At 36.6% G+C, this 109416-nt stretch overlaps 1 protein-coding gene and 1 long non-coding RNA gene across 2 annotated transcripts; one reads left to right on the top strand and one right to left on the bottom strand.

Annotated features, from left to right (window-relative positions):
* Positions 1-17118: 17118 nt before the first annotated feature.
* Positions 17119-88586, bottom strand: PDLIM4 (PDZ and LIM domain 4). Its single transcript, XM_026687544.2, has 7 exons — positions 88261-88586; positions 67736-67887; positions 52196-52280; positions 24764-24942; positions 21470-21627; positions 19788-19908; positions 17119-18477 (listed from the first exon to the last, which is right to left on the bottom strand). Exons 1-7 carry the CDS (start codon positions 88351-88353, stop codon positions 18273-18275), a joined length of 993 nt encoding a protein of 330 aa, XP_026543329.1. The 5' UTR covers positions 88354-88586; the 3' UTR covers positions 17119-18272.
* Positions 88587-98510: 9924 nt separating this feature from the next.
* LOC113425414 (uncharacterized) lies at positions 98511-99733 on the top strand. The gene is made up of 2 exons (XR_015747296.1): positions 98511-98604; positions 99244-99733. It is a non-coding gene; the product is annotated as an uncharacterized LOC113425414 (long non-coding RNA).
* Positions 99734-109416: the final 9683 nt, after the last annotated feature.

The following is a 109416-nucleotide window of genomic DNA, read 5'->3' as shown; positions in this document are numbered from 1 at the left end:
CCCATTCATTTAATTGGACTGTGTAAGATGCAGTGTGAGCTAGCACAAGATTTCAGAAGGAAATCAATATGGCATTCTTCAGATTTAATCAGAGTATTACATTATGTTGGGAACCTCACTTTATATTAAACCATAATGGGTTTTGACAAACATAGACATCAAGAGACTATGAAAAAAAATTGTCTGAATAATTTATGAAAAGATATAGTAAGCTGAAAAAAATTTCAAGGATTCTGTTGCCTTCATCAATGTATATGCTAATTCAGTGGATATTACCTGGAAGGGAGACTATGTGTCTACTACCTGGTGTTATTTGATTGATTTGATTTTTACTCTGTCACAATCCACAGATATTCAGCAGTGTAATATAAAATAAAAACCCAATGCAAAGCAAATGTGCAAACTGCAGAGAAAAAACTAAAACCATAGAACACACAAAACAAGGAGTCTCGATGATCGCCCTACAATGGCCAGCTTAGGACTTCCCAGTATATTTTCCTTTGCCCAACATCATATTGATAAAACAGTTATTACGGATTAACAGAATTGGAAGGGACCTTGTAGGTCATCTAGTCCTACCCCCCCACCCAAGCAGGAGACCCTAAACCATTTCTGACAGATGACAGTCCAGTCTCTTCTTGAAAGCTTCCAGTGATGAAGCTCCCATGACTTCTGAAGGCAAGTTGTTCCATCAGTTGATTGGGAGTTGTCCCCCTGCCTTTATTTTAGGTTAATGTTAGAAGAAGCCTGTTTTGTCTACTTCCCTGGTTTATTTATTAACATATTTTAGAGTTTGAATCCTTGCAGAAACCATGTCCATGTAGAAAAATTTTGTTTAATAAACACATTGTATTATAAGATCTGAATAAGACATAATTAAGCAATTGTGGTCTTGAGATTTAAGCCTTCCTTAGGGGGTTATAAATGGAAAGAGGCATAATATAAAGTGGGACCAAATGTTGGGCAAAGAAAAGGTTACTTTAAACTCATAAGAATGAGAATGTATGTTTTTACAAACATGGGCATTATTTGTTTCTTGTCAAAAAATGAAAACAGGCCTCCTGTGCCTTACAAAAATAAATATGAGGGAACAGAATTATAAAAGAGGCAGAAATGAGAATAGCTGGTGGAATGGAGATGGCAAGTTGACAATGAACACACAGACGCATATGAGTGGCGTTGCATTACTTTTAATTCTTTCCATCCCTCCTGTGATTGTTCAGTTCAGTTAAAGGCTTTGTTGGCAGAGAAAGAAATATGTCATGTGGCTTTGGTGATGACCACATAGCTGAAATTATTCTGAATCTGCAGGGAGCCAACTGGAGAACGCGTGCTCCAATATCTTTAGAACATCCAGTTCAGGTTCAAAGATTCCAGCTAAAATTGAGATCTATGCTCTGTCTCTATTCTTCTGCCTGCCACAGCATTATTTAGAAAAGATAGGTGAAATACATATTACTACTGTTATACGATGAATCAGAGCACCTTTCTTTAACTCCTATTGGTGCAGTGGCCAATTTGGTATAAAAGTTAAGGCATCAAGATAGAAATGAGGAGCCTGTGAGTTATAGTCTCACATTAAGCATGAAATCCAGCTGGGTGACTTTGGCCAAATCACCTTCACCATGGTCAAACTCACAAGGTTGTTGTGGTGGAGAAAATACTGATAGGAGGAGGAAGAATATTACATTACGTATGCCTTCTTGAGTTACTTTATAAGCTACTTTATAAGTAACTCAAGAGGGCAAACATAACCTAAGGCAGGATAAAATCTAATAAATAACTTACATATTTGTTAACTGTCCAGGATCATCATAACACCAAAGATAGTGTTTAAGCATCTAAGTTTTAGGGATAAAAATATGTAGAGCTAATGGTAATGAGAGGAGCCTAAGAGATGGAAGGTCCTCACTGCCTTTGATGAACCAGAAGCAACTCCCCCAGATGAGAAACACTGAAAGTTCCAGTAATTTGCGTGAAGAGAAACAGAACTCCTCAAAAATGCTTGAAACGTCTTTTTCAAAAAGTCCATCTCTCTCTCTTCTATCCACTTATGTTTTTCTTTTGAGTTTTCATAGTGGAATCCAGCTGATGACAAAGCATGGAGACAAGTAATAAAGGCCTCCTTATTTTCACTGCCTCCATTTCAGTTTTAAATTTAGAATCCTTTTATCACAGAAGATTTGTCTGGGATATATGATGTGCTTCAGTGACTAAGCGAGGGTGACTTCATGCTTGGGGAGAAACATTTTGACAGATGTGGTAAGAGGAAAATATTCTTCAGAAAAACCAGCAACAGCTGCTGACTGAGCTGGCTGAATCATTGCAGCTGTGCCGTGCAGGCCTGAAAATGCTGCTCAACCCAGCACAAGGCTCCAGGTACAGAATTTGGGGGTTAATTCTTGATTGAAACATGCCTAGTCCACCCACTCCCATTTATGAATCCAGGTGGCTTACAAATAGGAATATATAATAAAACTCACATGCAGTGTTCAAGACAGAAGAAAATACAGAATGGATTTTGGGGTGGGGGTGTTTGCAACTCTTATCAAAAGAAGAAGGGGGAATGCAAGCTGTTATTCTTTTGGTAAAAGCTTACAGTACTTTCTGTAGAATGGCTCTTATGCTCCACAACACTGGATAAGATGTTGAAGTCAATAGATTCTTTTAATGGTTTATGAGTCTGAGAGCACCTCTGGGGTTTGTGTGTACACACATGGATGCATGGCCCTGCCTTGCATAAAGTGGCTAAGTTGTTCTTGGGGCATTAGGAAGAATGCTATTTCCCTCCTTTCCTCCCCTGGCTTCTCTGGTGCCATTAGCAGTGAAGAAACAGCCATTTTGTGGAGAAGTCTGAATTCAGTTTTCATCCTTCATTCTTCTCAATGACAATTAAGTCAAGATGGTGCCTGTGGTAATGTGGATCAAAGCTCAGCCTGGTTTTTGGACTATAGGTAGTCCTTGATTTATGCCCACAATTGAGCCCAAAATTTCTGTTGGTGAGACATTTGTTTTGTCTCATTTGATGACTTTTCTTGCCACAGTTGTTAAGTGAATCATTGCAGGTGTTAAGTTAGTAACACGGTTGTTAAGTGAATCTGGCTTCCCCATTGACTTTGCTTGCAGAACATCATAAAAGAGGATCACATGACCATGGGACACAAACTATCATAAATATGAGTCAGTTGCCAAGTGTCTGAAGTTTGAATTTTGATCATGTGACCATAAGGGTGCTACAATGGTCATAAGTGTGAAAACCGGTCATGTCACCTTTTTCAGTGGCATTGTAACTTTGAAGGGTCACTAAATGAACTCGTGTAAGTTAAGGATTACCTGTATATCCTAGCCCTGTAGTTTCAAGAGGGCACAAGGTTGGAGAAAGAGGAACACAAGGGTTATATCACAAAGTTGATCTTTGTGTTATCTCTTGAACATTAGATTGCAGATCTCGGTGTTGACTGTCTTTAATGGATTGCATGGGCTTTAAAAAGTGTCCATAATTTATGGTATAGTATGGCAGTGCCTACTTCTAAATAAATAAATATGTATTGGAGGGATGGCCCATAGTAAATCTACTCAAGGCTCAAGGTTGTTGACTCAGCTTTCCATCCTTCCGAGGTAGGTAATTTGAGGACGCAGATTGTTGGTGGCTGACTCTATAAACCACTTAGAGAGGGCTGTGAAGCACTGTAAAGTGGTATATAAGTCTAAGTGCTATTGCTATTGCTACTTGACCTGAATGGGTTGAACTTAAAACAGACACAATAAGGGGTTTCTCCCTTTCAGCTCCTTGAGAAACTGTTCTTCCCATCTCTAAAAGGAAGGGATTGCTAAAGTTAAAAAAGAACTAACAATCCTTACTTGTGTGTGTAATAACCTCTGCAGGATGGGAACAATCATCTGAACATTAGAGGTTTTCTAGTGAGAGATGAAACACACTCTTCATGATGATCAGCTCAAAGTTAAATGACTGACAGGTGTATAGGAAACATGCCTATAAATGTTAGGAAAGAGCAATAACAAACAACCCTAAGTTCCAGATGCTTTTTGCTATGCATGTCACACCATGATTTGAATTTGTTTATATTCTTTGGACCACCTATCTGGTTAATAGCTTCCTAGCCCATGTTCTGGTCAGACTGTGTTTATAGAGTGGTTATTTCCAACATGACAACATGGAAATAGAAGGAAACAGAAGCGAGCAAATCACATCTGACCTTTTGTATGTTTTATTGCCATAAAAAAAATGGAAACCCATACGGTTAAAGCATGGATAAATGATGCTTTTGTAATTCCAGTAAAAGTAAGTGCCTGAATTCAGCATAAGAACAGAGTTTTGCCCACATGTCATCCACAGAACAAGAATTCAGAAGAGTCATTTGATATGCTTCAGATGCTCACTTAGGTGCCAACCCATCTGTCAACAGAATGTGCATTTCTATGCATATTTTAACATGTAGTAACTAGTCACATAAGAATGTGAAGTACCTTTTGGGGCATAAACAAAGTTGATTTGGAGTGTTTTCATTTCAAGTGCTGTATCTTTTGCCCTATCTAATGATATAATATTGTTTGTAACTAGTTTAATCTTCTAGCGCATGGCAAATCAATGATTTGAACCTCCCAGATTTGGTCCAGACATATCTATATCTATATCTATATCTATATCTATATCTATATCATTGTATTATATCTATATCTATTATCTATATATCTATCTATATATGGTATTCAGCTTTGTTTGGGTATTTTCCCACGTCATTATAGTTGTGCTTTTAAAGTTGTAGCAACGTTTCAGCAGAATCTCATCTGCCATCATCAGGCTTCTGTATTGTGTTCGTCTGTGAGTCAGACTTTTACAGTTGTTTCAGTTTTAAATTTGGGGCTAGCCTACTGCTGTGCCAGAATGGTTTTTTCTTCATCCTGATTGGTTGGGAGTCTTGGTCTGTGTTTATTGGTCTTGGAGTTTGCTGTGTTCTGCTTGATTGGTGTTTCTAATATCTTCTGTCTGTTTTGTGGCTTTTTTTGTCTTGGTTGGCTGGCAACATTGTGTTCCTGTATTGGAGGCTTTTAGTGCAGCTTGGCTCTGAGTAAATGGATGGCTATCGTTTGTTAGGAAGCTAGGTTTCATCTGGGTGCCTGGTTGGGGTGTGTTAGAGCTGGAGGTATCAGGGGGGATCTGTTTGTGCCCAGGTGTTTGCCTGGCTTGTGGTGTGGAGTGTACCTCTCAGACCCATAATCAGCTCCAGAGGAGCACCACTACAAAACCTAGCTAAACACTTAGCAAAACAGCTACAGCCCCATGCTGAAACAGCAGCTTCACATGTACAAAACTCATACCACTTCTTGGAAATGATCAAAGATCTACACGTGGAACAAGAAGATCTGCTTGTAAGTTTCGACATGGTTTCACTATTCACTCAAGTCCCGATAAAAGAAACTCTTGAAATCATCAAAAATAAATACCAACCAGCTAAACACCTCATGGAACTAGCAGAACACTGCTTAACCAACACATATTTCATATACAAAGGACAAAGATACAAGCAAATTGAAGGAGCCCCTATGGGATCACCACTGTCAACCGTCATTGCAAACCTGTTCATGGAAGAATTCGAATCCAGAGCCCTGGCTGACACCACCCACAAACCCAAACTATGGTTTACATCGATGACACATTTGTGATTTGGCCCCATGGAAAAGAAAACCTAAACAATTTCCTAACACACTTAAACAGCACACACCCCAAAATCAAGTTCACCATGGAAACGGAAACAAACAAACAACTACCATTCCTAGATGTACTAATCTACAAAAAAACAGATGGCACACTAGGACACACCATATACCAGAAGAAAACACACACCAACTGCTACCTCAACATCCAATCCCACCACCACCCAGCACAGATAAACTCCGTGGCCAAAACACTAATCGCCAGAACCAAACGCCTGGCAGACAAGACACACATTAAGACTGAACTATGCACCCTGACTAAAATACTAAAGCTGAATACCATACATGTAAGTACCCACGAAAACTTAAGAAAACACACACACATATATATACATATATATATATATAATATATTCCATTTTAAGTCACAAATTTTTATTATAAGATTCAAAATTGGAGGACATTAAAAATTTGAACATAACACGTGTCCTCTGCTCATAAGATATTGGTACCATTGAGTTGGTGCCAAGACTTTATCTTGCTTACTCATTACTTCCTATAGAGGTTAAATAGACATTCTCTACTCGGGAACAGTGGAAATTAGATGTAATAATATCCTACTGTTCACCCTTAGCATCCAAAATGAAAAAAAAAAGGCTTCAGGAATTTATTGAACATTTCTTCAATATGCAGACATTTCATAATTATAGTATAAGGGATACATAGGAAGAAGAAGAAAAAGACTTGTGGTCACCAGCATGGTTCATAGAGAATGCTAAATTGTACTGGGTGGGTTCACAACTCCGTCAGGCCATTATATGTTGTTCCTCAAGCACGTAGTTTGAAAAAACCTGGCCTAGTCTTCTGTATGCACTCAATCATTATTGTAATGCTGAGAACACGTTCATAGCAACCTTTCCCCCCATTTCCTTCCTTAGAAATAGAGCAGAGTATGAAATTAATGCAGAAGAATAAGAAATCGATCCAGAAATCACAAATGCTTTATGAAAGCAATCTGGCTTGAAGGCCAAAGTGGTAATTTTTTACTCATTAGGTTAGTATTCCCTCTTTGGCAATTCCCAGGAGAAGCTGGATATAGTCTGACTTCCAACCACTCCTTTTTTGGCCTCCAGTCTTGGTTGGCCAAGGAAATGGTCCCACATTTCTCACAGTTGGAAACAATTTATCGGCAGAAGGAAACTGGCCAAGAGAGAGGCTGAAACCATACAGTGTAGTCAGAGGTGAGGCTCTGGAAGGGCCTCTAAGAAATCCAGCCTGTCTTTGATGAAACATGTCTAGTCACCGAAGAACTGCAATCATTGGCCTAGTTTGTGAGGGCAGGGAAGGGATTCAGGAAAAGCACAAAAGCAGAGATGATGCAATTCATCTTGAGTCCCGAGTGGAAAGAGAGCATGCTGGAAGGCATCAGAGTGGAAACGCAACTGAAGTGTTTACCAAAGCTACCTTAGCAGTAACAGTGATGAGCCAAAATCCTGCTTGTTGCTTCAGAAAGGGCTTCAACAAAAGTGAACTCACGAACTGGTTTTGATGTGGCACAGATCATAAGCCTTTATTAGAGCTTTTAAGAAGTCCTGGGTAAACAGGCAACCCTGGGTCTTCGGTCTCAGGTGCTAGTTACCATCTGAGCTTCTTGAATTTGTTCCACTCTCTTATTATGCAAGCAACACACACATTTTACAGCTGGTATATAATTTTTAAAACTGACTGTTGACTAGGATGCATGATCACATTATGCTGGCTTTTCCTGATAGCCTCTGGAATATATAGCCCGCATGAGAAGTTCAAATGGATTTTTAGGTTCTTTGTGGTTTAAAAGCTAAATAAACAAACTCCAAATTGCTGAATATCATACTTGTACTTTACTACCACTTTTGAAGTAAGAAAGGGTTTTTATCAAAGACTGCCTAATATAAAACACAGTCTAAATTTGCTTGAGTAAAAAAAAAAAAATCATATTCCAGAAGGATTACAAGAAACAGTATCTGCAGGCTCTACTGTATTGCTTTCATCAAAATCTCCTAAAGGAGCACCATGTTGCAAGTTCTACCTCTTTTTGGTGTGCCTATAGAAAAAAAAAGGCTTGCGTACAAAGCTAATGTGTCATCCTCCCACTCTCTATTATAAATGCTACTGGACACAATATTATCCTCGTGCAGATTAAAAAAAAACCCTTGTAATTGACTTACACATGAGCCTCCTCAAACCACTTCAAAAGATACATTTTAGATTTCTTCCCTCTACATATTTCTTCCCCACGATATACTTCAGCTTTTCCCAATCCATTGTCTTATACCCAGGGGTGGGATTCTACCAGTTCGTACCTATTCGGTAGAACCGGTTGTTAATATTCTAAGCAGTTCGGAGAACCGGTTGTTAGAAGAAATTATTGGCCTAATCCTGTAAGGAGGGCAGGAAGGAAACATTCTGGTGTTGCTTGCAGAAACTGCCTCTCCGTTAACCCTTACTACATTCTTGGCAGGACTAGACTTCCTGTCTCAAGAACTTCTCTGGAGTTTTCCCCCCCTCCTTTGCTGGTATTTTGCTTATGTGGAGTGACCATTCAAAGTTACAATGGTACTGAAAAAAGTGACTTATGACCATTTTTCACACTTACGATTGTTGCAGCATCCCCAGAGTCATGAGAGGCCAGGTGAAGAGATGCGTGCCTCGATGTGAGTGATATTGAGTTGGCCACGCCCAGCCAATAACATGACCACCAAGCCATGTCCACCCAGTCACATGACCACCAAGCCACACCCACCAACTAAGCCACGCCCACAGAACCGGTTGTTAAAAATTTGAATCCCACCCCTGCTTATACCATATGGGTGGGGAGGCTAAAATCCTCCCCCAACATGGTCAACACTTATAGAGATAAGGAACTATGGGGACTGTAATCCCAGCATTGTTTAGCAAAGACTAGCATACACATTTGGCTGCTTCCTGGAAGGTGGCAACCACAAATGTCCATACTTTGCCATGGATATTTCTAGGGAGGTGTTTTGTTATGGTTTCAGTGTAATGTAAAGGGGACCTTGCTGTCCTGGAGGTGCTTTTACCATTTAGATAGACCAAGCCAGACTCTTTCAACTAAGTGAGTAAAGGTTTATGCAAAACCAGCAAGGGGAATGTAACAGTCTGAGATGAAGAACACGAGAGTGTTGGCTGTCTGTTCTGTCTATTAAACTAGGTTACTAGCCATTATAACTAAATAGTAGAGATAGAGTAGGGCACGGGTATCAAACTCGTGGTGTCATGTAGCCATAATGTGATGTTCATGATGGTTTTCCCATTCGTGGAATTGGGGTGGGCGTAGCCTGCACATGACACATCTGGCCAGCGGGCTGCCAGTTTGACATGCCTGGAATAGGGTATCCCATAAGGTAGCTAAGTGATTATATGGGAGCTGCTACTTCTTTGCTCAAAGCATTTATTAAGATTGTTTCACTGCCTAATAGTGTTGTTGTGTATTAGGAAGAACTATAGCTATCATTCAAAAACTGGTCTTCAAAAGGGCACTTTTTAGCAATTTATAACTCAACCAGAATAGGGAATAGGAAATTCACATTAGCAAGCACTTTTCTTAGTATCAATGCTGACTTTGCATTTTGCATTTAGATTGGCTTTAGGGCATCACGTCCTTCTTTCTGGCTTTAGGACATCACATTCTTAAAAAAGAACTCTTATCCTTTAAGCTTCCTTTTCTCTGTACTGATGATGGTTGATTCCACTTATCTACTGAGGTCGTCATTTCATCAAGCATTGTATGATCTGATTCCCCAAAGCTTATATTGAAGTAGTTGTATTAGTACCGTTAGTACATTCTTTGCCTAGAATGCCGTAGACCAGTCTATATGGCTTGGTAGAGGGGAAACTACAAATTAAAATGCAGTCAGAATTATAGAAAGAACTGGTAACCTCATTCACTACTTTCCCAACATATCCATATATAAGGACATAATTGCAATAGGTGCCGACAATATTCTAGTCTAGTGGAATTTGCTACTGCAGTGTGATGTATAAGGCTATCAATGGATATTGCTCATGACCACCAGAATGGCCTCTTACCAGCTGTGGGAAACACAGGAGTATCGCTATTCAAATCGTCTTTCCAGAGGCAGCTCCTTATGGGCCACCATGGGAATGGAATGTTGGACCAAATAGGTTTTTAGATGTCCCTTTCACGTCTTCACATTTTCAATGTGTAATTCATTCTGTCAGTTGCACATATTTTATGTAATGGTATCCTGTTTTACAATTTTTTAAAAAAAGGTGGGGGTAGAAGCAGCTTCAGAACAGGCATATTTTCTGCTCTCACATGGAAAATTTGTGTCTGCTGTGATAGATGTATGCATTATTATTTTTACATCTCCTCAGAACGATAGTAATAGCGGAAATAATAAAAAAAAGCACTGGTGTGATGATTTACCTGATTTATTTAACAGGCTGATTGCCTTGATCCATCAACTTTGCAATTTTCCTAATGATAACATACAAGACTGTAAGGTTTTTCTTCACCAGTGTGGTCTAAGGATTAGGGTGTTGGGTTAAGGCCAGATTTGTGTGTACTTCCAGCCACAGAAGGTCAATAGGTGACCTTGGCAGTCACTCCTTCAACACAACCTACTCCAGACAATTGTAGCGAACAAAGCAAAAGATGGATAAGGATATAGTTATGCATGCCTACAAGCTTCCTGGAGCTCCTGGTGGGAGATGCCAACTTAACAAGTAAATTAATAAAATTAAATGAAAATAAATCAGCATTGGTGTTAAGCAGCAGTCAACCTGATGCATCCAGTCTAGATCAAACATAATGTGCTAGGTATACCATCCAAACAACTTTTCCCCTCCAGAAGCACAGAAACACTACACAGGAACAATTTACAGGTAGCAACAAAAGGAGGCATACACAGATTAGGCATCAACAAGTAAGATTAGACAACAGCGGAATGAAATGATGATTTAAAAATAATTGTCTAATTTGCTGGGAGAAAAGGAACATTTTTTTACACCTCATTTCTCAGGATAGGAATTTCCACCTTGTAGATGTAGCCATTGCTAACTCTGTCTCTGAAGGTAAAAGCGTATACAACTTAAGGGGACATGGAAGATAGGCTCTCAGGAATCAAGACACAAGCCCACTTAGCTCTTACAAGCACCTTGAAGTGTACATGGAAATGCGCCGGTAGCTAATGTGCTATAGCTGCTGAAATAAAACTCTTGCACAATCCCAGTATTTCTCCCCCCCCCCCCCGTCAAAAGTCTAGCAGCTTTGTTTCGCACTACAGTAATCACATCAGCAAGTGGGTTTCTGTAATTCTGTAATAAGTAATGAACATTTGTGGAATCATGGCCAAGGCTGATCTAATCGGCATCAGACCCATTTAGCATACCAACTGAAGCAAAATAACTCCTGTACCTTTCCGTCTTCATTACATCCAGTCTCTGTAGGTTTCAAATTAAATGTTCTATAGTTTTAAACACAGATTCAGGCACTATGCATGGCATGCCATGATGGGCATCAGCAATATTGGCAACCACAATATATTTGACTGCAGGGTTGTGTGAAGCCTGCAATTCTTTTGGTGATTGAGGACTGTATTTACTGTTTGAATTTAAAACATGCAGATTTGCTTAAGATCGAGATTTGTAGTGTGAATGTTTCTGCAAAAAGAACCCGAAGCAGGCCAGGTTTAATTAGCCCTGCCTCTTTATGCTTGAACATGTCCTTCCATATCCAAGGAGAAGATGCTTTAGATAAGGAAGATCTATCTACTTGGAGGGATATATTACTTTGCTATCACTTATATTGGGCTATTGCTATTCATATGTACTGTGAATACCCTCATACACAAGCAAATGTATTTGTGAGCAGTGCATACATAGTGAACAAGGCACAGCCTGAAAATGAATACATGAAAGAATCTATCCTATCAATCTTTCTAACTATACACCCAGAAGCCTTAAATTTGAGCTCTTGCCATAAATAGCAGAACATCCTCCAGGAGCCGGTTCTGAAAGACCACAACCCGTCTAAGAAGTTTTCCAGACCACACACTAATGTACAATAAATCAACGTGGATTATTCACACATTTCACCATATTCAAAATTCTTCCAGCTGTCATCTTTAACAGCATTAGTTTGATGTTAGGAAAGTATTACAGTGTCCTCATATTTATGTGTCTGTGGCTATTACAAACTGTGTGAATCATGTTTAGATGAATGTCATGGCCTCCTATGAATGGTACACAAAAAGAACAATGCAAAACAATAAGCCTAAGCACAGAGGGTCATTTTTCCCCCCTGCATTGGACTTATGAATCTCTTCTGGTGTTCCACAGGGCTCAAATCCAGAAAAGTGTGCAAGATGGTTACCTTCAAGATATAAAAAGCTAAGTTGAAAGGACATGCCTCAACATCTTTTCTAAAAATAGAGTTTGGGACCAAATAAAGTTCCATAGAGAATTTGTTCCATAGCTTGGTAACAACTCTTAATTTAGTAGGTTATGATTGAGTTCCTTGAATAGATGGTGAACACAGACACTTTTTAATTCGGTTAAACTGATTTTATTTTCCTCACCTCTGTTTTCAGCTTTTTCTTTAAAGAATATAGAATTTAGAAACCTCTAGATATTTTGAACATAAACTCTTCCCTAATCAGTGAGGCCAGTGCAGAAGGTTGCCTTAAGTCACAGCACAATGATGTGTCCATTCATAGATAACTTCTCATGGGCATCAGTTCTGCTTCAGAAAAAGTCTGTTCTGTACTAAAATAAAAGACGGTGTCCTTATGACTGTTTGCTTCTATGTCTTTTCTTACTTGTAGCAGAATTACTACTAATAGAAGAAAATATTTGTAGTTTAGGGTTGACCTGTGAGGTCTTTGGTGCTCTCTAAGCTTGGTTGTTTTCTTGCAGACCTTTCATTATCAAATTAGGTAACATCCTCAGTGCTAGAAGAGTGGTATCTCATATGTTAAGAGTGAAGTTTAAAGTCATCCAAGTAGATTTTGGGTCACATAATAGAGCCTTTTCTTCTTTACTTTTATTTTATAGTCTTATTCCCAATTTCTCTTCAAAAATCTATTCAAGAGATATGGAAGATTCCCCCCAGAGGAGAAATTGATGAGAATGGAAAGACTGAAAATAAGGGAACTTACCATCCATGCTCTCAATGGATGTTCCGTAATCAAAATACCTCAATAGATTTCCCCTTTGGTGCTATAAGGATATTGTGACAAAATCTTGTCGATTTTCCATTTTTTTAGTTGAAGTATACCAGTGCTGAAATGAATGTGTGATCAGGAGTATGAAAATCTTGTAAATAATTGTCACAAGATCCTAAAAGTTTGCAGTGTAAGAGAAACATTAGCAACCACATAGTTTCTGAGTGTGACGGACTATGAAATAATAAAAAATTCTTAAGGCTATAGTAGTGGTGATGAAACAGTTAAACCATAATTCATTTGATAATGAGGTGGACTCACAATATATTTAAACTCCATACACAATATGTTTTCCTGAAATGCTTTTCTGTATTATTGAAAACTTAATCCACACAAATAAAAAATATCTTTGCCCTTGATTGAACTGGCAACAAACCAAGTTCCAGTTTCAATAATACGCCACAAAAATTTTGTGTAGGATAAGAGGCATATCTAGAAGAAAATGAATTTGTAACAAAATATTCTTCTTCAAGATAGCTCCAATTTGAATACTGCATGAATTATTAGAAAAGAAACTAGCAACAGGCAAATTTGTAGGAATTCTGAGTGTTAATCATTTCCATGCAGATAAAAGATAAGGAAAGTTTCATTCCTTGGCTAGTAAAGTTATTTGCATACAATAAAGCCTGAAATAGCAAGAGCACTTAGACTTATATACCGCTTCATAGTGCTTTACAACCCTCTCTAAGCGGTTTAGAGAGCCAGCATATTGCCCCCAACAATCTGGGTCCTCATTTTATCAACCTCGGAAGGATGGAAGTCTGAGTCAATCTTGAGCCTGGTGGGATTCACTGCCAAATTGCAGGCAGCTGGCAGTCAGCAGAAGTAGCCTGCAGTACTGCACTCTAACCACTGTGCTGCCATGGCTCATAGAGGCACAGTTAATTCAATGGATCATTCCATTCCAATGGATCATTGAATTAACTAATTATGTGCAATTAGTTTTATGCAATTTAAAATGCTCGCAGTTCAAGACTAAAAAATTTCCAACATAGGCCACATGTTTTAATATTATTATAACAGATCAGAAGTAGACAGCAGACTCCTGCCAGGTGAAAAAACAGCCTTTGAAATGAAGTTGAAGGGAAGACAAGGAGAAATGCAAACTTATCTATATCCTAACACAGGGTGTGAAATTCAAGACCCACGGGCTGGATCTGGCCTGTGGGGTGCTTAGATCTGGCCCTCGGGGTCACCTGGAAACAGCAAAAAACTGGTCTGTGATGCCTCTACCAGCAAAAATGGCACTTGGGTGGACTGCATGCAGCCCTCCCAAGCTCAGGTAGAGGGTTGCAGGAAGCTGTCCCAGCCTAAAATGGAGCTTGCAAGGCCGTTTTTGCTTGCAGAGCGCTTGGGCCACCACAGGCACCTCCGATATGAGTGACATCAAGCTGGGCATGCCCCCCCCCCCGCCCTGAGGTCAAACACAACCCTGATGTGCCCCTCAATGAATTTGAGTTTGACACCCCTGGCCTAACATATTCAGAAAACTGTGTTTCATTGCATAAGAGAAAAAGTTTTGGTTACATCAGGTTTGTGATGCACTTCCCAATCCAGAAATATCTGGGCTCATTTATTTCCAAGTTAATGCGGATAAGCACCGGGAAAGACCCCCACTTCACTCAAATAGTTTGTTCCCCTCTTGCGCCCACTTTTGCACTTTTTTTGAGGCCTTTTCTGCGATCCGTGAGCCGAAGGGCGCCAGCCTTCCCCAGCTCCCACGGCTCGCGCCCTCGCTGGGATCCGGCTGGGGCTGTCAGGCGCTGGCGGCGGCTCCCCGGCTCGTCGGTGCCTCGGAGGAAGCAAAGGAGGCCGGCTTTTGCCTTTCCTTCCGAGGCAGCGGGACTGGGCAGGGGGCGCCAGGCAACCCTGCCCCGGGACCTCGGGGCTGGGGGGGTGCGGTCCCTCCTTGGGGGGGGGGGGGGGGGGGGTGGCGGGGCCTGCCCCCCCCCCCCCCCCCCCGGCCTCCGGCAAGTGCCTAGGCACCGGCCCCAATCTTTGAGCGCGCCCCCATTGGGCCTTTCGGGCAAAGCGTACGCGGTAGTTTCTTTCCTATGAGGTGTTCTCCCCTTGTTGTCAAGCAACTATATGATTATTGTAGCAAGATAGAAATATCCATCTTTCATATTTCAGCTTTATTGCAGCAACTATTAGCAAAATGAAAAAAATAAGCATAAGGAAAGTGATAGGTATGATTATTTTTAGGCAGTTTTTAAATTGATAAATGTTTTAGGAAAACTAGAATCAAGGTCTGAATATTCTAAGCTATTACAATGAAACATATACAGTACTTCTACCTCAAATCGTATTAAAGTAATTTTTCGTATTGAAGTAATTTTTCCAAGTAGAAAGTTTTAATGCAAAACCAACTTAATCAAATCTTGTATCCGATTAAAAATAATGGCTGAATTTAATTTCAAGAAACAGTCACAAGGCATAAAGGTAAATTGCTCACCCACTTATAAAAACACCTTTATTTCTAGTCTGGAAATCCTGGGGGCTGTTTCAAGGCACTTGTGCAAAGGACCACGGACAGGCAGTCTGCCGCTTCGTTAGAATGCACCCTACAGGCAAAATCCTAATTACAAGTCAAGAAAGATTGCTTGTTTATGAAATTCACTTGATAATGAAAGGACAAAAGAGATGTGAGAGAAACTGAGACCCTTCAATAAAACCAGATATTGTGAATTATCAGCTGGATTTCAAGGACCAGAAATTAGATACCAATTCTGAATTTAAAGGCACACAGCAATTTGTAAAATTGTAGTCTCACAGTATGTGTTCCACAGAGCACTTCAAACCCATGAAACAGCATAATTATACCTAGGGGCCCTAAGGATCAACACAAATAAGCCAAATTGGAGCAAATGTCTACAACTGTTGCAAAAGAAATAGTTATCGCTTGGCAACCAAGAAACAACAATATTGCTTTGATTAATGATAACTATAATAATACATAAGTATTCCCTGATTTACTGAAATGATTCCATGAAGAGAAAAACACAAATATTAGGTTAGAAAACCATACAAACTAGTGATAAATGGTAATAAAATTACAACTCTTCACTTAGAGTTGGAAGCTATTGAAGAGTTCAAATAGAGCTGTTTTCCCACCTGACAGGAAACTTTGCATAATAGAGCTAATGTGAAAATAAAAGTGTTGCAATGCTTTAGTAACTAATTAACTAGTTTAACCCTAAAAAAATAATTCCTGTTTAATTGGTCAGCAAAAAAACACAAAGAAAAACCAAAACAGCAATGCAATGTTGAGATACCTTTCCTGTTACTGATGGCTAAAAATAGGATGTAACAGAAGTGGCCCTTCTGAAAGGACATCATCAGTATTTTCCTTGCAAGCAGTGGCAGGCAGAAAGCTACCAGATGTAATTTTGTAGGGACTTCAAGGGAAGAAGATCAGCAGCTTTCCATGTATGAGAATTTCACTAGTCCTTTACAACAAAAGTATGCAGGTGGAGGGCAAAGGGGAAAAAAGATGGAGGAAAAGCTTATGTCTCTTCTACTATAGCTTATATGGCTGACAGAGTGTGATTCCCTCTGGATTGCTGGCTAAATGATTATTAATATATACATTTATCACAACTGCAGATAGAAAAAAAATAAACTCAGTCAATCAAGCTTCTTTAAATGAGAACCCTAACAACACAGACAATATGTTAATAGTATAGAGAACTTTGTTTTAACTAAAAGTACATACTTTTCTTCATCCTTGTTGCTACATTTTACTTGTTAAAACAAAGTGGTTTTCACACTGGGCAAGTTTCATCCTATGTTATCAAGAAATAAATGCCTGTCTGTCTGTCTTATCTTCTGTATCTATTTGTCTGAAATGAAGCTTAATTTTCTTATAATTTATGGACTTTTCTGCATTTCATTCAATTCATTCAAACATGAAAAGACTTCAGTACGTCCAGGGATTTTCAGTTCTGAAAACTCAAGTCAAAAATAACAGTGTGGTCTTTGCCCTGTTGTTATCAAGATTTCTTTTATATTGACTGAATTGATGTTGGCCCCAGAGATGAATATTCAAATTCAAAATTCACTGAACCTCAGAATGGTTCTATATTCCAGGCTTGAATATAAAATCTTATGGTTTAAACACAAAGGAGAAAGTAGTAGAAATAGCTGGCTGTGTGATTTGATACAAAGGAATAATAGCAAGAGAAAAGAAAAAACGTTGGTATCATGTGTAAATATTCTGTTATATCTGATTCTTTGCTGTACATGCATTCCATACATTTTTGTTTACAGAGAATTTTACATTTGAGAGTTCTTGATCTTTACAACTGACAGCATCAGATGACCTAGAAGGAGTGAGAACACACAAATCATCTTTAACCTGCTCACTGCTCTTAACCAACAGAGGATCAATTATGGGTTTCCAATAATGTTTTCTTTAGGAAAAGTAAAAGGGCAGGATTAGGCAAGCGGAAAATTCCAGCTGCTAATGCTACCATCTGTCACAAGGATGACAAAAGGGGCTCTTCTTTATCACTTTGATTGTTTCAGGAAAAAGGTGAAATGACTTTTGTATTATTACCAAGAAAATTAGGTGTCCATGTCCGTGAATAAGGCTACCACATCTGGGCTGCAAAACAGTCAACCATAGAGGGCACAAAACATACAGAACCCCCTAGCTTGCTGCTGGCCTTCTAATGGATGTACAATTTTTTGCAGCTTAGATATGGTAGCCCAAGTATGCAGTCACTAGGAGTAAAGCTCAACTCAAAAAAGATTTTGCTTTTTTTGCAAATAAAAAGGCATTTGTTTCCTAGATACTGAACATAACTAAAATAACAAATAGGCAGCAATTATAACAACACCACTTGAGAAAGGATTTATAAGAGAATTTCTCTAACTATATTAATAACAATAATAATTAAACATGGTCTCAGTGTTTTATACCCTGAAAGCCACAAAGCTGTATTTATCGTATATCTATATTACTGACAAAAAGTCAAATTTAATGCAATGCTTTAAACTGTCAGTTCTTAAAGTGCCTTATTTTTAAATGGGACAAAAAAAAAAATACTGGTTGTATGTGGAAAAGTTCTTTTTAAAAAGCATCTATTTTTACATAGATTTTGGATGGTCTACAGCAAATATTATTTGCAGATTTTTTTTAAACTTCAGCACAGCAACCAAAAAGCAAAGTTTTATAAGAAATGGGGGAAAGTGATTGTTTTCCAAAGGTTTTCTGCAACCAATACTGTCCCACCTAAGGTCACAAGGGTAATTCATTTGATCTCTGAAAGATATTTTACTGAGAATAAACCCTTTTTTGACTCTCTTTTAGCCCTTTCGACCTGGCTGGGAAATAGAAGTAACTACTTAAACAAGTTCAACTTTGGCATTGGGATAAACAGCTACCACGTCGTATCCTTCTGGTGGTTTAACCCTTTCCTTGGCATGCGTCTCACAGTATAGTTGTTCCTCAATGAAGAAATAGCCCCTTTGCTTCAGATTGAGGCCACAGTCATCACACATGAAACATTCTGGATGGTAGAGCTTGTCACGGGCTTTCACTATTGTGCCACTGTTAGGGTGAAGGAGAGAAGAGAAGAGAAGAAAGTTAAATACTTAAAACCATTACTATTTCTTGCAGGTCAATGAGTTGTTACATAAGCCTAAACATCTGTAGAGATTCTCAGTCAACCAGGTCAGTCGTGGTTTCCCAAAGGTGCTTTTTTCAGGAGGCAACTGGACTTCCTTTCTTTCTTCTTTTGGAGACGTTTTGCTTCTCATCTTCAAAAGAGACCATTTTTAAAAGAAAAAAGAAGAAAGTCCAGTTGCCTCCTGAAAAAGCACCTTTGGGACAGCCATGACCTGGATGACTGAAAATTTCTACATACTTTTAGCTATACAATTTGGGATGAACACCCTTTGAATGGAGTGAGAGTAGGAATGGACTTCCAGAGGGGGGAAAAAACCCTGCAAACTACAGCTGGATAAACCTGGATGTGTCACGTGCTGTTATGCCCATGCCCAGTTTAGCGAAGAGAGAAAAAGTCCCGATACATCACATGACGCTGTGGTGGCGACAAGAGTTTGACACCCCCACACTAGCAAAATGCAAATGACCAGCTGTCTGCAAGGAATATAAATCCTTCCCATTCCTCACCATCCTGAAGAAGGTTCTTGGATGAGAAGTGAAACGTCTTCAAAGAAATAAACAAGAAAGTCCTGTTGCCTCCTGAAAAAGCACCTTTTGGGATAAGCCTAAACAGTTCTATTTTACCTAGGCATATCTCTGCCCTCCAAGACAAAGATTAAGAGTTATTAAGACTTAATAGCCAGCCAGCCACACTCCAATCTACACCTAAAAAAACTACACACAACAGGCTCCATATAAATACCACATACGGAGGTGTGTGCTCAAAGCACACAGAGAAGTTCCCCGAGGATGGACTCCAGCCACAAGTTCCAAAACTCAAAAGACAAAATCTCTGGTTCCAGTGACCGACCCAGACTGGATCCTGCAAAGACTAAGGGGCTTTGCTTCCACCGTTTGCAAAAGCCGAGGATATGCAGCTGCTCCTTAATTCCATATCTCTGAGCCAGCTGGATTCCAATGAATTCCATAAAAATTTTGGAACAACACAGGTACTTTGGATCAAGAGACTAACATTAGTCAACGTTAAAGCTGCAATACACATTTCATTAACCTTCCTGTGAAAGAAGAAGTCCAGATGCCATCCTGCTCCTATAAGTCCACCCGGCACATAATGTGGTTTTATGGCCCATACATTACAAGAGTTTAAAGTGAAACAGATGGCACTTTTATTCACTAGCTTTCCCAAACAAGATATAAACTATTAAGGCTCCTGGGGAGATTCATGTACTTACACAATGCCATTACCGCATCTGGTACACTCAGGGAGCACCTGCAAGCCAGACATGGCTCCACCCAGTTTAGGGACGGGAGATTTAATGTGTCTTGGACTGGTCACTTTGTCGTACTTTTCACCTGCCAAGGAAGGTAAGATAAACATTTCAGTACTATTGATTTAAGGCCTGTGGAATGTCCCAGATGTGCAGACTTCTTTGTTTAAATACAGGTAGTCCTTGACTTACAACGGTTCATTTAGTGACCATTCAAAGGTAGAACGGCACTGAAAAAAGTGACTTATGACCATTTTTCACATTCCTGACCATTGTGGCATCCCCATGGTCATATGATGAAAATTCAGATGCTTGGCAACTGGTTCTTGTTTATGATGGTTGCAGTGTCTTGGGGTCATCTTTTGTGACCTTCTGACAAGCAAAGTCACATTCACTTAACAACCATTACTAACTTAACAAATGCAATGATTCACTTAACAACTGTGGCATGAAAGGTCATAAAATTGGGACAAACTCACTTAACCAATGTTTCACTTAGTAACATAAATTTTGGGCTCAATTGTGGTTGTAACTCGAGAACTATCTGCAATGTCTTCTTGAATTCAAAAATAAGGAGGGTAGTTTTAAAATATACACACATTCCTTTCTTTATCACGAGAACGATAGGGACATCCTAAGGCTGCTTTCACAGAAAGCAGAAAATGCCTTCAGAAATCATTGGGATTTTTTTTTTCCTGGGCTAATATGGGGCTATATGTCAGATGATATAAAGATTAGGGAACAGGTGACCAGCATTAATCTTAAGGTATTTATTTTAAAATGGTAGCATGACTGTAAGAATTAGAAAGCAAGATAACATGGAATATCATATGAAGTTCTGTTTTGCTAAATAAAAACCAAACATTGAAAAAAAACAAAAACCAGGGAAAATGGTGTGAAAGATATTTTAAAAATAACAAAGGAAAGCTGGTACCAATGAGCCGTATAGAGGAAACACAGAAGACAGATGATGTTGCCTAATTTAGAAAATGTTTCAACTTTATGGAGTTTTTGGGGGGTGGGTGGGAGATATGACCTCTTGCTATGTAAAGGAAATCAAGCAAGGCAATAATACTGCTAAAGTGCACTTTTATAGCACGCCAGATTTATTGGTTTTACTGTATGTCAGGACTCAGAGAGACTTTTAAAGCCCTGTAATAAAAGCAAGACAGCATGTTAGAAACTGGCTTTTTTAAAGGATATTATATTGCAGTGCAATCCCCATACCACCGGAGCACCAGAAGAACACCGTTGGCATTGACAAAATCACAGTTAGTCAATTGCAAAAAGCAGCTTTACTTGGAACAGCTTATATTAATAAACCTGGATTCATTACATTAATAAGAGGAAGAAGGTATATTGGATATGTTTGCCACCTGGAGTTCATTGTAAAAAAAAAAAGTAAAGCAAGATACAAATAAACAGATAAAATATCTTGTGATGATACCTTTAGTGCCCTCAAACAACGTCTGCCTCTCCCAGGTCCTTGGGAAGGACTCAATAGATGGATTGAAATGCCAAATCCAGCCTAAACATCTGGCTACTGTGTAGTCAACCATCACGATCAAGAATTATTGCACATATGGTTTCTAAGATCAGCATGTACCTTAAGGTATGCATAAAAGAGGAATGTTTGTGTTCCTTACCATTCTCTCCAGCTTCCAACATGCCTTGCAGATACCGGAAAGATCCTGACTGCTTAGGTTCTGAAACAGGCCTTTCATGATCTTGTAGCATTTTGTACACATCTGAGTCTGTGTCAATTCCATTTTTGTTCCTTGGGAGAGACCTTAGAGGATCAGCACTATTTGAACAGAAAATGAAGGTCAACCAATTGATGCCAACTGAAGAGGCACCAACCTAAAGTCGATTAAAGAAAAGGAATCTTTCATGAGGAATTTCTCTCATAACGTTTTCTAGAACTGCTTCATCAAATCATGAGCTGGAGAACTGCAACTTTTGGCAAACAAATCCTATGTTTACGAATGAAGATTCAACCATTTGTTTCTGCTTTCTTGTTTCTGGAGTGATGGTTGGTCATGTACATGTGCAATCTATTATATGCAAAGAATTGCCAATGAAAGAACCCTTGAGTTCATTCTACTGGCTACTGAACCATATATTTAAGACTAACCAGTAAGTGCAAGACAGCTGCTGCAATTCATTGGATTACTGTGTTACACATGGATCATATTTTTAATGCATTAAATTAAATTACTGAAGAAGTTGGAAGTCCTCCCACCACTGAATAATATTTGGCACTGAAGGTTTTTTTTTTTGTTATTACCAAACATTGTATCAGGGATACTACTTAAAAAAAAGAAAAGAAACTTGACTCCTTATACATTTGAAAAAAAATGTTTGATGAAATGTTTGATGTTTTATTTGATGTGAATTGCAAACACATATGACTAAGAAGTCAAAATTAATGGTCACTCACACCATCACACTGGGTCCTTTGGGAGATCTATTTTGCCATTCATAAATTTTGGAGGTGTGATGGTGAAATAGAAAAAAGCTCATTTCAGTTCAGCCTTATTTAAATGTTGCATTCTGAAACTTTACATACTATCACAAACCCCTGGAGAGATGCAACAGTGTGCTGGACTACATAAAGTCCCTGAAAAATGTGGACTGGGGTTGGAAATGACAGTCAAGGATGGTCACTCTTGAAACTGCTGGATCATTTTGCTACTATTTTAGCCAAAATGGCTGAAATTCGTCTGAATTTTTTTTTCATCTGTTTTTCTATTGATTTCACCTTTATCATCTCAAATGGATTTCCTATTTCTTGTTTATTTGCATCTGGAATCAGTAGAAATTATGGATTCAAATTTGATAGATTTTAAACATCTAAAATATTTTTTAAACAAGCCACCTTTTTAGTATTATTCTATTCATGATATTAAAGGATACAGCTGTGATTTGTTATTTTTCAAATGATCTGTGATTATAAAATCTAGCTAAGAAATTATTTAAATGCTATCTGCAGTAATGTCCTTCAGAGGATAAAAATTATGCTTTCAGAAGAATGAATATTTAACACCAAAGTATGTTTGTACTTGGAAAATGCAGCATCTTCACTTAATTTTTGGCCAGTTCCAAACTTCTATTCTTTTGAATTTTTGTTATTCATACAATATACCATGCAGATCATTTGATGTTCTGTGTGATTAATTCTAGTTGATGGCCCAAGGGATGCTACTGTAGTATAAACCCAGATGTCTGAATTTAATCTAGTAGACCAGACCAGTTTAAATCTCAGGCCTAAATATTCATTTCATGTTACAAAAATGTATCTTTTTGGTGCCTTTTAAAAACTATTACTTTGTAGCACTGCATATATAATTTAAAGAAACAGTGTGGTGTGGTAATTAAGGCACCAGGCTAGAACCCTAGAGGTTGAGTTCTTAGGGACAAAGTCAGCTGAGTGACCTTGAGCCAGTCATTTTTTCTTAGCCGTAGAAGGAAGGCAATGGCACACCACCTCTGAAAAAAATCTTCCCAAGCAAACTGCAGAGACTTTGCCCAGGTAGTTTGTCAGAATAGAATAGAATAGAATAGAATAGAATAGAATAGAATAGAATAGAATAGAATAGAATAGAATACTTTATTGGCCACATATGATTCGACACACAAGGAATTTGTCTTGATGTAAATACTCTCAGTATACATAAAGAAAAGATACATTTGTTAAGAATCATAACGTAAAACACTTAATGATAGTCATAGGGTACAAGCAACAATCAAATCATACTAGGAAACAGTCAACATAAATCGTAAGGATACAAGCGACAAAGTTACAGTCCTACAATCACAAGTGGGAGGGGATGGGTGATAAGGAGCGATGAGAAGATTAACAGTAATAGTAGTGCACACTTTGTAAATAGTTGAACAGTGTTGAGGGAATGAATGAACAGAGGGGATGGGGGAATAATATAACATTACACATGTTTTATTCAGATGGCTTTACAAATGGGAAAGTCTATGGATATTCTCAATCATCCAGGCCATGATTGTCCCAAAGATGCCTTTCAAAAAGGCAACTGGACTTCCTTGTTTTTTTCCTCGAAAATGTCTCACTTCTCATTCAAGAATCTTTTTCAATTCTCAGTTGCCTTTTGAAAAGCACATTTGGGACAAATGAGAATGTTCTAATATGAATTTCATTTTTCTTTTGCCAATTTAGCTTGAAAAAAAAATTATGCTGCTATTTTAACAATTGTATACTAAAAGATAAAGCAAACCTGTAACACAAACACTGTTTTACCCATGGTCTGTTGAACAAGTCATAATTTATTGTCATATGCTAAGCTGTAAATCTGTTTAAAATCTATAACAAAGTGGGTTTGAGATAACTGAAACAATGAATGTTTATGAATCAATGTGATATGTGTCTTTTAATTAGGCTATCCTGCCTGGGGTATAAAATTCTCAGCCATCACTAGGCAGCAAAAAGGTGGAGAAAATTCCTCTGTTTTGCTGCCATCTAGTGGCCATCAGGATTTTTGGAGCCTAGGTAGTGTAGGTTGACTTTTAGTAAAATAGTTGAAGACTTGGCTGATTCATTTGGGAAAATAGCGCTAAAATGATTTTTCTCAAGTATTTAAACCCATTTTAGGTGGAGATGGAATGCTCTTCCAACAGAAGCACAGTCGTTTTAGTGTGTGTGAAAGAGTGAAGATTTTCACTTGGAAAAAAATGGTGCAAAAAACTTCCCTGATACTTACCTTTTCATACTGGCTGTAACCATGTCTGTACTAAAACATCCAGATGACCATTAAATGGATATGAAAAGTGAGAGCTTTCTATATCTACCTATTGCCATCCTAGCAATTGTCTGCATTTTTGCAACATGGATGCAGCAGCCCTACTTCATTAATTCAATTCAGGCATTTCTAAAAGCAATTCAATTGACATGTACACTTTTTACTCCATACCTTTGGGGAGTTGTGATATGGAGACCACTCATCTGTGAAGGTAAACTAGAATCTGGACTGTTGTTTGCATACAGACGTAAAGGATTATTGAATTGCAAATTTAAGGTCTGCTTGTTGTCTGTTGGACTTCCTCCAGGTGAAAAGGCCATGGGTCTCCTATTTGGAACAGGTCCATTATCCTAAACAAAAGAAGAAATCATGATAAGTTGTCCTTATCCATAATAAACTACCACTTTCAGAAAATGGAGATCCATTAAGTGGTCCACCAACTGCAAACAATATTTATTTAATAGCAATGGAGCCTGAAAATTGGGAATAAAGAATCAGCAAAGAGGATCTGTTTGAGGAGGAAGAAAATATATGTATTTCACATGTGTAAGACACCTGTTGTACAATGTCTTCTTGTGTTTTAACTTGTATTGCATCTAAATTAATTGAAATACATATTCAAGTTAGATCCTAGTCAAATAAGAGATAAATGTATGAACAGATGTAAATATGGCAGTTTAATGTCTGTAAAAAAATAGTGTTATTGTTTTTTAAGCTCTGTAATCTATTAATGTGAAGTCAAGGGGAGCTGGACTAGGAAATAGGCCTTCTACATTATAGTTTAACATTATGGAAATACAATTAATTCATACTCCTTCTCAGTCAGGAAGACTTTTAAAACTATCTCTTTAAACTGCTGTTTGAATCTTAGGATGATTGCCAGTATCCATTTATTATTATATAGTAAAATGCATGTAAAATTATTTTATTATTTTAACAGTTATTTTGATGCCATTCATGAAGTTTGGTGCGGTGGTTAAAGCACCAGGCTACAAAGCAGGAGACTATGAATTCCAGTCCTGTCTTAGGCATGAAAACAGAAAGGTAATCTTGGGCCAATCACTCTTTCATACCCCAACTTACCCCACAGAGTTTTTGTGGAGGAGGAAGGAGTATTAAATATGTTGGCTGCCTTGAGTTATTTATAAAAATAATAAAGTTGGGATAAAAAATCTAGTATCTATCTTCATAAATCTGTTCAGAATATTTATTTGCTAAGTCCATTTTATAGCTTCGCTCACATCTCTCAACTTATGTGAGTTTCCCTTGCCTCTTTAATACAATGTGAAAAAAGGCTAGCAATAAATCATTGATATCTCTCTGAATCCTAACAATAGCTCTCATTTTTATACTTAAAATGTAATTAATTTGTTTTAAATAAGCTGAAGTTCAGGTAAGACTTCTATAAACCTTCTCTACAAAACAAAATGAATTCTAAACCTACACTGAATTATTCTTCCAGGACTAATAATTAGATCATGAGCATTTTAAAAATTATTCAGAAAAAGTGCTCTGGATACTGCACAAGGATAATATTCTTTATTTCTGATATTTTGTTAAGACAATACCTGTTTTTCCCTCCTATAGACAAAAAGGGTGGTGGTGCTGCTTAAAAATCAGAATGACCTTTGAAAGAGCTAATGACCTAATTTAAGCAATTTTGAAGAGCAGCAGAAAGTAGTTACACTCATGGAGGCAAAAGCCCAGTCACACAGTACTTACAATCTCCATGCTTAGAGACTGTAATGTTAAGATATGCATAAGCAATGTAAAGATTTTTCTAAAATTTTCCGCAAATACTTTATGTTTTACAGTTTTTCAAATATTTACCTATAAATGAATGCTACTCTTAAAACTAGCTGGTTTTTCATTTCCACAAGAAGGATTTCTCTAGAACATTTGTTTGCGCTAGAACTGTTTAGAATTGCAAGCCCTGATTAACTATGGATTCCTTACTTCCCATTTATTTCTTCCTGATTTCTGGGAATGGATGCTGATTATGATAGTAAATGGCATCAAGCCAGCATGCCTTTCCAACCCCTCAGCTGGTGCCCGACTATTCCTCTGCACTGCCCAATTCTTGTACAGGAAAAGGAACTAGGAGGGGAACAAACAGTCTACACAATCAGGAACGAAGCCAGACTTTTCTGGTAACTCCTTGTACCTAGAAAATGTTTATGTGGACCTGTCACTCAGGCAGTTCTACTGAAATAGATTGGACCATGGTTTGTTCTTTCCCATTAAAGAGAAAGCAGAGATGGGACAATCAAATACCAAATTAGCTTTGTTTCTGGAAGCAAGGTCTGGTTCTTATGGAGGAGGAAAGAGGCACTACAATTCTCTTCAAATGGCTGGAATAATAAAAATAAGAAGAACTACAGCATACAAAGCCAGAATCAAGAAGACAGCAACAAATACCAAATTCCACTCTGCAAAGAAGCCAAAGAAATAGTGGACCACCTCCTTAGCTGCTGCCAGAAGATCACCCAGATGGACTACAAACAACAGCACGTCAAAGTAGCAACAAGGGTGCACAGAAATATCTGTAACAAATAACATTTGCCTTCAAGCAAAAAATGGGTGAGATCATAAAATAGAGAAAGTCATAGAAATGAAGAAGTTGAAGTGCTCTGGGATTCTACAGTTCAAACAGACAAGCACTTGATATATAACACTCCACATTTAACAATTCTTGAGAACAAAACAAAACAAAAGCCTGCATAGTAGATATGTCAGAGCCTGGAGACAGCAGAAGGGAAGAGAAAGAACCGGAGAAAAATCACAAAATATAAAGATCCACAAATAGAAATAAAATGACTATGGCAAAAGAAAGAAAAAGATACTACCAATTATAATAGGCTCCTTGGGTGCAATCCCAAAGTACTTAAGGGCATCACTTCAACATCATTGGCATCAACAAAATTACCACCAGTCAATTGCAAAAGGCAACTTTGGAATACTATATACCCTGTGATGTATTATTTAATGTGATGTATTATGTAGTATTTAGCACCATCAAACAAAAACAGCTGCCTATCTCAGGTCCTTGATAGGTGGATTAAAAAAAAACTTTGTTCAGTGTCCTTACAACTTTGAATGATCACTAAACCAATAATTCTAAGTAGAGGACTATACCACTAGCATGAATTAGCATCACATATGTTTGACATCCTCCATCAATATGTTAAGGTTGCAGGGGAGAAGAATCAGGATAAGTACAGCCTCCTCTCCATAGGATTCTTCTTCCTCCCATTGTACAGAAGTCAGGGTGAGATTGTAATGGGCATTTCTCATTTTTTCTGTACCTGTTTTTTTTTAATTTCCCTAGAAGTCTAAACAGAGCTAAGATGAGAATGAAAAATATGAAAGTAAATAAGCAAGCTCAGTACTTGTTTTAAACAATTGCTGCCAGCAGTCATAGAGAGGGAGATACAGTTCAATTATTTGTCTTTCGGCCTTAGATCTAGCATTTTCCAGATTTTTCGTTTTTGCTACTTTAATTAGAAATAGCACATTTTCAAATGTTAAAACATGCTTTTTAATTTTCCTGACTTTATTGCCCTGTTACACTGAAGGGGAAAGGAATGGTAAGCTGGAAATATGTTGCTTTGGCTAAATGCAAAGTTTTCCTATCCTAAATTAGCACAAGAAAAAATAAATACTTAAAATGTTCAAAAACAAGCAAATTGCAATATGCATAAGAAAATATGAGAGAATATTTGATACAGCTCATTTTTGTCTTACTGAATATTATAAATTCGGTATACAGATTTATTCTCTCTGAAGAGAACCTTTTTGATTTGTTACCATACTTCCTGCTGAGTCCTGTCAACTAGCACACAGGGCCTTTTATAACTATAATAGTTTTGCCAGATTCTTAGTTCCTGAAAAGTGATTTAACGTTTCTGAAATGCACAACCCAATTCAGCATCGTTTATTTCAGCTTTTCTTCCTACTGACACAAACAGGGGGCCCCTTTCAGTGAGCCCTGATAAAGCAAGGGGCAGGATTCCTGTAAATTTAGCTGCTGTGTAATTTTTAAAAAATATATATTTTAAGCCTATATTTTAAAATAGTTCATGAGATTACTGCAACTATAACTTTAAACAAAATGATAGTGCTAACCACTCTTTTAAAAGTAGAGAGATTTTAATGGATATTCTAAGAGAAGGAAATCCATGTTGACTAGGGGATTCACAAAAAATGGGTCTAATTACAAATTCTGATTGGAGCAGAAGAAAATCTAAAAGGCCAAAAAAGTTTTTTAAAAGACATTCTATCATTTTTTCTCTACTGTTTTGGAAATTCTATTTTTGTCATAGTTGAAAATTACATTTCCCGCCATTATTGCATGTCAGAAAAGTCAAGAAATTTTCATGTTTGTATCAATCAAAATGATTCTTGCAATTTAAACAAACAAACCCTTATATCAAACATGGTATTACTTCCCCAACTTTCTACAAATCAACAAATGTTGGCTTGAGAATAGTTCTTTTCCAAAGCAGTCACAATATGTAGATGGCATGTCAGAGAACATTGTGTTCCTATGATTCATCTTTCCTTGAGAAAGAGCCATTCATACAGGGATGAAGCTGTCTCTGATTCTATGCCTAGAGATTAAATCCCCAGTCTACCTAACTACTCACCTGTCCCTCAGGTATGCAGTTCCCTTCATATGGAAAGCCAGAGAGGAGTCCTCAACTGCATGAGAAGCCATCATGGTCAAGAGAAGGAGGAGGAGGAAGCTGCTTTTCAACTACAGGTTCTTGTAATCAGAGCTGATTGACTCCTATCTTCCTGAGACAGACAGGCTGGGAAAGCCCTGAATTTAAGGCACTCCCTGAGAGCCTTACAGTAAGGGAATAACTTCTGTGACATCTTCTAGATTATGTAAGTTTCCAACTTCAAGCCATGATAGTCTCTTGGAAAACCTGGACTCTTTCTGCCTCACTGTCAGCAAGAAATTTCTGGTTATCTTGTACTTGGAGCGCAGCTTGCTTTTATAAAATTTATATTATGACTGCTTCCTCCCCAGTTAAAAAATCCTGCCCAAGCCTTGTGAACTGGGACACACAAGAATGTATTTTTCTAGAAAAGTTATTCTGTTTTGCAGATGGAAAAACATCTTGGAGGAACTCCAAACAGAACAAATTGGAAGTGCATGGGAAGGAACATACAAAACCAGGACCAAATGTAAAAGGTTAACATTAACTCAGTTCTAAGCCATTTATTGTCTGAATAATTATCTTTAAGAAAACTTTCTCCCATAGCATCTTGGCTCAGCTCTGCTTCAAAGGGACTGCTCACCTAATTCACCATTACCTTCATTTAGACTGATAAGCTCAAGAAGTAATTTCTTTTCTCTTTGTTCAGTGCTTTTAAAAACAAAGAAACCCCATCATTTAATAAATTTAGCAACCCCCACAGTTATTAAATTTCCATCAACCTGATTTACTCTTAGCTTCTTCTATAAAGCTTTTAAAGCTTACAGCTGCACTGCGGCCATTCCTTAAGATAGTTATTTCATTTGCAGCAGTACTTTTCTTAGTAGCTTTACACTAATGGTAAACTTTCCCTGAATGGATACCCTTCAGATATGTTGTTGCTATTGGTACAGCTGGTTGGAAAATTTGGAAGTTGTTTGCCACACATGACAACAGACCAATATGACGTAGACCCATGATGGTGAACCTATGACACGCGTGCCACAGGTGGCACGCAGAGCCAATTGTGCTGGCACGCAAGCTGCAGGCAAACTTACCTCACTGTGCATGCGCGCGCCTCGCAGCTGATTTTTGGCTGGTTTGAGGCCTTTTTCGGCCTCCCAGAGGCTTGAAAAAAGCTCCTTGCAGGCTTTGCAGGCCGAATAATAGGTCCGTTTTGTCACTTCCTGTGTGCAGGGGGCATGGGGGGGCACGCATTGCCTTCTGGGTGCTGGCACATGAGCGTGCAAGCACTAGCGCGCGCACAATTTTTGGCACAGGAGCCCAAAAAAGTTAGCCACCACTGCCGTAGACCAATACTTTATCATTTGTCTTAGAAAGTTTGTTGTTGTTACTGTTGAAGATAGAATCTTAAAGGGGGCTTAGAAATATTTTAAATGAATGAAATCATTCATTCTTGCGGTGAGTGAAGGTTATAAAAATATGATTATGAGATCCTCTATCAATTATTATTAAGCTAAGGTCTTCTAAAGACAATGTTAAGAGGAAAATCTTCTGCCATAAAACAATTATACATAATATATCAATGGTAAAAAATTCAGTTCTTCCTATTGTTCATAGTCAGGTATCAGGAATATTTCTGCCCCTGTGCCTGTAAAATTTATTTATTTATTTATTTATTATTATTTTTTTATTTATTTGATTTGCCAATTGTTTACAAGATAATAAGTATAAGAGTATACATAGTTGTGAATACATGAAATGGGTACATATATGAAAAATAAAAGAATAAGAGAAACAATAGGACAGGGACGGTAGGCACGTTGGTGCGCTTATGCACGCCCCCTACAGACCTCTTAGGAAAGGGGTGAGGTCAATAGTAGACAGTCTAAGGTTAAAGTTTTTGGGGTTTGGGAAGAAACTACAGAGTCAGGTAGAGTATTCCAGACATTGACCACTCTATTGCTGAAGTCGTATTTCCTGCAATCAAGTTTGGTGCGGTTTACTTTGAGTTTGTATCTATTGTGTGCTCTTGTGTTGTTATGGTTGAAGCTGAAGTATTCACTGACAGGTGAAAATGCACATGGGTTTTGCAGGGATGTGTGTGTCTTTATTCCATACAGTTTCTTTGTGCCTCGTGGAATCCAGAGACATTCCTAAAAAGAAGACAGGGTAAGCCTGCAGCGGCCAGCATTTTTGCTTTGAAGCAGTTTTAGACAGTTGAAGCACAAGAAGAAAAGCCCCAAATTAACCGATCCAATATTTAGTCCTTAGCAGTGAGCAGCAGATGTAGAAGAGCAGTGGGGAAACATGGATATATGAAAGGATTTCTGGGAACAGTCTGAATGAACTAACATTATGAGAAGAGGAAGCTTTATGACTTAAAGATAAGAAAAGAGGAAGCAGGGGAAAGATGAGTAATTTTGCTTGGTGCAGGAGGAAGTAGTTGGATTACTGCTAGGAAAGAGCAACGGGTGGGGTCTGGCAGTTCTTGAGAATGATCCTGAAAAAAGGAAGACCAAGTCTGGGGTGAGAAAAAGAACATGCTATGGTTGATCCTGTGTGAGGGAGGGGGAAAAGGAAAGGAAAAAAGCAACAGTAAGTTCTAAGGAATCTTAAATAAGGTACCTTTTAGCTTTAGAAGGTTGTTCTGTGTCTCCTTGTTTTCTGTCCGCCCAAGAAACTGATTTGATTCTGTTATTCTGAAGCTCGGACTCAACGGTGCCTTGCACTTAGGAATTTGTCTTTGTCTTTTAGGTTCTTTCTATGATTGGTTGCATTCACCACAGTGGCTAATTTTTGACACTACTCATATTTCCCCAACATTCTATATATGATCAAAACTCTAAAAAAAAATCTTGTATTAAAAGAACTAAGCATGCTGCTATAAACTGCAGAATCATTAATTGGTTTTTTTAATGCTGTATTTCTCAGCTGCCCTCTACAAAATTATGTAGACTTCAATTCCCAGAATTTCCCAGACAGCAAATTGTTGCTGGGAATTCTGGGAATTTAAATGCTTATATCTAAAGGATGATATTTTTTTAATGACCTCACCCATATAGTAATTATTATGTGATCTTTCTATGTATTAAATAAAACACTCCTAGCAGTTATGTTTTATTGCTAGGTAGTTGGAGGTTAGTCTGTACACCTCACTGTTGTTTTATCATTGTTAGAAGAATTACATGCACCATTGTCTCTAGAACTACAATGCAAAGGAAGCACAAAGAGACTGAAAATGTTTATGGGATCATAAAGTTGCTCCATGGTATTAAAATGTATGTGAACAGATGTGCTGATTTCCCAAAGTGAACTGTGCCAGAGGAATTACACTAAAATGGAAACACAGTTTTAAAATTGCTGCATGATTTTTATGTCCTCCTGGAATGAATAATTGTTTGCTAATAGTTTTCTTCTTAGATGGATGTGATAAATTATAGCAGCCAGAGCAACCCTGACTTCCACATTTGTGGTCTTGCAGAAAAGATGTTCCAGTAGAGAAAGGAGCACATCCAAAACGGAAATGGAACATAGTGGCAATGGGACTGGCTTCATTTTTTTTTTTTTGTGGGATTTCCAAATGAAGCTCTTCGTCTCATCTGATCTGGCCTACTGATTTCACAGGAAGGATTTTTAAAAGAACAAAGGATGAACAAAGCACACTACCTCAGATTAATTGGCATGAGATGTACTCCCTATACCCAATATTCAGAATTGTCTCTGAAAAGAGATAGTGTAATCAAGCTGTGAAGCACTTTAGATTCAATTTCCAAAAGGTGTTTCTGAGCAGCTGGGCACTCAAATGTAACATTGGTCTACAACACTTAAAGCAGCCGTGTCCCTTGAAAGAGTGCAGAGAAGAACAACGAAAATGATTAGGGGATTGGAGGCTAAAACATATAAAGAACCGTTTCTGGAACTGAGTATGTCTAGTTTGATGAAAAGAAGGACTAGGGGTGACATGATAGCAGTGTTCCGATGTCTCAGAGGCTGCCACAAAAAAGAGGGAGTCAAGCTATTCTCCAAAGCACCGAAGGCAAGATAAGAAGCAATGGGTCGAAATTAATCAAGGAGAGAATCAACCTACAACTAAGGAGCAATTTTCTGACAGTTAGAACAATTACTCAGTTGCCTACAGAAGTTGAGAATGCTCCAACACTGGAAGTTTTTAAGGAGAGATTGGATAACCATTTATCTGAAATGGTATAGGGTTTTCTGCCTGGGCAGGGGGTTGGACTAGAAGACCTCCAAGGTCCCTTCCAACTCTTTTATTCTATTCTAAAACAGTCTGATCTCAGGAAATGGCTCTCACATACTCCAAAACTCCTTTTAGGAATCAGAGCCAAATCTCTAGTGTACATAGTAGTAGTAATAGTAGTAGTAATAGTAGTAGTAGTAGTACAGTAGTTGTATTACTGCCAATAGGTAAATCATTATATCAAAAGCCGAGTTAAGTGTTATCCCTGTAGAGATGTTTCACTTGCATGATGAATTCAAATATATTGGATTTCCCTCTAAGACACCCTTTAATTAAGATATCAATTCTGTAAGCTTTATGTGTTCAGCAGCATCTTGCTTGGTAAGTTTCCAAGAGTGGGGGATGAGATCACACAATAGCTTTCCCTCCTTCCTGTTTGAGCTGAAAAAGGATTATTGCTATACAAATGTAAATCCTTTTCTCCTAGAATTAGTGACATAATCTGTCATATTACAAAAAATGTCAGAGGACAAAAAAGGATGATAAAACATGAATAAATGGGATGCTTAATAGACAATTAGAATTGGAAGGGACCTGTCCAACCCCCCACCCAAGCGGGAGACCCTACACCATTTCTGACAAATGGGAGTCCAATCTCTTCTTGAAAGTCTCAAGTGATGGTGCTCCCACAACTTCCGAGGGCAAGCTGTTCCATTGGTTGATTGTTTTCACTGTCAGAAAGTTTCTCCTTAATTCCAGGTTAAATCTCTCCTTGTTCAGTTTCCATCCATTATTCCTTGTCTGGTCTACAGGCACTTTAGAAAATAGCTTGACCGCTTCCTCTCTGTGGCAGACCCTCAAATATTGGAACACTGTTATCATGTCTCCCCTGGTCCTTCTCTTCACTAGACTAGCCATGCCCAGTTCCTGTAACCATTCTTCATATGTTTTAGCCTCCAGTCCCCTAATCATCCTAGTTGATCTTCTCTGTACTTTTTCTAGAGTCTCAACATCTTTTTATAGTGTAGTGATCAAAACTGGATGCAGTGGGTGCGGTCTTACTAAGGCTTTATAGAGTGGTATTAGTACCTCACTTGATCTCGATTGTATCCCTCTGTTAATGTAACTTAGGATTGCATTAGCTTTTTTGGCTGCTGCTGCACACTGCTGGCTCATATTTAGCTGGTTGTCCACACGATTACTGCTATTGAGCCTTGTTTCACCCAGTCTATATGTGTACTTTTGGTTTTTCTTGCCTAAGTGTAGGACTTTACTTTTCTCTACATTAAAAAAGATGTAACAAAAGGAATAAATAAGAAAAGCATATTATGAGCTTTTTCCTGCAAATCTGGGTACCATACTTTTGCTTGACAATAGGCTCCACTAAAGCTGGTGAAACTTTTGTGTTAAGTTCCATAGATTTGGTACCGTGTTTCTCATATAATAAGGCCGGGTCTTATTTTTTTTTTGAGCCCCGAAAAAATGGCTAGGTCATCTTTTCTGGGGTGATTTAATTCCCCCTTGCATCTTCCGGGCGGGCAGGCGGCGACGGCTTGGATGTTGACCTTGGCGTTGGTGGGGCACTTCGATCGGGGTCAACACAGGCAACACCATATCCGGGTGTGCAACAAAAGTACTTCCTAACGGCAACCATTCCCCCCATTTCGCATGTTTTAATATAGGCCTTAATTTGGGGGAGGGGCTTAATTTCATTTCATGCCTATAAAACATGCTGGGACTTCCTATTGGGGGAGGCCGTATTGTTGGAGAAACAGGGTATGAGCAAATTAAATATTTAATTTTGCAGAAATAATTTGTAAAGGGACAAGAAGAAAACATCTGGAAGGTAATTATGTGCACATGTATATGCAAATGGGTTCTATATAAACAAACAGCAAAACATCTGTGCCAAGAAATGATTTCCAATCCAAAACTTCAAGTTATTCTAACATTTTGTTTCCATCCAGTTTCCCCAAACAGACAATCTGTTAAATTTCTACTAATTTCAGCATTCAATTTCTCAGCTATGTATGTCAGTTTTAGTACTGTAACATACATTGATATTTAGTAATCCAGAGATTAGTTCATACAGATCAATCACTCAATTAAATCAATCAATCAATATATTTCTTCATATTTCATATTTCTGAACTGCCCATCTCCCTCAAAGAGAGGCTCTTATATGACCTATCTATGAATGTTTTATTTTTAGGAGATAAACCAATCTCTTTGAGAGACTTAACAATTTCTAAGAATAAATATTTTGTATCTATGTTCTATCCTTTATCTACATACCTGAGAAATGTTTCAATAGGGTTTATTCTTCAGTTTTGTATATATTTACTAGACAAGGTTTCAATTTGGAACTTTGTGAACAGGATGAGTGATTGAAGGTAAATGGGAAAATAAGGTAATATTTCTCCAGAGTTCCTATTTAACTCTGAAAATCTGCCTTGGGGATTGTACAGTATAAACAAAGTCTACCAGGGAAAGTAAAAATGGAAAACCAACAATAGTCCTTTGTATATAGCAAAAAGAGCCTTTTCAGTCATAGAATAGCAATTCTGCATATCACCACATGCATCTCTAAAAGAACAGCAGCCACAAAATTATTTCAGAACCGCTGTCAAGTTCAGACATTGATCTTTCCTGATAATTTCTTTTTCATTTTAGGATAATTGAGGCATTTTGGAATGGTTAGAATATGAAGCATAAAGTGTATTCAAAATAATTTTGAACAGATAATCAGAGGAACATGAAATAGCTAAGTCATCTTATTTCACCTCAAGAATATTCTTCACATGAAAGTACTTTATAATGACAACCTATTTCATTTCCTTAAAACTGAAATTCTTAAACAACGCCCCCCCCCCACAAAACATTTGTAGTACACATGGTGCTCTAACCCCAATCTACAGTTTCCATCAATAGGATACAACAAGGAAAAGAAAATACTTGACAGCAAAAGAAAGATTTGAGAGTGTTACAATAAAAATATAACCTGGTTCCTATCACATTCAGAAACAGACCGGTACATTAAAAGGAGGGCCTTTTCATGAAGCATTTAGAGCTTTACAATTGATTTAGATTAAACTAGCTGAGTGATGCAAACTTATTTTAAATGATTCCTAGAATTTTTAATCAACATGGAAGCTAATCTTTAAGAAAAGCATTTGCACCAAGTAAACCAATTTTCATGTTAACATCTGCCCAAGGGAGAAAATATGAAATCTAAAAAGAATGTAAAAAGAAATAAACAACCCTCTTTTAATGTTTTGCAAATAAAGTGTTTATTGTGTCTTATAGTTTTATAATAATCAACATAAATATAAAACACACAGTACTAAAGTTTAAAATTTTCTGACATACAGAACATTAAATTCAAAGACATCTGCCTAAAAGGAAATCTCTGGGATTTAAAGAATTTAAGTCAAAAATTTGCATATAAATCTTTTCTTGGAAATCAGAAATACTTTCTCATTTCCTTTTTATAATCATATTTTCTAGTAGATTTTGAGGGTGTCAGCAAAGTTTCTGTTTTGTGCACTCTCTGGGACTTATACATAGGATTTTTTTTTTTTAAAAAAAAAACCACTTTATTATCTTGCCAGAGGTTTATCTGTATCAGTGAAGATATAACTTCAGTGAGCAAAATAATCTTGAAATTAATACTATGTTATTGTGTGTTGCTGTTTTAGGTGTCCTGTTTCCTTTTCTACATTTTGGAATACACGTGGGGCAATCAATTTTTTCCTGACACTCATAGTTCATTATATGAATATTTTGTTTCTAAAGAATCCCACAAGCCATTTCAGTTAAATGAATAAGGACTAGCTAATATATTGTATGTGTATGTATTTTATGTAGAATGTACTGAATAGATAATATACCCAGAACGTATTAAAGTTATAGCTATAGCTATAACTTATTCTATTATTGGATCAGTAGATTTTATATTGATCTTCACAACTTTGTTCTGAATGATACATGAATATCTCCTGCTGTAAAAGAAACCAGCTTTAAGCTGAAAAAGGAATATATTCCTTACTATTATTTCCAGGTTAAAAGCTACTTTTCCCTCTTGTTGGGTTCTTAGTTCCCGTGTGATTCCCCCCCCCCCAGCTTTTACTTATCCCTACTTTTTACCTTCCTTTTGTTTTCTGCTTTATTTATCTGTGACCTTTTCTTTGATATGTATGCTGGTAGTGTGCCTGACAATTTGTTCTGAATTAACTCTGTATATAGATGTTTTTTCACAGGCTACTAGCTTAGTTCATGACAACATGAACTTGTAAAATACTTCAAGAAAATCCAAATACTTAAAATAAATCAAGTCAGAAAGAAATAGCTAGTAGTTAGTATACTAGTGACTCTGTGGTTTCTTCTCCAAACTCCAAAAACTTTAACCTTAGACTGTCTACTATTGACCTCACCCCTTTCCTAAGAAGTCTGTAGGGGGCGTGCATAAGCACACCAACGTGCCTACCGTCCCTGTCCTATTGTTTCTTTTTATTTTTCTTATATGTATCCATTTCATGTATTCATAACTATGTTATACTTATACCTGTTATCTTATAATAGCTTGTAAAATAAATAAATAAAAAAAATTAGGCTTTAAACATTTTGAGTGGCTGCATCATCCATTAACCATTTCAGGAAGGTTTATTTGTATGGAAATATTTAGTAAGAATACAGCAGAATCCTAAATGGTTTTTAAGTATGGCAGAATATTTAACTTATGTTTGTTCTTATATATATTTATTCTGTACAGTTGTGACTAAAGAAAAGATAAATGAATATTCAGTTGTTAAACATTCTTGTATATTCCTCTCTTTCAGACTTAACCAACTGGATGGAAATGAGTTTCCATTAAACTTGAATTTATGATACCCATTTATTGATTACTGAACGAACCTAGCATTTCTTTCCTAGACTAGCACATTTCTCTTTTCCTCACTTTTTTAGCCTGGAAGAAATAGTTAGGAAGGTTTTACCTGACATTTTGGGTACAAATGCATAGTCATGTTATCCAAATTAATGAACAGTAATTAATGTTCAACTTTAATTTGGGTTATGAAATCATAGTTTAACACTACTGATTTCTTATTATAGGAAGTACTCTTTACAATAAACAAAGAAAGACATAAATAAAATGGCTACCATAGAGTATAGGGATGTGGTTGGTAATATCACCAATGCAATTCTTGGCCTGCTGTTTTATTTGGGATAATTCCTTCAATATATAGGCCAAGCCTTGCAGAAATTGAACATGTGTTTTATTCCTCCTCCATCCAATTGCCAAAACTTCTTCCCATGGGAAAAAGAAATACATCACTGAAAATTGACAATATAATCCAAATTTCAGTAGTACAATATTGAGTGGTCAAGGACTACAAACATGGGACTGGGTAACATTATACAGACAGCAAGTTGCCAAACTTTGTATTACATTCATGGGCACTTTCTGTTCAGAGCTCTTTTGTTTCCTTCTTCAGGCCTACTGAGAGTATTGTAAGAGTACAAATAGTCCTTGACTTACAACCATTCAACCACTTAAAGTTACAACAGCACTGAAAAAAGCTAGTTATGCTTGTTTTTCACACAATGGTTGCAACATTCCCACAGCCATATGATCAAAATTTTGATGCCTTTTGCAACCTTCTGACAAGCAACATCAATGGGGAAACAAGTTCTTAACAACTATGTTACTAACTTAATAACTCTTGTGATTCACTTAACAACTCTGACAAGAAAGGTTGTAAAATGGGGCATGCCTCACTTAACAGCTGCCTTGCTTAGCAATGGAAATTTTGATCTCAATTGTGGTTGTAAATCAAGATAAGTATAACTGCTCTTTATTCCCCCAAAGCAGTAGAATGCGAAGGTAGATGGGAGATGGCTAGGCTTCAAGACCTGATCTGTAGGATCTGTTGTAGATTATTACCTATTTTTATTCCATTTTACAAACAATAGAATTTATAGAAATTGATTGGTTCATGATAACATTTTCCACAGTGTAATTTATAAAACTATTCACAGTGTAATTTTAATGAAACTTTAAAATGTAATCATCTCTAAAACTCTCATGTAGGTATGTTAGTTTATGGTTGAATATTCCAGACAGAGGCCAAATTGGCAGGATGTCATAGAAGCAGTTCAATGCATCAGGAGAGCCCTCTGTCTTGAAATGTTGTCTTGTTCTTGATGTTTGTCCAATTATAGAATTATTTACAACTATGTAAGAAACTAGATTGCTAAAATGTTCCATGCACTCCCCTTGAAATGTTTTAGTAGAATCATCTTCAAACTGCAGATATAGTACCTTGAATGAAAGATCATACGAATCAGTCTCCATTTTGCAATAAATGTATATAAACAATGTGAGTTCAATTCTGGATGATGTACTTGGATGGGGATATTGGGATTTCCTTGTTTAGACTGCTGTGAAATTTATGGTGTACATATTTTTCAGTGACCTGTGAAATCTACCGTGCAAGCATATGTGTTTTTCATCAGATAACTTATCATATAAGAAAAGGTGCTTCTGCAAAATTGCATGTTTGCAAGATTTAGCAGTTCGTAGTTTAAATGGTAGTTTTAGCATGAAACTGTCATTTGAAATGACTGTCCAGGTGATAAATTTCTCTACTGACATTTGATGTTTAATAAAACTATATCTTTTTTTCAAAGCCATACAATTAAGAGTTGGTTCATTTACTTATATCATCAGCTCTTTTCATACTAGTCACAATTTCCATTGGCAAAAACAAACTATTTATTTTGATAATTAATATCAATATGCAGCAAACATGGAAACAGTTGAGAGCATTTCAAATTCGTCTATATTAACTTGTGACAAAGTTGTTAAGATGTAAATTGTTACCATGCACTTGGTTCAGATTGCAGATGCAGTGGGCTCAACTGAGGTTGAATTCAACTCCAGCGTAGGCACTTACAAGACTACATATGCTGAGATGATCAGGATATGAGGGATCCTTGGTGGTCTCTGAGCTTGGTTGGGCTAAAGAATCTCTAATCACCCCCTCCCACACAGACAGGCAAGACACCAGAATATAAACTGACAGCAAACAGCACTCATCACTAGCACTAATGATGTTAGGTAATGAAACGTCTGCTTCAAGCAAACAACCAAGCTCAGAGAGCACCAAGGACCCCACATTTCAACCCCGAGCTACAAATATTCTTTTAATGATCAGGATAATTTAGCATATATATTATTCATAATTGTAAAATTACAAATGAGGCAAAATATGAAGTGTGAAAACATACAAAGTATTCCAGCATGAAGTATGTGTGACAAATCAGTGGTATTGTGGGCATTTATATAATGAAAAACAAACCAACCACAAATTGCTGTCTCTACTTCCATGAAATATTTCTAAATATTTCTCCATCATCACACTTTCAAGGAACTTTGAAAACTGACCTCCAGCTTTCCCAGAGTTGTCTATTGACCAAATATAAATCTTTGTTTCTTGAATACAGTTTATTAATAAATACAGTTGAATACAGTTTATTAATAAATAATAAACTGTACTGAACAATCTTTCATACTTAATGTTAGTTTATAATGTTAGTGCTATTTCTCTGACTGTGAGCAGTTTGCGTAAAACCTTTCTGTGGCAGAAACACATGATTTTCAAAAGCAAGAATATGTTGCACATGGTTTTCCACTATGAAAATAAGCTCTGTATCAAATGTGTCTTTCTTTCCTTTTGCAAACCAAGGGAACTCTGGAAGCATCTGTTTCTGGCTGTAAGCTACATACAATTCTAAACAAGGGAATCTATGACATGTTTGTGGTTTCAAAAGAAGCCATCATCAAAATAATTGTACTAGCATCTTAATCAGTTTCAAAATAGTACATTTCTCCAAAACCGCTTTACTTGATTTTGATTTTGCATGTGTGCATTGATTCACAATAGCTTGGCTTTTTGTGCGCAAAGAGACTGCAGTTGGATATCATGGGAAATTGTGGTTTATTTTAAAGCCGGAAATGAATGCTTCTGTCTCAAGAGAATAGGTGGAGAGAGAGGTGAGGGTGAGCCTAAAGTGTATTGCAATATTATTTCCTGCTTCATGCAAATTTTATCTTTTAATCTCAGATGGAGACTTGAAAATCTGGTGATTAATCATTAGCATACTGGAAATGATGTCTTTCCATACAGGTCTGTGGACCAAAAAGTTTCGTAACTTTCAAGAACGCTCTCCATTGTGCATAATTCATATTGCCAAGGTTAATCTCATCTGACCTATTTGGGGAAGCCTGTTTCAGGATTTGCCTGATAAGGCTGCCTCTATAACTTAACATTCTAAACAGATGATCATGTTATGTATGGCGAAGACAAATGGAATGTCTATTACCAGGGGAACACTCTTCCAAACAAACTAACTGTGCCCACTCATCTTTTAATGTATTCCATTTTTTTTTTAATCTAAGGTGTGCTTTTTCAGATGTGAGCTTCCATACGCAATGTCTTAACATGGAGCAACTTCTTTCATGTAGAGTTGTGGGTGGCTGAAGAAGGAAATTTGGCACCCTTTCAAACAATGGGAAAACAGTCTGCAGAGTTCACATTTAAACTGCTCAAATCCTTTCTTTGAAGGATTTTGCTCTGACCCAAACTATTTGGTCCAACAAAAGATATCATTTAATACATGAGGCTCTTATCACTAAAAGGGGATTAATTCACTTTCTGTTCCCATGTCAAAGCTCCAGTTGTTCTGCTTTCAATTCCAGATGCACATAATTAAGTTTCCTCTATAATGATACAGAAACCTTTTCTTCTGAAATGCATTTGAAGATGCTAAACATATTTCTTAATCTATGGTCAAGATCAAATAGAAAGAGTACACGACAATGTCTTCTCTTTGATAAAGTAGTAATTCTTTTCTTCCCCTGATAATCAGCCAATGTTTATTTTTTGTACTACTTATAACAGCTCTTTCCTGTTGTCCGGTTGCTCAGCACTTTGTTCTTTGTTTAGAATTGTCAGACAACTCACTCATGCATCTCTAGTAAAAGAAACATTTACAAAGAATAGTCATTCTTCAGAGCAAACAATGGTGCTCTGTTAGCAGCAAGCTTATGTCCCCATGTACTGTATTTTCACTTTACTCTGATTCTTTCTAGAGAACAACTCTATAATGTTATCCTACTATCTCATGGAATAATCTTACAAACATTGTTCAGATGTAACCAAAACTATGTTTAGCAGAACGTATGTGGTTATAATATTTAATGAATGTTGTAACCCATGTAAAACATTTTCAGAAGTATTTTAAGGGATTTTAAGGACCCATATGAATGGATTTTATTTAAAATCACTTAAAATCATTTTCTTTAAAAGAAAATTACTTTTTCATTTTAAATTAATTACTTTTAAATTTACCTCTAAAAATACTTCTAGATTCACTAGCAAGTTCCAGGTGGTTAATTTTTTTCCTGCTAGATTTATTCCATTTCAAAGAAGAAGAAAAAGTTAAAACAGAAATTTAGGGCCCTATCAGAATAATCCCAACTATCAATTGTGAAGTGCATGCTTTTCTGCATCTAAGTATAATGCTTCTTCTCTAGTAATAATAGTAGAGGCTCATACAGTTGAGATTGTTAATTCATATTGAAAGGAAAGAAATCCAGTTAATATAAAAAAGAATAGCTATGTAAATCTGTTAGTAAGGTGTTTACATTAAATGTAAAAGAAAAGGAGGGGGAGTGATTTGCAGGCAGAGATTTTATAGTTTCTCATATTGTAAAACCATTCGTTCGTTCATTCATTTTTTCATTTATTAAATGTATTTGTTACTTATTACCTTGTCCTGAAAAAACAAATTTTTACAAAAGTCTGTAGAAAAAAGAAGAAAGTCCAGTTGCTTCCTGAAAAAGCACCTTTGGGACAACCATGACCTGGATGTCTGAGAATCTCTACAGACTTTTAGCTATACAGTTTGGGATGAATCCCCTTGGAATGGTGTGGGAATAGGAATGGATTTCCAGAGGAAAAAAATGGCAGATTACAGGAACCAGGAGCACTATTCAGGTGACCCTGAGGACACAGATAAACCTCTTAAGTGCTTCAATGACCCTTTAAAAGGATGCAAATGACCAGCTGTCTGAAAGGAATATAAATCCTTCTATTCCTTACTATCCTGTCAGAGCTGAAGAAGCTTCTTGGATGAGAAGTGAAATGTATTTAAAAACAAACAAACCAAGAAAGTCCAGTTGCCTCCTGAAAAGCATCTTTGGGACAAATTTTTACAAAGGAACTACCCCCTCCCCAGAAGATAATAAATGCAAGTATTGTTCAGGTATCTGTCTTCTTCCCCCAACCAGGTGCATAGTTGTGGCATGGGCAATTCTAACCAGAAAACAATTATAATGGAAGGGAAACAACCATTTGTTAATCCTCATGTACCAAGTCTACAATTCCTATCTACATGAATCATTTGTGTGTTTTCCCCACCACCACCTCCCAGCTATTACTTTAAAATGTGTAATACCTGATTTACAGCTCTTCCAGAACACGTCCAATTTGGGTTTCATTTTCATAATTTAGTTAAAAGGAAAATAAACTCAGTGTTTTGAGAGGTAAGAAACATGTTATTTATTCATGCATTTATTCTATTTGGATATATACTTTGAAACTACCTTGTTGATAATATTGTATCAGTTAAACTGTTTTGACTTATTTTTTTGGTGCAGGTCAAGATACCAGTTATTTAAAAAACTATGAGCAGGATATCTGAAAACACAGTTAAATGTTCTTTGAATATGTCCATAGTTACATGATTTGTAAAAACATCTTGTCTGATTGATAGGTTTTTCTCCTAAGCACAAAAGGTAGTCAAAACCATTTAATTTCAAACATCTGTTGCAAAAATTCAAATGTAATTACTTCTATTCATTTATCACTTTTCTGTTACTCTTATATTATTGTTTTAAATGTTTTTAAAACTCAAGGACCTAGTTTTACTGAAACAGAAACATTTTAATTAAATATAATGTCTGCACTGCTATTGAGTGGGACTCAATAATTGGGACTCCCCAATCATTATTCTAGCTAGCTTTAAATACTTAATTATATCATTTACAGCATTGTAAGCGTTAGGCAAGATATTTACCCTATAATTCCTACAATGGACTAACCATTTGTAGATATTTGTCATATTCAGCTTAAGTCAGCATCATGGAACTCAAGCAAGCTAATTCCTGTTAGCTTCCAATTGCAGAGTCCTGCTAAAAAATACTTCTTGATGTACAAGTTTTGCTCTGGATGTTGTCTGCCTAGCCTTTTCAGGATTGTGATATACCAAGTCACGATGAAGGCATAGACAGTAGTTCTTCCAATGCTGTATTTTCAGTATATATTTATTATATATCCTGAGAAGAACAGCTTACATATTATCAGCAACCTCTGGAAATGTAATAATCACTTTAGGGATGTTCACTGAACAGCTTCTATAAGAGGATCAACTTAATGCCAGAAAGTTTTATTACACAGCCATGATTCTTCTCAAATTGAGGAGTTGCCCAATTAGATCCATATTTGATTCCCAGGTTATATTTGTTAAATCCTGCTCTACTGTATTCTACTCTTTTGTTCCTGTTCTAAATATTTTGTTTCCAGTTTCATAAAGACATTTCTGTTTTAATTCCATTCAATGCAGTTTCCATTTGCATTCTACTCTGTAAAATACATATTCAACTCTGGTATTCTGTGACCAATCTGCTTACTAAGGCAAATAAACTCTAACCATTACTAAAATGAAATGGATTTTGTAGGGGGTCTTTCAGTATCTTTTAACTGAGAAAATGAAGTTTTAAAAGTGCTATAATTCTTCTCTTTTTACCACCAGAATAGATTATGTCATAAAATTATTGAAGATTAAGTGAACTTAAATACTTTGTTTCTATTTTGTATTTGATCAGTTTCAAAAGTAAACACTCTGTTTATACTCATCTTACAGCCACAATTGAGCCCAAAATATATGTGGCTAAGTGAGAAATTTGTTGAGTGAATTTTGACCCATTTTAAGACTTTTCTTGCCACATTTGTTAAGTGAATCACTGCAGCTGTTAAATTAGCAACACAGTTGTTAAGTGAATCTGGCTTTCCTATTGACTTTGCTTGTCAGATGGTCTCAAAAGGGCATCGCATGGCTCTGAGACACTGCAACGGTCATAAATATGAACCACTTGTGAAGCATCCAAATGTAAATCATGTGACCCTGGGGATGCTGCAATGGTCATACATGTGAAAAATGGTCATAAGTCACTTTTTTTCAGTGCTGCTGTAACTTTGAACAGTCCTTAATGAACTATTGTAAGTTGAGACTACCTGTACTTAATCTTTCATGTTTCTATTATAGTACATGGTTCATTGTGCTTTCATGTTTAAATGGTTGGTTGTTTATGGCTGCTTTATTTATTTATATTATTGTTAATACAATATAAAATGCTACTTTATATGTGATTTCCTATCTCTATAGGTGAATGGATAGAATTATTATTATTACTCTTCATAATAGCAATCAGATGCCTGTTCAACCTTTTATAAAAACAGCTTTCTTCATCTGGGAGCCTTTTGGTATTAATAGACAAGCATCCATACATACAAAGATTTTCCCAGTGCCATATAAAATATAATTGATGGTATTACTCTTTGGACATGAATATTCCCAGAAGAGGAACCACAAATTACATTGTTTTCAGAATTATTTATTTATCCAACTACTGTTGCTTAGTTACAAGCAGATTTTTACTAGCATGCTAAAAATGACAAAGGGATTTATTTACAGGAAGTAACAGTGTGTAAATGAGAGAGTGAGATGGTTAACAGAACCATGACTGTTTTTCCCATGAGCTTTGACCACATAGGTGAAGCACAAATGAAACTAAGAACAGGAATATGTCAGGCAACAATTTACTAGCAAATCGGGAATATAACATTGGGCATTTAAGAACCTCTATTTCTCTTTCTAAAACTAAATGAAAGCTACCTATCTATTGGTATATGTCGGGGGGGAGGGGAAGGGGAGAGGTAATTGCTTACTTTGAGTAGTGAAATTATCAATTTCTGTCAGATTTCAATTGGATTGATACAATCCTTAAACCATTGGTTGCCCCCTAAGACCACTGGACAACATCACCAGGTCTTGTTGCTTCAGCAAAGGAAAATACTTAGCGACAATTCACCATCCTGGTCAATGTCTTTTCTCACTTTTACCATCAGGTAGAAGACACAGAAGCATAGCCAGCTGGATAAACAGGTTTAAAAACAGCTTTTATCCATGGGCTGTCAGACTCCTAAATACAACTACAATCACTCCATGCATACATGGAAACATATGATTGGTTTCTCCCTAATTACTTGTATAATCACCACTTTCTATATTATTCATGGTGTACTGTACTTTTGTTATGGATAGCATCAGCAGAAGCAAAAATCAGTTTTATTGTATATATGTACAATGACAGTAAAGGTTATTATTATTATTAAATAAAATAGAGATACTAATATAAGAAATGATATAAGCTTCAGATGTTCTAGTTAATAGTTCCATGTAATGTAGGTAACTCACATTAGTGTAGTATCTTGGAATTCCAGTCATGCACCATATTTAATATGTTTTATCGTTACTGGATACAGCAACACCAATAACATCTAGGAGGATTTTAAATGACATTTTCCCCCCTAGCAATTTGAACTCCTGGAATAAGTTGTGTCTAAAATGGTATTGTGATCTGAATGGAAGGGAGGGAAGGAAGGAAAACTATAATTTGTACAAATTGTACAAATTCATTCCATTCATGATTTATTTCAATAACAGTACAGTAGCTGCGAAGTTTTTGTATCTTTCCACCACTAAATCATCCATAGACAAGCTTATAGTTCCTGTATCTAAAATTGTGCCAGGGTGTTTTTTCTCATCTTTTTCTTTTCTCAAGAGCATAATAATTCTTTCCACATTTTTAATGCATTCCATTAAATTCAACTGTGGGTTTTATGCACCAAATGCTGCCTTGTCTTCCAATAAGATTTACTATTTATACCACAAATTTTGCTTAATTTTTATCTTTTTAATGGAAGAATTAAGCTTAACAACTGAAATTCAATCAGTTTAGTGCAGTTTTTTAAACAGTTTAGGTTTATATTCCCTAATCCTTTGAAACAAAGCTTAGATGCAATGTTAGAGGGTGGTGGTTGTTGGGGAGGGTTGGAGGCGGGAAGTAAAAAAAACCCTGCCATTCTTGTGATTTTCAAACACACAGTTCATAATAGAATAGATTCTTAAAACTTGCTGACCCTTCCTTAGTTTTCTAGGACACTATTGTTTTAGTTATCTCAAACTAAAACCTATCATAGTTTTTCTCTTCACTGTCCAGGTCTGCTATTTCCTGTTTCTAGCTTTCTCAGTCTCTCCCTCATGCTCACATTGTCCCATAAATGTTCTAAAGAATAAAAGTGTCCAGCCAGCGAAAACCTTTGTTACTTTGTTAAATCACTAGCTTCAAATGCATAACCAGCTCTCTTTATGGCAGAGTGAGACCAAATCAAAGCTGCAGAAAGGATACATTTTTTATCTACCAGTCAAACTATCAGGCTAACAGAATAAAATACTGGCTGTATCCAAATGACCATTAGTGGGCAGCAAAGAGTTAGAATTTCCAGTATTTCTTGCCCTCTTCTGGCTGCTTGGATTTTTGCAATGGAGATATGATAAGCTCTCCCTTTTTTTAGCTGCCTTCGAATCAGTCTTGATTACTGCTGATTGCCTGGACTAGTCCATGAAGTTCCCTTGTCAAGATTTCAGAAGTGGTTGGACATTGCCTTCTTCTTGGGCTGAAAGACAGAGGTCTTTGTGCCTAAGGCAGGGCTAGAATCATGGGCTCCTAGTGATTAGCCTGATGCCTTAACCATGGCACCAAACTGGTTTTCACAGGCATAATGTTGTAGGTATATTTTGTTGCCATTGTTAGTGGACAGGATAAATAATATGGGATTTCACCAGCGTAATGGCAACACTAATAAATGAGTACAGGGAGCTATTTCAAGCAGTTCAGCAGGGAAGCCAATTTACTCAGACAAATGATAGATTTCTCTCGAATTGTTAAATGAGGCTACTTGGGATACTCCAACTTCCCATACTGAGCAGAGGGTTAAATTTGATGGTCTAGATTTTATAATATAATGAATGAAATGAAATGAGTAAGTGAAATAGATAGATTTGGGCCAAGATAAATGAAGAAAAATCACAAAAGGAATCCTAAGTAAAAAGAATGTAAAAAGAAAGCAAATATCCCATTCTTCTATAAGCACCATATGGTGGTGTTTTGACTAAAAGTTTATAAGAGAAAAAATATAAGAGAATGTATAGTAATAATCTCTTTTCTTAAGTGGCCTGAAGATTATGAAATACTCTAGGGGAATGATGAGCGTTTCAGTCTCCTTTCCCATAAGACTTTACATATTTTCAAAATAGTAATAATGCCAATATTTACCACCTTAAAATGGTTAGAACACTTTATGTATACATATTATTATTATTATTGTAACTACAAGATAAATATTAGAATCAATAGAAGAGGGTAGCTCAGGGATGAACGGTGGAGTCCTTGGTGCTCTCTGAGTGTGATTGTTTTCCTACAGACATTTTGTTACCAGATCATATAATATCTTCAGTGCTAGAAGGGATTGGGTTTGCTCTCTGTTTATATACAGTGCCTTGCCCTGTCCGTGTTAGTAGAGGTGTTGTTTTCTTCTCGACAGTTCCTTGATTGGGCTCTCTCAGAATCACTTTTCTGCAACACTAGGCATCCTGGTGGCTCACCCCAATCTGGGAATCTATAATTTCTAGACACCAGGGGGTGAGTCAGTATCACCTGAGAGCTATTTCTCACCCATCAAGTGTAGTTGCGATTTCTTTCTAAACAATCTAAATTTCCTAAACTTGAGAAAAGCACTAGACAACCCATGACCCATTGGGTCTTCTTTTGTCAATATTTGCTTACTTAAAGAAATAAATAGATTGGCCATGGGTGAGCACAAAAGCAATGGGAATGCTATTTCCTGCTGGCTTCCCTATTGATTTTGCTTGTGGAAGCTGTTAGGGTGAGTGACAGATGGGAGAACAATCTCTTCTTGAAAGTCTCAAGTGATGGAGCTCCCACAATTTGGAATTTTCCAATTCCACTCCCTGTTTTCCCATCCAAGTACCAAACTGGATCTTGTTTAGCTTCTTCCAAATTAGTCAAGGTTCTTTCAACTGCTCTTGCAATCTGAGGAATACTTCTATTGGTTGGAATCTATACCAGATATTGTAGAGACTACTGCTAACTACGGCAGGAATAAGTTTTGTGATATAGGCAGGCAGCATTTTGGCCCGCTATCTGCTATCCATTATCACACAGCTAATTTCCATTTTAAAAATAAATAGAAAATATAATGTTGTGTTAATCATGGCAAGAATCAAAAGTAATGTGCATTCTCCCTCAGAAATATATTTGGCAGTAAGAATTCATGCATTTGTTTCCAATAAAGTGCCCCCCCGCCAAATATGGACAGTTTTGGAAAACATCAACATCTTTTGGAAACAGTTTTTAGAATAAATTGCTACAACTGATTAATTAGGCAAACACAGCCAAGAAATGGGAAAAATACAGATAGCCTCACCATGCTTCTTCAATAAACCCAGATTAAGGATGTGCAGACTACATTTCCCCTACAGAAGATGCTATTTCAGATAAAGAAATATCTGAAATAATAATAATTCATATACCTACTTTATGTAATAATATATTTACCTTGCCTTTTCAACAAACAGGATACTCAAGGAAATAGTATCCTTGAGAACTATTTTATAATAAAATAATTCATAAAATAATTCAGGATAGCATTAAATGTATATGCCTGTTAACTGGAGTTGACCTGCATAGAAAAGATGGCAAATGATGGACAGGTTTCTAGGGAAAAAAATAGTCTTTCACTATCTTCCTCTCATTATAAGAAATGGTGGCCCCAATTTTGATAAAGCTTCTGAAAGTTCTGAAAGGAACTAGCTTTCTGCAATAAGTTTTTTCCCCATCTCTTTTTCAGTTGTGTCTGATTCTCAGAGTAGCAATAGACTTATATACAACTTCATAGTGCTTTATAGCACTCCCTAAGCTGATTAGAGTCAGCATTTTGCTCCCAACTATGTGGGCCCTCATATAGCCGATCTCAGAAAGATGGAAGGCTTGAGTCAACCTTGAGCCAGTCAGCATCGAACTGCTGGCAGTGAGCAGAGTCAGCTTGCAATACTACATTGTAACCACTGCACCATTACAGTTCTATAGTACCTAGATATATAATAATGATACAGTACTATAGAGTACCTAGACAAGTCCCTGTAATTTTCTTGACAAGATTTTTCAGAAGTGGTTTGCCATTGCCTCTTTTCTAGGACTGAGAGTAGGTGACTGGTGTAAGGCTTCATGCCCAAGGTGGGGACTAGAACTTCCAGTCTCCTGGTTTCTAACATGATCTCTTAACCCCTGCACCAAAGTGGCTCTAGTAATAAGTACTGTATTAGGATTTTGTAAATCTTTGCTATTTTTATCAGCAACTTTTGCAATCTTTTGCAGTCTGTCCTATTATTTTGAAGTCTAGCGCATAACAGCACCTTTACAATTGCTTTGGTATTGTGCTGATACAATGGTAGCAGGAAATAGCTTCTTCATTGTCATGTTCTATTATATAGATCCTAAAACATAGAGCATGTTTGACTATATGCATTCCAAGTTTTCTTCTGTTATATCTCAGTAATTTACTGCTTTAAGCAACTAAAAAATCAAGATCTGTGAGAAAAAAACATAGAAGCAATTATGTTAACTGTCTAAACCATATCACCACTTCACAGATGTTCCAGAATTTCAACATTTCATTTTAGAATTAGTCCATAGGCAATCATGAACTACCGCACAAACTAAATCAGAAGTATATATAATCCATTCCAAGAAGTTGACAGATGGAATTTAAACTGTTAGAAAATCTCTCCTGCGAGCTAAGGATATTGGTGGCAAAACGGCTTTCACCACAACAAGTAGACTTTATAGCCTGTTGCCACTCTATGCAGAGTCTCTATGGGCTGCTGCTCTGAAAGGTTAGTGAAAGTGTGACCACTTACCTAGCCCATATATGGACAGCATGAAATGTAAAGATCAATTTTTTATAAACATCAACGTACCACACTATCCAAACAGACGTTTAGACATTACAGTTGAATCTAAAAATACTCTGGAAATATATCTAAAGGATACTAAAAAAAGGCTCCGATTCCAAGCAAATGAACAATCTTTTTTAAAAAACTAGAAAAGAAACCATCATTTAAATTCCTTTAGTACTGGATCTACCTAATAGTCCTCCTTACTTGTGTGTTCCCTCACCAAGCCCTCAACAGAATTAAAGCTTACCAACCTCTTTTTAAGTCAATCTTTGCTATGAATCTCTATAGGTTATTTCAAATAGATCATAGAATGGCAGTGGACATAAATAAAGTACAAAATGCAAAAGATTTTGCATATTTAAATATACAACAGATCCAGAAAGCAACATATTTTTCTGATGTCCTAAGTATGCATTTAATGTTCAACTATATTATGTTTTGTATTGAGGAAGATTTATTTCCTATTTTAATGAAATTTTAAAAAATGATTTAAATTATGTAAAGATCACATACCTGTGTTTCAGGTTCTACACTGACACGATAAGCTTGTGCTTTTCCATCTTCTACAGTATTAGGTGACCAAACCTTGCCTTCAGCTCTGTAATGGAAAATTAAGAATTATATGTACAATATACAGTAGATTGTTAGTAAACTTGAATATAATTTTATATATTTCCAAGAATCCGGAAACCTGGATGAATCAAAAACATCATTTACTTATTTTTTTTCCTGTCCTATTATATTCTTTTTATACTGATAAGTAAACTTTCATCCATCTATCCATCCACCCATTCAATCAATCAATCAATTTATATAAGTGTCCATTTCAAATTGATGACTCTGGGAGCTAACAACAGTTAAAAGCACCACGAAAGTCCTGATATTACAAAAACAATGCATCCATAATCAGCAGCTGAGTTAAAAAAGAAAAGAAAGAAGCCATCAGCAAATCAATGTAGGCATTGAATGGGCTCTACCATAGATCCATACTTGGTGACACAACTACTTCTTTAAGGCCTTACAAAAGGCCAGCGGGGTCAGAAGCAATCAAATTTTCGGGCCGGGAGTTGGGGAGAGATGTTGTTCCAAAGAAAAGGCATCATGACAGAAGCCTCAGCTAGATTGCATTCCCTACTGGATCTGACTCAGAGCATGCCTCATGTGCCAGATCTATTAGAATGGAGAGGGAGAGGTGGTTCCTCACATAATCTGGCTTCATGCCATGGAGGGCTTTATTGGTAACTATTAGCACCTTCAATTGAACCCAGAAGCACACTAACAACTCACAGAGCAGAGAAGTAGCATGTGCTGATCAAGGAGTATTGCCCATGTTGTTGCATTTTGTATCCCACACAGCTTCTGGGTGTTCTTCAATGGCTTCCCCAATAAAATGCAGTAATCTATTTGGGAGGTGACTGAAGCATGAGTGACTGTGGGTAGACTCTCTTGCTCTAGGAATGGGCACATATGGCAAACAATATGAAATTGTACAAAGACCTGGCTACAGCTGCCGCCTGTTCCCTAAGTCCAGGAGATCCCCCAGATTGCACACCAATTATGTTTGAAATAGTGCGGTCACCTTCAAAATTAAAGATGAAAAGTCCCTAGAACCAGGGTGCCCTAATATCCAAGACCACTTAGTCTTGCTAGGGTTGAGTTGAAGCCTGTTGTTTCTCATCCAAACCTCCATAGTTTCCAGACACTAAACAGAATTTCCACTGTATCACATGGGCAGTCAGAGGTGGAAATTGGCATGCCTCTGAATGACTTCACAAAGTGGCTTCATGGAGATGTTAAATAGGAGCCGAGCAAGTACCACCCTGCAGAACCTTGACTGCCTTGGAAGAAGGAAGAGAACCAGCACAACACAGTGTCACTCATTCCCAATCCCAAAAGCCAATCCAGAAGGATACCATTATTGATGTTATCAAAACCTGCCAAGAAGTCAAGAAGAGCAAAGATGGATGTACCACTTCCATCCTGCTCCTGCCACATGTTATTTACAATTGCGATCAAAGCCATTTCAGGGCCATCACCAGATCTGATTTCCAACTGAAAAAGGTCCAAATACTCCACTTCCTCCAGCATTTTCTGGAGCTGTTGCACAACTACCTTTTCTACCACCTTTTCTAAAATTAAACATTATGATTTGCAATTCATTTCATTTGCTTAAGTTTATTTAAAAAAAAACTGTAACAATAGCATTTTAAACCTTTAGCCGTTTATTTTAGAGAAAGAAAAATATGTTCTATTCGTTTAAAAATTGTCTAGCTTAACTATACAGTAATTAAAGTATTATCCCTTTCCATCTTTCCATGATTAACTTAGCCATTATGCTCATGGTAAGGATTTCAAACATATTTTCAAATCATGGTTAAGAAATCTGATTTGCTTTAATTACTGAGCCACAGATAAAGCTGACAAGGAGGAGACCAAATAAATATTTGGGAGTGGGGGCAGAAATAAGGAAAAGGCATGAGTACCAAACCACTAGTATCCTATGTACATCCTTGGCCTTCAATTTAATGCCTTAGCTTGTTATCTTGCCACAAATTAATCTTTTTGGACATCAATATATTAGCAAAAGTAGTCAACTGCTATCTCATCAAAACAACATAAATAAGATTTCACAATATAACTCACTTTGGGTATTTCTATTTTTCATTTTAGGCTGCACATGTCACTTTAGAATATGTCAAGGTTCTTATTCCTAGAAGGTAATAGTTAAAAAATGCAACTGAGAATCTTTATTTATATTTAATTCCTGATTTGTTAAACACTGAAGTTTAAGTGAACTGCTGGCATTAATGACACACGAACTGTTTACAACATGTAAGGGTTTTAGTCTAGAAAGTTTTTACCTAGGGACTTTTTTTCTTGTTTAAATGAAACAAGTCATTTTGAAAAAGTCAATTAATTATATAGGCTACTCTAACTCTGATAAGAATGTTGTTATCAATTTTTACAAGTGTTACATTCTGAAGCAAGTTCCACCATGTTCAGTGAGAATTAATGTTTTTAAAGTTAAGATTAAATAAAGTCAGACAACACCAACACAAACACACAATGCACACACAGAACACAGGAAAATATTGGATGCTATTTACTGTCAATCAGCTGAAATAAGACACCAGAAAAATTATAGAAATTACAGCCAGATCATCCTGAGATTCTGAAATAAGCCCTCATGAACCAAATCCTGATTTGAAAGTGATCATAAAATGTTTGATAATAGTATGTCTTTTAATAGTAAGTTTATTAAAAATGACAATGATAAACTACATAGAAACTTTTTAAAAAACCAATAAAAAAATCCCTTCACATGGCAAGGAAGAGTTATTCAAGGTCAAGGATGCTGTGGAGATTGAGGAAGATAATAGTTTTATCCACTAATCCACTAATCCAGGGGTCTCCAAACTTGACAACTGAGGAATTCTGGGAGTTGAAGACCACAAATCCTAAAGTTGCAATGTTTGGAAACTCCTGTACTAATCAAAATGTGAAATCTATGGTCTTATTTCAATTAAGGGCAAACCTGATTCCAAACAGTGAATGATTTTTTAAAATAGTAATTTTATTAAAAGATACAATTAAAAAGATAAACATTAATATAAACTAAAAAAGAGAATACAAAGAAAAAAAGGAAAGTGAAGAAAAGGAAAAAATGAAAGAATAGAAAAGATTATAGTAAAAAAAGGAAATGAATTGACTTTCTGCCTTTATCACAAGTATAAACAATTTTAGTAATTTATCACTTTCTCGAAAAATGCAACAAATGATCTCTTCTTCCCACAACTCATCTCTTATTAATAAATAAATCCTTAAAACCTCATCATTTAAATCCTGATTAGTAAAAATCCATTAAGGAATATCACAACTAGCAATATTTCTATTTTAATCTTGATCAAATAAGTCAACTTTATATTTCTTCCTTTTACTTTTAAATTTTTTGATTTTTAGTCTTTTCAAATAATGTCCTAAAAATTGATTAACTTTTCATTTTTATTTCATCTCCACAATATTCTTCAAAGCTTTAACAAGCCTCTTTTGTAAATCCAATATAGGAAAAGTATCCAGGGTACTCTATTGGATTATTTTCTGTAGATCCCTTATGTAGACAAAAATCTTGTAGCAGGTATCCTCTTGAACTTTGTCTATTATGAATCCATCAAATTTAGCTTGTGTAGATTTATCCAAAGAATTGTTAATGAGTATAATGTTTTGTAGTGATATTAACTAATTTTAAAGAAAATATTATATGTCCACTCACAAAAATACTTCTTTGGACTAAGAAGTGATCATTTTCAGATGATTTTGAACATAATGAACCCATGTTTAAATCCAACATGTTGCTTCTCCACAAGTGACCTTTTCAAGTACTATTTCAAGGGAAATGACCTGACACGTGGCATATGCTTATTAGTGATTAAAGGTTTAACTGTTTTCCTGGCATTTCACCAGCTATTGCCAGTATTCACTAGCTATTTCACTAGCTTTCCTTAACAATTATTCCTTAACAAGCATTATTTTAGGATTGAACTTATATAATATTTTACTGATTTGTCCCATTTTTATTCTATATATTGGAATGCAAGTTTATCATATAATTATGCTTATTTTACAGAAGGAAAACAGAAATTATAGGTGGTAAAGAATGAAGTTGACCACTATAACTAACAACCCATTCTGAAAATACACATCCTATTTATGTTCTCAAGATACCTTCAGATGGTATTTTAACATTACGGTATCAGTCAGTTTCTATATTGTGCTAGATTTCACATATGGTACTAATCTAGATCTTGCTCAGTTTATGTTAGTATACAATTCCTTTATAATCACCACTATAAACTTTCCTTCTCTCTTCACTTGACAAGAGTTCTTAGTTGCTATAGACCACCAAACAAATAGTTATTTACAAACCTTGTTTAGCATATGTATAGGAAAATTCTTACAAACCTGAAATTATTTCTCTAAACAAGTAATTAAATGAAATTCCAGTTAATCTGTTGGCAGCAAATATTCTTCCTCCTCTTCCCCACCTCCCAATAATGGCTCCTGAATATAAAAGTTGATGGGTGTTAAAACTTATTATGGATCTTGTGTATTTAATTCAGAGATCCTGTGTTTCTTCAAGAACATACCAGAGGAAAAGATGTAATTAATATTATACATGTTCTTACCCAAAAATCTGAGAAGTGATTCTTTTTTAACCTATAATTTGAGAAAATTATGAATAATGCTTTTCATGTGTACCAATGTCACTCTGCTGCATACAACAACACATATGTTTACATATGGCATCACTATCAGAGATGTTTTATTATATCCAAACGTGCTGGAAACAAACTACCTAAATAAAACATTGTGGTTTTAAACTACCATGAAATGGATTTGGCTCTTGACTTTCCCCTGTGCCAATACACAACACACATTCCATATAATTCTCCAAATAACAAATCATAGCACTCATATATTTATGTTCCTCTATACATTATTAATCATTGAAGTAATCACTTCTTTGGAGACCCACAAGCTATGGAAACCTGGAAACCTTGTATTTTTTAAAAAAATGTTAGTTTATAAAATAGTTTTATTTAAAATTTACCTAAGAAGCTCATGAATTCACATGTTTTATGTGAGTTTCAGTATGTCATCTGTAGGTTGTCTAGAGCAGAAGTAGTCAGGCTTGAATTAAACAATTTTCTAATAATATATCATGGAAATGCTAACAAGTTCTGCATGCAGGACTGGTTTTAAAAGTGTTATTCGTTTTTCTAATTACAGCCAAGCATAATGAACCACAGCTCCAGGATGGCTATAATGTTTCCTTGTCTATTTTAAAGTACATGACCAAAACAAATCTAAGGAATTGCATCAAATGTCATTCTGCTCCAATTCAAATCTATAACACCACACTCAGTCAAATAATCAAAGTCGTTCATTTGAGAGGGATAATTGTAGGATTTTTTTTTAATAATCCAAAAGCTTTTTTCTTGGTTATCCAGCCTTTCTGTCTGATAGTGAGCAGAAATAAGACTTTTCAGGTCTCAATTACCCAGTTGAATCTGGTGCTTCAGATTTTCCTCCACAATATTCATTGTGAATCTCATCTATGTTTATGTTAAAATACACTCTGTTGTACAGCCAATTCATCTAACTTTTCTTTAAAATGTATCACCATTGTCATTTAAACGTAATTTTCCCCCTATGTGTCTCTGCAAACCCTTAGTTGAACAAAGAATGAAATATAAGGGTGTGCATATTTTGAAAAATTCAGAAAAATTTCTTTGGCTCTGATATGAGACAATGCAATAAAGCCATGTATAAAAATTAAACCCCACTTTTAAAACAGCACCATCTTTTTTTTTTCAAGCTTCCAATAATAATGCAATCTTTTCCAGAGCTCAAACCCTTCTTTTTAAAAGAAATAGTAATATTGTATCAATCTCTAATGTTTTTCAGTTTTCACTAAGAAAGGATATGATTTTTGCATAATCTACAAAATAAAGCTCTTTTTTTTACAACATATTGGTCATAATTCATTCGTATGGTGATGTATGGAAAAACAATTGCCAGAAGATGAAAGAGTTTCATTAAAAGACGTCCTTGTTCTTGACATGATCATTAATCACATGGCTACAGTTGGGTCTCCATGGAACCTTATTTGGCAAAGAATGAGCAGCACCAAATTCCAGGAGGATTCACTCAGAAGATATAAAGAGAAACAAAAATCATAAACAACTGAGCTATTCCATTTGGCCCACAGACGTCTCTTCCCCACCCTTGTTTTTTCCCCTTAATCTCAACACATAAAAATAGTGAAAGTGATTTGTTCAAGTCAGATTTTGGTTCCGCTTCTTTTGGCCTCCGTTCTGTCTGATGGAAAATAAATGGGGCAAACAAAGAAGAACATGTCAAGGACACAAACAGGAAAGCAGTCTCATCCTTCACTGATAGGAATGTGTGCACGCAAAAACACAGTGACTCAAATCTATAGGAATTACTAAACCAGATTGTAAAGAAAGATGAGCTGTCTTTATATGTTTGGGACATGTAGCATGAATCTAAAGTTAAAAGCCAGACATACATTTACTAAAAAAAAATCAGAGATAATTAAGCTATCGCAATAAATGCCGGATGGGCCTTTGCATATGCAGCTGATCTAAATTAATATTTATATTAATATGGAATACACTTTTCTCAACCAATGAGGTTGTTCTCATTTGCAACTCTTTCTTGATTATATCTTAAATTTAATCAGAAATCATTGGAGTTTTGTCAATTACACAGCATTTCAAAATAATGAAAAGTGGTTCATACCGTTTGTTTTCTGAACTATTAGACACTACTTCATGTATGGGCAACTATTATATTCAATGAGATTAAGATAGGGGGAAAAAACCTTGATCAATAATCCTTCAGTAATCATCCTTCCAATCACTGAATATATAACAGTGCTTAAGAAAACAACATTAAATCGGAAGAAGGTGGAGCCTCCTCGCTGACGGACCGTAGATCGTGACTCTCTGTGGCTTTGGTCTGTGCTCTTTCGTTGGAGAGCCCTGATCATTACGATTAGGAGCTGAAGCTGCCTTGGAGGGGCGGTGGAGTAAGGGGAAGCCACAAGCCAGATTGAGGGGAGCCACATCTCCCCCCCTGGGCTTGGTCTTTTCCCCCCCGAAGACGACTGCAGCAGTGGTTTAAAATGGCCACCCTGAAGAGGAGGACTCAGCTGGATTAAGATTTGTGCAGGAGGGAAGAAAGAGGTGGATAACATCTGAACCGGGACAACTGGGCAATACAACTAAACAAAAGTACCCCGGGATTAAGGTAACATGGAATTTTTAAGGAAAGAAAAGTGAGCGGCAAAATTACAAAGGGACAGGGGGGAAAAAAGAAAATATTTTTGACAGCTAAGTGGGGCTTCAAACCGGGAAAGGAAGAAGCTGGAACTAAAGATTTAACTAAATTGGACTAAAATATTTTGGGAATAAACAGGCATAAAATAAAGCTGGACTTAAGATTGTCAAAAAATAATAATAATAAAGTTTACAAATTGGAGACTGGACTGTGCTGGAATATTGAGGTTAGAAAAACCCTAAATAAAAAAATAGGGGGAAAAGGTGCAGACTTTGTATAATGGAGAGTGCCACCTTTTGACAAAAACTTGAGTTCAAACAAAAGGGAAAGCATCCTGTTTCTGAATGAACTTGTGTAGATATAACACTAAAGAAATATTGAAACAAAGTAAGAATATTAGAAAGTGAAAGCAGAACCAGAATAAAGAAAGAAGCAAGGAAAGACTGACTGTGGGATTGATTGATGTTTTTGGTATAGACCCTCGGCTGGAATAACTGAGAACTTTAGAAAATTGAAAGAAGAAAGAAGGAAAGTAAAAGTGTTTTTTTTTGTGGACTTTAACGATCATAAAATATAAGAGTATGTAATGATGATATATCTTCGGGAATTAAAAATGGAACTTAAAAATATGAGAGAATTACTACAGGAAAGAGGCTGTATGTTTGCTCTATGTTAGAAAAAATGGAAATGGCAATTGAAGAACAAGAAGAAAGAGCTTCAGAGGAGGAGGAGTCGATTTAAGGAGAAGACATTTTAAATAGACAATTAACACAAAGAACACTACAAAGAAGTGGGGAAAGAAGGAAGGTTAAAAAGTTGAAATTTAAGAAGGCAATCAAAAGGGGGAATACCTGTGAAGTCGGGAAAGGCAGAAAGACGCAGCAGAAAAGGGAAAAGGAAGATATTAAGAAAGAGAGGGATATAAACTGGAATGAGAAAAGATATGGGGAAAAGAGGGGGAGGAGAAGCAGTAAGAAACAGGTGCATGAAATAAAGAAATACGGAAATAGTAAAATGTTGAAAAATTGTTTTTTCAGAGATAATGGTTGATGAATTAAAAAGGGGATTCTGCAGGGTGACAAGGGGTAATGAGAATATTTCTGCAATTAAAATATTTAGAAAATAGGGTAATATAGATACTGATACCTCTTATTAAAAATCAAGCGGGGAAAATATGCTGTGGAATCCAAATGAAAAGATGTAATGATTATTATTGTAACTTCTTAAAAATAATGGTTTATTGGGAATCAAGATGAGGGAATAAAGGTATATTTTAATCATTGAGGTGTCACACTCAAAACAGTAAAAGTGGGAAAACCTATACTTGGTTTTTTTGTGTGTGTGTTAAAATTTGTATTAATCTAGAATTTATAAAAAGAATGTGTAATGGAAAGGGAATATGACAGACTAAAGAACCAATTAAATTAATAAGTTAATATAGACTATTAAAAGCAAGGAGAGACATTGGTAACTTTTTTTATTATTATCATGATTATTATTATTAGGCAAACACATATTGTTTATCTTTGTTTTTAAAATAAATATTAAAGGATTATATTTGAAATAATTGAAATGAAACAAAAAGATGTTTCGATTGAGATTAATGAAAGAGGCTAGAATTAATGTGTTTGTTTCTCTCCTTACTGAAAATTTGGAATGGAAAAGGTAATAATATAATTAAGTATGCATATATGAATGTATAATTGCTGTCATATTTGTATGTAAAGGTGATGGCCCGGAAATATGTTGTCTACTAAAAAGAGATTTTTGTTTTTAATGTGAAAAACTGAATAAAATTTGTTAAAAAAAAGAAAAAGAAAACAACATTAAATCTATAAGCTGTGAAACGTTTGTTCATACAAGTTGTACTGATAGCAATATAAAGAAAACACATTCAAGTTTCTGGAAGAATGCCTACAGGAATGATCTATTCTATATAGATTGTAATAAATAATTTTCTGATGGAGCTAGTTTTCCTTTTCTTTTGAAAACAATGCTTTGCTAAAAGGATGACTCATTTTCAGTAACAAATAAGTCTGCATCTGGCTTAAGCAGTGACTGCTTTTATTGGCCAGACATCTTTATTTGCAACTCAATGATTTGCTTAGGGCTGAGTTAAGAAATATAATAACTGTAACATTCAGATGTTTTATCTGGTCAAGGCTTAAAAATAACCGATAAAATTGTTGATATAATTACTATGCTTACTGCATAAAATAAACGTGTAGGTTTTCCAATTGGGAGAGATGTTGCTTTTTAAAATAGTTGGCTATTTTAGAAGTTCTCTTCTTTCTCCTCCAATATATAAGCCTAAATAATCATTTATCTTAAATATATCATGACTGGCCCACCATGAAAACTTTTTCTTAATTGCCTAAGGAAATCCTCATTCCCTGTCCTTCAGGTTTCAACCTCACACTTTGTTCCAATGTTTGGCGGAGCCTGTTACTTCCCATTCTATTGCTTCTTTGATCTTCTTCTTATACTTATTGGTATTTGATGTTTTGTATGCTATGACTTTCATGACTTTCATGTTCTCCCAGTATTCCCTGTGGCAGCAGTTTATACAGTTCAGCAATTCCAATTTGTTCAGTACTTTATTTTTTCTGTATATTTTGGTGCTCTGCTCACATTCTTATATTCCCTTTGCTTCTCCTGGGAATTCTCCTTCAGAACTGAACCTGAAAGGGCATGTAATGAAAAATTCCATAGACAATTAAAAATAATAACCAACCACATGTCCCTGAAGGAAGGACCAATCCCATGTCCCATCTATAGATACTTGACCACTGTTTTCACTTGCCTAATATTGCTAAGTTTTTGCATTTTTATACAATTCCAGGACTGCCTTCAAAACAGACAGAAAAATAGCAGCCATCCTTAGCAACCCCAAAGATAAAATTGACCTGGAAAACCAAGGCATATACGAAGTCCCCTGTGCATCATGCCCGGCCACATACATTGGACAGACCAATAGAAGAATAAGTACCCGCCTGGATGAACACAAAATGCAGTCAAAAAGCTGGAACACACTTCCTCACTAGTCCAACACATGGAAGCTACAGGTCATAGCATCAACTTCAATGGCACCAAAACCCTGGCCACTATGGAAAACCCTAGCCACAGAGTCATCAGAGAAGCCATAGAGATTGAAAAAAGACCAGAAAGCATGAACAGAAGAGATGATTCCACCAGGCTGTCAATCATTTGGAAGCCTGCACTCACAAACAAAAAATCTTCACACCACAAGCCAGGCAAACACCTGGGCACAAACAGATCCCCCTGATACCTCCAGCTCAAACACACCCCAACCAGGCACCCAGATGAAACCCAAATATATATCTTACTTGTATTTAATGGCTAGTGGGTATTCTAAATTCTAAATAACCTTGTTCAGCCAATCAAGATACAAAAAGAGCCAAAAAACAGACAGAAGATATCAGAGACACCCATCAAGCAGAACACAGCAAACTCCGAGACCAATAAACACAGACCAAGACTCCCAACCAATCAGGATGAAGAAAAAACCATTCTGGCACAGCAATAGGCTGCCCCAAATTTAAATCTGAAACCACTGTAAAAGTCTAATACAAAAAGCAGGAAAGTAGAATGCTAATTAGTTTGGTCCCCAAACACTAATGGATTGCTACAACTTCAAAAGAACTCAATGACCTGGAAAATTTCCGAACCAAGCCAACACCATACATTGATTGTTCATGAAACTTAAGATATATATATATATATATACACACACACTATATGTATATGTATGTATATGTGTGTGTGTGTGTGTGTGTGTATTTCCTTTGTGCACTCTCTCTCTCTGTGTGTGTGTGTATGCATGTGTATGTGTGTATGTATGTATGTATGTATGTATGTATGTATGTATTTAAAAAAGCACACAAAGGAAGTATCACTAGCAATCAATGGCAGTGGAAGCCATAGAGTTAAAAATAGGCAGTAAAAAGTGATGAGCTAATCCAAAGTATCTCCAGAATTGTTTCCATAAAAAGGTTCAAAGCAGACAAACTTTAAAAATGCTAACTTAAATTATAGAAAAAAATAGAAAAGCAAAGTTTGACTTCATTTATTTGTCTGTTTTATTGATTGCTTTTTATTGCCATTCATCTCAACAAATAACTCTGTCAGAGTATCTTATTTATATTCTTTGTTACAGAGTTATGAACTGCTGCCTAAATTATATGGATTTCTAATTTAAAGATAAATGCATTATATAGGCACTTGGTCTCTTCCAAAGTTTTGACAATTTAGCAACTTTAATCGGGAATTTTAATTCAGGACCTTTATTTATGAAATCTTCTGTTACTATGTATAGTATATGGTTGTATTTCTTACCAAGGTTGATGGGAAATTTTGAACTGACATAAATGTATATGGTTGAGGTCTTCTGAGATTTCACACAGGATCTTTTTACGTGTATGCTGAAATAAAAATTCCCATTTCCTTTAATGTATTTTTGTGGAATGTTTACATGCTGGGAAGCATCACAGAAGAATATTTCCTATTCTCATGTCAAAAATAATCTTACAGTGGAAGAAACTGGAAATGTTAAGTCATAAGGAAAAAGCAGACATCCAAGTTTTGTGAAGTATTCACATTTTGTCTGGAGGTAGTAGAGTGGTTTTGTCTGGCCAGTATCAGAGACATAAACTAAATTTATTGAACAAAAAAGTTGATCTATTTTGTATGCCGAATCAACTCAACCCAATTTACTATAGAAGAAAACTGGAAAAACAGAGATACCGTAATACCTTTGAAACTCATTGAATTTGGTATTCAACAATTTTGATACAAACATTTTATCCTGGTATTCATCATTTGTTTGATACTCAACACACAAGTTAGAACATACTAGTGTCAACTGCCTTGTGACTTACTACATTATCCCTTATGGAAAAAGAATTGTTTGGTACTCATTGGTTTTGGTATTCATCACACCTCCCAGAACCAATTATCAATGAATATTGGGTACCACTGTATTAGAATTGATTTTCTAACATGTTAAGAACATTAACCTGAAGTTTCAGAGTGTTCAAGATTTTGGTACCTTAATATTTTGTAAGACAAAGTATAAACAATAAAGTGAAAATACTTTGAATATCAGAATGCCATTTTGGTTTTGATTTAAAAGATCTTTCAGCTACAAGTATCCTTGAAATCACTAAAATAATATTAAACTCAATAATTATTTTGGCAAGACTATAGAATCATTTGCAATTTTCTGTGAGACTTATTCCATTGAAAGATACAAAGAGATAAAATCCAATGTAAAATCCCCCTTCTATAATTAATCAAGTTCAAATTTTTTTGTAAAATATGTATATGACCAACCTAGGCATTTCCATTTTTCAAAAGTAAACTGTATACTCTGCCATATTAAAATTACATGTATTTATCTTCAGAATAGGCTTTTAGAAGACACCAAACCTAAAGAGCTAAAAAATGCCATTCACTTAAAATTGTAAAATTTCAGTAAAAACTGTACAGGATCAAATACTGAAAACATATGTGACTTTGTCCCCCTCCCCTCCATAATTATGGGTCTCACCAACAGTATGTAAGTAGATGCCTAAGATGTCAAACATGTTGCAATAACTTTGGGCTTTTTTAGCTCCAAAGGTACTGACATATTGCAACTTTAGCACAAATCTTATAGTGAGCTTAATTTGATTATTTTGCAGTCCATGCACCTTGGAATTGTTTCAGTCAAGAGAAGTTCCTCCTATTACATTCTCAATGTTATTTTCTGATCTGAGATTGGACCACTGTCAGTATAGGCAAGAATCCAGATCACAAACTTTAATTATTAGTTAACCTGAATTGAATAACCATGGGCTTGGCTCCTCTTATGTTAATAGGTTCCTGACACGCTCTTTGGAATCATCTCTTAAAAGTCTGGGTTCCAAATGTGTAAGAATAGAGAACACCAACTGGATGTGCTATGTGTGCCAACATTTGGAAAGAAGACATTGTTCTCTGAAACTAGCAAATCAATCCCCAATTATAGAAGGGGCTTCGTACTAACAAGTGGAAAGAACCCTTTGCCCTCCTGCTAGTATCCTGAAAAATGAATGGAAAAACCAACCTAGCTTGAGAGTTTTGCTCTTGAAGCTTCAAGAATGTTTAATTAATGGTCTGTTATTCTCTATAGTTTATAAAGATATACAGCATTCTTTCATTGCCCTGCCTCCTAAAACCAGCATGATTATTGCAAGCCCTCTTTAGGAAGGAAGAAAGGGAGGAAGGAAGGAAGGAAGGAAGGAAGGAAGGAAGGAAGGAAAAGAAGGAAGGAAGGAAGGAAGGAAGGAAGGAAGGAAGGAAGGAAGGAAGGAAGGAAGGAAGGAAGGAAGGAAGGAAGGAAGGAAGGAAGGGAAGGAAGGAAGGAAGGAAGGAAGGGAAGGGAAGGGAAGGAAGGAAGGGAAAGAAAGAAAGAAGGAAGGAAGGAAGGAAGGAAGGAAGGAAGGAAGGAAGGAAGGAAGGAAGAAGGAAGGAAGGAAGGAAGGAAGGGGAAGGAAGGGAAGGGAAAAGAAGGGAAGGGAAAAGAAGGAAGGAAGATTGTGTAAAACTGTATAAATCAGAGAAGAAAAATGAATTGCTGCCCCTTGATAAGTACAAAGCAGTTATCATAATATTCATTCATTCATTTAGCTGCATCCTGCCTTTATTATTTTTACAAATAACTCATGGCAGCGAACATGTCCAACACATTAATATGTTTTAACTGTGAACATGAGATTAGTTTGTTTTGTAATTTTACATTTGGATGAAATTTTTTATTTATTTACAAGTAGTCCTTGACTTACAACAATTTAATTGGTGATTGTTCAATGTTACAATGGCACTGAAAAAAATGACTTATGACCATTTTTCACACTTATGATCGTTTCAGCATCCTCATGGTCATGTGATAAAAATTCAGCCGCTTGGCAACTGGTTCATACTTATGATGGTTGCAGTTTTCTAGGGTCATGTGATCACCTTTTGCAACCTTCTGACAAACAGTCAATGGAAAAATCAGATTCATTTAACAACTATGTTACTAACTGAACAACTACAGTGATTCACTTAACAACTGTGGCAGAAAGGTTGTAAAATGGGACAAAACCACTTAACAAATGTCTTGCTTAGCAACATAAATTTTGGTCTCAATTGTGATCCTAAGTCAAGGATTACCTGTATTTCATATTATGTAGATTTTGTGTGATTTGATAATTGAATAAAATGAAACAATTAACTAATATTTAATGCAATTCTCCAGAAGTAAGAGAGTACTGTACCTCTCTTTCTGTGATCCCAATTATGAATAAAATTATAACAGTGACCTTATAGATGACAATCGGAGGTGGTATTCAGCAGATTCTGACCAGTTCTGGAGAAACGGTAGTGGAACTTTTGAGTAGTTCAGAGAACCAGCAAATACTACCTCTGACTGGCCCATCCCCATCTATTCTCTGCCTCCCAAGTCCCAGCTGATCAGCTGGGTCTTCTTTTGTTGCCCTGCACAGGAGAATGGAGCCAGAAAGCAGGTTAGTGGGGTGGGGAGGGAATGGGATTTTGCAGTATTCTTCCTCTGCCACACCCACCAAGCCACACCCACAGAACCAGTAGTTTTGAATCCCACCACTAACAACAATGCTTTATATGATAAAATTACAAGGAGCTGACTTTTAAGGCAAACCCCTTTCCAATTAAAATAGCTTTTTAATGAAAATTCTGCAACTTGCAGAAAGACTGAGCCCTCAGAACTTCTTAATAACTTTCTTTCCACTACCCCGAGACTTTCTTACTTCTGTTTTCCCTCAATCCCAGAATGCTGTAGTATGTCATATTTAATTATTCATGGTGGAACGAACTAAAACCAGAGGATTTTTTTAATGGCCTATATACACATATATAAACACATGCTGAGAATTAAAATAATTGATTAATTTGCCACCTAGGAGATTGCAACAACAATTGAAGATTTGTTTTTCTTTCTTGATTATATCTTAAATATAAGGCTAAAAAGTGCTATGTAAATAATAACAAAATAACCAGAGTTGTATATAACAAAAAGGTTAGGCAATGAACATCTGGTTGTGGACTGTCAATCACTGGGTATAAACTTCCCAACCACATGTGCGCATAGACCTGATAGGTCAGCATGAGATAGAAAGTTGAGACATTTACCTCTTCACAGACAGTATCAGTTGATCCAGACAAGCTTTGATCTTGTTTTGTGCTTCTAAATGTGTCATGGTTTCTGTGCTGTCACCATTGATTGACAAAATGACATCACCTGGGCAAAGGTTAGCAAGAGCAGCTTTACTTCCCGGATTTATCTATAGGATAAAAAGAAAGAAATATTAGAAACTAAGCTATTTTGATTGTGTGAAACTCAGATCTGTCCCTGAAAGGGCAAACATATGGAAGTGGGAGATATTCTAAAATCCCAGTGAGCTATCCTGTAGTTTTTGTTGCTGTTGTTGTTGCCTGAGTCAGTATTGACTCCTGGCAACTGCCTGAACAAGTCCCTGCAATTTTCTTGGCAAGATTTCAGAAATGATTTGCTATTGCCTTCTTCTTCCTAGGTTGAGGGCGACTGGCCCAAGGTCAGCCAGCTGGCTTTGTGCCTAAGGTGGGACTAGAACTCACAGGCTCCTGGCTTCTAGCCTGGTGACTTAAGCCCTAGTGTACATCAAACTTGGCTTTCTCCTGTCTATTAGTGGCTCTAAACACTACATCCTAGCTAGTGCATGTAGTTGGCAGTTAAAGAGAATGTGATGATATTTTCTACCTCTGAGTATGGCGAAATTACCCATATTTTATCAAGCACTGCTGAAGTTAAGAGTAGAGTATAAATATAATCCATTAATTTGCAAAACTGAGTAACTAAGTTGGAAACAAAGCCACAAAATAATATACATTAAATATACCGGTATTATCTCAATATATTTGAAAAATATAACTTTTTTTCCAGAAAATAAACTTATTTTGGGGCCTGACTTCTCTGAGAATTGGGGTACTCAGTAAGTAATTCAAGCACAATAATTCTTGGAAAATAGTGTAAAATTATACAATTATCGAAAAATGCTAACACTAAATTCCTAAAGCTCTAAGCTGAACTGGTAGGAGAGTACTGGTAATAGAAAACAGCACCATGAAAGCCTTTTTCAGAATTTATGAATAATTAATATTTTTTCCTCTCAGTTTCCCCAAAGACAGATGTCTGAAATTCAGATTTCACACCATGACCAGTGATTCATACCTAAAGCAAATTATTTTGTGGCTTTGTTTCCAACTTAGTTGCTTAGTTTTTCAAATTATGCTTTGGAAATATTTGTTAAAGATGCCAGTATGACTTATTCAACAAATTATGATTTCTGGTTTAATGTGTACATGAATGAAATTCATATATAATTCATATATATGAAATTCATATTTCATAGTGATAAAGTACCTTTGTTTTTCAATAGGCAGATCAATATTAAGTATGTAAATATTCTTCATATTTTCTAAATGTTTGCCCTTCCAGAAACCAAATCTGATTTTTGTATCTGTAACTTAATAAAAACAATTCTTGAGAACTGATTACAATTCCGAAATCAACATTTTTAACTCAAAGTTCAATAAGTTCTAAAATGTGGCTATAAATATATTTGATTTTTGGAAATCACTAGCCTTTAATCCCAAGTTTCAATGCATCATGACATGGATCAGTTCTTTGATACCAAGCAATAAATGGTAAAATATTTCTGCAATTAAAAGAAGCAGCCAACATTATGGAAACCATACTAATAGCTTCCTGTTGAGGTGTTATCTTCCCCAACAGCTTTGCTTGGATAGTACTCAAATAGCTTGTCACTTGCCAGTCATGCATGAAATATCATGCTGTTTATTAAACTCTACAGCATTTTCCCTGGTGTTTTGTCTTAATGCCAAGATCTTACAAAGACTGTTACTTTGTTTAAATGTGACTAATGGTAGATCCTAGCAATATTTGTAGTTCAAGTAAAATACATTTTTAAAAAAATCCTTCAGTAAGCATCAATTACACTGGTATTAAAAAAATTGAGTTCCACATATACAGCTGACTTTAACAATAAATCAGTGGCTAGTAAATATATGAATATATTGATTTACCTCTGCAACCTAATATCCTCCAAGACATTTGGGACTGTATACTCAGCATGCTGACTGGAGAATTCTGGGACTAGAAGTTCACATATCTTTAAGTTGCTAAGGTTGAAAAACACTGCTGTAGCTCATGTAATTTTTAATTGGAGAGGAGTAAGTTGGCAATGGCAACATTTATTACAGAAGTTTCCTCAATACTCCTTCACAACTTCTGTTATTACTTCTAGACTCTAGATAGTTGGCATTATCTAATGAGAAAATGTTCTGATGGTTTTTAATCATATCTGTCCCATTAAATATAATATTTTATTGCAGCTACAATCATTTCTCAATGTGTGTTTAATATGTAAATACTTTTCATCATCTCCAGTTTTTTTTAATAAAGAACATGTTGCTTCATGAGGATCAGAGATAAAGATATTTCCTCAGTATATACTATTTATTTTCCATCAAGGCACAGAAAGAGCTTTCTTTTTCAATAAACAAACAAAAAAGAGAATTTTCCAAGTCATTAGTCGCTTTCAGAATCTGATAGGACATAGTACCTGGGTGTGATTTTTCTCTTTTGATTTTCTTTATTAAGTCGAATAATATTATATTGAGAATAGTAATATAGTGAACCCAATATTATAGCTGAAAGACTGTAAAATTCTTGACACAAATCCATTCTATACCAGATCTACCATTTCTGGGCTGCAAAGATTTACCTGACAACAAATTAAAAAAACTAAAATTCTCTTCTATTATCTTGAACTCATTCAGATTTTTGTAGCAAACAAAGTAGCCATATCTAATCTGAGCTCCAAACTTATGAAGAGGCCCAACTTAAGCTCCTTTGTAAAATAACCTGTTAATTTATTATTAATTTTAATTTAACTAATATGTTCATTATGACACATGTTACACTTCTACTACTCTTCTGTTAACCTATCCAGTTTAGGGTGACCACATTTAGGCTATAAAAATCAACAAACAAAAGGAGCAAAGAAAGTTGTCTGTATCTCTGCCATCCATTATTTGTCTAAATTTGGTTTATGACATGGTAGCCCTTGACAACAACAAGAACTTTATGGCCTTTGGGTATGCGTGGTTAATTCCTAAAGATTTGTCTCTTTCTGCAACACTGAACTTCTCCCAAATGCTTCTTGACCCTCTTTTTTTCTTAGCAGTCTTGATTGATTAAATAGTCTTGATAAAATGCAAGATTTCAATTTATGTAAGATTATTCTAGAACTGCTCTATAAATATATCCCTAATTCATTTCATTCAGATTAGTGGATTTAGTTACACTCTCCCATGGCAATTCCCATACCCAAACAATAAAATTGCTTTGCAATGTGATAAAGAAAATCCAAGTTTTCTAGTTTGGTTTGGAAGATGTGCATAGTTTCAAGTATAAGTCCTTCCTAGGTATCTATTTGCAGCTCATAAATCATTTTCTTTCCTGAAGCTGTCCTCTGTCCCAATAAGGTAAAGACTCCAAGAGTTTGAATGAAAACTGTTTTTATTTTTTGCCTTCAGATGGGATGTGTCTGATTACTTAACAAGATTATATAGTTATTTGACAGGAAATTTGGGCAAGCTATTTATTCTGATTTTGAGATAATCTCTTATACACCTTTTTTTTAAATGCATAGGAAGGGAGGAGGTATTAAATAAACGGTACTACCCATTTCTAAATTACTAGATTTTAATAACTACATAATCTGCCCTTTTAGGTAGACCAGTTGAAGAAATAAGTTACTCCAAGACTACTGGAATTCTGTTACTTGAATGTCTCACAGAATTTCCCTATTATACCAAAGAGAGTCAAGGCATAGTTATCTTGAGTTACTTTCTCATTCTCTCTTCCTTCCCAGGGCTATGTGGAGGTTTAGCTAACCATTCTTGTGTTTCTTCTGTAGTGTTCCATATGCTTCTTGGTAGCTAAGCCAGCCTTTGTTATAATATGCTTAAACAAAGCAAAAAAGAAAATATGAAAAAGCTTATTTAGTTCAATGTTGTTTCTATTAAGACCTGGCAGTAGCTTCATACAGACAAAAGATAAAAACATATTACTTTTAAAAAATTATACAACTACGTTGAATTAAAGCAGCCTTGCTAGAAATTGGGAAAACTGACACCATCAATTAGGGGAAAGCTGAATCAAAACAACATTGTACATATTGTGGTCAATAATACTCATGGATAATATTCAATTATATGTCACCTTTACAAACAATAGCTGAATTGTTTTGGCAAACATGTGAATTAATGTCTTTTGGGGGGGGAATGAAAAGCCACTCCTGTCTTCGAAAAGAACATTTAAATTGACCTTTTTACATAATATGAATGAAGTGACTCAGTACAGAATACCTTAGATATTCCAGTTTATTTTTTTTGGCAGGACTGGAATATTTTCCAAAGTTTAAAACTTTCTATTGTGTTTGTAAAAGCTGAAACGAAGTAACAGCATTCAAGAGATAATGTTACTCTTGTTTCTGGGTTGCTAAAGTTGATGCCTTCATCCAAGGTTGTCTCCTTTTTCTATGTTTGCATGATTTCTATATTCAGATTGATAACTGACATTATGAATGGAAAAAGAACAGTATATTCAGAGTTAGCCTGTTTTATAACCTGAATATAATATATTTCATGTAATCTTGCCTCAGTCATGAGTTCAGTTGTGGTGGCTTAAGCAGGAAGGCTGTTTCTCTTATCTTCATATTTTGATTCATTTAATCATAGTGATTTTTGTACAGTATTTTTGTAACCATGACCCCCAACACTTTCCCTGTTAATTATTGTTTCGAGCAACCAGGAACAAAAGGATAATAAGAGTAATGCATGTTCTTTTAACACCATACAAGAGAATTACACACAGTGCCATTTAACCTAGTTTAATTGAAAAAATGGGCTTTTTGTAAGTTTCCCAGGAATGGGAATTTTGAAGATATGCAATATAGGCTTATACACATCGCTCAGTTAGGCAATCCATGACCTAAAATTGTCCAGATCCAGGATCCTTTGGAAATATATGCAATCCTAAAGCATCCCCATTTTCAGGTGGATGATGAAGTAGTTTATCTCTTGGGGTCTCTTTTATTTTACACTTAGCCTTTACAAAAATGTTTTTGATTATCATATTAATCAAATTCAAGTATTTAACTTTTGCCCTTATAAAACTATTTCTGAATTACTGTTCAATTCTGAAAAGAATCTCACAGTAACTTGCAATTTAAAATTCAATTTTTAAACAAGGAAGGGAAGCAAGCAGATCATAGTTCTGGAATTATTAGTATTAGAAGAACTTTATTGTCATTGTACAAGTACAACAAAACCATGGATGCACCCCAGCAACTGTTCGCAATATAATAAAACCAAAGCACTTAAAAATGAAGATAAGAAAAATAGAGTACCCACGTCTCCATTTGCAATTTGAGAGTACAATATCTACGAATATACACAAAATATACCGTATTTGCCGGCGTATAAGACGACCCGGCGTATAAGACGGCCCCCCACCACCACCGGAAACGTCCTCCAGAAATCCCCGGGGCTGCAGCGGCAGGGCAGAGTGCCAGGGGCCGTGGGAAGAGTAGGAAGGCTGCAGCCTCGGGCGGAGCGAGGCAAGCGGGATGAAGCGGAAGCGACGCAGGGGATCCAGGAAGCCAGAGGCGCCTTCGCTGCGTCCAACAAGCATCCAAAAGCCGGCAGTGGATATACCGGCGTATAAGACGACCCCCCCACTTGGAGGCATGTTTTTCGGGGCAAAAAAGTCGTCTTATACGCCGGCAAATACGGTACATCCAACACTGACTGTAACACTTTGCTGAGTATAATACACAAGAGATGGATTGTACTGTAATATGTTATTATACATCTGAATGGGGTATTGAGATTTCACATCTTTTCACATCTTAATAAGGTAGTGACTTGTGTTTATTTGCGGTTCGGATGGCCCAGGGAAAGAAACTATTTGTTAGTCTAGTGGTGTGGGATTTTATTGACCTAAAACGCCGTCCAGACAGCAGCAGGTCAAAAAGATAATTGCCAGGGTGTGAGGGGTCTTCTATAATGCCCTTGATTCTGCTTTGGCAGCAGGACCTGGCTAAGTCTTCCAGGGAGGGCAGAGGGCAACCAATGATTTTTTGAGCTGTGTTTTTCCCCCTCTGTACAGTTTTCCTGTCCTCAACTGTGGAGCCTGCATACCACACACCCAGACAATATGTCAGAGTGCTCTCCACAGAGGCTTTATAGAAAGCCAGCAACAGCTTCTTATCCAGATTGTTCTTCCTGAGAACCCGCAGGAAGTGCAGCCGCTGCTGAGCCTTCTTCACTTGGTGTTAGGGGACCAGGAGATATCAGCTGAAATATGGATGCCAAGGAATCTGATTGTAGGGACAGTTTCCACTTGTTCTCCTTTGATGATGAGTGGGGCATGGTCCTGTCCATGTTTCCTGAAGTCCATAATCAGTTCTTTGGTTTTATGGACATTCAGTGACAGATTGTTCTGTGAACACCAGATAGACAGGTTCTCTACTTCTGCCCTATATGCCGTCTCCAATTACTTTATCAGCAGAAGCCATTTGTGTATACATTTGTGTGTATTAGAAAACATATAATAGCTTCATGATTTCCATTATGGATCACATAACTGGCAGAGAATTAAAATGAAGCAGGTGCAAACAATCTGAGCTGCTGCCCAGCTGCCGTCTCTCCCAGAAGGACGCACTGAACGAATTTTTTCCCCTTGGCAGTCCCCAAACAGATTTGGCCCATTTTTTTAATGATCTTATCTCTGCTGATTTCAACTGCACCTCCCTCCCCTACACCAAATCTGGTCCCATTTCTGTTTGTTTCTCAGAATTAATCCCATGGATGGACAGATAGAAATAATGTATTCCAAAAGTTTCATTGGCTGGGTCTCTCAGTGCATAGTTGCATATTTCTACTCTCTCCTTCTCCTTCTACCACATATCTGCATTTGTGCATATCCTCTGCAAAGTCTAATCAGTGCAACTGCATATCTGTGTATCTGCTCTGTCTTGTGGTTTTACTTGCCCATAGTTTTCCTATGTGTGCACTGAGAAGAATGGAGCAGATTCTTCCCTCTGAGTCACATGACTTTCAAACCCATTTACCAGCAATGGCCATAGAAGACAGACATATTTTCTTCTGTAGTGAGTTTAAGGACATTCATATAAAACTGCAGGAAATACGACTTCAGCAACAGAGTGGTCAATGTCTGGAATACTCTACCTGACTCTGTGGTTTCTTCCCCAAACCCCAAAAACTTTAACCTTAGACTGTCCACCCCTTTCCTAAGAGGTCTGTAGGGGGCGTGCATAAGCGCACCACTGTGCCTACCATCCCTGTCCTATTGATTCTTTTTATTTTTCTTATATGTATCCATTTCATGTATTCATAACTATGTTTATACTTATACCTGTTATCTTATAATCACTTGACAAATAAAATAAATAAATAAAATAAATAAAAATCTGACTTTAGTCTCTCAGGTGCCTCACTGCTGCCACTAGAAATTGGGAAAAGCTGGTGGGGCAAAGCAAGTTTGGGGTTTAATCACCAGTTTTATGTGGGTGATCCAACCAGGAAACAGCAGGACTTATGAGTTCAGAGCAATCTGCTCAGCTGCTTCTCCCTAAAAGATGCAGGAGAAAAAAAATTTCCAATTTAGGTCAAGATCTAACTCACTTTAGGCTTTTGTCATTTTTTGCCAGCTACTTGCCTATTCTTCTGCACTAAATTCAGTCCCACTCTGTTCAGTTTTGAGAGAATTATTCTGATGAAGGATAGACAGGCCCTTTTACATTCTGTTGTGTAAGAATAAGAATAGGACAGCAAAACTAATCCCATTTTTCAACAAAAGAAAGAAACTCATCTTTAGTAAATCAGAATTGGTTTAGAAAAAATGTAAATGATTGTCTATTTAAATGACAGCTTTTGCTTGAATGGAGAAATGAAAACAACAGTAAATACTGTACTTCCCAAAAATTGCCTTGGTTCCATTAAGGAAAAGTGAAAGTTGAAGTGTTTTTTTTTTAAAAAAAAAAACATTTTAATTGTTTTGCTTCTTCTGTCTTTGAAATTTAACACCCATTACTTCTTTTTCCAGTCAGGAACCTTAGAAAATAGAACAATTGTCTTTCAGCAGGCTGCCTTCAGTTGCTGATATGTAGATTTCTGAAAACTGTCCTCTGGAAACTGACACATTTCCTTTGTATTCATAGTAAAAAACCATCCACTTGACAGAGCGCAAGAGCTTGCAACTAAATAGTATGGTCCTAGTTATGAATATTGCTGCTAGCCAAAAGGAATTGAATTATCTCATTAGCGAAGAGAGAAAAGAAAACAAAATAGGACTTGGCATATTTATTCCTGTCATCCCCTGATGACAAACTTATTCCTCCTCCAGAAACCCACTTGGCTTCTGGGTTGGGGAAGGGATAAGAGAAGCCAACACAGAAGCTAAGCAAACCACGTAAACTGGGCACTACTGATGTTCCCTCTTCTGTGGTGGTTACAGCAAATGTTAACTCTTTCAGTGAGTGAGTTCATTTGCAATTCTAAGAAACTTTTGCTTCTGGAGAATATCAATTTCCCAGAAAGTAAAATTGTACTTTAGAAAAATCAGTTATTTGTCCTTGCCATTCAGTATGTGGCAGAGACCCCAAACCCAAAATTCCTTTAGAAAGCATTTTGGGAGATAAGATTGGGATTGGGTCCAGCACCAAATTCACAGAAGGCAATCCAAACATGTTCAAAGATAATTTGACCAATAAAATGCTTCAATGTAGATGTAAAACAACAGTAGTAAATGTATTGTCCCAGTAAAGCACAAAGTGATAATTCCATAGAAGGCAAATCATATTATTCAGAGGAGACCACATAAATAAAATACCCTCTCATGTCATCCATCCACATTCAAAAGAGAAACAGGCAAATCACCCATACCCCCATGCAATATACACACTTAAAATCTGTGCTGCTCCCCTTAAGCATCAAAATATTCAGTATTTCTCCATTCTCAAGAAACAACTTTATTAAGCATGAATGATCACATTTATTTATTGTATTTGTATTCCCACTTTTATTATTTTTCTAAATAACAACCCTATGATATGGTTATGGCTCAGGCATGGATCAAACTGACTCTTGCTTTGTTGCACAAAATTTTCTGTACATTATCTGGTTATTGTTTTAAAAGTTATTTTCTAGGGTTGATAATCAACAACAGTTTAATTAGAGTAACCAATATTATTAAAGAGTGTACTTTTAACGGCTTTCATTTTAGAAATATTAAATTATTGTAATCAACTTGAAAAATAGGTTTTCTTAAGTATACATAGTTTTTTTTATTTCAAGTTTGCTCCTCTTATGTTTGTATATCTGTATTTCCACAGTAGCTAGGTACACCTGCATCAGGAAAACAATCGTTTTAATTTTGTTTCAAAAATGCTGATGTCATTACATCAACATTGCAAAATGGTGTAAATTCTCCCAAGTAGTTTGAATGTTTTTGTTTCATCCAGCTTGGCAAAGTAAGTGTTTAGGGTGTGGGAGATTTATTTTGTTAAGCTTCCACCAAGGTCAGACTTGGAATGAAAAGATTATAAATAATTTCTGCTGCCTGATTTCTACTTCTGGATTGCTGGTGCAATAAACTAATTGAAGTAATTAATAAGAGGCATAACATTAAAATGGCTCTAATTATCAGTGTGCCAAAACATAATAAAGTGAATAAACAAATAATATTTTACAATTATGTCCAAAATGAAATAAATTTAAAACAATCTTTTCTCCCTTGAATACCACCAGCCCACTGTGAGGTTATTCAAGTAACTTGGGTTTTCTACAGCAAATTCACAGTGTGCTAATTGGGAGATGGTTTAGCTAGGGAAGTAATATTCAGTAATACATCTGTGGTATCTTAGATTGAAAGATTGAAAGGTTCCCCCACTGCGCCACATTATGAAACTGCAAACAAGATTCAGTCACAAGATTCTGGTTGTATGATAAAGCTAAACCAGGGGTGGGATTCTACCGGTTCGGACCAGTTCGCGTGAACCGGATGTTAAAGTTGCCTCTGCTTCACCGAACCTGTATTTGAACCGACTGGCTGGCCCCACCCACCCCACCCCTCCCAGGAGTCTCCACATGGGCCATTTTTGATGCAGGTAAGTACAGGGTCCGTGTGGAGGATCTGAGAGGGAGAAAAATGGGCCTTCCAGAAGTCCAGAAATGGGCCTATTTCCGGCTTCCAGAGGGCCTCCAGAGCCTGGAGAAGGCCATTTTCGCCCTCCCAGAGGCCCGAGGGAAGCCTCCAGACCCCTGGGAAGGTAAAAAATGGCCCTCCCAGAAGTTCTGGTAGGCCACGCCCACCATGGTCATGCCCACCCAGCAACTGAGCAGCGAACCGGTTGCTGAGATTTTTGAATCCCACCACTGAGCTAAACTATATTTTAGCCATAGAAGAGCAAATCTAAGAGCCCTCCCTAATATTTCTTAACACAGGCAAAGAAAGGAACTGGAAAAATTAAGTTTTATTTTCAATATTTTGTCATTCTATCTACATTAAAACAAAACGTTCGTAACATTATCTTCAGCTATTGAAACTTCCATAAATGTTATGGTATCTTTCTGGGCCAGCTTTCTTCATGGCAAGTTTTAGATGGTTTTTGGTGGAGCTTAGCATTCTCTCCTCTCCCCCATATGAACCCACTGGAAGAAGTCATTGATTGGGGTTCTGAGTATCATTAGCAGGCTGATGATTTACAGTGGTATCCCTCAATCATTGGCTAACCAAGTAGTGCAATTAATATTTTGTCCGAGTGTCTGGAAACTCTTGGGAGATCTGGACAGGGAGGAACAGGCTTAGATTTGATCTTGTAAGACCAAGTGGCCAAGAGTGTTATGTCCTCCTGGAACTGAGGATCTCCCATTTTTGTACTACCCCACTTGGCAATCTCAAAGATGGCAGCTATGGTCAAGAAAGCCTTTGCACAGGTGTAGCACTATGCCAGTTGTGCTTAGAGACTGCCTCATAATCGCACATGTTCTGATCACTTTTTAGGTGGCCATGGCACAAGGTCAAGATATTTGAAGGATTGCACTTCTTCCATGGTGTTATCAATCTTTTGATAGATTTGACTTATTTCAGATCCTACTGATTAATAAACAATGTTATCTAGCAGGACCCAGGAAGTGGGCCTTCTCTGTTACTGCCTTTAGAATAGCCTTTCCTGGAGATTCATAGGGTTCCTACCCTTCCTGCCTTCAAGTGTTCTTTGAAATTCTAGTTTTTCCTTCAGGCCTTGGGCTAGGATAGTTCAATGGTCCCTTTAAACTGGAGGGTGTGTCGAAGGGTAGTTTTGTTTCCTAGGATGGTTGCTTTATGGCTATTGCTATTATTAATGGAATTAAACCTTTAACTTTGTGAGACTGTCTGGAGTTAGGCAGGGTGCTAGTTAGTTAGCTGGCTAGATAGATAGATAGATAGATAGATAGATAGATAGATAGATAGATAGATAGAATAGAGGTAGATAGCGAAATAGCAAGATAGATGGATGGATAGATAGATAGCTTCCAGGCTTATTTAATAAAATATAATATTCCGGTTTGGGTAAAATTTATGATTAACTGAAAAAGATGTGGTCATTTCCAACTTTCTTCTCATATACTGACCGCAGAAAAAAAGATGAAGCACACTAAATTTAGTGCACATGCTTTTTACAGGAGCACCTCATACAATTAATTTTCTACAATTTTATCACTAAAAAAATAAAATTCACTCACATTTCTACCTATCACAATAACATATAGCATTCAATTGGTCAATCACTTAATTCTTTCATAGTATGTGATCCCTTTTCCTATTGTTATTTGGTGACTGCTACCTCCGAAATGCAATTAATGATATAGTATCTCATCTTACAACTGTGCATTAGGTTTATAAAATAATTTTTCTTTAGTATTTGGTCAATTGGGTCAATTGGGTCAATTTATGCATTTTTTTAATGAAATCACTTGAATCGTTTTCTAAATGAAACTAATAAGAGCAATTACAAAAATCAAACTGTGATGTGAATCATAGCAAAATACTTCTATCTTCTACACTTCTTTAATGAAATGATTACTGATAACTCTCTAAAATCTCAGCCACAGAGACAAACTTTGAGGGACTACAATCTTAAATATTTCGAAAAACCCATTAAAACATACAAGACTAATATTTTGCAAGCTGTACAACTTGACAGAAATATATATACAAAATGTTTGAATAAACCTGAATAAGACCGAGCTGCATCTCCTTCCTAAGAGATTACAGTTGTAATGCGGGATTTAATGGATCATTTCTAAAGGTGGGGCACATACTTCACAGATGTTTGCACTGTGAATAATAACTCAGATAGCTATTCCAGACAAAAGTTGTCATCTTTATTTAACTACATGTAGACTACACAGATACTGACTCCTTGACACCAGGACTAATATACAATTTCTAATGATTTTAAGATTTTTATTTATTTTTATTTTTATTTTATTTGGTTTGTCAATTGCTTACAAGATAATAGGTATAAGTAAAAACATAGTTATGAATACATGGATACATATAAGAAAAATAAAAGAAACACTAGGACAGGGACGGTAAGCATGTTGGTGTGCTTATCCAAGAGTTATTAAAAATACCTAAGTGAAGGGGAGGAACCCTGCCATTTATGACAATATGTCTGCAGGCTGTGCAAATAGTAACATACACAGAGGCCTCTGTTGTGTAGATATTTCAGTTCCATACTTGAACACAACTGGTTTAATTGGCATCTCAGCCACAATTTATTGGAGTGAAATTGGTCTCTGCTATCTGCATTGTGAATACCTCTCCTTTTAATTACGTCTGAATACTATAAAGTAGAGACTGCAGGTTTTGGTCTTTGCTAAACAAGGAGTTGGAAGGCATTCTAAGGAAATGAAAAGGCTGGAATTGTTGCATACCAGAACTCAATATTAGAGAGAATTACATACAGCAGCAAATAAATGTATCTTTTTCACAGAGGCGAAAAAAAATAAATAGCACATTAGGGCAGTAAAAAAAATACTGCAGGCACCAGATTAGTTTTTAATCTCTCAGCTTTTCTTTGTTATTGTGGCAATAATGGGAATCTTATCAAATTAAATTTGTCATAAATTAGCCTAATATTACAACTATTTCATACAAAAATATATAAATCAGTCTTTTTCAAACTTGGCAATTCTAGGATGTATAGAGTTCAACTCCTAGAATTCCCCCAGAGTCCACACATCTGAAACCTGCCAAATTTGAAAAATATCCATATAAATGGATAACCTTAAAACAAACCTTGTTATTACACCATGACTACTCTAAAGAAAGCAACAAATGTAGAAAGAAGCAGGAACAATAGAATAGAAAAGAAAAGAATAGAATACTTTATTGGCCAAGTGTGATTGGACACACAAGAAATTTGTCTTGGTGTAAATACTCTCAGTATACATAAAGAAAAGGTACATTCGTTAAGAATCAAGAATCATAACGTACAGCACTTAATGATAGTCATAGGGTACAATCAACAATCAAATCACACTAGGAACAAGGAAGCTATGAAGGAAATCTAGCATAAAAGTTACCATAACAAAAATATGGCTTAGTGCAGTGGTAGTCAACCTGGTCCCTACTGCCCATTAGTGGGTGTTCCAGCTTTCATGGTGGGCGGTAGGGGTTTGGTCCCCTACTTTATAAATCACCATTACTGTGGAACCGGTGGGTGGTTAGAGAAAATTTTACTACTAACAGAGATACAAAAGTGGGCGGTAGGTAAAAAAAGGTTGACTACCCCTGGCTTAGTGTGAAATCTTCTTTTAGGTTCTAGACTGGCTGCTCACTTCCTCTTCAAGTGCTTTAAGGGGAAACTGTACTCAATTTATCAATGAAGGAAAATGCATAGGGTCTAATTTTTCTATAGTTTGCCATGACATTATTCTCATTCCTAGCAGGTTTTGAGGTTTGTAATTTTGTTGCCTTTTGCAGAACAATGTGATTACCAAGTCTCAAGGAAAACTCAAAGAAACATGCATGAATTCTTCTCTAACACTTCATGACAGTGTAAAAACTCATTTAGTTAGTATGTTAGTGCAATTACCTAATCAACCTCCCAAAATAATGTATAAATAAAAAGTAGCTGAAATTTAAACATATACTTTTTCTCAGTTTTATGAGGGAGGTCCATAATAAATACATATATACAAAGATGGCTATATTGGTGAAAAGAAAGCCAAATAACTTACTTGCCTATGCAAGAATAGTGCATATATAACAGATAGAGAAAATGCAAGTATTTACAAGTATATAATTCAGAAGATTTTATTTTCATAAAATTTTTATTTTGTTACAAATGAGTAGGAAAATGATCCAATGCAAGTTTAAAAAGTGCAAGATTAAAAAGTGACCAAAAGAAAAATGGATTTGCTCACCTATGGTTATTTCTGAATAAGCCTCATTAAACACTTTCTTAATTTGATTAAAACCCAACATAAGTTCTTAAGTGAAGTTTCCATGGAAGAGTTTAGGATACTATGTCTGGATTGCAGAAATGCAGATGATAACTACATGATACCAGGGATAAAAAAAAACACGTAAATTTCTGCTTCTATATAGTTGTCATCTGGATTTTTGGTATTCAAATCTAGTAGCCTTAAATGAGATAGATTCCATAACGAATGGTAGAGAACAAAAGAAAGGCAGTAGATTTTCTAAAACAAAGTATGTTGAAGTAATTTATAATTTTACTTCTTCCTCATCTGTACACTGCCATATATTTATCTGCTACAATAATTTCCGCTATTAAAATCCCAGTTTAAAACAATGAATATTTAAGAGAGAAAGCCTATCTAAATTAAAAATACATACAATAGCCTTTGCAAATAAAAATCCAAGTTAATTACTTGTTATAATTGTTCTGAAAATTTTCCTTCTTCCCCCTTTATCTCTTGCTGAGGGAATTCTACTAACAGTCATTTACAGAAATCACTTTGCAGGTTGTAGATGGGAAAACACCCTTAACTGTTTTCTCTGTGCAATGGCTTGACAACCAATCACAAGTAATATAAACAAAGCATTTATCTTCAAGGAGAAAAACAGTTCTTTTCATACCTAAGATACTGAAAGATCCAAAGTTCATATAGTTTTGCTACATTAAGCATATTAAGAAAGTGCAATACTCTAAATTTCTAGAGTAGACCGGAATATCCATAGTATATGGCTTTGATAGATTATATTCACCTTTTAAGCAAGCACTTTTCCTTCTCAAGTAATATAATAATGGATATGTCTAACATAGACATTTTTTCAGGGCAGCCTAGTTGGATAATAGGTTCTTACAGTATTATTTTTTGCATTTAAGATAAAATATTCTCAGATACTATGGGACCTTATTACAGTACTTGCCATTCTTACATCTTTAATTACTTTCATTTCATCATACGCAGTAAAATTATATTATTAATATAATTATCTTTTAGATTCATATTCATTTCATTGCCAAATAAGTAGACTTGTGGGCAAAATAGTGTATTGGAAATAGTTTTCTGAGCTGGAAACTCATCAAGCTGTCAACAATCTCGTTCATCTTTGGATCTACAAATGGTACCTGGGCAACCTTCTCCCCCAACCATTCTAGCAGAATATCCCCCACACACACTGATTCATTCATTCAGCACTCAACAATTTTCTCTAAACTGATATCTGGTTCTTCATTATCACTAACTACTCCAGCAGACTTTGCAATCATCTCCAACTTTGCTATCTGTTCAAACAAAAACGGAGCTTGTTCATTGGGATAGATAGACATGTGATGTTTATGGAACTGTATTTATGGAGCAACTTATTCTGGCATTTTACAAAGTATTTTCTGAGGGAAAAAAGTAAAAGACTGTTTTTTTTATTACAAATTAAAATGATCCTTCAAAATAACTATTTTTCTTTCATCTCTAAGTAACATTAAGTTTGTATTAAAATATCTGTAGCATGTGACAATTGTGACATGCTCAGATCTGTCATGTTTTTTCTCTCTGCATCTGAATTTCAGTGGGTTGCTGAAAGTAAAATTCAGTCCCACACTGGAATGGACTTGCCCAGATTATCATAAGTCATTTGTTTTTAGTCTTTCCAAATGAATAAGAAATTGTATATATAGGTAGTCCTCGACTTGAGACCACAATTGAACTCAAAATTTATGTTGCTAAGTGAGAAATTTGTTAAGTGAGTTTTGCCCCATTATAGACTTTTCTTGTCACGTTTGCTAACTGAATCACTGCAGTTGTTAAATTAGTAACATGGTTGTTAAGTGAATTTGGTTTCCCCAAAGACTTTGCTTGTCAGAAGGTTATGAAAGGACACTGCAGCCATCATAAATGTGAATCAGTTTTCAAGCATCTGACTATAAATCGCATGACAATGGGGATGTTGCAATGGTCATAAGTGATCATCAAAAATGGTCATAAATCAATGTTTTCAGTGGCATTGTAACGTCAAATGGTCACTAAATGTACTGTTGAAAGTCAAGAACTACCTGTAGCAAATTCTCTTTATCATGAATGAATACACGCCATTAAATCACTTATGTGATCATCCTAATGACCACATAGTGCACACCTATTATCCAACTAGGCTGCCCAGAAAAATGGTATTTTAGGGCCTTCACCACCAGAGGCACCTGGGGTTCTGCTTAATGACTGCAATGGGAGAGCAGAATTTTTGGTCATTAAGCATGGCGATCACATGGATACCTCACTTAATGACTGCCATGACACATGACTATAATGGGCAGGTGCCATCACAGTCATAAGTCGATTATACCTGTATAATCAATTGCTACCAGTGGTGGGATTCAAAACTTTTTACTATTGGTTCTGTGGGTGTGGCTTGGTGGGTGTGGCCATGTGACTGGGTGGGTGTGGCTTTTTTGCTTTTTTTCAGCCACTCCCCCATCTGTTTTTTGGGTCTTCTGGGCCTCAGGCAAGCCTCCTGGGAGGTGTTTTTGCTCCCAGAAGGCTCCCCTGGGGCTCAGGAAGAAAAAAAATGGAGCCTGGAGGGGCGCGCAGCACACACTCCCTCGCTCCGTTTTGGAGCCTTCTGGGCCTCAGGGGAGCCTCCTGAGCGAAGCAGTAAGACAAGCTAGGGGAATCCCGATTGTCGGGAGGGGAAAAAAAGAAATACTTTAAGGGGCGAGCATCAGGCAGGTGGGGTGAGTGAGCATCAGGCAGGCGGGGCAAGCGAGCCAGCAGCGATTGGGTGACTGGGTCAGGGGCGTGGCCAGGCAGAACTTACTACCGGTTCGATGACCCATGCCAAATCCTTGCTACCGGTTTGTGTGAACCGGTCTGAACCGGCTGAATACCACCAGACTGCTACACAGATTTTTATTCTTTTTCCCTAAACGAAGAAGTTTGCCCTTGTCGTTATTAATTATTGTTCCATTACTTTCTGCCCGTTTCTCCAAATTATCAGGTTTGTTTGAAATGTCATTAATCTCTTCTAGGGTACTTTATACCATCTGCAGATTTAATAAACTTTTCTTTTACATTCTCAATCAAACAGCGGATCAGGCAAGTGGAGTATGCTGTGGGTCAACTCCAAATGAGTTCCAGCTGGTAAAACCCAGAGGCATGACTTTTCTGCTGTGGCCTCCCCTCTCTGGAACATCATTTCTCCTGAGTTGAGGTTCTTCAAGAAGGCTCTTGAAACATGTTTTTTTCATCAGCCTTGGGGATCCCAATGTTCAAGGCAGCTCTATGAGATTGTGATGTTTCCTCTCCTGGTTTCTTGGGTTTTACTTGTTTGTTTTATTTATTTTGCACGATTATTTTATGTTTATTTTATTTTGGTTTGTTTGTTTTAGATTCTTGTGGAGTTTTTAATTGTTGTGTTGTACTCAGCCCAGAGATATGTGTTTGTGGAAGGGTGGCTATATAAATATGGTAAGTAAATAAATAATAAAATATTGAAAAGTAGGTTACCTAAAATATTTTTATGGTACCACACTCACTATCTTTTTTCTAATTTGGCAAGGAGCATTGATGGCTTGCAATCTATGTATGATTTTCATACCATATTGTTAGGCAACCACTTGATTGCTGCACTATCCAGTATGTTTGATCTAAAAAAAATAAAAAAGCTAAAATTAATCTGCCACAATTTGTTCTCAACAAATCACTGCCGACTCCTGGTAATTACTGCATTGTTTTCAATGTGGGTTATACTGTAGATCCATCTCTTGATGATTGGTTCTAAATTGCTGATCTAACTCTTGATGAGTTCTAGAATCTTCCCAAGGATCAATGTCCAACTGGTTTGTAGTTTGCTATATCCTCTTTTGACCCTTTTTAACGTCATGTCTCCTCCAGTCGCTTGGCAGCATCCATTCTCCAAGAATCCTCAAATATAATAGATATAGGAGTTCAACCAGACCATCAGCTATTTCCTTTAATACAGTTCTCTAGGATACAATTACTCTAGTCCTAAAGTTAAACTCAAAGGTTTTTTTTTAATAATGTTGCTGTCAGTCTAAAATACAAACCTTCCCTTTCATACTGCTCTTCCTATGTAGAACTCATAGTTTTGTTGAAGACTTAACTAAAACAGGAGTTAAATATCTTTGTTACTTATTAGCATTTTTTCTTCTTCATTGGGCAGCTATTATAGTGATTGATTTTGAAGAATTGTTAAGGAACCCTGCTTTTTAAACATGTTTTTGCTAATTTCAGCTAATTCTGAATTTTGGTTTTCCAGTTATCAGCACTACAGTTCTGGGCCACCTGCTCTTCCTTTATGATCTGGTTCTTTCATTTTCTGTATTTGTCTGCCCCTTCCCTCCCAAATCTTCCTTTAACTTTTTTATGTAGTCACACTGGCTTATTTTGCTGTCCTCCATTTTTGCCTCTCTACATTGGAACAGTTTGTGACTGTAATTTTATTGTTTTCGTCCTGCTTTTGAGCTCTTTTGCTATTAGCTTCTCTTGCCAGATGTTCTTAGTGATCCAGATTTTTTTCAAATCCACTTTTTAAATCAAATATATGTGTGCTCAGTTCATTCTGCTCAGTTTTAGTTTTCCTTAAAATCAAGAACTCAAGACATGGTCACTTAATACCAGATCTATACTGTACTGGATAATACGCTGTATTCTGTTGCTATTTAGATAAAACCATGCACATTTAAAATTAAAATGACCAGATCATTATTTTTACTCATTTAACTTTCATCTTGAGAGAACAAGCTTTCACAAAAATCCTTCAGAAACAAAACGTCATGACCAGTACTTGTTCATTATGTACATTAGGCATCTTAATAATGAATACTAATTATTTTAATGGATAATTGTGCAATGTGATCCAGTTAGCTTTCTCAGCAGAAAATGCCACTGAATTTTGACACTGCCTATTAAACATGCTTAGGATTGTAAGCTGCCCAACATCTTTATTCAACTCGGACTGCTTTTGGGAAAACATAGTTTTAATAATCACACCTAGGATCTGCCTGTTAGAAATTAAAACAGGTTAGGAAATGATTTCATTATACATAGGACAATAATTTCTGTGACTAATAAGTCCAGGGGAAAATTTTCTGCCTTCCCAGATGTGACGACCCAAGGTGTGTGTGTGTGTGTGTGTGTGTGTGTGTGAAATAGGCAGCATAATTATTTGCTCTGCTTTAACATTTCCTCCAATCCACTTATTGATGGGTCCCTTTCCTGCAAACTTTTCATTTCCCTCTCTCGAATAAATTTGCCTGCACGTTCCTTTAAAAACATTTTTTTAAAAAAACGTGCGCTGCTAAACTCTAACCCCATCCTTTTCTAGTCACTCAGCAGCTCGCTTTCTCTTTTTAAAGTCTTCATTTCCAGCCTAGACTCGAGAGTGGGGGGAAGAAAAGAAGAAACTGCCCCAAAGTCCTTGCAGATCTGGGACGGCTCTTTTCAGCATCCAAACCAGAGGGAATCTGGCTAAAATCACACGCCAAGCATCTTTTTTCTCTCGCAGGGGCGTTTAACACCCCGGCGCCCTCCTGTTTCTCGTCCCGCTCGTTCGCCTTCAAAGCGACGAAAAGCCGCAACAGCGGGAGCGCCCAGCTGGCTGGGCAGCAGCAACAAGTGCCTCCCGCAGGGTCGACAAGAGCCCCGGGAAGGCCTTTGAAGGGCATCGCCGCTTTTCTTGTTTGGCGGGCTGGCTGGGGCTTTCCAGGTTGCCACGGGCTGGTGTTGCCTGGTGCTGGCTTGAGGATGCGGATCGACAAAGGTCGATGCGGGTCGACGAAGACCATCCCCGCCCCCTGATAACCTTTGAACGAAACCAGGCGGGTACAAACGTGCTTTCCTGGCATCTAGGCCCGCCAGCTTTCTTTCTCTCTCTCTCTCTCTCCCCCTCTACCAGTCTGCCCAAGACGGCGCAACGACGCGGGTGCCGAAAAGTGCCAATTCCCGCCTCGGTCGCCTGAGGCGCTTCTCCAACCTCCATCCATCCCCCGCCGGCGCGCAGGGGGAGAGACGCGGCTTTTCCTCACACTTACCCGGGAAATAGTCAGCGGAGTGCTAAAATCTTTCCCTCCGACCAGGCGGAACCCCCATGGCGAAGGACCGTTCAGAGCCACTGTTTGGGGCATGGCGGGGCTCTTCAAAGCCAGAAAGGAAAGCCGGACGAGGGAGCGCGCCTGGCCAGCCCGCTGAAAGCAACTCGCAAAGGGGCGCCTGCTCCGCCAACTTCTCGCCTCTCCTCTCTTCTCTTTGCCTCTGCTGCTTTCTAATCCACTTAAAGCGCCTGCTAATCTCTCCGGTTCGGCCTGACGTCTCTCGGCTTCCCCGTACAGGGGAGAGGGAGGAGGAGGAGGAGGAACAGGGGGCAGAGAAAGGGAGAGGCGGGGCCCTTCCACGCTCAGGGCGGGCGGGAATCCAAATTTCTCCTTTGCCCTTCTGCACAACGAGCCGTTGGGTAAGGATACTCCTTGGTTAGACTTGGGGAGGGATTTGTTTTTTTGGTTTTTTTTAGTTACAGAAACAACCTTTTCTTCCCTGCTGTTCTTTTATACCTGAGTCAATTGCTAACCAATGCTCAGATTATCAGGAGAGAGAGGGGGGAGGTAGAGGGGGGAAAGGGTGAGGGTGAGAGAGAGGGGGGGGAGGGAAGGAGAGAGGGGGGAGAGAGAGGAAGAGCTTAAACCTGAAGTTCATATGCTTTCCCCACTGAAGAGCAACTTTTCTAAGGAAAGCATACAAAACCAGAAACAACCAGGAAGAACACAGGTAGACCCTGCCTTTGTTTCCTCTCCAGGTCCAGCAATCTTGGCTTACATTTCTTTTCTCTGTACATGGTTATGCAAACAAGTTTCTGGTAGAGCCCCCTCTCCAAAAAGATGGATTGGTTTGATTTACACAATATTGTACAAATCGTTACAAGCGGTTGGAACTCTGAGAGGTTTACGGAAGAATGGAAAATAAAATGCCTCCCTCTTATTTTTTTTATACTCTTATCTAAAATTATTATCTATTTTTAGGAGACTTTAAAACTGAGCTGAAACTAAGGAAAAATTGGACCCAGCTCCCACCCCAATATTCTGAGTAGTGTTTTTTTAGAGGGGGAGATGGAATAAAAAATATCTGACTTCCATGTGTTGGAATTTATAGTTTCCTAGATCAGAAAGGGTCCCAAATAAGTGGACTTAGATGTTACGGATATAGCCTGGTACACTAAATAATATAAACTTTTCCTCACTTAAAAACTTGCTACAACAACATGTTTTTTATGCTTTGTCCCCATGATGTTGCTTTCATCTTATCTTCGGTCCTGAATAGGATGGGTTTAGTCATCCTTAGAGGTCCTGATGTTAAAGCCACATTTCTCCTATTCCTGCACGCCTTCCTTACTCTATAATTATTCCAAGAAAACCCAAAATACAAAAAAAAAAAACCTCTAAGAGTTCCTCATTTGGAACTTAGAGGCAAGTTACGTGATTGCAAGTTAGGTGATTAACTTACTATGTTACTTATGAGAAATTGTAGAAACATATTTCAATAAACTTCTGAAAATAGTTTTTCCCCCCATTTTTTAAAATTGATTTCTCCTTTCTATTGTTGGAAGATTTATCCTTCTGGGTTCAGTTCCAAATGGGGAAAAAGACACTGGAAACATAGAGGCTATTTGGAAAGATGGTTTAATGGTAGACAGGACCATATAGCTTCACCTGAGTGCTGGCTGATACAATCTTCCCAGGCTAGGTGGTGAGATGGGTAAGAGGCCTTTGTTATGTAGAATAGTGTGGCCCAGACCTTAATGGCCCGCCCATTAACAAAGGTGTGGGTGAGCTTCTGCTTCTGAGGTGAGTTTCTGCTTCTGAGTTTCTACTTCCCTTTTTAGGAGAAATATTCTGCCTTTTTAATATTTCCTAGGACTCTGGGCACATGAGCCATCACCCACCTCAGCCTTTGCCGCGCATGCATGGGGGGCGCGCACATGGGTTGCGTGAGCATGTACGGGGGTTGTGCACATATGCACAGGAGGTGCAGGGGATTGCGCATCCATGCGTGGATGTGGCACATTTACAGGGCACATGCATTTCATTTTGGGGATGCACGCACACGATTCGAGCACTTGGTGCCGAAAAGGTTAGCTATCGCTGTCCTAGGATATTTCATTTTTCTAGGAGAGAGGTGGGTGCTAACGTCCTACATTATGTTGGTCAGCTATGCCCATGGATGAGTCTCTCTCTCTCTCTCTCCCTCCCTCCCTCCCTCCCTCTCTCTATATATGTGTGCACATGTGTGTGTATGTAAGTGTGTACATGACACAATTTACAGCTTTTCATCTGTAGTGATACAGCAATGGCCCAAATTATTTCGCTGCCCCACATCACACACGAAAGTGACCCTCATACACAATGCCCTTGAAACCAGGTCATTTTCTAAGTAGTTTTGTACTTATTAAACTGCTGCAACATTCTTTTGTCTGAGATAAGACAGTTCCTATTTTTGTAATTGATCCTCTCGTAACAATTAACTGTATTAATAAAGTTTACCCTCCAGCATTTCAAAAACGAAGGTAGAACATGGTTATAACAGTTCAATTTAAATTCCAAAGGTTATTGTTTGAACTTTTTCCACAACTCCACCTCCTGCATGCATCATTATATAATTCAGTATCTGTGCTCCACCTCCTGCATTGTTTACATTTACTGCACTTGCCCTTCTTTGTTTATTCTATTACCAGTTTGGTTAGGCTTGAAAAAGAAGGCAAGCTGAAGTTGTGGTTTAACCAAGACACAGTGTCTTGGAGCCAATCATTATTTTTAAATTTTGCCATATTGTCCTGTGAATAACAATAGGGTGAAGGAAGAAAAGAATTATATACATGGCTTTTACTTTTTTTAACCACATGTAGTCGCTCTCAGATTATATAAAGATTCAGTATATCAATAAAGATACAATGCATCAGGAAAAGGATCCAGGTAAAACAAGGATTAAATTAATTACAAGTTTAAAGATGGAGGGAGACCTTCACGGCACCAACTACACCCCTCTGTGACACCCATGCAAGTTGGCAAAGCCAGGTCTTCAGACTGTTTCGAAAGGCCAGGAGAAGGGGAGGGGCTGTCCCATCTTTGTGGGGTGAAGAGGATATTCCAGAAGATAGGGAAGACAGCACAAAAGGCTCTCTTCCTGGACCTGGATAAAGTCAAACTTCTTTAATTGATGGGGATCTGTAGCATGCCTTCTCTGTCTGACTGGATGGGATGGGCTGATGTGATGGGGTTAAGGTGGTACCTTGAATAATGTGGGTCCCACAGCATAATCAATACCTTGAACTAAACCTGGAAGCAAATTTTCTCCCAATGCAGCGAAGTTATTTATTTATTTACATTTCATGTTCCTAAACTATCTGTCTCCTTCAGGGTATTACATGTGCCATTCTTGGGGTGCCCAAAATTGTTTGCACAGCCAAATTCTGTACCAATTGAAAATTCCACATACTCTTCAAGGGTAGCCCCATGTAGGCTGCATTGTAATACTCCGGACAAGAGTATTGAAAGGAGGGTCTATTGTATTGATTTTTTTTTAAAAAAAAAAATCCTAACTTTTTCAAATCATTTTTTTAAAAAGTCCTAACATGAAAAATGGCCTGTTGAATATCTCATGATTTCTTCGTAGAAGTAAATATGCTGTATAAATATATTGATGTACACTATCAACAATCCACTCCCATTTATTTAAGGGATTAAATTTACAGAGAATCATAAGGACACTTATGTGGAAGATGATGAATTGGATATGTTTGTTTCCTTCAATTATTTGTAACAATAATAAAAGGTGATATATATATAGATATGTAAAATGTCAAGTTGTCTCCTCCTTTAACCCATTCACCGTTTGTATGGTAAATACCAATAAATATTTTCTTTCTCCAACTCTCTGTCAACATGATAAAAAGTACAAAAATGCTGAAATCCAAAACTCTTGTTGCTGCTGTTTGATTTTCCTCCTCTGTTGAAAAGATGGGAGGAGAACATAATATGCTGAAATGGGTGGTTCAGTGGGTGGAGTAGTTTTGATTCTGACATCACCAGCTATTATTTGCTTACCTAGAAACATAGGTGAAGTGAGTAGCTCCATGGGTTAGCAATGCATACTCAGATTGGAATGCTTTAGCCATATGTACAAGCTGTACCGGACATATAATAGTTCGCAGATCTGAACAATATTCCATTGCTTAGCACACTCCTTGCACACATTCTTTCTTTAAGAGTCTGAGGAATTGCTTGCTTGTTTACTTCACCTCTAACATGCTGCTGCTAAGCCAACAGGTTGTGGTCTGGCCAAGTTTCACTATAGCATAATGTCAATCATCTCTCAACCCGGCCAATGGCATGGAGTCCTTGCTGGCAGTGAAGTTGTTTTTTTTCCCCTTCCCTAGTCCTGGAGTAAATTGCTGGCTTCAATCCAAACAATCCAAAGAAAGCTACCCATTATCAAAAAAATTTCTCAACCAGGTCAGCAGGTGGCTTTATCTGCAACATGTCCTTGTTCAAACAATAGACAGCCAGGCAAACACATAGAATGTGCTGTGAGCTAGCTACAATAGACAAGGAAGGCATGCTCATGCCATTTCCCCCATCTTTACTTGAGCCAAGAGGGAGGGTGTGCTCATACTACTATGATTCTATCTTATATTGCATATTTCTACAAACACTTAAAAACTCATTTAGCCACTTTAAACCTGTATGGCTTGGCTTGGCTAGATCAAATAGGTTGCTGGATCTGATACGCATATAGTTCTACTTGGAAGTCAATGTGCGAAGAAATGACAACTGTTCAAATTTCTTGTCCATTACTTCAGTGGGAGATTTCCTTTGATCAGATTGCTATTAGGGTAGGCAAATGGTCCATCCTTGCTCTGATTGTACAGGATAGGTGGTTTTCACACTTTACTGTGAAAACAAGTGAGTCAACATAATACAACTGTATATATTAGTTGAATGTTTTTTCATATGTTAGCCAACTTCTCTGGAATAATGGAGAACACAGCTTGACTTTCACTGCATGAGAACCTTTCAGATATTGGAAGAATGCTACCAAGTTACTCTTAACATTTTCTTCTCAAGGCTAAACATTTCCTATTCCTTCACTCATTTTTCATAAGATTTAATTAATTCCCCTAATCACCCTCGTTCCCTTTCTTTGAAGTTATTCTGCTTTGTCTGAATCTTTTGTAAAATGTGGATGGAGTGCAAAGGAGAATCAAAAGGTAGTGGAGTACCTATGACTTTTCACATCCTCATCACTCTTGCAGAAAATATGCCCCATATTTTTTGTCTCATCAGTTTTTCCATATGGAGAGAAATAAAGAGATTTCTTTAAAAAAAAAGATTTTGTGGTTTGTGGAGCATAGTAATACATAAAATTCTCAGTGTTTGCATGTTTTTGAACCACATTTTCCACCGGTAGTCATCCTTACTTTTATTACTGTCTTTTTAAAGGCAACTTTCTTATTGATTTGGGATGCAGTACAATATGCATATTATTTACAAAATTAAAAATAAAATAGAAAAAGGATAACAAGATATATTTAAAATATCTGGGGATATAGCTAGAAAGCAGTTATCTAGCTGAAGCTTCCTTCAGGAGCCTCCCTTGATGGCAGCCTCCTTTTTTTCTCCTGTTCATGTGCTTTTTTGGTGATGGTTCAGAAGTGATTTACCACTGCTGCCTTCCAGGATATTTTTTTGCTATTCTATTTTTTGCCTATAGCTCTTTAATTTGCTAGTGATCTACCCTTCAAAAGATAACTATTTTTAACCCTGCTTAATTTATGAGCCCAGACCAGGTTCACCATTTAATTCCAACTGTTAAGAGATTAAGTATGTAATTGAAATGTATACAATTATAAGCAAATTATCTAAGCTTTTTAAAATTCACTGGGACTTACTCCCAAATAAGTATGCACCAAATTGCATCTTTAATACATGTATATACAATATATTTAACTCAATATATGGCTGACCATCTGAAATAAATGGCCCTGGGTTAACAAGAATTTTTTAAACCAGCAAAAAGCCAACCCAAAATATAAAATAGGCATTCACTAGCCAAGATTAAAAGAACCAAAAAAAATCCCCTATCCATCTAAATGCAACATTTTGAGTTGTGGTGGTGCAATGGTTGGAATGCAGTATTGCAGGCTAATTCTTCCGACTGCCAGCAGTTCAATTCATATCTGCTCAAGGTTGACTCAGCCTTTCACCCTTCTGAAGTCAGTAAAATGGTGACCCAGATTTTTGCTGATTCTGTAAACCACTTGGAGAAGGCTGTAAAGCACTACAAAGCGGTATATAAGTCTAAGTGCTATTGCTCTTTCATTAAACTTCATTCACAAGCTAGGGTTGAGTTGAAGCATGTTTACCCCATCTAAGCCCCCATCAGACACCAAGATAGCACCTCCACAGCATCACTTCGATGGCCTGGGGTGAAGGTATATAGCTGTGTATCATTGACATGTTTTCAGTTTAGCTCCGTTTTATACAGTCAGTCACTACAACATTTGCCTCTAGTTTTTGAAAACAAATTCTTATATTTTGTATCCCATCCTGCAATCTAACTGTGATTGTTTTCCAATATTAGATGCGGCATCATCTGCCAGCAATACCCTTCTAGATTCTATATATGATAAACAGAAAAACCTTTGTCCCAAAGAACAAATGAGTACAATTTTGACATCAGGACTCAAAATAAGGACAAAGTAATGTCAGAGCATTTCTCAGGATGCTCTATCACAGATCTCTAAGTAACTCTCTTGTTAAAATGGTGGTTTTTTTAAACTCTACCACTGAATGGGAAAGTGTTGAATTCACATGCATCAAAAGATTTGAGGCAGTCTTAGAAGTTCACAAACACAATGGGGTTTTAACATATTACAATTGTTTATTGATAAGGTATTTATAACCTGTCTCACCTATAATCTGCACCTACATAAACAACCTGCCTTCCCCTCCCTTCTCCCCCCACCTCACCCAATTTGAATCCTATATCTGTCTAGCTAGTTTATGCATCTGATGAGATGAGCTACAGCTCTTGAAAGCTGATGTCTTTTAATAAAATTTATTAGTCAGAAAAGTGCTACCAGACAACATTAGATTTTCTGACACTATATGGTTTTCCTCTTATAGTATTTTCTCCCCCAATAATTTTTGGTTCCCATTCCTTTGTTACCATAGCCTGCCCAGTCTCCTTAATTTATTTTCATCTGTTCTTAAATAGCCTGGGCTCAATTCAAAAATGAAATTCATGCTGTATTTTTGAGGCCAACTATTTCTAATTGTTATTCACATGCTAAGATGAAGGTTTTCTTCTTATTCCCAGGCCCATGACTCAACATTTCCTCTAATAATGATTCAGTGGAGAAATTCAAACTGAGAGGTGTTGTCTAAAATAACAAGAAACTCTTCTTTTCCCCAAATAATTTCCAGGTAGTCAACCTGGTCCTTCATCAGAATTATAGGATTGCAGGTCAGCCACAACCCTCTGAGATGACACAACAGTGATTGGTCTCATTCGAGACAATGATGAATCTGCATACAGACAGGAGGTTATACAACTTGCCTCGTGGTGTAACTGGAACAATCTGGAACTGAACACACTCAAAACCGTAGAAATGGTGGTAGACTTTAGAAGAAACCCTCCCATACTACCACCTCTTACAATACTAGACAACACAGTATCAACAGTAGATACCTTCAAATTTCTAGGTTCTACTATATCACATGACCTAAAATGGACACCTAACATGAAAAACATCATCAAAAAAGCACAGCAAAGAATGTTCTTTCTGCACCAACTCAGAAAGCTCAAACTGCCCAAGGAGCTGCTGATACAGTTCTACAGAGGAATTATTGAGTCTATCATCTGCACCTCTAAAACTGTCTGGTTTGGTTCTGCAACCCAACAGGACAGACACAGATTTCAGAGGATAATTAGGACTGCAGAAAAAACAATTACTACCCATCTGCCTTCAATTGAGGACCTGTATACTGCACAAGTCAAAAGGGGGCTGTGAAAATATTTACAGACCTCTCTCATCCCGGACATAAACTGTTTCAACTCCTTCCCTCAAAACGACGCTATAGAGCCCTGCACACCAGAACAACTAGACACAAGAACAGTTTTTTCCCCGAAAGCCATCACTCTGCCAAACAAAAATAATTCCCTCAACACTGTTCAACTATTTACAAAGTGTACACTACTATTACTGTTAATCTTCTCATCACTCCTTATCACCCATCCCCTCCCACTTGTGATTGTAGGACTGTAACTTTGTTGCTTGTATCCTTACAATTTATATTGATTGTTTCCTAGTATGATTTGATTGCTTATTGTACCCTATGACTATCATTAAGTGTTGTACCTTGTGATTCTTGAATCTTGACGAATGTGTCTTTTCTTTTATGTATACTGAGAGCATTTGCATCAAGACAAATTCCTTGTGTGTCCAATCACACTTGGCCAATAAAATATTCTTTCTATCTATCTATCTATCTATCTATCTATCTAAGAGTAAAGATTAATCAAGCTATTGATTTGTAATTTTACATGGTGATTGCTGTATCATGTGCTACTCATAAATGTACCTCAGTGATATATGAAGGGAAAATGTGTTACAGGTTCTGTTGTTTTTATTAGTCAACCCTTGCCCACTTAATAAACTGCAGGTTTTAAGATTGGGTGGCAAACACAACTACTTCTTCCTCCCATGTCATAGTAAGCCAGTTACTTTGACCTTTTTCAATAATATTGTTGCCTAGCAGAGTTCGGAAAATTGAATGCAATTGTGGGAGCCTCCAGGTGTTGCAGGATTTATTAATTAATTAATTTATGAATCATATGATAACCTAGGCCAGGAATATTTTAAATATCTCTATATCAGATATCTGCAGAGCAATAGCTTCTGCTGTTGCCAAAAGTAAAAAAAAACCAGCATTCCCTTGCAGAAAAGTGTGTGTGCACACGTCTGTTTGTATGACAAAGTGAATGTATTACTTTATAGTTTTTGTGTGCAAATATGTAAGGGATGGTTGAAAAAGGCAGTGAAGAAGAGCATATAATAAAAGTAATATATGCAGGAAAATAAATGGAATACTTGGCAAAAGGTTTACACTGAGATCAGAATAAGTGAAGGATGTGTAATGCCCTTTTGATTGTTTAATATATTTATGGATGTGTGCCTAAGGAATGCTTGTAGTGACATTAAAGATACATTGGAGGAGACCATGAATATACATGCACTTTTCTATGTAGATAACATCATGTTGTTGGCTGAAAACATGAAATTAGATAAACGGTAAAATCCAAGACCAAACTAGATGTTTTTTGGCACAAATAACAAAAAAAAAATAAAAAAAAAATTAGATGATGTTTTTCAAAAGAAGGAAATCTAGCTGTGTACACGAGCAAGTTTATGTCCACATTCTTATACAGAAATGAGAATTGGGGTATGTCAAGAGATCCAGAAAAAAGCATGGGTTATGGTGGGAACTAAGTAAAAGTGGTCCTTGGGTGACAACAAATCATTCAGTGGCCATTGAAAATTGTGATAGGGCTGATTGAGTAGGGTTATGACTGGTCCTCAGAGTTCCACCTGTTGTAGTGTCTCTGTGGTTATATAACCATGATTCAAGCACTTAGCACCTAGCTCACAATTACAACATTGCTGCAAGACATGGTCACATAATAGCAATTTCCAATGTTCCTGCTGTCTTCCCACAATCAAAGTCAACGGGAAGCTAACCAGAAGTTGTGATCACATGAAGTCCTCACCTAACCTGTGCAGTCCTTGTTTAATGGCAGCAACCAGAACTGCTGGAACTGCCATTGCTAAGTGATGTGGTCATGTGACATTGAACTTTACATTTGCAATTAAATGACCAGTATGGAGACCATTTGGAGAGCATGAATGAGGACTGAATCACCAAATAAATACATCAAGGAAGAATGGATGGGTTGAAGAGGAAGGTCTTGGTGGGTTCAAATTAGGTAAAAGGTGAGTTCTAGTGAGATCAAGTTATGAGATTCTACAAAAAACAAAGGTAAAAGTCTGAAGAAGAAAAGACAATATATTAAGTGTACTGGTACTGGAAATACAAGGATGGCAGGTGGAAAGGTATGGAAAGGCATTACAAGCGGTGTTGGAATAAGCTAAATTTAGATAAAGTTTCTTTGTTTATCTCATGTCTTTGACTTGGTATTTTTGACTTGGTATTTTTTACTTCCTTTCTGCACTTCAGGATAATGTTGCTGCCTCCAAAAAAGAATATCCTGATACATGTGCTGTATGATGTATGATACAAAGATATGGATTTCTGCAGGAACTAATGTGAGTAAGATTTTTTTTAAAAGAAAAAAGTGCATTTTGAACCTTTTATCTGAAGATTTTTAAAAAAAATAATAATATGAGGATGATGAATCTTAATAGAATGATTTGGGGAGGAATAGCAAAGATTTGCTGCTGTAATACTTTAGACTGAAACAACTTAAATGTTAGGAAAAGTGAAGAATTTCCTGTTGCTGTCCATTCAGGCAGAAAGTGGGAGATGTTTAAGTTACTGGGGTATGCACACACATGAAGACAGTCTGAGCTAGCTTGTATATTCCAACAGGAAACATTTAGTTAAATAGAAGTGAAAATTATGTTTGTTCATTAGTTAATTAGTATTCCACATTTTCTCCAGGATCTCATATATGATGTCACTATCCCCACACTAACTTTTATAATCACAGCAACGATCCCATCAGATAGATCTAGCTAAAAGGTAGTAAATTGCAATCATTTGTATATTTCCCAGGGGTTTCAAATTTCTTCACTTCCAAAATACCATCTAACGGACACGTTGGTTGTGACCTTCTGAAAATCAATGTCCATTCATCTGGAAGTTGCCTGTGCACTGCTGTATTTTAAAGGGTTTGAAGGGGTAATATGTAATTATTTTCATCAGCTATCTCATCCTTTCCTTTTACAGGGAGTGTGATAGGAGCAAGAGCTTCTTTTGAGACTGCTGGACCTATCAAACAGAGGTGATATTCAGCAGGTTCTGACCAGTTCTGGAGAACCGGTAGCAGAAATTTTGAGTAATTCAGAGAACCAGCAAGTACCACCTCTGACTGGAGATTTTACAGTATCCTTTCCCTGCCACGCCCACCAAGCCACGCCCATAGAACCGGTAGTAAAAAAAATTGAATCCCACCACTGCTATCAAAGAATACCCTTATTCCTATTAACATTATTCATATCACTGGCTCTAGTTGTTTGAACAGTAGCCTACTCTTCTTTATCTGATAGTTCCCAGAGAAAATACTTCTTTGGTGTTTGCTATAGGATTGCTCTTCCTCTTTCTAGTTCATCCAGTATTGTAGCTCTGTTTGAAACTTGCTGTTCCAAAAGAACACTACAAAAAATCATGTCAATTATACAGTTTTGTGCAGCATTAAAAAAAATATCTAAAGATGAAATGATTATAATTTCCCAACTGGATTAATTGTATCTTTCTTTCATGCTTTTTTCCCATAAGTAGACAAAACATTCATTGAAAAATTGGCAGTCAGGCATGGGTGATTTTGTGCAAGAAGAGAAGTAATGTGCTTGTCAAAGCTACTTTTAAAATTACATCCATCAACGACAGCAACACTGTTATAATTTCTGTAAACAAACGTTTCAGCTGAGTAGCCCTCCTGAAGGAGGTTTTACTGCTTTCAGATGTAATTGGCAAATACAAAATACAAAATCCATTTAATTTTTATCTCACCTCTTAGTTCAAAACATTCTCTTTGCTGCCCAATGAGAAATGGAGAATGCAAGATGTTTTGAGACTCTTGCCTTAAGTCTGGACATTTGTAAAAAATATCTGACTTTTCTCTCCCCCTCCCTCCCCCCATCACAACTTACACATTCTGGCTATTATAAAGCACCCTTAAGAATGATGTGACATATTTCAATAATAAAATCCCAAGCATGCTTTGATTATTTTAAATTATTGTCCCTTTTGCTCTATTTAAGACTATCATGTGATTAGGAGTAGAAACAATTAATTATTAATATAATTTATATATACTATTAATTGAATGAAATGGATCCAAAGAATGAGATTTGGTTTTTTTAAAAAAACTATCCAGTTGCAATTTTCAGTTCACTCACACAAACCCAGAGATTGTTTTCTTTTAAACCCTACATAAGGAGCAAAGATTTTAAGGATTAAACTTCCACCGCGCAGCACAGAACTATTCTAGATGTTTCAAGAGCAAGTAGAGGCTTGCATCTGAAATATTATGTGAATCAGTCCTAAATTCCACAACTACAAATATCTAGATTAATGTTGATATTTGGGGAAGTTGCACCTTGAAACATGGATAAAAAGTAAATTACATCATTAAAATATTGGATAGAGTCCAAAACAAATGTGAATTATATGATTGTAATACTGCCAGATTAATTATTATGCCAAGGAAATTGGATCATAATTAGAGCATAAATGAATCTTCTGCTTCATAGAAACTCAGTATCAGCCTTTGTATTTCCCCTGGGCAATTCTTTTCCCAGAACTGAATTCTAGAGAAGCCATTATGCAATTCATTCATTCATTCATTCATTCATTCATTCACTCACTCACTCATTCATTCATTCATTTTTGGTATTTTTGTATAAATACGTGTGCAAATCCATCTCTGCCTCTGATCCAAAACCACGAAGTTACATTCTTCACTGAGGCGCATGAGGATTCTGCTCCTGCTATGATTCCTTTTCAGTTGAGATCAAAGACTGTTGCAGTCTTTATATAAAACCCCTGTCATTTTTACATTGAAAAGAAGCATGCAGATGGGTGAAACTAATAAGGTACAGTATGACCTAATCTGATTCCCACATCTCATAAAAATAGTTTAGTATCACATGCCACGCAGTGTAATTCTTGGCTAAACAAAAGCACTTCAAAATACTTTTCAAAATATATACTTTGAGAGAAAGCAGGTTCCCTGCAAGTTCAGTGTATTTGTACAAATTTAAGAGAAACAGAGAATGCTGCAGAAATGGGATGGATCCTTGTATAAATTGGCACACATGAAAAGTTCTGGCTTGAAATAATTTGTCCATCAATATTTCAAACTTTCTCTTTCTTACACCTCTCTTCCTTGCAGTCTTTCTCCACTAATTATCCAATCTATTTCTTGGCAAGCTAGAAAAAAGTGGAACAGATAGCACCACCACTAGATGGACTCGCAACTGGCTGACAATCTGTACTCGACGAGTAGTCCTTAATGGGTCTAAGTCTACATGGAGGGAAGTAAGCAGTGTCTTAGGCCCAGTACTCTTCAATATCTTCATTACGACTTAGATTAGGGAATAGAAGGGGAATTTACCAAATTTGCAGATGATACTAAGCTGGGCAGGAATAGCGAACACCCAAGAAGATAGGCTCAAGATCCAGATGGATCTTGACAGACTAGAACCATATCTAACAAAATAAAATTCAATGTAGAGAAAAGTAAAGTCCGACACATGTAGACCAAAAGTACACATATAGACTGGGTGAAACCAGGCTCAATAGCAGTAACTGTGAGAGGGATCTTGGAGTCTTAGTGGACAACCAGCTAAATATGAGCCAGCAGTGTGCAACAGCAGCCAAAAAAGCTAATGCAATCCTAAATTGTATTAACAGAGGGATACAATCAAGATCAAGGGAAGTACAAATACCACTCTATAAAGCCTTAGTAAGACCACGCCTAGAGTACTGCATCCAGTTTTGGTCACCACATTATAAAAAAGATGTTGAGACTTTAGAAAAGTACAGAGAAGAGCAACCAGGATGATTAGGGGACTGGAGACTAAAACATATGAAGAAGAGAGAGTGTTATTGCAGGTGCTTCTCTGGGTTTCTATCAGTGGCTGGAGTCTGGTGTTGAAATTTACAGAAAGAAGATTATAAGACTCTAGAGAAGAGAGTTATAAAACTGTTTGGAACTTAACAAAAAGCCTTGGATAATTAAATAGGTGCAGTGTGTTCCTTCTTTTTTTACATTGGGCTATTCTCTACTGCAACAAACCCCCTCCTTATTAGTTTACTATTTTTGATAGCCACTTGGATCTCTGGCCTTTTGGAATTAGTTTTTTTTTTTTTTTGTTTTTTGTTTGTTTCTGGAGTCTATTTTTTATTTTTACATTTTATTTTAAAGGGAAAATCTTAGTATTAATTTTTCTTTTTCTTTTTAAGGGAGTAGTTTTTTGTCTTTTCCCCTTTCCCTTCCCATCTTTTTATCTACTTCCTATATTGGTTTTTTTCTGTGGCTCTTTTTGTTGTTCTTTTTATACCCGAGACTTTTTAATTGGAATAAGGTGTTGAAGAACCTGAAGAATTTTATTTTATTTTATTTTTTTTCTTTGCCACCTACAATATTTAACAATTTTTCCTTTTTCTTTTTATGTTTTTTTTCTTTTTGGGGGGTTTTCTCGCTATTTAACCAATTGATTGGATTAAGGTGTACAAGAACCTGAAGAAGCTTTTCTTTAATTCTGCTTTCCTTTTTTCTCCACTATTTTACTTGGAATTACAACTGGTCATTACACAAGTGGATTAAGGTCTAGAACCTGAAGATTTTGAATTGTTTGAAATGAGCAGGAAACCAACAGCGGCTGGTTCCTCAATTCCTACTTCTTCCTCTTCACCATCTGGAGGACAACGCTCAATACAGATGATGTTACAACAAGAAAAAGAACAGGAAAAGGTGACGCTGCAGATGATAATGCAAGGAATTCAAAACATACAAGCGAGAACAGAGAATATTGAAAAGAGAACAGAGAACATTGAACAAAGAACAGGAAAAACTGATGAAAAGGTGGAGAATATTCAACAAATGATGATGAAGTATGATGAGAGATTCCAAAAAATTGAAGAAGATAAACAAGGAGATAAGAAGATTGGAGATATTGATGGCAGATTAACCATTGTCAAACAAGATAAAAGTGGGATGCTGGGATGGCAGATGGACAGATCAGAATTTTATCTTAGATTCCAAAACATAGAAGAAGAAAAAGGACAAAATTTGACAGAGATAATGGTAGAAATCTTGGCTGAGGCACTGGAAATAACTAAAGAGAAGATGATGGATGGAATAGATGAGGTTTTTCAGGTTTTCACAAGATATGCAATGAGAAATAGTTTGCCAAAAGAAGGTCACATTAGATTTACAAAGAAAGCCATTAAAACATAAATATTACAGGTGGCAAGAGAGAAAACACTGAAATACAAAGATAAGGAGATTGTGGTTCTGAAACAAGTACCCAGAAGAGTGAGAGAGATGAGAAGAGAGTATCGATTCTTGACTAAAATACTACTCAAAAAAGAGGTGAATTATAGATGGTTGATACCAGAAGGTTTAATGTTTACATGGCAGGAACAAAGACACAGAATTGACTCAATTGAGAAAGCAGAATTATTTTATACAGAATACTTTGGAGGGAAAGAGGAGGAGACAGAAAAAGAAATGTCATTAATTGAATTCCAAGAGGACTGTCAATCAGTGATTGAAAAAGAAGAAGGTGCAGTAGGCAGAAAGGTGGAAGCTAGAGAACAAGAACCAAGATCTACCAGGGCTGCAAAACCTACTTATAAAGTATAACCATGGAAGAGAAAAAATTGATTACAATTAATATAAATGGACTTAACTCAACTGTTAAAAGAAGGAAAACTTTCCATAAATTAGAGAAATTAAAATTTGATATAATCTGCCTACAAGAAGCACATATTAAAAAGCAATATGAACAACTATTGATACAGCCAAAGCTAGGGAAAATATTTACTTCTCTGACACAATGTAAGAAAAGAGGAGTGGTCCTATACATTAAAGATACTATTCCAGTGAAATTGATCCACATGGATGATGATGGAAGACTTTTAATGGTGGAAATAATGGACAATAATACAAAAACACTCCTGATAGCAATCTATGCTCCGAATGAAAATCAAGAAGAATTTTATAGAAAATTACATATGAAAATAATTGAACTGGACTATGTTAATATCTGTATGATGGGAGACTTCAATGTAATAGTAGATAATAAACTGGACTATACAACACAGAAAACAACAAAGCAAAGCAGAAACACTCTCCTGAGATCCTTTTTTAAAATGATAGATGAAATAAATTTAAAAGATACATGGAGAGAAAGAAACGCTAAGACCAAACAATATACCTTCCATTCAAATAGACATTCATCATGGACCAGAATAGATATGATATGGATGTCAACAGAATTGATCGCTAATCTCCAAGAAATAGATATTGAAACAAGTACCTGGGCAGACCATAATCCAATGACAATTAAATGGAAAGGACAAAGAAGAAGATCTAGATGGACGTTAAATAACACTATACTAAAAGAAAAAGACTTTATACAGAGAATGGAGAAAGAACTGGCTTTTTTCTTCAAAGAAAATAAAAAGAAGACACATCAATGCAGAATGTATGGGATAAAATGAAGGCATATGCCAGAGGCTTGATAATAGACTACACAAAGAAAAGAAATATTATGAAAAGACTAGCCTCTAAGACATTACAGGATGAGTATAAAGGACTTGAAAAAGAATTACAGAAAATGCCACAGAAAAAGGACATTAAGTTAAAAATGGATACAATTAAACATAAAATGGGATTAATGGAAAAAGAAGAATCAGAGGTGCGAAACAGAACTATTTTGAAGATGCAAATAAACCAGGTAGATGGTTAGCATATAAACTGAGAAAGGAGAGAGAATCAAGGAAAATATTGCAATTAATAGATAATCAAGGCCAAGCTTGCTATGTAACTAAAGAGAAGAAAAAAAATCATACGAGATTATTATGGGAAATTATACACACAAGAAAATATTGATGAGGAAAGAGTTAAACAGTACTTACAGAATGCTAACTTACCCCAGATACCTAAAGAGATTGAAATAATGTTAGAAAGTAATATAACGATGATGGAGTTAATTGAAGCACTTAAGAAACAAAATAATGGAAAGGCACCAGGTCCAGATAGACTTCCAGTGGAATTTTATAAGACACTACAAGAATCGTTGAATCTCCCATTGTTAGAAGTTATGAATGAAGTTATGTCAAAGAAGAGGATACCCAAATCATGGTCAGAAGCATATTGTATTGCACTTGTCCCAAAGGAAGACGCTGACCCACTACAAATCAAGAACTATAGACCTATTTCCCTATTAAACTCAGATTACAAAATTTTTGCTTCAATATTGGCAGAAAGACTCAAAAAATACTTAAATAACTTTATTCATCCTGATCAAAATGGAGACAAATTAAAGATAATATGAGAATAATTTTGGACACTTTGGAATATTATGAGGCACATCCGGAAAAACAAATGGCTTTGATATTCTTAGATGCACAGAAGGCCTTTGACAATGTGAATTGGCGATTTATGTTATTACAGTTGGAGCAGATGGGTTTTGGTAAAAAATTTATCCATGAAATAGAAGCTATATATTATAAGCAAACATCAAAGGTAATGATAGAGGGAGAATTGACGGATTCTATTGACATAAGAAAAGGAACAAGACAAGGCTGCCCACTGTCACCTCTGTCGTTTGTGTTAACTTTGGAAGTGCTCAATAGAAACATCAGAGAAGAAAAGGATATAAAAGGGATGAAAATTAAAAAGGAAGAATTTAAACTGCAAGCATTTGCAGATGATCTGGTTTTCATTTTAGAAGATCCATTAGAAACAGCACCAAAACTGATAGAAAAGATAGAGGTATATGGAAAGGTAGCTGGTCTGAAAATAAATAAAGACAAAACAAATATTTTGACAAAGAATATGTTATTAAGACAAAAGGAAGAATTGGCGGATGTTTGAAAATTCAGGTCACAAGTAAGATCAAGTATTTGGGGATACATTTGACAGCAAGATGTTGTACACTTAAAGAGAATAATTATATTAAATTTAAGCAACAGATAGTGACAGATTTGGCAAAATGGGAAAACTTACAATTATCATTAATAGGGAGAATATCAACAATCAAGATGAATATATTACCCAGAATTAAATTTTGGATATGGGATTGATTTAGAGAAATGGCAAAAATTGTGGTCGCAAAATTATAAAATGACAATGTCAACAGCATATAAAGAAAATTTGTATAAGATGTTTTACAAGTGGCATCTACCCCCAACAAGAATAGCAAGAATGTTCAAGAACAAATCTGAAAAATGTTGGAAATGTCATCAGATACCTGGCTCATATTACCATATGTGGTGGACATGTGCGGAGGCTAAAACATATTGGACTAAAATCCACACATGGTTGGAAAAAATGACAAAAAAACACACAGACTTGAAACCAGAGATATTTTTATTGGGAATTTTACCTGAAATATACAGTAAGGAATTGAAATATTTAATTGTAAATGTATTAACAGTGGCTAGGATTGTATTTGCTAAAAACTGGAAAAATGAGAAAATACCACGCAGGAAGAAGTTATTAAGAAAATAATGGAATGTGCTGAAATAAGTAGATTGACATTTGAAATTAGAGAACAAGAAGATAAACAATTTTATAAGATTTGGGATTTATTTTACCAATGGTTAGACAATAAAATATGGTAATGAAATATCTAGAACTTTAGAATATAAAGAATATATAAAGATGTATTATCTTTATCATAATCATAATATAATTATGGGATAGAATTGTCATAAAATAAACCAATTAAAATATGGATTATCTTGCATAACATGAACGAATAATAGTATAGTCAAATGATTGATTAACAATGATATCAATGTATTTAGGAATATTTAATAGATAATATGAGAACACATACAAGTAATTGTAAGTGATGACTATGAAGTGGATGCACAAAAAAATCTGAAAACCAACCGACACACTGTATGTACATAAGTGGAAGATGGCTTGATGTTTTTATGTTGTGTTTGTGTATGTTTGTCTAAAAAATAATAAAACTTTTTTTTTTTTTAAAGAACAGTTACAGGAACTGGGCATGGCTAGTCTAGTGAAGAGAAGGACCAGGGGAGACATGATAACAGTCTTCCAATATTTGAGGATCTGCCACAGAGAGGAAGGGTCAATCTATTTTCTAAATCACCCGAAGGCCAGACAAGGAATAATGGATGGAAACTGAACAAGGAGAGATTTAAGGAGAAAAGAAGGAAAAACTTTCTGACAGTGAGAACAATCAACCTGTTAAGTTTGGAGAATAATGGAGACCAGACATCTGACCAGTGACTTCAACTCTTTAATAATAGTAAATAGAACAGAACAGAGCAAGGCTATGGGCAGCAGCAACCCTTTTATAGGGTTAGCTGCTACCTTATTAACCAATGACATGTGCAACAAGTTCAAACTAACAACCAATGAGAAGTGTAAAAATAGTGGCCATCGGGGACTAGTTATGGACCAATTCCTAGTTGTTGTATAAGGACCAATCAGGTGTGCAGGTTCCCAAACCCTGATTTGCATTTATGCTAGTAACTTTTATTGATTCACAACACAACCAATGGAACAGCTTGCCCTCGAAAGTTGTGGGAGCATCATCACTTGAGACTTTCAAGAAGAGATTGGACTGCCATTTGTCAGAAATGGTGTAGGGTCTCCTGCTTGGTTGGGGGGTTGCACTAGATGGCCTACAAAGTCCCTTCCAACTCTGATTATCTGTTAATCTGATTCCCTAACATTTCTGAGTTTACGACTACTTGTTGGAACCCAGCTGCAGATAGAGTCTGGTTGACCAACTACAATATGGGGGGAAAGCCAAGTCCCCTCATTCATACTGTAGAAAGTCAGCATCCACCCTCCTAGAAGAATGAAATATTTTGAGGAATATTTAAAAAGGCAGAATATTATATTTCTCTAAATGAGAAATGGAGAAACATGTTTTTAGAGGCAGAAAGCAAACTCAGTCTTTCTTAATAGCCCCAGCAGATATTTTGTGCCCAATTAAGAAAGATTGGGCCAGCCTATTCAAGAACTAGCCTTCAAGCCGAAACTGAGGAGGCCACCTTTTAGAAATGCAGATTTGGTAATCCATTCAAGACAGGATATTTTGAAATTCCCATCAGCAAAGTCTAAACAAAGGCAGAATGGTAGGATTAGCCCTCACTCAAGAATCAACACAGGACAAAGCCATTCAGACATAATGGGAATTGCTCAACACCCTTTCAGAACACAAGCCCCTTCATTGCACCATCTCAGAGCATCCAAGCTTCAGCCAAACTTAGCTCAGACAAGCACCTAGGATTTGCATTTCCTCTTTTACCTATAGAGCCAGCTATGACCCCTACTTAATCCCTACATGACCCCATAGGAATCTGACAACAGCCAATAGAATACATGTTCTTGCACAGGAACGGGAAGCTCAATGCAAAGGCCAAAGAAGATATAACCCCCTCACACACTCTCAACCCCATTTTGTCAGCTGCCCAGAATCACATGTGGTTCTGCTTCATCAATAAACCATCTTTCCAATCAGCCTCCATGTTTCCAGTGTCTCTCCCAGCTTGGAACTGAACCAGATGGATATTTCTCTCACAATACTATCTGTTTGTTCTTAAAGATTCATGCAATGTTGATTTAAGGCAGGGTACGGACAAACTGCAGTCCTTGGTCCCACATGCAGGGTCCAACTACCTTGTTTTGTAGGCCTTTGAGCCCCCTTGATTATGATTGCTGAAACTGACTATACTCTTTCTCATATCCTAAGGAGGAAAACACATGACAACTGTGATAAAAGTCCCCAAAGGCTTCTTTTTATAAATTTTCCCAACAGCCCCTCCTCTTAAACATCATTACCAACTTGAGTCATCTGGCCGTACATACTTTGTGGTCCTCAGCTTTCCCCAATGTGTTAAATGTGCCTTGATCCATCAAAAGGTTGCTCACCCTGAGAAGCTTGACTTTAGTCATTGTGCATATTATTTATATATGACTCTGAATTTCCTTTCCTGGGGAACTGATTTATGAGTATATCTGAAGAAAGCATATGGTTGGAAGATTTTATCTCCCACTGGAGAATAAAGCTGCAAGGGAAGGCTCTTGAGGTAGACCAGGTCAGGAAACAGACATATACAACACACTAGAACTTAGCGTCATTAATATAGGCTGTACGGACAGAATTTTGAAACTCTGAA

The sequence above is a fragment of the Notechis scutatus genome, chromosome 2 (genome assembly GCF_049901735.1).
Source record: "Notechis scutatus isolate UNSWTSFEM ecotype Mainland chromosome 2, rNotScu1.2, whole genome shotgun sequence".
In the NCBI taxonomy this organism is placed as follows: Eukaryota; Metazoa; Chordata; class Lepidosauria; order Squamata; family Elapidae; genus Notechis; species Notechis scutatus.
This window is presented reverse-complemented; position numbering and strand designations above follow the sequence as displayed.

Excerpts from the sequence above, each read along its gene's own strand:
- PDLIM4 (XM_026687544.2), bottom strand. The coding sequence starts at position 88,353 with ATGCCCCAAACAGTGGCTCTGAACGGTCCTTCGCCATGGGGGTTCCGC. Across the intron at positions 52,281-67,735 it reads CTGATACTGTCTGTGAAGAG|AGCTGAAGGCAAGGTTTGGT; the intron begins GTAAATGTCTCA and ends TTTCCATTACAG. Across the intron at positions 19,909-21,469 it reads GTTGGAAGCTGGAGAGAATG|GTGAAAAGTACGACAAAGTG; the intron begins GTAAGGAACACA and ends CTTCCTTGGCAG.